The sequence below is a fragment of the Mustela nivalis genome (assembly GCF_964662115.1).
Source record: "Mustela nivalis genome assembly, chromosome: 4".
In the NCBI taxonomy this organism is placed as follows: Eukaryota; Metazoa; Chordata; class Mammalia; order Carnivora; family Mustelidae; genus Mustela; species Mustela nivalis.
The window spans coordinates 126654811-126798989 of record NC_139023.1 but is presented as its reverse complement, the minus strand read 5'-3'; the positions used below and the strand labels follow the sequence as shown (position 1 = coordinate 126798989).

Sequence of the window (144179 nt, the reverse complement as noted above, 5' to 3'; positions counted from 1 at the left end):
TGCCTGACCAGCTACAGGACGATTAGGTAGGAAAAAAGGTAACAAACACCATTCTGGAATGCACTAGTTCCTTTTTTTGAGGATAACTATTTGGTGATGTGATCCAACAGACTGGAAATCTCAGAGATGAGAAAAAACTGTGTGCAGATGCAAAGGCCCCCAAATAAGCTTCAGTTTGTTGAACCCAGAGTTCCTCTAGCTGCCTCCAGAACTCATGTCTGTATGTGCGTGTGTACTATCTACTAGTAACCAAGAGCTGGTGCTCCGTGCAGCACACTTTGGGAAGGCATTCTCTATAAAATGGTTAGTTGCTGTTCCTGCTATAAATCCTATTTCCAATCATTCTATTCATGGATTTTTCTGCTCCTTTCTTTTTTGCTTTCTGCCATTTCATGTAGCTGGGTCTATGTCAAGAGCATCTTGGGGGGGCGTGCCTGGGTGGCTCAGTGGGTTAAGCCTCTGCCTTAAGCTCAGGTCATGGTCTCAGGGTCCTGGGATCGAGCTCGCTGCTCAGCAGGGACCATGCTTTCCCCTCTCTCTCTTTCCCCTGCTTTCCTCTCTCTCTCTGCCTACTTGTGCTCTCTCTCTCTTCAAATAAATAAATAAAATCTAAAAAAAAAAAAAAAAAAAAAGAACGACCTAGGGCCTTTGCAAGAGGGATTGTGCTATAGGAATCAGAGTCATGGTTCATGCCAGTAACTTGTGCCTTCAGTAGCAGTTGGAGCCCCATCTAATGGGTGCAGTCTCCATTCGGTGATGGTTGGTGGCTGGGCCCACCCAGTTCTGTGGCGCAGTGGGTCAAATAGCACTTGGTTCATGCTGAGCATCTCAGGTAGCTTTGTTGTCTTAACAGAGGCTGGTTTTTGAAGTTTGAGGATTTCTAATGATAATTCATTTCACTTAAAAAACTAAATGAAAAAAGAGCAAGTGATGCTTTTTGAATGCACAGCGCCGAAGATGCCTGTGAAGTCAGTTTCTCTAGTATGTAAGCATTTTATAATTCTGCAGCATATTTAATTAAATGGAGAGTAGTTTGCCATATCTAGCTTTTCTATTAATATCCACCATACCTTCCTATTAGTCTGTGCACTTAGTTTATCTTCATACATGCGGAGGGGTTTCTTTTTCACAGTTGCTCAGCTGAGCAAGAAAGGAGACTATAATTATAGAGAAATGTAACTTTTTTAGAGTCAAAATGTTCTGTACATAATTTTTTTTTGTTCAGAAAATAGATAACAGCTGCAAAGTAAGTCACATTTACTTTCACCTCTGCCAAATTATTTATCAAGTTTCAAAGGCCATGCTGGCCTAAAGAAATGCAAAAATGAACTTAATTTCTATTAAAGTATTTTGGCTTATGTCTATGGTAAACATATACAATTTATTGAATTGGATAAATATTAGTATGAGTAAAATATGTTTTTTTTAAACTTAAGATTATAGTTTCATACTCACATATTTTTATATCTCATCATACTTCCAGGACTCCCAGAACAGATTGGGCAGTTGTTTTTACTGATTTTTCACTTTTTTACTGAGCACCAGTATCTCAAACAAAGGACTTCCTTGGCAGAGCCAGCAGTAACAGAGTTTCAAATGTACTTATGTGCAGATTATCCAGTTGTCTTTATTCTTCCAACTTTATTTATTTTGTTTCTTGCATGTGAAGATGTTAACCTAATAGGTCAAAATTCATGCTTACTTGTCAGAAGAATCATAAAAGATTTTGGATCACCTTATTACTAGAGAGCTTGGTTTTGTTTACGGCCAGTGTTGAACTGGGACACATTATGTTGTTTAGAATATATCTGAAAAGTTAATCTAAATATACCATGTGTGTTGTATTTTATGGGAATTGGAATCATATAAATTGAAAACCAACATAGCATAAAATGGTAATAACATTTTTAAATGTGAAACAATGTGAATTATTTATAGCATATAAAAAACAAAGAATATTTTCAAGGCTGGTCTGGCAAGTGGCAATAATTTATGTAGAAAACCCAAAAGATTCCAAGAAAAGGTTGCTAGAACTGATACATGAATCCAGCAAATTCAGGGGATATAAAAATCAGTGTAAAGAAATTGGTTGCGTTTCTATACACCAGTAATGAAGCGGCAAAAAGAGAACTCAAGGAATAGGTCCCATTTACCATTGTGCCCAAAACCGTAAAACACCTAGTAATAAAACTAACCAAAGAGGTAAAACATCTGTATACTAAAAACTATAGAACACTTATGAAAGAAATCGAAGAAGACACAAAGAAATGGAAAAACATTCTATGCTCATGGATTGGAAGAACAAATATCATTAAAATGTTTATATTGCCTAAAGCCATCCACACATTCAGTGTAATCCTAAGGTTGCTGTGGCAAACTGTGCTTACACTGCTGCCATATGGTGGTGCCACTTGAGCTGACAGGAGTGTCCATCACTTCTTCAAACTTCCTGGGAACCCAGCACTTATTGCTTAAGGGAATTGAGACTTTTTCTGGGGGAATGTGGTGACTGTTACACTGTTATCTTATCATTCACTATTATTGTGATTTAAAATATTTTTAGATCACATGAAAAGACATCCACATGTTATTTAAGGGATGGTACATCTTTTAGTGCTGAAAAACAAGCTTTAAAATCAGTAATTTTGCAATGGAAGTTAGAGGTGATGAAATGTGATGAAGAATTTCTCATCATTGTCATTGTGGGTTATACATATTTTTGGAGAACTCTGCAAAACATCAGAGATAATATTGCAAAAATTAAAGTGAGACATTAAAGCAAAAAAATGCATATTTATTTTAGGCAGGCATTTCCCATCACATACTCAACTTGGGAAAATGAGGCTTGAATTATCAAGGTTTTGAAATATGCTGTGTTCAGCTACTCAGTGCTTGTGCGAAGTGCTATTTCTCCAATACCAGAAGAACTTCCTATTTTTATTTAAGAGTCAGGAAGTTGTTTTAAAGGTGGAGATTGGAGGATAGGGATGAGGAGGTAAAGACAATGGTTTGAGCAAACCAATTCTGATATATCCTCCTACCTTCACAATGGGCCGGTTTATTTTTCCATTTCTCCTATTTACTGTGATTTAAAAAAATGACTTAGGAAATAGGTCCATGGACAAGAAGAGGAGAGAGCAACTGGAGATAGCAAATAAGAAATCTGCCAATCCTGAGTGGTGGTGCAATGGAGAGATAAATACAGAATAAAAAAGAAACAAGTAGATTTCTCTGCATTTTCTGTCATCTTTTTAACTCTTCATGCTAAGTCTTATCTATTCCACTAACACACCTCCACTACCAGCTGGATCCCCATAAAGCACGATTTTAAATATCAAGTCCTCTAAATATGTTACTTTTGCCGTATTTCTTCATGGATATTTTAGTTATCAAAGATGGTAAGACTTTTCTCTCCATAATATATTTTAGATCATGTTCATTAGGGGCTGATACACAGTTCCTGTCTGGTTACTATAGCACTTGCAAAATCCATGCATAAGAGCCATTCATAAATTTCAGGAGATGAGTAATAAACATAACAATATTATTTCCTGGATTAGTAATATACCCTATAAATGATGAAGAATTGTTGAAATAAATTATGGCTTACTTGTTGGATACTCTTGGAGAGTTGATTTAATCGAACTGTGTGTAGCACCAGGGTTTCTTGGAAACATTTCCTATAAACTTCTCTCATTTTGTATTAGTACATTGCTTAGTTTGGATTTCCCCCAAGAGACAAATCTTTGGGAGAATCCAAGCTAATTAAGTGGGAAAGAGGAAAAGGGAAGGAAGAAAAGCCAAAAAAAAAAAAAAAAGGAGATGTATTTGTGAGCAGGCTATTGCTGTGTGCAATGAGGGTTGCACAATCGTGTGGGGAGCACTTTGAGAAACTATATGAACACTTGTCCCTCTGAAGGGCAGGAATGTTGGGAGATTTATTCACTAGTTCTCATCCTCTATTGTTTCAAGATGGCCTATGGTCTTAATTCTTCATCCCTCCAGTTCCCCCATAGTTCTATAGGGTTGAAAACAACCTTAAGCATAGAAGAGAAATAGACCCTTAACATGGGAAGTTAGCTTGTCATGTGCTTCTTACCTCAGTTTCAGGGGCAGTCAGATGGGCAGAGGGAAAACGGAGAGGCATCAACATTGTTTGCTGCGGGCATAATGCCAGTGTTGAGCGAATAAAAAATATTGCAACCTCCACAGTAAGTGGAGTTTGTTCACATACACACTACCAGAAGTAGTCTCATCCATTTTGCTTCCATATATTTTCTTTTAGACTTGATTGCTCTCCTTGTCAGCTTTGCCTCAAGTGTATATGGTGATTTCCCAAGGCATTTTTCCATATTTTTCAAGTGCTTTAGACTTAGAATTTCTCTTTAGGGAGTTTCCAAAATATATGCAGCATCAGGTCTTAAAAATATAAAAAAGGAAGAGTTATTACTACAATGACAATAGAATGAATTTGTAAAGAATCTTGAAAAGGTAGGTGACAAAGTCAATTTTATGAAGCCAGAAATTCCTTTAGACATGCATGTAATATACAAAATGAAATCTTTCAGTATGTATTTTATTTTTAACATTTGCATTAATAAAGTTTGACTTCATCTTTATTTAATGTATTGTGCACCAATTTGATGAATCAAAATGTGCATTGTTGAGGAAGGAGTAGAATATGGAAGTGAATGGAAAATTGGTATCTTTATTATCTTAATGCAATAACCATCTTGATACAGCAAAGGCTCTTCTGGAGTCTAATTTGTTGAACAGAAAGGTAACTTTTGTGGAATGGCTTGGCTACTAAATATTTGGAATTATTTATTATGGATAACACAAATCAAACTTCCACATTTTTGTTTTGTTTTTATGTTCCTTTCCATTGAAATGGAAAAAAGGTATACTCTTGATTATCTTTTCTGGTATAAGGAGTGGTTAGTGGAGATAGTCAAAAGATTTCCTCTCATGTTTGTTACGTCTCTAAAGTAGGATGCTAAAAGAACTTAAAACATACAGAGCCTAGACCTCTTTCTTCCCACAGTGCACATTTCTGAAGATGTTACTAGGTGGAATTCCCTGTTTCTTTTTCACTACTATTCACATATATTACATAAAGAGTAATATGTATATGAATAGTAATAGATGATGTATATAATTATGTGTCAATTTCCAGATTAATTTCTGTACACTAGTTTATGTCATGTTATCACCAAATTTAAGAAGATGAATAATACATCAACACTAAACTTAATCAAGCTCTATATGATCTATATGATTTTATCTTGCCCATCCAATATTAACCACCACCATTATGGAATGTATGTCCTATATAAAATTCTGGCCATTGTCTTTTCAAACTTTTCACATAAAAGGCTTATGCCTACCTTTTGCTTTCTATCACTGTGCTTCTAAAATCTAAAGGGAGGCACTGGGTGTTATACACAATTGATGAATCATTGAACACTACATGAAAAACTAAAGATGTACTATATGCTGGCTAACTGAACATAACAATAAAAAAATGAACTCTAAAGGGAGAATTTTATTATTTTCCCTTAAATGTCAACTTTTCATTGACTTCTGATAGTAGACCATGCAGATTTTTCTCCCTACATCTCCCTTCTTGTTTATTGTGAACTGTGTATATATTATAAGAAGTATCTTGTGCTTTTCCTATTTGCTAATAACTCAAATAAAAAAAAAAAAACCAGAACAATGATCTCGAATTATAATGTGCTTGACAATTACTTGAGAAACTTGCTGAAAATGCAGATTCTAGAGTCCCTTCAGATAATTCTGATGAAGGTAATCATGAACCACTCCCTGAGAAATATTGTTTTAGTTTCTTCTACATGTAAAACTTTAATTTATTCATTCTTTACAGGCTATGTAAAATAATACATTATCTTCCTATTCTCCTTGAGTTGATTAGTTGTTATAAAGTCCTATTTCGACCACTGCTGGGCCAATAGTTAAGCCTTGCTACTTAGGTGATTTTAAAATGTCACAGACATTGATAAAGAGTGAAAACTGCTAGTTGCCAGATAAATTAGATGTCACTTTGGATTATAGGCAGCTATGCCATTTTAGAGTTAACTGTATCCACTGCCAAATAGCTTTCAACAGACTTGTTGAAATGTTTCATATTTTCCTGTAATATGTTATCACCATCTCTAGATGACAGTAGTTTTCCAGTCCTAGATGGGAGTAAATGCTTCTGAGGCAAGATGGAGACCATCTTGTTGGCCCATGATTTTGCTTCATAAAAATAGTCCTCCAGTAAGATAGCAATAAGTAGTTTTGAAGGAAAACAAAATTTAAAAGTCAGTCTTTAAAATTCAAAGAGCAGGAAGATAGAATAAAACCTTTTTTTATAAAATCAGGCTTATTTTCTACTTAATAGAGTCCAAGTAAACCTTGGACTTTAAGCAAGCAAGCAAGTCTATCTACCAGCTTCTTCTTGTCTGTTCGTTTCTGATCTCTATTACAAAATCTTGGTTAAAATATACTACAGTATATTTCTTTAATATAGCTATTTCGGATGATCTGTTCTTCAGGTTTATCTATACACTTCATGTCAGGAAGTCATGAGAGCTATACAACTGTCCTATAGTCTTGTTTCTTACATTTGATTCAGATTTTATAACTTAAGGTTTTCATGCTGAAATTAAAAAAATTGATATAAGATTTTCCATTTTCCTCTGTTCTTTGCTAGTAAAAAGTCTCATTGCTTAATGACTCATTTACTTTTTTCCATTTTTTTTTCTAAAGTTATATGTCCTATAGATTACATTATTATTCCTAACAAAGGCATTTAAATTTTAAAGATATATCATTCTAAAGATATATCATTTCTACCCAATGAGAGAAAGAAATCAGTGATCTCACTTCAAGATGGAATTTATTTAAGGAAAGCCAAACATTACTGTTAAAATCATTTAAAATATGAGGAGTGGCACTTGGGTGGGTCAGTTATTAAGCCTCTGTCTTTAGCTCAGGTCATGATCGCAGGATTCTGGGATCCAGCCCCGCATCGTGCTCTCTACTTGGTAGGAAGTTTGCTTCTCCCTCTTCTACTCCCCCTGCTGTGTTCCCTCTCTACCTGTGTTTCTCTCTGTCAAATAACTAACTAAATAAATAAATGAAATCTTAAAAAAAATATGAGTAAACTTGCTACACATACAATTTTGGAGCGAGGAAAGGGAAATAACGATTTAGGATGTTTGTTTTAGGTATTGAAAGCATACAGGGGGACAAATAGGTTAGGTTCTAAGTTCGTGAATATTGGGGTATGCTGAATAGGACAGTCTGATAATAAACAGTAATTGAGTCATTTATTCATGATATACAAACAGTGTGGAGGTAGAAGAAAAGGAATGGATGAGAATGTAATTCTTAGTGTCAGAATACACGAAAGGAAAATTAACAATAAGATTTGTATAAAGAAAGGATAACTTTATACCAGCCCCTCCAGGGAACGAGAAGTCAAGATGAGAAATGGAACAAGATCAAAAAGGAATTAAAAACATAAGCTTATTTAGCAAGTATACCAAAGATCAAAGGAATATCAATTTAGAAATTTGTCAAGATTGTCTAAGCAAATGTCATTTAATCATATGAAATTGTATAAAATTCTAAATGGCATTATTGTTAACATGTATAGATAGTTGGAATGATTATAGTACCTTTAGCACATTATTATTGCATATTGTATGCTTTTGTTAAAAGTTAAAGATAATGCTTAATTTCTCCTATTATAGGTTTACATCAGTTCAGTTCTACAAAAGATGACAGAATTACTTTTGGGTTCCAGGTATTGCAATGGCATTTGAAATACAAAACACTGTTGAGAAAAGTTAAGGAAGACCTGAATAAATGGCAGGAGATACTATGTTCATGGGTTGGAGAGATTCAATATTTTTAAGATGTCACTCCACCGTTCTCACACAATGATCTACAGGTTCAAGGCAATTTCAATCAAAATCCCAGCAGACATTTTTGTAGAAATTGACAAGCTAATTCTGAAATTTGTATTGAAATGCAAAAGACTAGAATGGGTCAAACTATGTTGGAAAGAATAATAAAGTTGGAAGACATACATTATGGGACTTCAAAACTTGTTATAAATCTGTAGTAATCAAGACACTCTACTAATGGTGTAAAAATAGATGTATTATGGAACATAATAAAGAGCTCAGAAATAGACTCACATATATGTAGTTGAGTTTTGACAAAGGTGCCATGGCAATTTTGCTGTAAAAAATAATTTTTTAAATATATACTTTTGAAATAATTAAATATCCACATGCAAATGAGTGAAATTTTATCTGTATGTTGTACAAGATACAAAACTTAACTCTAAATGAGTTATAGACTTAAATATAAAGCCTATACCTATAAAATTTCTAGGAGAAAATTTTGTGATCTTGGATTTAGTGGATATGACATCAAAGATGGTAACCAAATATTTCTTAGATACAACAAAAGTACCATCCATAAAAAAACAAATTAATAAACTGGATGTAATCAAAAGTAGGTTTTTCTGCTCTCCAAAATACACCATTAATAGCAGGAAAATAAGCCACAGACTAGGAAAAATATTTGCAATACACATATCTAATGAAGTACTTCTACCCAGAATATTAAAATATGTTCAACACAATAATAAGAAAACAAGCACTCCAAAAGAAATAGTCAAAAAGTTTAATAGACTTCATTAAAGATTTATGGATGGCAAATTAGCTAATGAAAAGATGCTCACTATCATGTAAATGAAAACCTCATTGAGATAGCATTCTGTAATCACCAGGATTTCTATAATTAAAGACTCTTCTTATCATCTCTTGGCAAGGGTGGAACAATTAGGACTTTCATAAACTCCTGGTGGGGATGGAAAATGGTACAACCATACAGGAGAATAGGCAAGTTTTAAAAAAGTTACACATACCCTTCCCTTATAATCTGGCCATTCCACCTCTGGGTATTTATGTGAGAGTGATGAAAGCTTATGTTCATATAAATACTTGAACACAAACGGTCATAGCAGGTTTATTTGTAATAGCCAAAAACGGCAAACAGCTCAAATATTCATCAACTGGTGAATGGATAAACCAGTTGTTATATATCTGTACAATAGAAAATACTCAGCAATAATACTGGTTCACACAACAAATGGATGAATCTGGAGATTATTATTATTTTTTTAGGATTCTATTTATTTATTTGACAGAGAAAGACACAGCGAGAGAGGGAACACAAGCAGGGAGAGTGAGAGAGGGAGAAGCAGGCCTCCCGTTGAGCAGGGAGCCCAAAGTGGGGCTTGATCCTAGGACCCTGGGATCAAGACCTGAGCTGAAGGCAGATGCTTAATTACTGAGCCACCTAGGCTCCCCTCTGAGGTCATTATTATAAGGAAAGAATCCAGACAAAATAGACTTCATATTTCATGATTCTATTTATATAAAATTTTAGTAAATACAAACTAACTTGTGACAGAAAATGAATCACTAGTTGTCTGAAGATAGAGGAAAAGCCACTGGAGTGGAACAAGAGAGTAGGATTACCAAGGGGGCACTGGGAATATTGTGGGAGTGACATATTCTTTATAGTGGTGATGTTAAGACATATGAACTGTGCACTTTAAACACCTTAATAAAGCTGATTTAAAGCAAAGAAAGAATATTAGAATTATCTTTGATGTAAATACATATTTTGTTTCTCAGATTATAAATGGGTAAATTACAATCCTATATTTTACTTAATAAAAAACCTGTTAAAGGAAACTCCTCATCCCTTTTATATAATGTTGACATAGTCACCAAATTGAGTGTCTAAGAAAATATCTAGTTCTAGTTTTAAAACTCTTTACCCAGATATATGTTTTCACAAGGAAAAAAAAAATCTCCCATTGGGTTTTTTGGAGAAAAACAAATTCTGGAGGGGAAAGGAGCCTGGGTAGTGCTCTTATTCTGCGTGCTCACCAAAACTGGGCAAATCTGGCAGAAACAATTTAAAGATGTTTTTGGTTATGACGATCAGAACTCAGCCAATATGTCATTCTGACTCTTTCTGAGTCTTTGAGAAACTTAAAGAAATATAGACTGTTTTGTGGGAAGACTCTAAATTACTTTGTCTCATGAGAGTCTTATGTCATGGGAACATGGCCAAGTCCTAGTCCAATACTGACTCAGAGCGAGAGAGAGAGAGAGAGAGAGAGAGAGGAAGAGAGAGGCTTTCTCAAACATTTTAAAACCTTCAAAAATAAAATAAAATAAGTCTTCCTCCCCACATCACACACCCAAACACAGACATCTGGGGTAGGAGTGGGGTGGGGACTACTTCTTAAAAGAGAACAGCAAAGCTAAGTCATAGTACCACAATCAAGTTTGCTGCGGGCAGAAACCGTTATTATCCAATTTTTATTTTAATTTTTTCAATTTATTTATTTTCAGAAAAACAGTATTCATTATTTTTTCACCACACCCAGTGCTCCATGCAACTCGTGCCCTCTATAATACCCACCACCTGGTACACCAACCTCCCACCCCCCCGCCACTTCAAACCCCTCAGATTGTTTTTCAGAGTCCATAGTCTCTCGTGATTCACCTCCCCTTCCAATTTACCCCAACTCCTTCTCCTCTCTAACACCCCTTGTCCTCCATGATATTTGTTATGCTCCACAAATAAGTGAAGCCATATGATAATTGCTTCTCTCTGCTTGACTTATTTCACTCAGCATAATCTCTTCCAGTCCCATCCATGTTGCTACAAAAGTTGGGTATTCATCCTTTCTGATGGAGGCATAATACTCCATAGTGTATATGGACCACATCTTCCTTATCCATTCGTCCGTTGAAGGGCATCTTGGTTCTTTCCATAGTTTGGCGACTGTGGCCATTGCTGCTATAAACATTGGGGTACAGATGGCCCTTCTTTTCACGACATCTGTATCCTTGGGGTAAATACCCAGGAGTGCAATTGCAGGGTCATAGGGAAGCTCTATTTTTAATTTCTTGAGGAATCTCCACACTGTTCTCCAAAGAGACTGCACCAACTTGCATTCCCACCAACAGTGGAAGAGGGTTTCCCTTTCTCCACAACCTCTCCAACACATGTTGTTTCCTGTTTTGTTAATTTTGGCCATTCTAACTGGTGTGAGGTGATATCTCAATGTGGTTTTAATTTGAATCTCCCTGAGGGCTAATGATGATGAGCATTTTTTCATGTGCCTGATAGCCATTTGTATGTCTTGATTGGAGAAGTGTCTGTTCATATCTTCTGCCCATTTTTTGATATGTTTGCCTGTTTCGTGTGTGTTGAGTTTGAGGAGTTCATTATAGATCCTGGATATCAACCTTTTGTCTGTACTGTCATTTGCAAATATCTTCTCCCATTCCGTGGGTTGCCTCTTTGTTTTGTTGACTGTTTCCTTTGCTGTGCAGAAGCTTTTGAGTTTGATGAAGTCCCAAAAGTTTATTTTCGCTTTTGTTTCCTTTGCCTTATTATCCAATTTTAACATAATAGAGCAAGAGATTCTACAGACAAAAGACATGGGATACCAACAATGACACTATAAAATAATTAGTGTGAAAAAAATGAAGAAACAAAGGAAATTAAATGCAAAGATGTTTGGCATTCTAGCCAAGGGGAAAAGGAAAAAGGCTCCACAAGTCTTAAGCTTACTGATGGCTAACATCCCTAAGTGTTAGTAGGATCCTAAATGAATACAAATACAGCATCTCTCCATATTTCAACTAATCTGTTGTGGAACATCTAAGCTGGTTTATCTGTTACATTACACTCACCGTGAATTTTTTTCCTTACTTTTAATGTCTATGAAGTATGTTTGGATTGGCAGATTGCTGTTGTCATACATTAGGATGATTCAAACCATTCTTTAACCTTCTGACAAGTTATGATCTAGCGTGAGATACATGAGAGTATGTACAGAATAACAGAGAAGAGGCAAAGGATAATGACACAGAAGAGACAGAAACTAATAACGCAAAAGTAATGACTCTATAAAGTGTCAGAACAGCATTGGTCTGTGCGATAGTCTGACTAAGCAGGTGTTGAAAGCATTTTGTGAAAGGTCCTCAAAAAATAATCTGATAATTTAGAAAGAAGCTATGTGAATTTCCCCATGAATAATCTGGTAACCTAGAAAGAATCTGTATGAATTTCCCCATACGTGTATGTTTCATTTCATTTTTGAAATATTTTTTGCTTGATGTTATTTTTATTTTGAACTGCATGTGGTTAGATGTTGTCCTTCAAATGTTTGTATTCTCTGAAGTTTTTAAATTTTCTTGTTAGAAGCTTATCCTTGCAGGAGCTAATGGAATAGGAAAAGAGAAAAAAATTGATTGAACCTAAAGTAATAGAGTTGTTTTACAGAGACAATAGAAGAGTGTGGGCAAGAAAAATTTATATGGTTGATAGAACCTAAAGCAATAAAGTTGATGGTGGTAGAAGTCACTGGGGATTTTTGGCTCTGTAGTAGCTAATGACCTCAGTATTTCCAGCACCATGAAGATCTTGTGCTTGATTTAAATTTAATTAATTGAACACTTGATTTATATTTTTATCAAATGGTCTATTTTCTTTACAAAAAGAATATGTATAATAAGCACAAAGAGAATGGAGTGAAAAGTTATTATTCCACTATTTCTAGACTGTCCGTTCCCTGCTCCTCAAACACTAGAAGCTCTTTCTCTGTGTAGCCTGGAAAATTTTACCTTTTAGTGCTCAAATCTAAATATTTTGACTATTAGCAGATTTTTCCCTGATTGTTTTCACAAAGAGTGTAAATCAAATCATTGGTCATGGCGACCCTGCTTATGTGACATTTATGCACATTTTATTTTCTGTTTCATAGCAACAGGTGATGGAGGCAATAAAAATTAAGTTGGGTAAAATGTTTTATGTTGAATAACAATCCATTTTTATGTGGACTATATCCTGTCATGGATGTAAGCATTTTAGAATGACGTCTGCTTTTCTTTTTTTCCCTTGAAACAAATTGAGAAAAAGTATTTTACAACGCCTTTGTCTAGCTTGGAGAATTGCATTTTTGCAGTTGTCTTTTCATTAGTAGCATGCATGCGAAGTGAATACTATTTGTGTACACACATATTTTTAATAGAGCCATTTGTGCCATATGACTTTCCTGTAAGTCATGACATTTTTAAGAAGAATTAAAACCTGAAGAATGTGTAAATCCACTGAAGTTTTTATGCTCAATTAAACCAAACAATTACCAAGTTACCAATCCTCAGACTTCTTCCTTGGCTCCAAATACCATCCACACCCTGATGACTCTGACCTGTACCTTTGTTCTCAGACTTTCAGGAATCTCTTACATACAACTATCTACACAACATCTCTAGTTAGAAATGGAAGGAGCACTTAAAAACTTACATGCCCAAAAATGACTCTTAACTTTCCCCTTAAAGTTTCCCCCATTTCTATTTATGGCAACTTGTCTATCCAGATTCTTAAACCACAAACCTTAGAGTCAACCTGGACTCTTTTTTCTTTTTCCTTATATCAAGAAGTCAACCCAGACATGAAAGTGAGCTTTCAAGACATATCTTGAGTCTGCCCACTTTTCACCACTTGTAGGGCAGTGTTCTAACTGCTCCCCCTACCCCCCAACATTGCCCCATCTTCCATTTGGATTCTTCTTCTTCTTCTTTTTTTTTTTTTTTTTTTTGGTTTTAAAGATTTTATTTACTTATTTGACAGATAGAGAGATCACAAGCAGGCAGAGAAGCAGACAGAGACAGAGAGGGAAGCAGGCTCCGTACTGAGCAGAGAGCCCGATGTGGGCCTCGATCCCAGGACCCTGATATCACGACCTGAGCTGAAAGCAGAGGCTTAATGGCTGAGCCACCCAGGCGCCCGTTCCATTTGGATTCTTGCAATACCTTAATGGTCTTCCCCATATCCACCCTTGATCTCACAGTCTGCTCTTCATACAGCAACCCCAGTCACACTCAATGCTTACAACCCCAAGGCCTCCCATTCATCTCAGATGGCTTCCAAGATCCTGTAAGATCTGCCTTCCCAAAGCTTTGTGACCTCATATCTGTATCTCTTTGATATTTCACGCCAGCCTCCTTGCTATCTTTTGATTCTGCTATGGAACATTGTATTTGCTGTTTCCACTGCCTGCAAAGTTCGCCTGCACATAGCTACATGGATTGCTGCCTCCCTTCCTTGACATCTCTGCTCAAATGTCACTTTGTCACAGAGTCCTCCCCGAACACTATAAAATGTTAACTTTTCTTCACTGTCCTTCTCTATCTCACACACACACATTGCTTAATATTCAACAGAACACTACCACCTGACATGATTTTAAATCTCTTTATCGTCTGACTCTCCTTTCTAGGCTGTAAGATAACTGAGACCAAGCAAGGTCTTGTCTTTTTGTATGCAATGTGTTGAGCCTCACTCACTCACCCTGCTTGACCAGCAGCAGTGGCTTTGGGTTCAGCTACCCTGTTATGCTTGTGGGACCCAATAAGCTATCATGGCACAGACTCAGTCAGCTTTGCAAAATACACACAGGAGATGATGGGAGGCAGGCATCAAGAGTGTCTGTCATCAGTAGGAATTCCTACCACATCCCTGGACCTTCCTGTCTATTTTCTCAAGTGGCAGCTCGGGTTTGTGGAGACCACATTAATAGTTGCAAGTACCACCCTTGCTTAGAAGGTCATGTCCCATAATATTTGTTGTATTTGTTCCATGAGAGTATTTTCTAACAATCCATGAGAAAGAGTTCACCCATTACCAGAACAATAATGTCAGGGAAGCCCTAATGCCACATCCTCCCACTAGATAATTACAGTTCACTCCTGTCCTTTCAGGAATCATTTTTGCCATGAGTAATGCTGATTAATAACAGAGTTAGCATTTTCCATTTCCAGGAAATAGTGTTAGATTGTTAAGCCGTGGTGATTTTCCCATGGAAAGGGAGAAGCACTTATTTTTTATCATACTGTGATGCATAATAGGCACCCAACACATATTTGTTGAATAAATGAATGAATGAATGAATGAATCAATGAAATAATAAATTAGAGAGCATGAGACCAGAGGGGAAAACTTCAAGAAATGGTTAAGAAAATTAAAGGTCAAACTATGGCCTGGGAAAAATTTCTTGCAAAACATGTATCTGACAAATGATTCATATTCAAAATATATACATAGCTTCTACAACTCAATAATAAGAAGCCCAAAAAGTTCAACTTAAAAAGTGGTTGAGAGATTTGAACAGATACTTTATCAAAGCAGATACACAAATGGCAAATAATCACATGAAAAGATGTGAAATATCATTAGCCATGCAAATTTAAAACACAAGGGGAGAATTCCGCACACTCGCTAAAATTGTAAAATTTAAAAAGCTTGGAATTCTAAGTGTTAGCAAGTATGTAGAGAAACCTACTGTCATACATAGGAGTTCAAAATAGTTCAGTTATTTGGCAATACATTTTGGTAGTTCCTTATAAAGTTAATGACACATTTATCATATGACCCAAAAATCTCACTTCTGTGTATTGACTTAAGTGACATGAAAATATTTGTCTACACAAATTTATATGCAAATGTTCATAGCAATTTTATTCATAGTATTCATCATAATAGCTCCAAATTAGAAACTACCCAAATGTCTATTCATTGGTGACTGGGTTAACAAATGTGATAAATTTACATAATGGAATACTACTCAGGAATAAAAAGGAACCAACTATTGATACACTTAACAACCTGCATGAATCTCAAAAATACTATGCTAAGTGAAAGAAGTCAGTTGCAAAAGACTACATATTTTGTGATTTCACTGATCTGTTTTGGGAAAGGCACCATGTAGCGACAGAAAGCAGACCAGTAATTACAGAGTTTGGGGTAGTAGGAGGAGATTGACTATAAAAGAGGCTCAAGGGAATGCTTTGTGATGATGGAAATTCATGCTATGTTCACTTACCCCTGCAAAGCAGACATTGAGAAGGTATAGGGAGTAAGGCAATAAGAAAGCATACTCCCTTGGTGGATTATAATTTGTGTAGGAAATGATATTATGAAGTAAATAATAATAAGCTTTATATAAAAATTTAAACTCTCTGAAGTTTTTTGCTACAAAAAAAGAATTTTTTTGGAAGAATTTTGCTACAATTAATAATTTACAATTGCTTTCACTGCTTACTGTCCAACTGTTCATTATAGATATGAACTTTTGTATAGTATAAAGAAATAGGAGGATCTAGATTCTTTTCACTCCAAAGTGCATGATTTGTGATGATCAAATAATAGCCTAAATACTTCACATAATAGCCATTTGTGATAATCAAGCAATAGCCTAATTACTTCAAAGAATAAACATTTACTTTTCCCTATGAATTATGAACTGAGGAATATACTCTCACACAAAGTCCACTCAATATTTTTGAGTTGTTTATTTCATTTGTGGGTCCTAAATTTATACAGTATAAGTAATTTTAATTTAATGACCTATATATAAGAAAGGAATGCATTCGAATATGTATTCAACATATTAAGATTTTCCCCATCCATAAATTTTATTTTAACCTTATTTAATTTATTTAATTTATTCTGACTGACATTTAGTTTCTATTCACTACATTAATAACAAAAAGAGGAAAAAATTCCAATAATCTTTACACATGCAGAAAAACTATTTGATAAATTTCAATACCTATTTTTGACTTAAAAATACATCCCTGGGGGTGTCTGGGTGGCTCAGTCAGTTACATATCTTTTTCAGCTCAGGTCATGATCTCAGGGTCCAGGAATTGAGTCCCTCATTGGGCTCCCTGCTCATCGGAGAGTCTGCTTCTCACCCTCCCTCTGCCCCTGCCTCTCCACTTATACTCTTTTTCTCTCAAATACATATATACATACATAAATGAAAATAAATCTTAAAAAAAAATAAATCCCTTGAGAAACTAGGGTTTAATGGGGGACTCCCTTAACCTACAAAATCCTACAAGAAATAACACACTTTATGGTATAGTGATAAAAGCTTTACCCCTGCAACTGAGAAGGGGGAAACAATGCCTAATATACCACCGTTTATTTTCAACTCTTAATTGGTGGTGCTCCCCAATGCCAGCCCTCAGATATTGGGATATTTCAGGGCCTAGCAATATCTCTAGATCTCTGATGATACTACTTCTGCATCTTGCAGGAAGAGCAATTTTCTCTACTTCAAAAAAACCCTCAGATTTATCTTGAAAAGTAGAACATTTGCAGATAATACAACCCAGCAATTTCACTTCTAGGTATGCCAAGAGGAAAATTTTGTACATATGCCCCAGGAAAAATTAGAAGAAAGTTCATGCAGCGCAGATCATGATATATATTTTTTCTATTATGAAAATGATAGTTTTTAACAGAATTGATTAATAAATTGTGGAAGTTTAACACAGTAAAACATGAAGTCATGAAAATAAATAGAATTAAATAATCATCTAAGTGATTTGTGAATGTTTAAGGTTGAATGCTTGCATATATTTGTGATAAAAATTTTAAAAATTAAGGGAAACACAAAATTTAAGATACAAAGATAAGATAAATACAAAATTTAAGATACTGATTAGCGCTGATCCAGACAGGAAGCAGGGAAATGGGATGAGGAGAAATACATGAGTACAGGCAAATAACGTTTTATTTCTTGGTTCGGGGATGGGTTCATTGAAGTTCATTATATTATTGTTTTATAATGTATAGGCTTTATGCATATATATTCTTTCTAGGTACCAAGTCTGTATACCAAATGACTGCATCTTTTATTACAAATGATAATAAATTGGGGAAAAAGGTTTGCTGTGGTGATGACTCCCTTGCTAGTATGGCCACTCAGGTGCTGTGTCTTACTTAATTTTACAGATGAAGATCATCTAAAATGCCTCAAAACTACCAGCTGCCTCTTCTTACTTTTATGAATAATACAAAGGCACCCAAAAAGAAAAAAAAAATTATAAGACCCGATTGAGGTCTTGGCAGACTTCTGTCATCAGATTACCGTAGGTTACTGGCCACTGTATGGATGGGCTTCTTTTGGGTAAGACATCCAGTGAGCTGTGATTCCATCACAGGCCGTGAGCTGAAGAAGCTTGTGGACTGTCAGGCATTCTGTGGCTTCTCTAGAAAAGAGAGTACAATCGGCTAGCAGCTTGTTCTGTCTATCCAGAGCTCGGAATGATCTCATCTAGCAAATATTAAGGCACAAAGTTCTAAACAGCGTGCCCTTTTCACAAGAGGGCAATTTGAATTTCAATATAATGTTTCTTGAGGTTTAGAGCTTCCACTTACTTTCAAAACATTTCTTGTAAATATAAAAGTTTTCTGGCCTTAAAATTTTATAGTATCTGAAAGCTAGAGTTGACTGATGTAATATTTGTGTTTTTCCTCAGACCGTTCTGGATAGTTTAATTCACAGCTGCAACTGGTACCTTGCCTTAGTCAAGATTTTAAAATTTCGTCTTTAGGATAAAACTGCTCACATGTTACTAAACAAGCTTGAGTGTAAACATTCATTTACTTAAAATTTAAGGGTTAGAATTTACTTCTTTTTTTTAATAGAGAAAGCAATTTAGGAGAATCATTTGGTATTGCCTTTGCTTAGCAAATTATCTATTGTGTTATGCTTTTGCAACAGCTAGAGAAAAACCTTCAAAACAGATAAAGGATGAAAAAATTATTTTTCTTATATTTTTCTCATTTTCTTCCTTATTATATGTACTAAATATCCTAGAGTTTGAAGGTTAGTAAAAGCATTGCAGCCATTTGAGGAAAAGTAGGTGGCTCAAATAAAATCCTTATTTGTTTCTGAAAGCACATATATTCCAATTGTTATCATGTAACTAAGAATAAATAAAAAAATCACACAAGTGTTAAAAATGCCCTGGATAGAATTAAAAATTCGGAATTTTAAAATATCAACCTTCTAGTTAACTGGTGACCAGAATGGACTTATCTTACCACTTGGAAAAATATTTTAATCTCAACTGGCTTTACCCAATGATAAATATTTCACAACATTGCAAATCACTTAAAATCTATAGTACGGATCGTTGCTTAAAAGTTGTCATCATTTTTTAAAAAGTTGTAATCATTTAAAAACTTTATCGATGATATGATTTTCAGCTTTTACTTCTACAAGGGCTATAGTCTTTTTTAAGAAGAAACACATAGGGACGCCCTGGTGGCTCAGTGGGTTAAGCCCCTGCCTTCGGCTCAGGTCATGATCTCAGGGTCCTGGGATCGAGCCCCACATTGGGCTCTCTGCTGAGCAGGGAGCCTGTTTCCCCATCTTTCTCTGCCTGCCTCTCTGCCTACTTGTGATCTTTGTCTGTCGAATAAATAAGTAAAATCTTAAAAAAAAAAAAAGAAGAAGAAGAAACACATAGTTAAGTATAATACGAAGCTATGACCAGCTTGGCAAAAACTGTAAACATTTCCTGATCAAGCATACAGTCTAGCTTCAGTTTAGAAAGCAAATTATTAGTGATGTCATACAAACTCTGAGGTGTGCAACCTGACCCAGGATGCGGGTAACAGAACCACGAAGGATCTTCACTAGGATGTTTTATTTTAGGCTTATGTTTATCCTGCAGCGCTTGTATGCTAAAAGAGGAAACTGACTTCTGTATGTAACAGTGCCATGCTCAGGACCAACACAGGGTAATGGCCTCAGGATACATTAGGACAGAATAAAAACAATCTGCCATAAGGTCTCATCTGGCACATGCTGTCTTGATCCTGTGGTTTTTTGGTGTGTGTGTATTAAAGTCTTCTGAGTTCTTCTTCTTCTTCTCCTTTTTTTTTTTTTTTTTGGTACCAATTTGTGATTTTGTGCAATTAACCAGGACATAAAGATCTTTGACTTGTAGACTGGACCAGCATTGACAATAATACTTACTTTATTAAAATTTATACATATTTAGGTGAAAGGATTGGCCCAATTTTTTTTGGTTCAACAGCTCAGTGGATTTGTTAGTGACATTATGACCCATCCAGCCATATTCATCTCTGTTGTCCTTTAGGACAACAAGCAGATGTCAGGTCTGTCCCATGGGTCCCTTGGTGTCTCCCGGTAATGAAGCCTGGCTGTAAGCCCGAGTTATTGCTATGTATTGTGCAATCTGAACACATGCATGGGAAAGAACTCAGTCTTATTAGAACCAGACTGAAGCGATGTGCCAGGAATTGTTTACCAGGTTTTAAAAGTCCCAATAAAGTGCAGTAAATAATAGATCAAAGGCATTCAAAAATCTGGTGGCTGTTGATAAACTGCACCAAGTTCCTTAAGGAATTTCTTAACTAAAATGTTTAGATATTGTAAAATGGGTTATTTAGTGATGTCATCATCAAGGGAGAAGGAAAGCTACAAAAGCTGTAAAAGTTAATAAAGTCACCTTGAATGAAATCTCTGGCCCAGCAAACCCACTGAACTCTAATGAGGTAGGATGAAACAGCAGAATTAATGGCAGGTATCCTGAGACCATATTTAACAGTAAGAAAAGGAAAAAAGCAGTAAGAATTTTCTTCCTTTAGCTTACACTTGAATGGTTATATCAAAAGACCCAATGAGGAAGTCATGCCTGTGGTTCCTTTTTGGTACTCCTCAAGTCACACCCTGAAAAGCCATCTTCCTGTTCGGACGATGGTGCTGCTGGAGAAGTACGGAAAGGGCGAGAACAGGCTTGACTTCCTTGCCATTCATACCACTACTCTTGCCAGTTCCCCTGTTGCCCTTGAATGCAAGGAAGCTGGTGTCGTTTGAGAGCAGGGAGTCAGACAAAAGCGAATTGGTTAATATGGGGTTTAATTCATGAAGCAGACTCAAAACAATATACCCCCAATAAGTGATGGCAGCCTCACGAAAGCACGGTTGAATTTCTGTTGAATTGCAGTCCCTGTGTAGTTAGTCAAGGGGAGGGGAACCAGGGTATTATGGACACAACGTTCTATGTGAGTAATTTTAAGGAGTGAAAGAGGACAAAACGAATGTTTGCAGAGAGGGTGGCACCTTACAGTTTTTCCTCCATTCTGTGATGGAGCCCATGATATTCCTGTTTTTAGTAATGAGGAAATTCAGGCTTAGAGAGCCAAAGTACTTTGTCAAAGGTTATGTTTCTGATCAATGACAAAACTGAAATGACAAAGTCTGTCTGTCTCCTAATATTTATGTTATTCTGGACTAAGACCACCAACAGAATCACCTTTGGAGATTTGAAAATATATGCATGCCTGATAATATCCTTTATGGATTTGAAAGGAGACAGGAGAAATAATTGATAAAATGTAAACGTGGACTATAGATTAGATAACTAATTTATCAATATTAAATTTTCTGATTTTGGTAATTGTACTATGAAAATTATATTTGTGTTTTTGGGAAATACACACTTAAATATGTGCCTGTAGATAGATATTCTATATCTATATACAGAGATATTCTATATCTCTATGTAGAGATAGATGAACAAATCAATAGAGACAATGACAAAACAAATGAGGGATATATAATTCTGGGTACGAAACATTGTATTTTGTGAAAATACTGACAATAATACCTTTCGTCCCATAGTTCTTTTACTAGGATGAGGGTGTATTCTCTCCTCCTCACTTGAATTTGGGTGGGCTAGATGGCAAAAGGCAATAGAGCTCCTGCCTCCTTCTCCTGCCTGCCCACTTTTGGACCCCAGCTGCTGTGCTCTGAGGAAGCTCAAGCAACCCATCTGAAAGCCTGTGTGGAGAGGCCCCCATGGCTGGGGCCTCAGCACTGGCTGAGCACTGATCTCCTAGCAACGCTGATTTGCCAGTCAAAGAACCATTCTGCTCTAATGGCTCTAACCAGGACCTCTGCTGGTGCTGCACCAAGCAGAGCCAAGCCTTCCCTCTGACACCTGCCAAAGGTCAGGTCTGTGAGATTAAAATACAGCTTTTTTTTTTAAGTCACTGCTTTTTGCAATGTTTACTCTGTAGCAATAAATCGCAAGAACTCTGAGTAAAGAGTATATGGCAGTTTGTACTATTCTTGTAGCTTTCTCATAAGTTTACAACGATATAGAAACCAAAGTTCAAAGTCCACATACTCAGCCTCTGCCTTCAGAGGTTTAGTGCATGGAGGCACGTGTATTTTGAAATAACTAAACAAACCAAAACCCAACCAAAGGACTTCTCAGGAGATTCTGATAGATGTCTTTATTTATAAACCACCAGTCTAGTTGGAAAGGAGCAAATTCAGAACTACGATAAAAAATTATGTTAAGTTTCAAAATTAGGCAAATAAAGTTATGCTAGAATATAGTAAGAACTTCAATAAAATAATCATGTATATACATAGATGACTGGGATTTTTTTTAGTTATTACCTGAACCTTTTTTTTAAAATCTGATATTTCCTTCATTATTTGAAGCTTGAGGCCATTCTAATGAGTATTTTTAGGTTCTTTCAAGACTAAGTTTTTTCCTGTAAGACTGTCAGGCTATGATTTTTCTTTCTTCTATTCTTTGTGTGAACTTGACATACTGAACACCTCTATGGTGAAAATTTGGAGAACATCGGTATATTCTTGTTATAGACCTTTACCTTAAGAAAGGTGACCAGCAATCTAGATCATATTAAAGTGACGTTTCACATTTTGAAATTTATATAGATTCATGTCCATATCCAAGTGGTTGAACTTCTCGAGTCTACCACGAATGTCCTCCTAAGCAAGTCACACGGAGGAGCAGGGGTTGTGTCATTTGTATCAACAAAGGACTTGCATGCAGTGGCTGAGTTAGAGAAATGATGTTCTTTGCCAAAGAAATAGGTCAGGACCCTAGACAAGCAGACTGAAGCAGGCATTCAGGGTTGACCTGGAATTGAACAAAACCTGAACAGATATAGAAGCCCTTTCATATTGACCAGGAAAACACATATGAAAGTTGGGCAAGGTGGTCATACCTTAGTGGATACTCTCACACCAAGCGCTATACATTCATACTCCATATACCAGTTGAGAATGGCATCTTAATATACTGTCAGATTTATTTACCTTTGTGTAGGGGGCCTCTATTATTTCTTCTCTTTATGAATGGCACAACAATCTATCCAGTATTTCAAGCCAAAATCAGAGAGAAAACCCCCTGGATTTCTCTTCTGTTCTTCATTTCCAAATCAGATTTCCAAGTCATTTGTTCTCACCTAAAAATGCTTATTGTTTTCCTCCACTCATCTTCATTCCCACCTTTGATGCTTTAGCTTGGGTCCTTGTGATCCATCACAAGGACTATAGTAGCTCCTAACTGATCTCTTGACTCTTAGTATTGACACCTTCTGATTTACCCATTTCTCTTTCCTGCCTGTCTCATTGAATACAAATAAACCACTATATATTACTCTTTTTTCTTAATAGATTTATTTTTCTTTTAGAAAGAGAGAGAATGAACAAGCGCAGGAGGGGAAGAGGGAGAGGTAGAATCCTAAGCAGGCTCCATGCTCAGCTTGGAGTCCAACATGGGGCTTGATCCCATGACCCTGAGATCATGATCGAAGCTGATAGTAAGAGTCGGTGGCTTAACCAATTAAGCCACCCAGGTGTCCCATGTATTACTCTTGATCAAAGTTTTTCAGTGTTTTTCATCATGTGCAGATTCAATTTCAGGTCTTTTTAAGGAATCACATGGTCCTTCTCAATATGGCTCTTGTCTACCTTTTTTTTTTTTTTTTAAAGATTTTATTTATTAATTTGACAGAGAGAAATTACAAGTAGACGGAGAGGTAGCCAGAGAGAGAGAGAGAGGGAAGCAGGCTCCCTGCCGAGCAGAGAGCCGATGCGGGACTCGATCCCAGGACCCTGAGATCATGACCTGAGCTGAAGGCAGCGGCTTAACCCACTGAGCCACCCAGGCGCCCCTCTTGTCTACCTTTTTAATTTAATCTCTTGCCACTTTCTTTTGAATTTAATGCTTCATCCCTACAAACTTACTTATATTCCTGAATATACTATGTTCTCTTACACTCCTATGCCCTTGAGCAAACTCTTCTTTGCCAAGAATACCCTCTCTGTGTTTGCGTCCTGCCTACCTGGCAATTTCCTGTTAAAGCTTCAAGTCTCAATCCAAATGCCATCTTGTGGGTGCAGTTGTTAGTATTATCTCCCTTAGAGCAATGATCATATTCATTCCACATCCAACATGTGTTTATTGAGCCAATGCTGTATGCTTGGCCATTGTTAGGCATTTGGGATAGAGAATTAAATAAGAATATAAAAACATTTCTGCTCCGAGGAGGTGCGTTCTGCCACAACAGTTAATTCGCCTTCCATCTCCTCATGAGTCAATATATAACTTGAGAGCAGGGCATTCATTTTAAGGATCTTTGTATCCTCTGCACGAAGCACAGTATCCATCCCATAGCAGGAACCGAATAACATTTTATGATTATTTAATGATTAACCTGATACTAGTTTCCAAAGGATACTTTGAATCAAGGAGAAAAGCAGTAGATGTCAGAAGACAAACTCCTTTTCAAAATCCTTATTTCACATTTTCCTCTTAACATGAGGGTAATGAAATAGTCCAATGATGTTGTGCCCTACATAATCTCCCTATGATATTTTTTCTTTCTTTGCATTTATATTGTTTTATCTCCTTTCCTGAGTAGTCCAGGTATCCTGCTGCTATTTCTAGGATGAAGGGGTAACTTCTAAGTAGAGATCCCAGGAAAGTCATGAGGGAATGAAGATTCCATCCCTCCTGTCCTCAAACTCTCCTTTATTCCAGGCAGACCCTTTTTTAGAGACTCAGGATACCCTCTTCCCCCATTGTTAAACTTCCTTTCAGGGAAGGTGCAGACATGACGGTATCATGTGATTACTTACCTCTTAGTGAGACTCTGAATATGTGAGAGTAAATCAGCTCTTCCACTGAATTTGTCTTGATTCTAGTGGACAAATGGAAAGTTGCCCTTCTAAGAGAATTTCAACTAATAAGACATATTTTTGTTGAATAAAATTTCTCCCTCCCTCTCTGAAACCACAAAAGATAAATGTTTATATGCATATTATTATGCCCTCCCTGTTCCTTATTTTTGGTGGTCACCCTTGGCAAATTCAAATATGAGTTGGTGGTACTTCTAAAGCCCAGAACTGAAAAAGCGTGTTCCATGCCCATCCTGAAATACACAGACATATACACATAAAGTGGAGATCTGGACGCAGTCAGCACTCAGCTACTGGAAGGGGGAGGCTGGGCAGTGGTCCTGGAAATGGTTACTATAATGCTTTCTTTCTAGGAAAGCATACACAGGTTTGATTTCACTGAAACGATTCTAAATATCTTGAGAACAGAAAGATTTTCTCCTTGAACAGAACTACCGTGGGTTTATTGTTTCAGAGTTTCAGGTTGTAATGGTCCCATCCAGGGTAGAATTACTCGAAGGAAATGGCCGTAAAATCCTTTTAGTTCTTTTATTTACTAATGCAGTTTTATACCATTCAATCCACTGAGCTGCAGCTTAACAGAAACCATCACAGAGCTCCTACCATATAAAACAATAGCTATTGAAATCCTACCCGTGGAGCTCCTGATACCGTTCTGTGTTGAGAAACATTTTATTCTTTGGGTTCTCTGTGTTTCATTCGAAGCAAGTACACTGATTTCAAATATTAAAAACATACTTAAAAATATGTCTTTTTTGGGCTCAGTGGACATAATCATGCTGAGAAATTTGGGTTAATGTCTGGAACAGATTCACCTGGTACAACACAATCTTATAGTTCCTACATGGAGAGGGTTATTTTAGTATCCTGTGACCTTAAAAATAATTGGAAATAAACATTTAATAGTCAGCCACTCATTGGCCCGGCATATATTGAGTACCCACCACGTATGCAGTAAGGTCTTTGTTACTGTCTAGATATTCAATGGCAAACAGAGCAGTCCCTTCCCTACCCTCACAGAGTTTACAAAGAGAGGGCAGATTAAGACAGAAAAAGATGGCTCACAAACAGGTAGATAAGCACATGTTGTAATTATTGCTAGGAGAAAGACATGAACCAAATGATTATAGTTGATTCTAATTTACATTGGGGTCATATAAATACAATCACGATCTTTTATTTAAAACCTCCAAATGACTTTCTGTCACATTTAAAATCAAGTTCAGAGGGCTCACTGATACATAGAAGGCACTGTGTGGTTTTGTTGTAGCTCACCTGCCCAGTTTCCAGTTGTAACCCCCTTCCACCTCTCTCACATAATCTATTCACATAGGTCTTCATTCTATTGCTTCCTATTCCAAGCTTGATTTCTCTTCAGGGTCTATGGTCCTGTGCGATTTTTTTTTTTTTTTTTTTCTTTCTGGAATGCTTTTACCTTGAATTTTCTCATGGCTAACTTCTTCCTGATGCGCCTTAGATAATAGGCCCTCTACAGAAAGTTGTTCCCTAATTATCCATTCAAATAGCCCCTTACTTCCACCTATTTTTTTCACCATCACAATACCTTAGACTTAGATCACAGAGTTATTTGACATTCTTGGGGTGTGTGTGTGTGTGTGTGTTCCTTTGTTGACTTGTTTATTTTCTGTCTTACCCACTGGAAGGTAAGCTCTGTGAGGTAAGTGAGACCTCAACACTCATCCCAGAACTTAGAGTTAGTCACGGGGAAGTTTTTATTACTCTGTCTAGAAGCACCTCTGAGTCCATCCATGCTAAATATAGCTGAATCCATTCCAGTGATTTCCTGAGGTTTGCTGTCCAGCTTGAATCAACAGTTGGGGGGAGATTCAGCTTCTGATTTGTATCTATTGACCAATCACAGACATACATTCAAGTGGCCCACTTTCAAGTTATAGGGTGTTTTACCCAGAAGAGTTAAAGGAGTACCTTCAAAGTTTAATGTTAAGATACAGAAAACTATTTTATAGGAAAAAATGTGGTGCTCCATTCTTAATCGGGACTACTATTTCCTCCAAAAAAATTTCTTAATTTTTTCACATAATGGCTGATATTAACAACAACAACAGCAGCAAATGTTTCATTTTAATTGCAAAAGCATTTGTGTAAATGGTGGCTTCCTTAAGTATTATATAGCAGTAGCTAAACTACATTTGGGAACATTTTTCTGGAATGTCAGCACATCTGTAGTGCATCTTTAACTGATTGAAGTCAAAACAAAGAAGCTAATTTAAAACATTTTTAAAGTCTTTGTTGACACACAGTATTACATTAGTCTTGGGTTTACAGTGAAGTAATTCAACTTCTCCATGTATTATACTATGCTCACCACAAGTGTAGCTACCATCTAGCACCATACAACTCTATTACAATACATCGGCCAAATTCCCTATGCTGTGTTTTTTATTTTCATGACTTACTCATTTCATAACCAGAAGCCTATATCTCACTCTGCCCTTTACCCATTTTGCCCATCCCCCTCTCCCTCAGTTGGTTCTCTGTATTTATAGATCTGATTCTGTTTTTTGTCTGTTTGAGAAAACTAATTTTGGAAGATGAGTCTCCAGTTTCCTCATACACCCTTGTTGTTTTATTTGATCCTAGTATTTTCAGAAGACTAAAGAAGGGCTAGAGAACTAACTGCTACAAAGAATGAAAACAATGGCATTAAAACCAAGGGACACGTGGGCCCATGGGAATCCAAACTTATTGACTCTCTCAACTCTTTTTTAAAGGGGAAACCAGTAATGCCCACTTGATGTTATGTGGAGGGAGAGCTCCCACTGGTCTTCTTCCTTAGTTGTCAGTACCACAGAGAAGTCCATGTTCAGCAAGTATGACTGTATATCTCAGCTTTAGACAACTTAACAGTGCCGGGGGAGCGTATCAATGCAGCTGTAGGAAGAAGGCCAGCAGTCCCTGAAATTAACACCCTTAGTCTTTATGCACGGTGGCGGCCTGTTTTGTCTTGATCAGCTGCCATTTGGGGCCTGCGCTGACAAGGCTCTGTGAAGATAAAGCAATGTTGGATGGTGTCTTTTGTGTTAACAGGTGAGGACAGAGAAGGCTCAGGTGGAGTGCTGAAGGGCATTGAAAGGATTCTCCATGTGAGAAAGATATTTTCAATATATTAGGGAATTCCAGCAATGAGGCTTATTTTTATTAACTTTTTGTTTATCAAAGACTTTAGTCACATAAATAAAATAAAATAAAATAAATAGAAAAAATAAATAAAGCTTGCAGCCTTCCCGTTGAGGTCAGGAACAAGACAAGGATGCCCACTTTCACCACTCTTGTTCAACATAGCATTAGAAGTCCTAGCAACAGCAGTCAGACAACAAAGAGAAATAAAATGTATCCAAATTGGCAATGAAGAAGTCAAACTCTCTCTCTTCGCAGACGACATGATTCTTTATATGGAAAACCCAAAAGATTCCACCCCCAAACTACTAGAACTCATACAGCAGTTCAGCAACGTGGCAGGATACAAAGTCGATGTGCAGAAATCAGTGGCTTTCTTATACACTAACAATGAAAATACAGAAAGGGAAATTAGAGAATTGATTCTGTTTACTATAGCACCAAGAACCATAAGATACCTGGGAATAAACCTAACCAAAGAGGTAAAGGATCTGTACTCGAGGAACTACAGAACACTCATGAAGGAAATTGAAGAAGACACAAAAAGATGGAAGACCATTCCAAGCTCTTGGATTGGAAGAATAAACACTGTTAAAATGTCTATACCTGCCTAGAGCAATCTATACTTTTAATGCTACTCCAATCAAAATTCCACCAGTATTCTTCAAAGAGCTGGAGCAAATAATCCAGAAATTTGTATGGAATCAGAAGAGACCCCGAATCGCTAAGGAAATGTTGAAAACGAAAAAATAACTAAAGAAAAAAATAAAAAGAAATTAGTTTTTTTTTGTTGTTGTTGTTGCTTTACCATAAGATAGTATAACACCTGCACTTTAACTGTAAATGTGTTTAGCATAAATAGACTTTTTATTTCTCCCCCTCAAATAAGATTTTGACCAGTAACAACTATGGGTTTGTTAAGGGAAAATAAGGTAATAATGAGAATCCTTTTACTTCTATAGGTAGCATCCATTACCTACCCATAAACTGACAAATTAGTATCAATTAAAGAAAAATGTCTTATTGCTTGTTATTTATGTAAGTTTGCTTATTGCTTGTTAATTCTGCTTCACCAAGTTGCCAGAAGGAAACTGACATTGCCCTTTTATTTTCTTCTTAGGTACAAGGCATTGACAGAGTCCTTTTGATTGTTATGACATCCTGAGCAGATATGGGAAATCCTTCTCAAGTTTCAATACATAAAAATTCCAAATAAAATATAATAACAGCAAGAACAAAAAGAATCTTTAAATATATACTTGAGCTCCACAGAAAGGGGACTCCTCAGGTAAATGAATGGAGAGGGAATTGAAACTCCGTTCAGGGCGTTAGATGTGACATGTGGGCCTGACAAGAGAATGGGGACTCAAAGTGGGCTCTGTGTCTGCAGCAGGCTGGAGCTGAACTCCTCACATGACTCAGGACACCAAGAAAAAAAATGCACACAAAGTTGATCCTAGACTTGTGAGGCCCAAGGGCTCAAAATTCAACACTCAAAATTGCTCAGCAGGATTCTTCTCCAACCCAGGGAACATTGGAAAATTAACTCCTCCCCCATATCTAGCTAAAAATGATAAGCAACAAGTAGAAACAAGTGCCATGAAGAGTCAGAGAATGCAGTACGTGAGAGACTTTGCCTGCACAAATATTGTAGACATAAAACACCTGAGAGACCATGCATAGCATGCCAACAATAGCCCATCAATATATAAAACAATAGGTCACCTTGGAAACAAATTGAAAAAGAATATTTAGGAATAATAAAATTCACAGAAACTGAAGCTTTAAAAGTGCAACTAATTCAGTGAACAGTGTAATCATTGAATTGGAAAAGTTAATGGAAAGACTGATAAAAAATAGAGAAAAATTAAGCATACAGAGATAAAGAGATGAAAAATATGAAAGAGATGCTAAGATCTGTAGAGGATAAAATAAAAAGATACACCAACATATGCTGATAAAATTCCAGGAAAAAAAAAAAAGAGAGAGAATACGACAGAGCTTAGTATTAAAAGAGATAATGGCTCAGAAGAATTTCTTGGAACTGAAGACAGCTCTCAGATTGAAGAAGTACACCAAGATCCAACAGGAAAGAGAAAAATAAATTACACCCAGAAAAACCACAGCAAAATTGCAGAATATCAAGAAGAGAAAAACTTAATCAGAAAGAGAAAAGCCAGCTAACTTCTAAAGGAACAATGATTACATTGGCAACGGATTTCTCAGCAGCGGCAATCAGAGCTACAAAACAGTGAGATCATAGTTTCAATGTTCTGATGTAAAATCTTTGTCAACCTAGAACTCTATATAGGTCAACTATGACCCAAGAGTGAAGGCAAAATCAAGACATTTTGAGCCATATAAAGATGGAGAAGACATGCTTCCCAGGCACAGGCATCAGCCTGTTATTGGTACTCTTCTTAAGAAGTTCAGGTATTTCGAGATAGATGTGGAGTAACAAGAGTGGGCGACATGGATTTGGTGGACGGGTGTTGGCCGTCCCTTAATCTCTCTTTTTAGGGTTCCTTCCAGGATGAAGAGGCTAAAGTGGCATTCTTTTATTAAAGATCTTATTTACTTATTTGAGATAGACTGAGAGAATGATGGAGAGAGAGAGAGAGAGCAAGCCCGCAAACACACAATACGGGGAGGGGGCAGTGGTGGGCGGGGGCTGCGGCAGGGAGAGGCAGAGGGAGAAGCCGACTCCCTGCTGAGCAGGGAGCCCAATGTGGGGCTGGATCCCAGGACCCTGGGATCATGACCTGAGCCAAAGGCAGATGCTTAACCGACTGAACCCCCCAGGAACCCCTACAGTAGCATTCTTATACATCATCTATATTTCCCAGGCTTCTTGCAATTAGATTCCGGCAGTGATTTATGCTCAGTAAGATGTACTCAAACAGGACCTGTGTTTGCTGTTTGTTTTGCCTCTGTTGGCAAGCTGAGCTGTGAAACTTTCATCCCCGTACTGGCTGGAGTGCTAGCAGAGGCCCCAGGGACCACAAGCTACTTTTTTTCATCCATATAGACAGAGAGTGTAGAGAACACCCATTTTTGGGGATGTAGTTGGAGCAGTTGGACTTGGCTCTCAAGACACACAGTTAACAGAGTTGCAGGGATTTCTGTTTGTGGTGGCTGTGTGTGTGGTCTTTTCCTCATTGAAGGGAAAGATTGTAGCTGGGAAAGGACAGTTCTGGAGCAAGTGACTTTCTGTAAATGGAAGAGGTAGCAAGTCTTAGTAATCCAGATGTGAAGTGTGGTCATAGTGTGTGCTGCAGTGTTGTGCCCAGGTCCTTTCTACTCACTAACACTCCCACGTCTCGACTGTCCTGAGTGTTGGCTGTCAGGAGCTCATAGCTACTCTTCTCTAAAGAAATGCCCCAGAGGATGGGATCCAGGTTACCTGGAAATTTATGCATCATCCTCCAAGGGCGGTCCCCAGCCCATATCTGAAAAGCAATAGAGCACAAAAGCCTGGTCTTCTTACTGCAAGCAGGGGGAACACTATGGTGATTTATACTCTGGAGTTTCCCCGAGAGATCAAGCTGAAATCAGCCTCCAGCTGAAACTGTATTTTCTTTTTGCTTTTCCCCCCTGCCCTGGCCTGCCTTTTGTCCTCTACTGAGAATTCACTCAGTAAATCTTGAACAAGATTCCTTTTCTCAGGATCTGCTTCTAGGAAACCACATGTAAGACAGCTGGCCAGGAGTGGGCCTATGAAACAGGCTGTAAGGATAGGATTTGCTTAGTCTCAACTGGGTTGCAAAAAGGATCCTGCTATGGGTCGTAGGTGGAATGCTGATTGTCACTAGAATGTTGTATTGATAACATTTACAGAGACTTTCACTTGTGGTGGATTGGGATGGGATAGAAGCGTAAAAAGATGCACTAGATAGTGTAATTAAGGATTCGCAAGGGTTGGGGAGAATAGTACTTATAGGGACTGTGAAATTGGAGGTCTACTGCTAACTGCAAATCATTTATTGCTGGAGAGAAGTGGCAGGCTTAGATATATTAATTAACAACCTCAGGTTCAGTGTGATGTTCAAAAAACCTTTTTGACAATATGTCAAGAGACGTTCATCTTCTGTAACCAGAGGGCCATGTAAAACATGGACATGGGACTGAACTGTGCTATTGGAAAAGACTTTAGAGGAGGTTGAATTTTCAGCTTGAGTTAGTCTCCTATGTCAAATTCAGGGCTGTGCTCTGGGAGCAATGGGACCCCAGGACTTGAGATGGGTAGACTTAAATAGGTGCATTCGAGAATCTTGAATCCATAGATTCCCTCAAACCCTTTGCAAAAGAGACCCATTTTCCTTGTCTTTGAGGGCAAAGACCATAAACACAGTGCTTGTTTTCAGCATTCGTCCTTTTATCCACTCCTGACTACTAAAACAATAACCAGAGTCAAATCCCAGCACAGTGTGGAGAGGGAAGTGATGGGTCTTCATCAGAGTCAAAGATTAGAGACCAAATGAACAGCAGGACTTAGTTAGTTTGTATTGGTAGGAACCAGGAAACTATGAAGAATGTCTTGGGAGACCCTGATAGATACACAGGAGTTTATCTATATGGGAGATCCTTCCATGGCACAGATTTCAACACTCTACCATAAGCAGTTGGAATATCTTCTAGATTGGCACGCAAAACCTGGAAAACTTTGCGCTGCACTGAAAGAAGTAAGAGGACGGAACTGTTCTGGCAGATGGGGCAGGAAGGGATGGGTAGAGAGAAGTAGGAATGTGATTATTTATCCTCAGGAAGACCTGGAAGATACCATGCTCACCAAGTCAATAGGAAATCCACTGAAGAAGGGGAAGCCAGCTTCACTGAGAAGATCAGTGGTGCTTGTTTTCTCCAGGTTAGAACTTATTCCTCCAAATACATCTTTTTTTTCAATATTTAATATCTTAGCAGGGTTCATAGCTACTACCAAGAGTTTCATTATAATTTAGATTAGCCAATTAACTGAAAAGGAAAAAATTCCTTGATAAATCTGCTGCATTTGGCAATAGTTTCCATTTCCAGTAATATTTAAACCTCTTTCAAAAAAAATTAAAATTTTCCTCAAAAATTGGTATATTTTTATCATCTTAGGAAATTACAATGATAATTAATTGTTATTGTTTACTCTCATTCATTGCATTATAAAAATGTAACTGAATAGTCTTTAGCTCAAACTTTGTATCTCGAGAGAAATAAATTGCTTAATTCTTCTTCTTCTTCTTCTTTTTTTTAACTAAGATTTTATTCATTTATTTGGGAGATAGAGACAGCACAAAGGGAGAGTGAGAGGGAGAAGCAGACTCCCTGCTGTGCAGGGAGCCTGATGTAGGACTCAATTCCAAGACCCTGGGATCGCAACCTGAGCCAAAGGCAGTTGTGTGATGGACTGAGCCACCCAGGCATCCATAAATTGCTTAGTTCTTAACAGAATTTCACGGATGGGCTCAAACTTAAGACAACTGCCTCAGTTTGACTAAACTATTTTTTCAAATAGACTGTCCTGGTTTTAAAGCTACCAATAAAGTGTTTTTGGAAAGAGTATTTTCCCTAAAGTTTCAAGTAAATCCCTCATCCTTCCAAGACATCTTCCTAGTGGCCCAAAAGGAAATTATTTTTTATAAAACAAGATTAGGAAAATTCTGTTAGTGGACCAATTCCAAAGGAACCCGTATCTTCCCTCAGGAAATCTGAATTATATTTGGGGCACTTGCTACAGTAATGTACTACTATCATTTTTTTTTTTTTAAGATAATGACACAAGTAAGTGAAGCAAAGTGACCTGATCTGGTACATCAGCCCTGGGCAGCAATGGGACATTGCCTGGGCTCACAATGCCCCTTAGATCCTGGGAACATGCTGTGGCTGCTCCCCTGAGTACAGGGTGGGGATGTTCTATCACATGACATCCAATGTGGTGCCTCTTACCGGGTAATGAGTCAACACTAGTGCTTTCCATCTAATATAGAGAAATGTTCAGGAGTCATATCGGTCTCGAGGTCAGTGTAGGTGACCATTTATGTTTGGGACTTTATTTCATTTCACGCCAAGAGTGAAGTAACACTGGAAAATAAAGTGCTATTTGCCATGTCTGGTTTGATTTGTGTAAGTTAATAAATTTTTAAAGCCATTGCCTTTTTTCTCTGTGTGGATGAGGTTTTGATGTTTGCCCCTCACACAGGTTCCTCTAAAAGCTGAACATAATTTTAGACCTTAAGCATTTCAACATATGGAACTAAATTAGGTATCTTTAATGTAGTTGTGAAACCTTACTCAATTCACATCTAAATGGGTGCAGCATTTGGACATCTTTCTCCTCCTCGATTGAATTGAAACTGTTTTTTTTTTAAGCCTAAAAAAGCCTTGGGAGATTGGAAGTAACTTATCCAATGGCTCAATAGATTCTGATTATGATGTGTTTTATCATCTCATAGTTATCTTAAAATATAATAATAGAGAAATCAGAGTTTTATGACAGGCTATGGGAAATTTCAACAAAATGTTTGCATTTATCATTACTGCTACTTCACAGTAAGTACTACACTGAAGTCTGCAGAAGCCCTCATTCTCTGAAAACCATACCACCACCTTCACTGCCAACACAACAGAAAGCACCATTGACTCTTGCTGCTTTCACTGTATCAGTGAAAATGCAAAGCAAAATATCCTTTATACTACATATCTAATTTTTTTGTTCCCTGAAAATTACCAGGTTGCTTATTTTTGCAAGTTGTGTTCCATACATTTTCAGAATCTGTAGACAAGAACTAATTTTCTTGTAAAAAAAAAAAAACCCACAAAAACGAAAACTTTTCTGAAAGGATTATTTCATATATACCTTTCTTTAAATTCTAATCTAGATTGAAAACAGAACTCATATAATCCCCTTTTTAAAAAGGTCACAAACACCATTCCAAAAGGAAGACTTTAAACTGTTTCAACCTTATGAAACGAAAGCTATTTGAACTTTTAAAACTAAAATGTTTAATTTCCGTAGTATTTATCAAAGCTATAATATATAAACTTAGAGTGACTGCACTACGTCACTGGTTTGCTGTGAAAACTGGAAACCAACTTGGCCTTCCCTTACCAAACTGTTTATATTTGTTATGGGATTATAGATTTACTCAATATAAAAGTATTTGATATAGAATATATCTATTCACACACACACACTAATGAGTTGAAACTGATGAGATGCCCAAGCTCATTACATCACGTGTCCTCCTTAATGCTTAATGTCCATCACCCATTTACCCTATCCCCGCCCCCTGCCACACACACAACCTCCCTTCTAGCAACCCTCAGTTTATGTCCTGGAGTTCAGCAACCCTTATGGTTAACTACTTGGCAGGTCTCTGCAGTTGTCCATTAGTTGTCTCATGGATACAAAAGTCTTTTCCTCACCAAGGGAGTATGCTGTCATCATGGTTGGATCTGGAAGGGGGCTAAGGTACTAGAGGTAGTTCCATGCCAGGGTCTAATCCCAGAGTTCAAACCCCCAGCACAGAGGAGCTTCCTGTGCCCAGGTGTTGGGATAAAATGCCTTATGCAAATTTTATAGATTTGCAAATTAAGCAACACCAATGAGTTGAAGGTGATGAGATGCCCAGGCCAATATATCCCTGGAAAAGTCAGTGTTTTTATAAAGACTGTCACTTCTTTATCTGTATCTTTTTAAAAGATTTTATTTATTTATTTGTCAGAGAGAGTGCACAAGCAGGGGGAACCTCAGGCAGAGGGAGAAGCAGGCTCCCCGCTGAGCAAGGAGCCCAACAGGACCTGGGGATTGTGACCTGAGCTGAAGGCAGACACTTAACAGACTGATCCACCCAGGTGTCCCTCTTTACTTGTTGTCTTAAGAAAACTCGGACACTGACGTCCGCGAGTTTTAATGATCAGACTTTAATAACAGTTTTGTGAATGCTTGTCTTCTATTACAGTATTTGGCTCAAACGCCAGCTCTGCCACTAACAGTTCATTAGCAATTAGACACCAAATCTCTCTGAACTTCAATTTTCTATCTGCAAAATGAGAGGTTTAGAATAGATTTGATAATCTCTAAAGCTGCTTCTGGCTCTATTTCTCATTTTCTCACTTCCTAGCAGCAGCCCCTATGATACATGATTCTTCAGGAACAGCAATGAACACCTATCACCGTTCCTTCCTACTTCAAACTCTTTCCTCCCAGTGAACGCTGTGGTTCCAGGCTTCCCTGGTTTCCCTTGATGCCTCTTTTCCTTCTCTGCCTCCTTCACTTTTTTTCCTTAACCCTCCAAGTTTTGGCATTTTCTACAACTCATGGTATTATCCTTCTTTCTTACCCTATAACTACTCTCCTTGTGTGGTCTCATCAATTTTAGGCTATCCCTAGTTGTGTGCTGTCGATGCTTCAAGTGTTTATCTAACTACCTGCTGTGCATTATCTTACTTCACTTCAGCTCAAATCAGCGCGTCCTAAACAAATTCACCCCTCACCATTCTTTTTAAAGCAATAAGCTCTTTATTTAAATTCAATTTAGTTAACATTATTAGTTTCACAGATAGAATTCAGTGATTCATCTGTTGCATAAAACACCCAATGCTCATTCCAACAAGTGCCTTCCTTAATGCCCATCACCCAGTTACCCCATGTCTCTCCTCTCCCTTCCCCTCCAGTAACCCTCAGTTTGTTTCCTAGAGCTCAGCCTCTCTTATGGTTTGCCTTCCCCTCTAACTTGATCTTATTTTATTTTTCCTTCCCTTCGCCTATGATCATGTTTGGTTTCCTAAATTCCACATGAGTGAAATCATATGGTTATTTGTCTTTCTCTGACTGACTAATTTCACCTAGCATAATATCTTCTAGGTCCATTCACATCATTGCAAAGGGCCACCTGCCATTCTAAATTTCTTCCTGTTTGTTAATGTCACCATCACTTCCCTAAGTCATTCCTGTACTGAACTTTGAGTCCTCTCATTCCTTCACTATTTCCATCTATCAGTTAACTCTTGAGCATGAGAGCTACCCCACCCTCCTTCTGCTCTCCTTGTCTGGGGTCTGGCTACATCATGCAGTTCTGACCACCTCTCTCTTGGGGTTGAAGGCCTTCATTGAATTTTAATGAGCTGCAGTGTGGTACCCAGTTTGTGGCCCATAGACCCTTAGGAAGATTTAAAAATTGTGGTTAATGTTTGCAGAACTACGCTGGCTGCAACCTTTATTTTTTCAAATTTTTATTGAATTCTAGTTAGTTAACATACCATGTAATACTGGTTTCAGGAGTAGAATTTAGTGATTCATCGCTTATATATAATAGCCAGTGCTCAACGCAGCAAGTGCCCTTCTTAATAACCATTGCAATATTTGATTACAGACTGAACAAATAATATTTCTTACACATGTATCCATGACTATTTCTCAAAAGTTTATAGATACAGGTTATGATTAATAATATAAGTAATAAACTCCTAAATGTCAGTGAATTTGTAGTAACTTTCTGATTTTGTGTATTGTTAAATGCATATGAATAGTAAAAGTTTACTAATGATCATGTGGAAGCCCTAAATTCATCCATATTAAAAACGGGTGTTGATATTTGAGAAAGCTGGTAACCAACCTTTGACTAAGCACCAAGCTTTTCAAAAGCCAGAATCTATGGCTCTTCTGCTTATTTTCGTAGCTGCCCACCTGGTATTTTATAATCCAGGACACCTAAGTCTTTGTGGTCTTTATTACACAACATGCTATTTGTCTTTTATGTGTCTTTGGCACTATAAACCCTTTCCCTGTTGTTTGACTTTTTATGGCTAAATCTTATTTTTTTTTCATTAAGACTTAATTCAAAGATTCTAGAAAGTTTTTCTTTTATTTATTTATTTATTTTTACAGGAAGTTTTTCCTTATCTTAAGAACCTTCTCACTCCCAATTCTAGATGCATATCTCTGTCTTCATAACTAACAAGTTGTACTATACTTAAAAACTTAAGCATCCGTTTTCCCACTGGATCATAAATTACTCAATGTCTCTACCATTATGCCTATATTGGTACCCCCAGACCTCTAGCCTTTTGCCTGCCATCAATATGCATTCAGTGCCAAGCCCCTCTAGACTTTTTTGAAACATTATTACCTGTTTCCTAATACCATAATGTTTACAAGGTTATTGAAAAGATTTTAGCAGGAGACCTTCTATTACAAACTGCTGTAAGCCAACTGGGCCAAAATTATGATATTGTTTTGGTAGAGATTGGTAACCTCTAGAAGTTAAGGGTCACTGAGGGCTACAGTTGTCCACAGTCTTGCTTACAGGTGAGGTATGATGACTCCTGTTGTCTCAAACCAAATTCCGTTACATATAGAAGTATTTATTGTCAAAGAGGTAAAAAAGGGGCAAAGAGTCTGTAAGCATGAAGTTTCAGCTTACCATCATCGTAGGCATTCTGTCAGGCACCGTGAATGAAAGGTTCGTGAGGCAATTGCAACAGTATGGGGGCAGTTTTGTTCAGCCAAACTTCAAGTCAGATCGGGTGGCATGGTCTTTCAGAAAGGTTATACAAAAGACTCAGAAGAGTCCTTAGGCTGAGAGAATGGCTTTAAGGATATTGGCTGTTAGCCTTGCTAAATCCTTCTCTTCTGCAGGAGTTGAGATACTATTTCTAGTTGACCCACATCTTGACCATTTATTCTGCCAGTGGGGAAAAAGGTCTTATATTCCTTATGTTAAATAATAACCCCTTTAGCATTGGAGAAAAAGAGGGCTGAAACACTTCAGGGAGCTATCTGTGTAATGTGGGCTTCTGATTACTGTTTTTCAAATGCTAAGAAACTACTCTGAGTCCAAATTAAAACCTACGTGCTCACATATTTATAGCCTATTGTCTGTGCTTAGACATTTTTAAAGTTTCACACAATAAAAGTTCCTTACAATAGATTATTATGAATGGCGACTACCAAAATCAGAAATCACTTTACATTTTAGTAAGCGAGGCAGAAAGTAATTTAATGCAACATTATCTTTGCAGTTAATGTTATTTTAATAAAGGTTAGAAATGCACATGTTGGTTTGGTTTATAAAATAGACCAAAATGTCATTTTTTAAAAAGATTTTATTTATTTATTTGAAAGAAATAGAGAGAGAGCGAGTGGTAGGGAGGGACAGAGTGGGGGAGAGAGAGAGAAAAAGAGAGAGAGAGAGAAGCAGACTCTCTGCTGAACAGGAAACCTAATTTGGGGTTTGATCCCAGGACCCTAGGATAATGACCTGAGCCAAAAACAGGTACTTAACTAACTGAGCCACCCAGACATCCCCAAAATGTCATTTTTAAAACCTCTGATGTCAATAATTAGTTTTAATGCCAGATATAATTTCCAGGTTCATGTCTAATAAAATTTACTTTGTATTATGCAAATGATCAGCAGAGCTCAATCTTTATGATCTCAGGATTACATCTGATGGCTCTGAACTCGGAATGATGGGAAAAACCAAAACAAATGATTTCATGTAATTTGTAGAGATGGCTTGAACTGTACTTTTCCAGAGATGAAGGAGCTATAAATGGAAAAATCTCAGTTTTTTCCCCCCAGAATCACTTGGTTCTTCTTGACTATGATTTTCTCTGCTGTGTGTCTCCTTTACTAGTCACATGAAACATTTTGCTTCTGATCACCAAATGTGTGGAGGTTCCCTACTAGCGCCGCCCCCCGCCCAACAACCTAGTCTCTGCAAACTAGCTAGGTGTCCTACAATTCAACTCAGTTCTGGCACTATCTACCCAGAGACAGCATCAGATTATCAGATTCCACAGGTTAAAGGCTCAGTCCTACAAGACCACCCCACCCTCAGCGCTACACAATGACGACGCCAATTGCAAGCCCAAATTGTTGCCTGTGCTTTTAGCCAACCAGCTACAGATCAGAAGTTCCAAAATCCTCTTCCTGGGCTCAATTAATTTTTTAGAGCAAAACACTTACTTACATTTACCAGTTTATTAAAAGATATGACTAAATATACAGATGAACAACCAGATGAAGAGAAACATAGGGTGACATCTTGAAGGGTCCTGAGCACAGAAGTTTTTATTTCCATGGAGGTGAAGTATATTACCCTCCCAGTGTGGATGTGTTCTCCAACCTGGAAACTCCCTGAAATGTCTACTATTAAGTCCTCTCTCTGAAGAATGGGTAGAAGGGGGAGGGGAGCTGAAAATCCTAAGCTTCAGTGGCTTGGTGTTTCTGGTGACCAGCCTCCATCTCGGAGTCATCCAGGAGCCCACTCAGAGTGGCTTCATTATAACAAAAAGTGCTCTTACTATTCTTATCACTTAGGAAGTTGCAAGGGCTTTAGGAACTCTGTTCCAGGAACTGTGGGCAGAGACAAATCTATATATAGATTTTCTCTTATCTCACAGAATCTCCCTGAGTTCACAGGTTTTTGGCTTCCAGAGAATGGCAAGGCAGGAGAGAATAGTTGACTGGCTGCTGTTTATGACTTGGCCCTATGATCACTCTCTTTTCTCTGCATTTTTCAGACTTTTTAAAAGAAGATTTTCCTTTCATCTAGACCAACCTACCCATAGTAGCATAGATCCATCCTTAATGGGGCAGATCACATCCTTTTCTTCTAGAAACCTTAACAGAGCTCTTAAAAGAAGAAAAGAAAAAAAAAAGATTTTCTTCATAAAGAAGAAAGTTTCTTTCCATAGCTCCATATTTTGGTCTCCGTTACATTAGCACTACTTAAGTATACATCTTTCCCCCTTGCTTACTCTTCTTTTAAAATTTGACCTATGTCTTTTAAGACATAGGTCTTAAAATAAGACCTATGTGTTATCTGCATGATCTTTGACACAGAATCAGAGAACAGTCTTTGCCCACTAAAGGTGTTCCACAAAGGATTCATAGATTAAATTGATAGAAGAGGCACACTGATGTATATTAAAGAAAAGACTCATTCTTCCCCCATCCACAACTGTGTTTCACACTTTTGAGTCTTCATTCTTTATTGAATGCATAACTACTTGGTCATTACTTCCTGGACAATCTCATTTATTTTATTTTATTTTAAAAAAATTTTTAAATTTTTTTAAATAAACATAAAAAGTATTTTTAGCCCCAGGGTACAGGTCTGTGAATCGCCAGGTTTACACACTTCACAGCACTCACCACAGCAGCACCCCCCTCCCCCGCCCCCCACTCCCAAGACAATCTCATTTTGAATCTAGAGCCTAGAATACTATCTGGCTCTGTAAATAGCAAACTTGCAATATATTTGTTGAATATTTAAAACATTAAACTCTAGTCTTTATTATTAGTCATTTTTTAATCTTTACCAGACATTTAGAACTATTTAAAAATGACTTTCTTCCTATGAATTTCAAGTATAGCTATTGGAAATCTACAGAAATACTGAATCAAATAATTTTAAGAATAAGACATTGTTGACAAATGAAAATACTATATTGGGGGATGGCTTAATGGAGTCTGAAATAATGAGGTTTCCAGTAACTTTAAAATTTTGATACAGTGTTATGGTAGTGGAAAGGCTGGAAATTGCGTGCAGAGAAATCTATATACGCATTGCCCAAATTCCTTAATTGTAAGCCTTTGAGCACATTTCCCATTGTCATTCTTTCCCTTTTTCTCTTTGTATATGTATATGTACATGTACATGTAATATGTATCAAAATTTCACTCTTTGATGTGTCTTGCCTTGAATTAAGTGTTATTGTCATGGCTGCCAAATAGTAATTTTTAAATTTCATCTTTCCTTCAATATTTGTTGGTAAAGCTCTAAGGTAAAGTTTTTCTTCTAGTTTAGGTATTATTTATATCAATATGGATTCTTGTTTGTTAAGTTCTTTAATTCATTTACATCTTTATTTTATTCAGTTCTAAAATTTTATACATTTGGCCACTTAAAACCTCTTCAGATTGTCTCCTGGGTCTTTTTGGTAGGTTCTCATCATTCTCAAGAATTTCCTTATTCTCTGGCACAAGTTGGTCTAGGATCATCATGTACTTCCCCTGCTCAACCCCTGGATCAGCTATTTCTTTTTTTTTTTTTTTTTTTCACTGATCTCTTTTTATTTTATTTTTTTTTTTTTTGGACATTCTTAACTTTTTATTTTTTATAAACATATATTTTTATCCCCAGGGGTACAGGTCTGTGAATCACCAGGTTTACACACTTCACAGCACTCACCAAAGCACATACCCTCCCCAATGTCCATAATCCCACCCCCCTCTCCCAAACCCCCTCCCCCCAGCAACCCTCAGTTTGTTTTGTGAGATTAAGAGTCACTTATGGTTTGTCTCCCTCCCAATCCCATCTTCTTTCATTTATTCTTCTCGTACCCACTTAAGCCCCCATGTTGCATCACCACTTCCTCATATCAGGGAGATCATATGATAGTTGTCTTTCTCGGCTTGACTTATTTCGCTAAGCATGATACGCTCTAGTTCCATCCATGTTGTCGCAAATGGCAAGATTTCATTTCTTTTGATGGCTGCATAGTATTCCATTGTGTATATATACCACATCTTCTTGATCCATTCATCTGTGGATGGACATCTAGGTTCTTTCCATAGTTTGGCTATTGTGGACATTGCTGCTATAAACATTCGGGTGCATGTGCCCCTTTGGATCACTACATTTGTATCTTTAGGGTAAATACCCAATAGTGCAATTGCTGGGTCATAGGGCAGTTCTATTTTCAACATTCTGAGAAACCTCCATGCTGTTTTCCAGAGTGGCTTCACCAGCTTGCATTCCCACCAACAGTGTAGGAGGGTTCCCCTTTCTCCACATCCTCGCCAGCATCTGTCATTTCCTGACTTGTTGATTTTAGCCATTCTGACTGGTGTGAGGTGATATCTCATTGTGGTTTTGATTTGTATTTCCCTGATGCCGAGTGATATGGAGCACTTTTTCATGTGTCTGTTGGCCATCTGGATGTCTTCTTTGCAGAAATGTCTGTTCATGTCCTCTGCCCATTTCTTGATTGGATTATTTGTTCTTTGGGTGTTGAGTTTGCTAAGTTCTTTATAGATTCTGGACACTAGTCCTTTATCTGATATGTCGTTTGCAAATATCTTCTCCCATTCTGTCAGTTGTCTTTTGATTTTGTTAACTGTTTCCTTTGCTGTACAAAAGCTTTTGATCTTGATGAAATCCCAATAGTTCATTTTTTCCCTTGCTTCCCTTGCCTTTTGCGTTGTTCCTAGGAAGATGTTGCTGTGGCAGAGGTCGAAGAGGTTGCTGCCTGTGTTCTCCTCAAGGATTTTGATGGATTCCTTTCGCACATTGAGGTCCTTCATCCATTTTGAGTCTATTTTTGTGTGTGGTGTAAGGAAATGGTCCAATTTCATTTTTCTACATGTGGCTGTCCAATTTTCCCAGCACCATTTATTGAAGAGGCTGTCTTTTTTCCATTGGACATTCTTTCCTGCTTTGTTGAAGATGAGTTGACCATAGATTTGAGGGTCTATTTCTGGGCTCTCTATTCTGTTCCATTGATCTATATGTCTGTTTTTGTGCCAGTACCATGCTGTCTTGATGATGACAGCTTTGTAATAGAGCTTGAAGTCCGGAATTGTGATGCCACCAACGTTGGCTTTCTTTTTCAATATCCCTTTGGCTATTCGAGGTCTTTTCTGGTTCCATATAAATTTTAGCATTATTTGTTCCATTTCTTTGAAAAAGGTGGATGGTACTTTGATAGGAATTGCATTAAATGTGTAGATTGCTTTAGGTAGCATAGACATTTTCACAATATTTATTCTTCCAATCCAGGAGCATGGAACATTTTTCCATTTCTTTGTGTCTTCCTCAATTTCTTTCATGAGTACTTTATAGTATTCTGAGTATAGATTCTGTGTCTCTTTGGTTAGGTTTATTCCTAGGTATCTTATGGTTTTGGATGCAATTGTAAATGGGATTGACTCCTTAATATCTCTTTCTTCTGTCTTGCTGTTGGTGTAGAGAAATGCAACTGATTTCTGTGCATTGATTTTATATCCTGACAATTTACTGAATTCCTGTATAAGTTCTAGCAGTTTTGGAGTGGAGTCTTTTGGGTTTTCCACATATAGTATCATATCATCTGCGAAGAGTGATAATTTGACTTCTTCTTTGCCGATTTGGATGCCTTTAATTTCCTTTTGTTGTCTGATTGCTGAGGCTAGGACCTCTAGTACTATGTTGAATAGCAGTGGTGATAATGGACATCCCTGCCGTGTTCCTGTCCTTAGTGGAAAAGCTTTCAGTTTTTCTCCATTGAGAATGATATTTGCGGTGGGTTTTTCATAGATGGCTTTGATGATATTGAGGTATGTGCCCTCTATCCCTACACTTTGAAGAGTTTTGATCAGGAAGGGATGCTGCACTTTGTCAAATGCTTTTTCAGCATCTATTGAGAGTATCATATGGTTCTTGTTCTTTCTTTTATTGATGTGTTGTATCACATTGACTGACTTGTGGATGTTGAACCAACCTTGCAGCCCTGGAATAAATCCCACTTGGTCGTGGTGAATAATCCTTTTAATGTACTGTTGAATCCTATTGGCTAGTATTTTGTTGAGTATTTTCGCATCTGTGTTCATCAAGGATATCGGTCTATAGCTCTCTTTTTTGGTGGGATCCTTGTCTGGTTTTGGGATCAAGGTGATGCTGGCCTCATAAAATGAGTTTGGAAGTTTTCCTTCCATTTCTATTTTTTGGAACAGTTTCAGGAGAATAGGAATTAGTTCTTCTTTAAATGTTTGGTAGAATTCCCCCGGGAAGCCGTCTGGCCCTGGGCTTTTGTTTGTTTGGAGATTTTTAATGACTGTTTCAATCTCCTTACTGGCTATGGGTCTGTTCAGGCTTTCTATTTCTTCCTGGTTCAGTTGTGGTAGTTTATATGTTTCTAGGAATGCATCCATTTCTTCCAGATTGTCAAATTTATTGGCGTAGAGTTGCTCATAGTATGTTCTTATAATAGTTTGTATTTCTTTGGTGTTAGTTGTGATCTCTCCTCTTTCATTCATGATTTTATTTATTTGGGTCCTTTCTCTTTTCTTTTTGATAAGTCGGGCCAGGGGTTTATCAATTTTATTAATTCTTTCAAAGAACCAGCTCCTAGTTTTGTTGATTTGTTCTATTGTTTTTTTGGTTTCTATTTCATTGATTTCTGCTCTGATCTTTATGATTTCTCTTCTCCTGCTGGGCTTAGGGTTTCTTTCTTGTTCTTTCTCCAGCTCCTTTAGGTGTAGGGTTAGGTTGTGTACCTGAGACCTTTCTTGTTTCTTGAGAAAGGCTTGTACCGCTATATATTTTCCTCTCAGGACTGCCTTTGTTGTGTCCCACAGATTTTGAACCGTTGTATTTTCATTATCATTTGTTTCCATGATTTTTTTCAAATTCTTCTTTAATTTCCCGGTTGACCCATTCATTCTTTAGAAGGATACTGTTTAGTCTCCATGTATTTGGGTTCTTTCCAAACTTCCTTTTGTGGTTGAGTTCTAGCTTTAGAGCATTGTGGTCTGAAAATATGCAGGGAATGATCCCAATCTTTTGATACCGGTCGAGTCCTGATTTAGGACCAAGGATGTGATCTATTCTGGAGAATGTTCCATGTGCACTAGAGAAGAATGTGTATTCTGTTGCTTTGGGATGAAATGTTCTGAATATATCTGTGATGTCCATCTGGTCCAGTGTGTCGTTTAAGGCCTTTATTTCCTTGCTGATCTTTTGCTTGGATGATCTGTCCATTTCAGTGAGGGGAGTGTTAAAGTCCCCTACTATTATTGTATTGTTGTTGATGTGTTTCTTTGATTTTGTTATTAATTGGTTTATATAGTTGGCTGCTCCCACGTTGGGGGCATAGATATTTAAAATTGTTAAATCTTCTTGTTGGACAGACCCTTTGAGTATGATATAGTGTCCTTCCTCATCTCTTATTATAGTCTTTGGCTTAAAATCTAATTGATCTGATATAAGGATTGCCACTCCTGCTTTCTTCTGATGTCCATTAGCATGGTAAATTCTTTTCCACCCCCTCACTTTAAATCTGGAGGTGTCTTCGGGCCTACAATGAGTTTCTTGGAGGCAACATATAGATGGGTTTTGTTTTTTTATCCATTCTGATACCCTGTGTCTTTTGACAGGGGCATTTAGCCCATTCACATTCAGGGTAACTATTGAGAGATATGAATTTAGTGCCATTGTATTGCCTGTAAGGTGACTGTTATTGTATATGGTCTCTGTTCCTTTCTTATCTACCACTTGTAGGCTCTCTCTTTGCTTAGAGGACCCCTTTCAATATTTCCTGTAGAGCTGGTTTGGTATTTGCAAATTCTTTCAGTTTTTGTTTGTCCTGGAAGCTTTTAATCTCTCCTTCTATTTTCAATGATAGCCTAGCTGGATATAGTATTCTGGGCTGCATGTTTTTCTCGTTTAGTGCTCTAAAAATATCATGCCAGCTCTTTCTGGCCTGCCAGGTCTCTGTGGATAAGTCAGCTGCCAATCTAATATTTTTACCATTGTATGTTACAGACTTCTTTTCCCGGGCTGCTTTCAGAATTTTCTCTTTGTCACTGAGACTTGTAAATTTTACTATTAGGTGACGGGGTGTGGGCCTATTCTTATTGATTTTGAGGGGCGTTCTCTGAACCTCCTGAATTTTGATGCTCATTCCCTTTGCCATATTGGGGAAATTCTCCCCAATAATTCTCTCCAGTATACCTTCTGCTCCCCTCTCTCTTTCTTCTTCTTCTGGAATCCCAATTATTCTAATGTTGTTTCGTCTTATGGTGTCACTTAATTCTCGAATTCTCCCCTCGTGGTCCAGTAGCTGTTTGTCCCTCTTTTGCTCAGCTTCTTTATTCTCTGTCATTTGGTCTTCTATATCACTAATTCTTTCTTCTGCCTCATTTATCCTAGCAGTTAGAGCCTCCATTTTTGATTGCACCTCATTAATAGCTTTTTTGATTTCAACTTGGTTAGATTTTAGTTCTTTTATTTCTCCAGAAAGGGCTTTTATATCTCTCGAGAGGGTTTCTCTAATATCTTCCATGCCTTTTTCGAGCCCGGCTAGAACCTTGAGAATTGTCATTCTGAACTCTAGATCTGACATATTACCGATGTCTGTATTGATTAGGTCCTTAGCCTTCGGTACTGCCTCTTGTTCTTTTTTTTGCGTTGAATTTTTACGTCTTGTCATTTTGGCCAGATAAGAGTAAATGAAGGGGCAAGTAAAATACTAAAAGGTTGGCAACAACCCCAGGAAAATATGCTTTAACTAAATTAGAAGAGATCCAAAATCGTGAGTGGGGAGAAAGGGGATAAAAAGAGGTTCAAAAAGGAAGAAAGAAAAAAAAGAAAAGAAAAAAAATTTTTTTAAAAAAAGAAAACACCTGAGAAAAATGTAAAAAAGAAAAAATATATATATTAGATAAACTAGTAAAAAATCGTTAAAAAAGAAAAAGGTAACAGTTAAAAAAAAAATTTTACCCGAAGGCGAGAAGAAAAAGAAAAAAAAAATGAAAAAGAAAAAATTAAATTAACTGCAAGACTAAAAAAAAATCACAGGAAAAAAGCCATGAGTTCCGTGCTTGGCTTTCTCCTCCTCTGGAATTCTGCTGCTCTCCTTGGTATTGAAACCGCACTCCTTGGTAGGTGAACTTGGTCTCGGCTGGATTTCTTGTTGATCTTCTGGGGGAGGGGCCTGTTGTAGTGATTCTCAAGTGTCTTTGCCCCAGGCGGAATTACACCGCCCTTACCCGGGGTCGGGGTGAGTAATCCGCTCGGGTTTGCTTTCAGGAGCTTTTGTTCCCTGAGCGCTTTCCGTAGAGTTCTTTCAGAAAGTGGTTGTTTTTCTGTTTCCAGAATTGCTGTTCTTCTTCTCTTCGGTCTGCTGATGGATTTTCAGGTGTTTGCAATCTTTAGATAAGCTATCTAGCTGATCTCTGGCTAGCTGAAGCAGTCTCAGCTTGCTACTTCTCCGCCATCTTGACTCCTCCCTCCCTGGATCAGCTATTTCTTTAAGAATGCCTGGTTCTGGGGCACCTGGGTGGCTCAGTGGCTTAAAGCCTCCGCCTTCAGCTCAAGTCAAGATCCCAGGGTCCTGGGATTGAGCCCCGCATTAGGCTCTCTGCTCAGCAGGGAGCATGCTTTCCCTCCTCTCTCTTCTGCCTGCCTCTCTGCCTACTTGTGTCAAATAAATAAAATCTAAAAAAAATCTAAAAAAAAAAAAAAAAGAAAAGAAAAAAGAATACCTTGTTCTTTCCAGTGGATAAGGATATTTAGAAAGTGTCTTGTGGTTATTATTGGTTGGTTCAAAGGTGTTAATTTTATTTTAGGATTACTGTATATGATTAATCTCACATCTGTCCTCCTCACATGTTTTTGAAATGAGACAACCTCGAAGAAAACTTATATTTTTGTAATTATTAATATTCAAAATAACCCATAAAATAAGAATGCTTTATCTTTTAAAATCCCGTTTTAAGGGGGTGCCTGGTGGCTCAGTGGGTTAAGGCCTCTTCCTTCAGCTCGGGTCATGATCCCAGAGTCTTGGGATCAAGCCCCACATTGGGCTCTCTGCTCGGCGGGGAGCCTGCTTCCTCCTCTCTCTCTCTCTAACTGCCTTTCTGCCTACTTGTGATCTCTATCTGTCAAATAAATAAATAAAATCTTAAAAAAAATCCTGTTTTAAATTCCTAGTAGCTTGGTAATATATATTTCTTTGGGTGTCATGACTTATCAAGGGGGAGAAAATGGCACAGCACATTTTTTTCCATCACTTAGGAAGTTCAGGTCATTATACCTTTAGAAAGTAAAAGTTACAAGAACAGTTAAACTTTTTTTGCTTCGAAAGTAATTGCCAGTTCCAATTTATTCTACATTAATATGTGCAAAACTAACTACCAACTTAATAATAAACATTTGATAATTAAAATTGACAGGCAAGACTTGTCTGTTCCATTTTTATTTGTTGCTGTAACATCTATTTTCATAAGCGTGTTTCTATGGGAGACTAATACTTTGATGTGTTTGAAAAGTATAATTATGCTAAGGTGGTTCAAGGCATCTTTGACATCTGTTTAGACATACAAAAAATAGATTAGTTTTTCAAGTGAATATTTTTGGCAAAGGTAAACTCAGACTTTCCCAAAATGTATTTTCAAATTTTGCAAGCAAATGCTTGACTTTAATTACGGAAAGTGGAGTACATGTGAAAATTTTCTTGACTTTGTGCTCTTGTGACCTCCTTAACTCAGTGCAGGCCACTTGTCTCTCTCTGACTTTAATTCAGCCCAAGACTCTGGGATGATCAGGGGTTTTATGAGTCCTACAGGATGGTCTCAGTGGCTCATTGTATCTGCTTTTCTGCTGAGGCGGCTCTGACCAATATCCGCCTTAAGAATAGGAACCTGCCAGGTCTAACTGGATACTTCTCTTGCCTCCAGTGCTGAATCTTTTTTAGTTTTTCCATCACTATAATAATATAAATGTCAGTAAACTTAGACTAAACATATTTTTAAAATATTTGGGCAGATTTCAGTGTGAAAAATTTATCTCTGAATTCCAGGGTAAATATGAAAGTTTGTATATGTAGCGGAAAAAAAAAAAAAACTTTTCCTCTACCCTCCTAGGCTCAGTAGCTTCTTCTATGAAATTGACAATAGGTAGATTAATAGGAGAACATATATACACATTCATTAATTTTAATATTATGTGCTTGGGGTATCGCAGGAAAACAAAAGTGAATTGGAAAAAAACAGTGATATTTGGGCTCTTATCTTTGTCTTAATAGAGACAGGGGAAGGGAGGATATAGGCCACTGGGGAAGAGTAAATGCTTTTTAGGAAAGATGTAGGGCCCTTAGTGGAATAGATAAGAAGTATGATCATCTGGGCCAAAGTTCATCTATCTGGGTGTGGTGTCAACTTCTAGCATCCTCTCCTGTAATAAGAGGCATCTTCCCTGTTTGGTGAAACTCCTGGGGAAGAGATTATGACAACTGAGTTCCTCTTCAAGGTTCTGTCTTTAAACACCTACAACTACAAGGAGTTCGGAGAAATCTTTCTGCATTTGCTCTTTCTCAAGTGCCTTCAGCTCAAAGTAATCAATATATCAAAGTGGTATATTTTGGCCTGGCATCCTGAACATCTTCACATGTTGTGGGTATACATGAAGAGAATCTATCAATATATGGTATGTTTCGTCTAAAGAGATTTAAATATAGTATTATCCAATTTCCTTGCATTATAGATTTGTAGACAAAACGAAGATGTAGCTTTATTACACAACTCACAACTCGTAATTTCTTTTCAGTAAAGTATAAAGTAACCCTCAAGTCCTAAATCAACTAGCTTCAGAAACTGTTTTGCTATGTTTTGTAATGTTTTACCATGCAAGTAAGTACACATTTTCCTCTCTTCTATTGTTCTTCTTTGTTCAATTTTCTTCTCTTTTAATTAATTTTTAATGGCACTAGTTAATTTCAATGGCATTCTTATTAATTCTACTTACCAATAACTTCAGTCTTTTTCTGCACTTTGGAATTTTGCTTTGTTCTATTATTCCTTATTATATTTTTTTCTTTATGCTATTTCAATCCTTTAAACTTTTTGGAACTTAAGAAACATTTTGCATGTCAGCGGAGGGGGTGGGGGAGAGTTTAAGTTTTGTTTTCTTACATCCTGGATTGAGTGCAATTGAAACAATGTAGAAGCTAATATAAAAAATTTAAATTAAGGTAATTTTAACTTAACATGTAAAAGCTCTGAAGACAATATATCCACCTGAAAGAAAACTGAACTAATATCAACAGCATTCCTCACAGAACTAGAACAAATAATCCTAACACTTGTATGAACCACAAAAGACCTTGAATGGCCAAAGCAATCTTTTTTTTTTTTTCCCCCAAACAATCTTGAAAAACAAAACAAAACAAAACAAAAACCTGAAGCTGGAGATACCAGAATTCCAGATTTCGTGTTATACTACACAGCTGTAGTAATCAAAACAGTATGGAACTGACACAAAAATAGACACATGTATCCGTGAAACAGGATAGAAGGCCCAGAAACAAACCCATGGGTATATGGTCAATTGCACCTTGACAAAAGAAGGATGAATATGTATTGTGAAAAAGACTGTCTCTTCAACATAGGATATTGAGAAAACTGAACAGCTATGTGCAAAAGATGAAACTGAGCCACTTTCTTACACCATACACCAAAATAAACTCAAAATGAAGTAAGTACCTACATGTGAGACCTGAAACTATTAACATTCTAGAAGAGAGAACAGGCAGTAATTTCTTTGACATCAGCCATAGCAGCTTTTACCAGATATGTCTCCTGAGATGAGAGAAATTAAAGCACAAATAAACTACTGGAACTACATCAAAATAAAAGGCTTCTGCACAGCAAAGGAAATAATCAACACAACCAAAAGACAGCCATTAAATGGGAGAAGAGATTTGCAAATGACATAACTGATAAAGGGTTAGTATCCAAAAATTTATAAAGAACTTCTACACCCCAATACCCCAAAAGCAAATAATCCAACTTAAAAAATAGAGAGAAGACATAAATAGACATTTCTCCAGACACATTAAAATATGCTCAATGTCACTCATTGTCAGGGAAAGGCAAATCACAACTACAGTGAGATACCACCTCATACTCATCAGAATGGCTAAAATCAAAAATACAAGAAACAAGTGTTGGCAAGGATGTGGAGAAAAAGGAACCTTTGTGCTCTATTGATGGGAATGTAAACTCGTGCAGGTCCTGTGGAAAATACTTCAGGGGTTTTCAAAAAATTAAAAAAATTGAACTACCCTATGATCCAGTAATCACACTACTGGATATTTACCTAAAGAATATGAAAACACGAATTCAAAAGGATAAACGATATTTTCAATAACCAAATTTTGAAAGCAGTTCAAATGTCCATTAATAAAGAAGGTATGGTATATACATACACATAATGGAATATTAACTTGCCATTTGTAGCAACATGGATGGAGCTAGAGAGTAACAAGTTAAACAAAATAAGTCAGTCAGAGAAAGACAAATACCATATACTTTCACTTACATGTAGAATTTGAGAAACAAAATGAAGGAACAAAGGGAGGGAAAAAAAATAGGCTCCTACCTACAGAGAACAAACAGAAGGTGACCAGAGGGGAGGTCAGTGAAGGAATTGGTAACATAAGTGAAGGGGATTAAGAATACATTTACCATGAAGAGAACGATTAATATATAGAATTGTTGAATCACTATATTGTCCATCTGAAACTAACATAACACTATTTTAACTATACTGAAATTAAAATTAAAAAAGCTTAATAGAAATACCGAACTGAGCTAAACACAAAATTCTGGTTAGCTCTAACCTACTCATTTTGAAAGCCTGATGGAAATTAAATTACATACGTTTTGTTGTTTGAAATACCTTTTTTCACCTCAGTAACTCAGGCTATATTGAATAAATCAAAATTCATAGAAATAAAACAATTGATGAAAATATTTAAAATGAAAATATAGCAATGACACATACTGTTACTGAGAAAACACTTAAAGATGTCAGGTTATTACTGAAGCAATGCATAAAATTTTTAGTAAATTTGGTCTTAGAATAATAAAAAGGAATGACACACAATATTCTCATATTCAAAGCTTCAAAAGGATTTTAAAGGAAATTTTTGATGTCATTAAAGTTTAAAATGCAGACTTCCTTTTAGCCTTACGTCTCCCCTCAAATACTGAGCATGAATTTGTCTTTAGTTTCTTGCCAGAGGACAACTTCTTATCTTCCAACTTGCTTCAACTTCAACTTAATTATTGCCAGATATAATGGAGCACAACTTATTATCCACAGTAATGTCCATTTTTTCGCAGTGTTTCTATACTGTGAACTGATAGTTCTAATGGCTTGTCTAAATGTTGACATACAACCTGCTTTGTGTTCAAACTCCTGAGAACAATTTCAAAAAATATCAGAATTCATCCCACATAACAATGTTTTTTTCCAAAATTCTAGAAACAGAGCTACTTCTGTGAACGGTTTGGTATTTATCATCAGAGATGTTTTGCGGAAAGAAAATTACTTGGATTGGTTATAATCACACACAGTTAAAAGAAAAATGATCTTTCTTTCCACAATAAAAGACAATCATGTTTTGCTGAAATGAACACTATACATAATAATGAATTATAGATTGGTAAGCCATAGTTCTAGAAAAATACGGAAAAGTATAGAAAAATTATCATGCAGGGAATGTTGCGTGATAGCCTCTCCAAAGTCTAATTCACTCCTAACGAAAGCTGTATTAATTCTTTCATACCAATGCAATGCTGCAAATCAAGATTCAACAGTGTGTGGCTCTCAGCCCTACTCAAGAGATGCTCTTATCTGGCGTCAACCATCAGGACTCGGGGAGAGAAGGGAAAGAAAGATAACATGCAGGACTATAATCATGAAGAGTATGTGGTGAAGGTAAGAAAGAATATAGAACCTAGAGGAGTTGGTTAGAATGTTCTTGAAGTTGCTTGAGGTGTCACAGAGTGGCATGAATGGCATTGAATTCTTGTCCACAAATTAATTTGTACTTTTCTAACTTACAAAAATTAATGTGTTTCCAAATATGTTTAATAGTGTCTGAGAACATTCATAGATAAAAATACAAATGCTAAGAAAAAGCGCACTTACACTTTTCAAAAATCAACAAATGTTTATTAGGTATCTGTTATATTCTGGTGATTTAAAAACAAGCATACGAAAAATGCAGGTGTCTAGACGGCGGCTGCCATGTTTGAACTTAATTTGTACTGTGAGGGAAGTAACAGATTAGCGGAATGAATGAAGCATTGCTGGGAGAGCAGTTAATTCCTCTGTAGTGCCTAGGTAAAGTTTTCTTCAGAAAAAATACCTCTATTTGAAATGATTTGAAATGGTCTTTGAAGACTGAATCAAGTTATGCAAAATAGCGAAGGAGCTACAGCAGTTAAGAATAGTCTGTTGGTGTTGAAATACTGTTTTTCTTTTTACCCACAGAATCTGCAAGGTAATATCATCAGGGACACCTATTCAAATCCTTTAACTATTTAATTCAATGAATATCCTGTTTTATTGTCTTTTAAATGTTTCTTCATAATAGTCGAAATGTTTTCAGGCAGTTTCTTAAAGTTTGCTCATGATCAGGTCCTATAAAAAACAGAATCTACCATGACATCATCAGAAAATGTGTCCACTGTTGCTATCACCTTCTTATTACATCCACTTTGCACTGCTTGCAGGAAATGGATGCACTCTACATTTTGGTTGTCAATAGTGAAAATAAATCTCTAAAATATGCTGTTATATCAAGTAAGTCCCAGTCAAGTTTGTGATCTCTCCAGTCGAATGTTCTGCCCCGAAATCCTTGAATGTCTTGACATTGCAGCAGGCCAGTAAGGACTTTCTGTGCAAAACACTGGAATGGGGCTGTTGGTAGATAATGCCAGTATCTATAAAAAGTGGAGGAAAAAGTTAGAATGTAGTGACCTATGCAAAACATGCTTGGTCATTTTAATAATACCAGGAAGAAACTAATTATTTTTCTTGAAATTTCATGGCTATCTTGGGTGGTAAGGGCTCTCTTTTATAGCCCAAGTAGCTTTGGTTTCCAGTGCAAAAGCTTGTATATGTGAATCAAACCATATTTTTAGAACCATTTTAGTACTATTTTCTATATCATATGCTACCCTCAAATAGTGATGGTGCAAAGTTCAGTCACTGAAAATTACACATGTTCACGGAGCATGAATAAAGAGTATTACCACAATATACATTTCCATTTTATATATTCATATCTATCTCTATATTATCTACCTGTTTCTCCATCAAAGATATATGATGCGCTTTTAATTTCTGTATTTATTCATATTGTGCACTTCTAGATCAAAGTAGATTATTATTACTTAGAGCAATAATTGCATCAGTTCCCCTGGCACCAGTTCTTGCCCTTTCTCTAGCAATGTGAGGAGGACCCCATGGGCAGACCAGTGTGTGCAAAGGGATTTTTTGGTCATTACAGGAAGGGACCCTCAAAACTGGGAGCCTAGGCACTTATACAGGGGAAGTACAGTCTCTGAAGAGACAAAGAGAAACCCCATCTCCCTATGTAAATAAATTCCATTTGGGAAGAAAAGAAAAGGTCTCTGGGTTCTTGCCTATGGAAATCTAAATAATTGTCTCCAGAGGGAAGATAAACATTTTAGAGTTTTTACTCCAGGATTTTAAAAGTGTCTAAATGAAAATTTGGCTTTTTTTTTTTTTCCAGAGAATCATTAAGCTAGATATTTAGACATTTCCCTCACTTACAAGTAGCCTCAAAAGTCGCCCACCTAAGGAGAATAATGTCTAGTTTCCTTTCATAATGAGTATCTCTAGTGACAACGTGAGGAAAGACTTCACACTTCTGTAGGTGTAAATGGTTTCCCTGCTGGCGATTCCCATTTGTCTGGTTCCACTAAGGTCACCTATTTGCTACTAATCCCTAGCATGGATGCTTCAAATTGTGCAGGTTTGGACCTACTGAGTCTATCCTCTGCACCCTGGCTTAATGTAGTCTGTCCATGGCCTGGGGCATTGGCCCCTTAAATACCTCAGTGGGAGGCTGTAGCCTACCCAGTCTAGAGCCCTCCCAGCTCCTCTCAAAGCTCTCGCTTCTTCTTCTTCTTCTATTTTTTTTTTTTTAAGATTTTATTTATTTATCTGACAGATCACAAGTAGGCAGAGAGGCAGGCAGAGAGGGAGGGAGAAGCAGGCTCCCCGCTGAGCAGAGAGCCTGATGCGGGGCTTGATCCCAGGACCTTCAGATCATGACCTGAGCTGAAGGCAGAGGCTTTAACCCACTGAGACACCCAGGCGCCCCATTCGCTTCTTTTTTTGAGGCTTATTCCTCTGTTGATGGATTTGTGGTCTTCTGTTCACAAGAGTTTCTTGCCTGTCTACCAGCCATTGGGCTTCTCATTAGTTAATCAATACATCAAAGACTAAAAGAAGAAAATGTTCTCACTTAAAATACAGAAGCAGTTAAGAGGCATGTTTTATGTGCAGGAGCTTGTGGTCAAACAGCTGTACAAATGAGCAGAAAGAAATGTAATGGAGACCACTATTCATCACTGTTGCGAAGAATGTCTCCAGAGGAAAATGGTAAGTAGTTTCTACCTGTGATCTTGAAATATTAAAAATGTGTTTCTCTTTGTGCCTCATCCTTTCCATATCCCATTTTGTCTCTCTCTTTTTAACATAAGTAGTGAAGGAGAAGAAACAAACTGCTAAACAAATACTATGAATATAGCTGCTCTTGATTTCTTTCCTGCTCTTCCTCTAAAACAAAACTTTTTTGAAAATACTCTTCTCCAAGTTCCTAAACCTATCATCAGTGAAACTACAGGTATCCTCAACTTTTTGAAAGTTCATGTTTCCCTATGTCACTTTTATAAAAGACCTAGATGGCAAACCTGTTTTTGGCAACCAAAAGAAATCCAGGGAAATTTTAACTTTTACAAAAAAGAAAAAAAAAAAAAGGAAAAACAGCATTTTGTGTGGATTTTGCTCCACCTTGTAGAGGCAACATGTGCCTGGAGCAGCAAGGGGGGGGCCCCCCCTACCAAGCTCCTTGCTTAGGAACGACACGCAGCCTCTCAGCATCAAGCTGCCAGAGCTCTGAATCGTGTCTGTGAACATCCGTGCTTTATCTCAATTTTATTTTGTCCATTTGTTAGTAAGATATGTTCTAAGGTATCTGAAAAGCTTAAGAATGGTAGTTTTTTGGGTCTGGGAGTGCTCAAACACTTTTCCTATAAATTGATGGTGATTTCTTCTTCACTTTATGCCATTTTAATTTTTGGAAGTTTTCATTGGAACGTTCTACTTTCACATAGTAGGAAAGACCTGCATTTTATTTTATTTTTAAATTTAGTTATTTAAAAGTTTTTATTTATTTATTAGAAAAAGAGAGACAGCACTGCAGAGTAAGCACAAGTTGGGCAGAAGGGCAGAGGGAGAGGGAGAAGTAAGCTCCCCCCTGCTCACCATGGCGTGCCATCCCAGAATGCCAGGATCATGACCTGAGTCAAGGCAGGCGCTTAATCCACTGATTAAGCCACCCAGGCGCCCAGAGAGACCTGTGTTTTAATATGCTGTTAACACTGAGGAGGTTTGCCTGATAGGATGATTGAGTAGCAGCTGCAAAGCAGTTTGGGTAGTTTTAGTTTTAACTAATATCATTTGAGAGAATATAATGAGATGGCAGAAAACTGAGATGGCAGATAAAATTTGACTTTATTTCTTTGATGTAGAGTATGTTTATAAATAAAGATGAACTCATGATGAGGAAAAATTTTTTAAAAACCCTAGCATTTATCAAATACTTACTAAATACCAGGTGGTATGAGGTAGGTATTATACTTAATGCTCGACCATGAACTGAGGAATGCACAAAAAACAATAAAGGGAGAGAAAGAAGACCATCTCTTGAGAGTTTATCTACAAAATCAGAAAAAGTGCCCTAAAAAGAAAGAAGAGCACTAGGCCTAGAAGACTCCTTTATAAAAAAAAAAAAACTGAAGGTTAATATGCCTTTCTTTCTTTTTTTTTTTTTTAAAGTTTTTATTTTATTTGACAGAGAACACAAGTAGGCAGAGAAGCAGGCAGAGAGAGAGAGAAGGAGGCAGGCTCCCTGCTGAGCAGAGAGCCCCATGTGGGCCTCAGTCCCAGGACCCTGGGATCATGACCTGAGGGGAAGGCAGAGGCTTTAACCCACTGAGCCACCCAGGTGCCCCTCATATGCCTTTCTTCATGTACTGTATCAATCAAAAGGTAAACTGATTAGTAATGGAGACTTAGGGGCGTGTCTTTGGTTCAGGTGAGGATCCCAGGGTCCTGGGATCCAGATGCGTTGCATTCTCTGCTGAGTAGGGAGCCTACTTCTCCCTCTCTTGATTGTGCACACACACGCTCTCTGTCAAATAAATAAAAACTTTGAAAAGCAAAAAAAGTGATGGAGACTTGGGGAAAAAACAAAAAGTGGAGGCCAATTTTGAGAACGCCCATCTAGGAATGAATCAGGAGCCCTCTGGACTGGAATAGTATGACAACATGACAAATACAGCTATAGGGGAGAAAAGATGTTTCCTAGACCCTCTTGGGTTCTATGTCTAAGCCTCTCATTAAACTGACAAATGACAGACTAGTAGTAGAAAAGCATACCCATTTTATTTGATGTTAATATTTGTACATGTACACAGAGCTTTCATAGCTAAGAAATGAGGACTCAAAGAAGCAGATGGGCCTGAGAGCTTATATACCATTTTAACAAAGAGCAATATCTTGGGGAGATGTGGCAAGACAAAGAGAAAAGGTGTGTGCACTAGGGTGGTACTGTGGGAAAGTGCCTGGCAGGTATAGGGGAAGACTAAAGGAAGGTAAGCGTTACTTTATAGGCTTGTTTGTATAGATGTTAATTTTGGTGTTAACTCCTCCTCTCTGGTGATGAGAATTGATAAGAATATTCTCTTTTGGGAGAGGAAATACTTTCCACAGGAAATTTATGTCCCACTTTTTAGGTAGAAAGGAGATATCAGAGAACCTTTTTTGCATCTGCTTTTCTTCAATTGCCTTAGGCTCAAAATAATATACCCAAGTGGCATTTTGGGGGTGGTATGTCGATCACAGACATATGGTGGAGAAAGATATGCCAGCTATGTTGTATGCCTAAATCAAACAACCAACCCACTTTCCTCATTCTGATTCCTCATTCAGCAAGAAACTTTCTGTTCAGTTGACTTTCCATGTAGCGTACTTCCAGGGATGGAATGCACCAGAGGGTTCACGTGGCAGAGGCTCTCATTAAAACTAAAGTACAACAAGGTATACTTGTCTCTTCTGTGTAGGTAGGTTGACTCAGAATTGCTGAGGCCAGTCTGTCTAAGGTCCTGACGACTTTTAGTTTCTGTGCTTTCAGGACTGAAATCCAGACTCCATTGGTCCTGAGACCAATGCCATTTGTGGACACCTACAAGGTGGGGCAACTCGCTAGCATTGACCCAATGACACCCTCTTTCTACTATTTCATTCATTCTTTGAACTTCTGTAGGAACGATATTCTCCATTTTACAAATGAAGAAGAAACTGAAACTTAAAAGCTATAGTATGATACGATTTACCCAGGTGATAAGTGGTAGGACTGGGATTTAACCCAAGTGTATAAAGTGTCAGAGCCTATTCTTATCAGTCATTATATCATGTACCCTTATAAGCAGTCCTGAGGTATCTAGAAGCAATAAGCAACTAAATCACTACAAATTATTATTCCATGTTCAACTTTGTCATACATGATTGTTGACCTTTCATATAGTATAAGGAAAACTCAGTTGCTATGTATTATGAAACAAATAAAAGTAAATATCCATCAGAGACATAAAAATACTAAACAATATAAACACATGTGCATGATTTCATATCTACTTCTGTTTTACATATGCAGCAAAGATAATCAGAATAACTATTAATTTGACTACTACTTACATTTATATTTTCTAGGATAATGATGAAAGCAAAGCCTGTCTCTTAAGTATACTTGATTAGAACAGTATAGAACACAATAGTATAGAACAGTATAGAACATAAAAATGAGCACTTAATGTTACAGTACATTAGTTTACACGATAATTCTTCCCTTTGCTTTACTTCCCTAGTTCCTCCAAATAGCAATGTGCCAGACAGGGATAATTTTTATTAAAATGTTTATTTTATATTATGAAAACAATTCTAAGTTGTGAAATAAAAGGTTTATCTCTTGTTAGAGGCATTTCAGGCAATAGCATACTTGGTTTCATTAAGTATAATACATACTATGTTCCCCCGGTGATTTTATACCCACAGGCAATATAAGGGAGTGGATGGATTAAAATCAAGGATTTCGGAGCTAGACTAGCTGGGCTTGAACCCTGGCTCTGGCACGTATTAGCTCTATGTTCCTAGGCCTGCTGACCTCTTTGTGACTCAGCTGTTTAACCTGTAAAATGGAGGAAAAATTGATAGTAGCTATATTATAGGCTTATTGTGGGGATATGTGTTATTATATAAAAGCATTTGGCACACAGACTGGTACATGGGAAATATGCAAGGGTAACATGACCACTTGAATTGAAAAACCCAAGGCACATGCACCCTCATGTTTACAGCAGCATTATCAACAATGGAAATTGTGGAAAGAGCCCAAATGTCCATTGACTGATGGATGGATAAAGAAAAGGTGAGATTACACACACACACACACACACACACACACACACACACACTTATTTATTTATTTCTCAGCCATCAGAAAGAATGAAATCTTGCCATCTGCAACAACATGGGTGGAAACAGAAGTATAGTGCTAAGTGAAATAATGTAGTTGGAAAGCCAAATACCATACCACTTCACTCACAAGTGGAATTTAAAAAGCAAAACTGATGAACATAGGGGAAGGGAAGGAACAATAAAATAGGATAGAAACAGGAAGGGAGACAGACCATAACAGACTTAACTATAGAGAATAAACTGAGAGCTCCTGGAGGGGAGGGTGTTGGGAGCCTTGGGCTAAATGGGTGATGGGCATTAAGGAGAGCACTTGATGGGGTGAGCATTGGGTGTTGTGTGTGGGTGACGAATCACTGGATTCTACTCTTGAAACCCATGCTGCACTCTATATCAACCAACTTGAATTTAAATAATTAAAAAAGAAAACCCTGCAGAAATGTATTGAGCATATATACTGAGCTTGCCTCACACTATGCACTTTTCCCCTTGATCTTGCTTTTGTCCCTCGTGCTTATGGATTTAGTAGGTCAAGTATGAACCCTAGGCTGACCCATTCCCTGAGATGAGTAAGTTGTTTAGACCTGTGATGTCAAATATGATCATCATCAGCCCCATATGGCTATTAAAATTAAAATTTACATTAACTGAAATAAAATAAAATTGAAAAATTCTGTTTCTTAGTCACACTAACCACATTTCAAAGGCTCTATATTCACATGTGGCTAGTGGTTACCATACTGGATGATGCAGATACAGAACATTTCTAACTTTGCAGGAAGTTCTATTGCATAGCACTGAGGGAGAGTTTGGTAATGTGCTATCTTTCTCGTAGCTAATATAAATAGCTTCTAAATTACAAATGAGATATATTCTGAAAGTTCATTTGCAAGTTGGTGGGGACTTTGAATAAAACTCCCTGTGGACCAATTACACTAATATTACAGAAACAGAAATCATATGAAGAGACAAATGGCTAAAAATCACAAGACAATGTTCAAACGTATTTGAAATGGAAATGCAACAATGAGCTTAGTTTTGATTATCTGACTGGAAAGATTAAAATAAGGGTCAGGTACAATGCTGGTCAGTGTGCAGTAAGGCAAATGCACATAGGTACATTTTTGGTAGAACTTCTCTTTAAAACGATTTGGCAATACATATTAAAAGTCTTAAAATTGTTTATACTCTTTGGCCCTGTAATTTGCCTTCCAACATTTTAATATAAGAAAATAGAGATGCTTATATGATTCAGTACAAAGGTGCTCATAACAGTATTAACTGTAGTAATAAATGGAAACAACCAATTGGGAGAGGGTTAGCTCAGTTATGACTTTGACATGTTGGAACACTATATTAATTAAAATGTTTTTGTGGCATATTTGACAATATAGGAAATATTCTTGTAGAAATAAATGAGAAAATGATATTTAATACTGTATAGTATGATCTAATAATTAATATATCTTTGGGAAGCACTTGAAAATTAACTAACATATTAACAGTAGTTAATCTAAGTTTTATGGGATGGTGTGGGAATTTTTATACTCTCTATTTTCGAGTTGTCTACAGTGTATATGTGTTCCTTCTTTAGAAAAAAAAATGCAAGAGTACCTCAAAACTATTTAGGGTGAATTATTGGTAGTGAATCTAATAGTACTATAAATATAACAATCAAATTACAACAGTCAATAATAACTGGACACATCATCTGTACTTTGTCCTGTGTAAGATGCTTAGGTTAAAAATCAGAACTGAGCAATGAATAAAATTAATGGAGCATGAAAAATTAATCTGATAAGGGTTTTCAAATGAGATGTAGACACATCCTCCTAGGTTATGCTGTGGAAACAAATGCACCCCAAATCATAGTTACTTACAACAAAGATTTATTTCTGTTTATGCTACATGTCCCTTTTAGGCTGGCTGTAGCTGTGATCCATGTCCTCTTCCCTTGAGGACTAAGGCTGAAGAAGGAGTCCCCATATGGAACATTGCTGATCTTCCTGGCATAGGGAAAAAAAGAGAAGGTGGAAGCACTAACGGCCTTGAAGCTTCTGCTCTGACAAGAGCTTCACTTCAATTACATTTCATTGGCCAATGCAGGTCACATGGTTAAACTACCTGTCAGTGGAGTAGGAAGTATAATATTTCTACAGGAGGCACCAGAAGTGGAAGTTATTGGATACTTTGATATTATCACATTCAGCCAGACTCACTTAGATGTGAGGACTTAAATTCTATAGATAAGGCTCAGGAAGCTGTACTTTTAACAGTGATCTTTAAAATTTTGATGAGTCCAGTGAGGGGACCCCATGTGTGGGAATAAATAAATTAGAATATACAAAAAATTATTTATTACAATCAATGGAAATCATGGGATGAAAGTAGAGTTATTGTAAGTCCTGACTTGCTAAGGCTTATGAATTGGCCCAATATACTTATCAAAAATTCCCTCTCTATACTCCAACTTTATGTGATACAACAATATGGCCATCCAAAGAGTAGGCCATTCTTTCCTGAAATAAGGAAGACATATATATAGCCTCTCCATCTTCCTTTCACATTTGCCTAGCTCAGTATATTCAATGTTTCCCTAGACCAAGCATATAAACAATATCTCTTTGGGTCCAATGGGTGGTATTTCAGAGAAACTCTAGCTATGATATCCCTTACAATTTACTGACACATGATTCCTAGGAGTCTTCAGAAATAGCTTATATATCCTCAAAAAAACAGTTCTCTTTGTCCTTTTAATATTATGGTCAATTGTATTACTGAGAAAATAATTTGCTGGATTTCCCTACTGAACCACTTTCTACCCTGCTACTCTACCAGACACTCAGCTGTCTCTGCTGAGTGAATATACTTTTTACCCTGTTGATACCAGGTTTGGCCAGGACACTGGCATTGACCAGGGAAAAGTGAATGTGAGTCGAAGTAATGGTGACACTTCAGAAATTTTAGGCCCCATCATGTGGTTCTGCTTTCTCCCTTTTCTCTCTTCCAGGAGAATGGAAGGCTCCAGATGGAAGCTACTTCTTCAGCCTTGGTCCTGGAATGAAGACATTGTCTCCAGAGCTTAAAGCAAGACAGGGACCCTGCTGTGGGAGCCACTGTGGTTCTGGGATTGTTTGTGGAGATGCAGCATGACTTAATCTAATCTGCATGATACAGTTCTTGGAGCTTCCCACTTTCTTTTCTGTTCTGGCTCTCTCTCAGGGTCAGTTTCTGATGCCAGGAAGCCACATATGCTTCTGAAGAGCCATTGATATGTTGGATTAGCAGATGCTGCAACATTGGACATAGTGATCACAATACCAAAATGTTTGCCTCATATCTTCTGGGCCAGAGGTACTTCTGTTATAAAAGCTGAGCTGTAGTGGATACATGCTATTTTTGTTTGATATGCCTCTTCCCTCCAGGTCTTTTTCTCTCTTCATTCATGTTCTATTAGGGGTGCCACTCACAGATTCCTTCCTCCTTACTTGGGAATAAACAGTCCACCCACTCATGGTAGTCCATGCCCCCAGTCTAGTGATTGCTCCAAGGGTAAGCATGTGCCTGGTGTTCTCTTTTGGGACTCTCCATTTTCTAGCTGACATGGAAGGCGTTTTTCTTAAGAGATGTTAGAGCAGGAATGGCAGGTAGCTGGAGCTGCTTGTGGAGGTTCCCTACCATGTAGAGATAGCCTATGTAAGAATAAGGAAAGCAGAAGCAAGCAAGGATATGTGGGGCTGAATGAGAGTCCTAGAAAACGTAGGGGAGCAGAGGGACACAAGAACAAGATGGGACGAGGGACAGAGACTGAGAACCCTCCCATTCTCAAGTCATGCTTGAATACCATTACACTTACTCTCTCTTTATTTATCTAAATGGATAAATTTCTATTTATCTCAAGCTGGTTTATGTTGTTGTTTTTTTTCCTCTTGAAATAAAAAGACTTAACACATGAGCTGTGCTAGATGAAGCCAAGCAGAAGTTATCTTGTGGCTTCTGCTAAAATACTTTATTAGAAAGACCAAGAAGTAAGAGTGAGGGTAGCCACAGGAAAAGTTGGAAATGCCTCTGTTGGGGCCTCCTCTTTGCTGCAGAAGAGCAAGGAAAAGTGCAGAGGTGTCCTCTCTACTGGGTCAGATCTAGACTCAGCCCAGAGAAGCAGGCTGCTGAACAACGTTGGAGGAATAGAGATTAATAACCAGATGAAGAGCTATGAGCTACATGCTTTCTCTTTTGAGCCATGCCCAGCTGTTGCCGGGGGCATCTTCTTCCTCTGAACAGGAAGCAACAGAAGGTGAAAGGAGTTAACTCACTGGGACAGGAACACGGTAAACCTGAAAAATTCTGAAAGGAATTGCTGAAATTAAAGCTATAATTTTCTAGGTCCAGCCCCTTCCCCACAATATTCTTGAGCAAACTGCCTATCTAAATATAACAGCCTCATTAAAACCATGATATTTAGAAAGGTCTAACACGTGGCCTTTCCTTGGATAGTACAAAACATCAGAAAAGAAGTGTGGGAAGTAAATGACAAATGAAAAATACAGATAAGTAAAATGATTTCTCCAGTATGCAAGAGAATTAGACAATTCTTGGTTTCTAAATGTCATTTCCCAGTAAAAGGAACTAATCTTGTTGAAGAAAGGATTGATAATGGTTTGGGTGGGAAAAGTGCAGGGTGAATTAATGTACCAGAAAGCTAAGAAGTACACAAAGACTGATGGAGGGGGCACTGAGGAACCCTCCTTGCTGGCTGAACCGAACTATTAAAAACAATGACACTTGCAATAGATTTTGACCCATTGAACAACAACAACTAGTTTCCAAGCCCATAGAAAAAGAGAGAAAGGAGGGAGAAGAAAAAGTTTATTTTCACAGATGAATACTGGGTAGAAAATGTACAATTCATGATAAAATTACAAAATCACCTTTTTGCAGTCAATGATATAATTTATTCAGGCAGGGATCATCACTGGGTGCTATAGCCAATGTGTGAAAGGTAGGTGGGGAACAGGGTATTAACAAACTCTCAGAGTATTTTTTTTAACAATGTGTAAGTCTGATAGGAAACACTTTAATCAAATTATCAAACTCAGCACCTTTCTTGATATGATATAATGGGAAGTCTATCACATTAAGTATTGTAGTCTGACAAATAAATCTAAACTATAGCTATTCAAAAGGAAATGATCAGACAAATCAAGATTATAGACTATTTTATAAGACAACAGGCTGAGATTCTTTAATAAAAAAGTCAATATCATTAAAGATAAAAAGAGCTAGAACAGGGAATTGGTATAAATAAAAAGGCAGTAAAGGAACATGATAACTAAATTCAGTGTGTAAGTCTTGAATGGATCTGGATCAAAAAAGTGATAAGAAGCTATAAGGGACATTATTTTAACAATCAGCGTAATTTAAACATAGACTAAGTGTCAGATAGCTATTTCTGTGCAACAAGTTCAAATTCAGTGGCTTAAATAATTACTGTTTCTCAGGGTTCTGTGGATGGCTTGGGAGGTTCTTCTGTTGATATTGTTAGCACTCGCTCATACATCCGGAGGGAACTACTGGATGGCTGGGATCCTCTTTTCACAGGCTCTCTTACTTTTGAAGAGGGCCAGACCAGTGTCCTCAGTGGCACCAGCAGCCTTCCATGAGGACAGGCCCTGGTCAGCATATGCTTATCTAGTCTCTGTTTGCAATGGGCTCTTTTGTTAAAGTCTCAGAGGTTCACAGTGCCCATCAATGGAACAATCAACCACAGACGTCATATTAGATAATGGGTTTGGATCAATATTAAACTTTTTGGCTGTGTCAATAATATTGTGATCATGAAGCACAGTTTTCTAGTCTTCAGTAATAAAGGCTGAAGTTGTTAAAATAATGTGACATGATTTGTTACATGATTGGTGGAATCTACCTTTCGGAATTCTGGGGAGGGAGAGCAGGAGAGAGGGAAGAGAGAGCGACAGAGAGAGAGCGTACAAGTTAAGGGAGCAAAATGTTCACAATTATTAAAGTTGGATGAAGGGGATACAGGTATTTCTATTAGTATTCTTTCAAATCTTCAAACCTGAGTTTGTCGCACAAATTTTCAGTATGTTTGGTATTTTGCAAAATAAGACTGGGTTGAGTTCAAAAGAACCACAGTAAGCTTGTGAAGAGCACACGACTTGCGCCTCTCAGGTTCTTGATTCAGGAGCCCTGGGATCTGCCTGTGTGACAAGAACAGAGCTGACTCTGTTGGTTGCTGGTTCACACTTTTAGAGACAGTACACCACACCAAAAAGTGAAGAGGGACCCACACGCTTTGTAATTACAAGGACAGAGGGTCAGAAAATACAGATTAAACAGAAAAAGAAGGGGAAAGGGAAGTTACAAAAAATGAAAAAAATAACATAAAATAAGATGGAAGAAAGGAAACCAGACAGGATTTGTAGGGATAAAATGATACCTGACTCATATTGGGTCAAAAAGCAAAGCTCATTTATATTCTGTTCACAAGTGACTCATCTAAAGGTAGGTCAAAAAGTGCATTCAGAAGACACAGTGAAACTTTATAAAGATAAATTTTACCTTCTGTGACGAAGATCTAACTGGAATAAATTTTTCTGAACTAAATGGTATAACATCAGAATTCAAGAAGCAAACCTGTAAGAAACAGAAAAGGAAATGAATAGGAAAACAATCCTTTTAGGAAACATTAATGGACAGATTAGATTTTAAAAATAATTATTTGGTTTAAAGGATGCGAAAAGACAATAAATGGGGTTGATTTGATTTGTTTATGCAGAATTTAAATGCTTGAGAACAGCAATGAATTTTATTAACTAGAAAGAATATGGATTATATTAATTTTATGAAGAATAAAAATTACAAAAATAAAAATTTAAAAACTTTAGCCACTTGGAAATTCTAAGGATTTATTTATTTATTTGAGGGAAAGAGAGAGAGAGAGAGGGGATGATCAGGTGGTGGCGGGTGAGAGAATCTCAAGCAGACTCCCCACTGAGTGCAGAGCCGGGCACAGGGCTCCATCTCACCTAAGACCATGACCTGAACTGCAATCACGAGTTGGCGCTTAATGGACTGAGCCACCCAGGTGCCCCAACCATCTGGAAATTTTAAAATGCGATCTTAATTATTCTTGTGAAGAACATAATATTTTAACTGATTGTACAGGATGTCTAGAAAATGAAGATAAAAATTAGATATATCACAATTTAGGTGACTTGTCTAAAGCTATATTCAGAGAAAAATTAATAGGTGTAAATACTTATACTTTACTACAGCAGATAGAATAGCATATTGAATTAAAAACTTATCGCAGGGGCGCCTGGGTGGCTCAGTGGATTAAGCCTCTGCCTTTGGCTTGGGTCATGATCTCAGGATCCTGGGATGGAGCGCTCATCGGCTCTCTGCTCAGCGGGGAGCCTGCTTCCCTCTCTCTCTGCCTACTTGTGATTTCAGTCTGTCAAATAAATAAATAAAACCTTAAAAAAAAACCCAACTCAGATTAAAAATAGAGGATTAAAATGATTACAACAGAAATATAAAACACAAATCATAGAATGAATAAATAAAAGCAGTAACTGTTTTTCTTCCCCAAACTGGCATTTTAAACCAATAATAAAATATAAAACCATGCAGTAGCACAACCAAAACACTAAAAAATTTGAAAGCTGTAAATCACCCTGGAATTAAATTTACAGATTTAGATGGTATCCAATCAAAATACCAATAGATGGGGGCCCATGGGTGGCTCGGTTGGTTAAGTGACCAACTCTTGGGTTTGGCTCAGGTCATGATCTCAAGGTTGTGAGATTAAGCCTCATGCCAGGCTTCATGCTGGGCATGGAGCCTATTAAGATTCTCTTCCTCTCTGCTCCTTCCCTCCTCTAAAAAAAACTCCAAAACCACAAACAAACAAACAAAAGATGTATTTTTGCTGCTATTTGTTTGCTTATTAGACTTATTCTAAATTTAGCTTGAAATGTAAACATATAAGAATAACCAGAAATAACCTGAAAGGGAAGAGGAGTCACAGTGAATAAGTTAACCAGTTTTAAGATGTACTATTAAGACACAGTAAGTACAACTCTTTGTCCTAGCACAAAAAATGATTACATGATCTAGAGATTGACTCAAGTACCTATAGGAACTCAGCATACATTAAAAACATTTCATAACATTGAAGAAAAGCAGAATTATTCAACAATTGGTGCTGGGAAAGCTTAAGGGGTTTTTGGAAAAATTACCTAGGTAAATCTTCACCTCTTGCTCTAATATTAACTCCATATGAACTAACACTTTAAATATAAGACATGTAAATAAAAGTGTTAGGAAAAATTACAGTGATTGATAAAAATTATTTTGAGAGTGTGACCATAATCTGTTAAAAGGGAACACTTGATATGTTTTACCTTGTAAGAATTAAACATATGGGTGGTAATCATCAACAAAAGCAAAATGAAAAATAAGCTAAGAAAAGTATTTACCAAAAAGTACACTACAAGCAAAGAGTTTAATCCCCTTAATATACAAAAGGATCCTACGAATTATCATTTTACGTCCCCAAACTTCCTAGAAATAGTTGTCAAGAGATAGGAACAAGAAGAAATTTCCAGAGAAATGCAATACAAGGAGTTAGTAATACGTAGAAAGAAATGATCAATTCTGCTCACAAACCAATACATACCTAGACACACTTAGATGTTTAGATGCCATATTTAATCAAATCATATTGGTAAATAATTGAGAAACTGATAAAAATCACTTTGAGTACCCAGAGAAATCTGTTAGCAGGGTTAAAATACAATTACAACTTTTGCAGAGTATTACGGTGATAACTATCAAAATTTAAAATGTTTATCTATTTTATGATATCATAATTCTACTAGGAATATGACTTATAACATATACACAGAAATGCACAAAATATACATGCAAGTATATTAATAACAGCATTTTGTTTTTTAGTAACAGGTGTAAGAAATAATCTTTAAGACCGAGTGTGTGCCTGTATGTTTGTGTGTGTGTGAAAGATAGAAACTTGAGAGATTGGCAAAGAATGATAGAATGAATCAAGATGCTATTTAATTTTGTTTTATACTTTTGTCTTTTTCATTGTTTTAAAATAAACTCTTTTTATTGGTAAACCAATTTAAACAAAACCTATGTCTGTTTCAGTGATAATGTAGATGGGCATCATAAGTTATGATTTAAAAAAAAAAACCAAGTTCTTGTTCTTTAAGGAAATTTCTTTTAGTGTAGTTTAAACTCCAGCTAATGTGAATAACAATTTATATGTTGATGTGCTTTTCTCCCTCTTTCTCTTCCTTTCTCTTTCTCTCTCTTCCACAACTGAACTGCCTAAGGAAGGGCCATAAGAAAACCCTGTTGGATTCTGTGAGACTTTTCTGAAAAGTTCGCCTGACTGAATAGTTAAGTCAAACAGCTGGGGCTACAGAACCTAGTAAAACCACACAAAAGCTGAAGGAAATTACGTTGTCTTCCTTTGATTTATAATTTTGAAACATCTTTTCAGGAGGAGAAATCAGTTCCACAAAGCATTGAAGTTCAGAAATAATTAGGCATTCTGAATTTTTGCAACAGCCACAGAAAAGAGACCTGCATTTACATAAAATGGCGCATCACGTAGAGAAAGCCTGGTTTCTGCAGAGAATCCCTCCTACAAGAAAACATTTAATTCCAAGTTGCCTTCCGATTGGCTCCCCCAGACCCCACATAAAATGCACAAAAAATCTTTTGGAATATGTTATGAGATTTAGATTTTTACATATTTTCTTACCACTTATTTGAGAAATGTGTAACACTCCCATATTAAAATTGACAGCTCTATTACCAGGACAAAACATATATGTGATTTTGAATTTCAGACCTGAGGTCCTCAATAAGAAGCATCACAATTAAGATGATACCAGTGAAGAGACAGGATTTGAAATGACTTTTGTTGTGTAAATGAAGAGAAATGAAGAAGGATCTGGAAAATATCTCAGCTTATGATTTGAGTATTTTAGACACGTCCAACTTTCCTATCTCCATGGAATTTGCTTCTCGGTAATTTTCCACTAAGCATTTCAGAGCTGAAGCAAACAGGACTGTTTGGTACCCGACTTCACCTCAGACGTTTACCTTAGTAAGACATCATTTTGTACCCAGGAAATAGGAACTGAGGACACCCTTCCCCAAGCCACTCCACCCGGTGGTGGTAAGAAGCTGTAAGAATCCTTATTCAGAATCCATCCAATTACAGCAAATGATTACTTAATAGCCTATTGGGAAAACATTTCCGCCTCTGGGTTGCAAAAAGGTCTTCAAAAATAGCAGGGCAAATAGTCCCAGGTCTTTGTGACCTAAAATGTCTAATGAAGCTGAAGAAGAGTTATTAGAGCATCATAGAGAAACCTGAATCTATTCAGCCTAATGATGTAGTAATGATGTCTCTCTGTCATTAGGTCAGAGAATAATGTGACTGCTAGCTCAGTATTTATTCAACCACATTCACCACTGCGGGTAGCACTGGCTTTGAGAATTTTCCTATGCCCTGAAAGTTCTCAGGCAACACACTCTCCTGTTTACATAACTCTAAAAATGGATTTATTTTGTGATGTGTTCCACTGCTAGGAAATTTAAATGATAAAGACTAAGGTAAAAAAGTAATAAAAAACCAAGACGGAAAATCAGATGTCGTATTGACAATTCAACTGAATGTATGGTGTGAGATAGAAAGTAGGGTTTCTTAGTTCAGATTTTAAAAAATCCATAAATGACAAAATATAGGCATTTCAGAGGAGAGATGCAGGGGGGGAAAAAGAGAAAGGAAGTCCAAACTTTGTTTTAAAACATAAAGACTATCACAATTAAACCTACACTGTCCTCTGGTGGTCAAAATTGAAAATATATTTTTACAGAGAAATTGAATGATTATTTAATACACATTAATAACTAAAGGTGAGGCAACCAGATACTTCACTTTGAGTGAATATTTCACTAACCAACTCACTTGACTACAACATTTTTCCTAATTATTAAAGTTGTATGGCTTCTCTTTGGAGAGGTCATAATTATTCTAAACTTTCCCCTGTAATGCAGAGGCTATAAGTAGTAAGTTGTATTAGATTACACAGCCTATATACTTGGAATTTAGGTATTCATGTATATTACAATTTATGAAGAAATAATAGGAAAGAATGTTTTTCTAGATTTCTTAGACTACTTCATTTTAGGGAAGTAGGCTGTGACTTATTTAATGCCTTATTTTATCATGAACATTAAAATGAAAATTTTAGGAACACAGATACATACATGATTGTCAAAGAATATCAGGATATAGAATCTCACCCAGCAACCAAACCTAGTGCTTTTTGGCTACAGTATACAAACCTTGGACATATCTTAGAGTATGGTTCCTTAAGTAAAATAGATAAATAGATGAATTATTTGGAATATTAATTTTTCTATCTAGAGAAAATTAAAGCTTGCATTTTCTTGACTCTTTAGTTTTAACATCATCTTGTATAATTTCATACGAGAGCCAACAAAATTTTTTACTGCTGTATTCCTTGAGCCTCAAAACCCCCCTATCCCTAAAATGTATAAATAATTTTATTTGGTTCCTCTTTTTATTCTAATCATAAGACATGTTTTTAACTAAGGAAGATAGGACAGAATCTATGTTTTACTTTTGTTCTTTCAGATAATTAGAGGATTTAAAATTTACTGTTAACTTTGTATATTTTATCTACTGTATTAACTGGATGTGAGCTCTTATTAAAAAAGTCACACAGTGAAATTATAAATGGTCTTGAACTTTAGTATCTCAAATTTTCTCTTTCTCAAATAAACATCTTTCTTTTTTTTTCTTTTTTTGGGGGGGTTCTTTTTTATAAATTTAATTTAATTTTTTCCATTGTTCCAAGATTCATTGTTTGCACCACACCTAGTGCTCCATGCAATACGTGCCCTCCTTAGTACCCACCACCAGGCTCACCCAACATCTTTCAATATAAAGCCTAAATATGTGATAGAAGATAATTTTAGCACCAAACAAGGCCTTTGGGATTTGGCTTATTTTAATTCATTCAATAAATATTCATGGCGTACCTTTTTTTTTTTTTTTTTTTTTAAATATGGTGTTGGCTACCTAATTCAGTGAGGGAGAACTACAAATATAAATCAGAAACCTATCTTGAGATTAAGATGCCTGGAGCTTTGCGAAGAGACATGGAGGATGGAAGGAAAGTGAGACTGTAAAGAGAAGGTGAAGACATGCACTTGTATCACAGAAATGACAAGGAGTGTGCTTAAGCTGAAATAAAACTCCTTGAAGAGATGGGCAGATGGTAAACTAGAAGGAGGAGCATTTTTTTTTTTTTTCTTAATGTGGAAGGCATGCAAATCCAGAAGAAAACATTAGTATTTTAATAGATCAAAGGATTGTGGCACAAAATGTCAATTCATGGAAGAGAAAACTTTGACAGAAAAATGTTAAAACAAGTAATAAAAGAAAGGCAAATTAAGTAAATGACAGGCTATTTTTAGTCTACTTGATATTAACTTTAAAAAATGTTTTTAATTTTTTAATAGGGAAAATTTCAAACATACACAAATGTACAAAATGGTAACATAACACCACGCCAAGTACCCATCAACCGCTTTCTGTGACTTTCAGTGAACATCCAGCTTTGTTATTAAAAGACCAACCCACTTAACCCCACCCCTGTAGCCTTTTGTAACAAATCCCAGACCTCATTTGCTTTGGCTCAGAAGTAATTCTGTTTGAATTTCTAAGAAAGGACACTTTTAAAAAGTAACCAAAATACCATTATTCAAAATACCATACTTCAAGGTAATTTAGACAGTTTTAAAATTTTCAATTGCTTTATTCTTGAAATAAGGATTGAAATAAGGTCCACATACTGCTTTTGATTCACATGTCTATGAAGTTGTTTTAAATCTATAGATCCTTTTCTCTTTCTCTCTCTGAATGTCCACCTCCACACACATGCATACATATAAACAGCTGAATATATATTATATAGATGTAAAAAAATACGTATGTACACACACATGTGTATTTGCTGAAGGAATCAAGTCATCATCTGTCCCGTACAGTTTCCCACACTTGGTATTTTGCTGCTTTGATTCCTGTGGTGTCTTTAATATCTTCCTTCTTTCCCTATTTTGTGTATATTGGTAATTACAATTAGGGTTGAGACTCTGTTAGGTGGTTTGGGAGAGGGTTTAAGAAAGTGGAGTTTTGCTCTGGATTGGATGTTGTCAGGAAGTGGATAATTCCATGACTGGGTGTCTTTATAAATCTTGTCTAGGAGGGGGGAAGACTAGAGAGAGGCCAAAGCTGTCCGTTGGTAAAGCAGCCAGTCCCTCATTTCAACCAGAAGGGATATTTTTTGGCTCGAACAATATTTATGTTTTGTCTGTGTTGCGACATGATTGTGAGTTTTTCTCTTGATCCATTTGGTTACAGAGAGGCCTTGTCTGATGTTGTTCTGTGAATTTGTTTTCGTTCAACAGAAACCCAAGACCTGAGAGTACTGGACTCAGTTCCTGGCTATCAGGGTCGTTTTTCTCAGCGTTCACTCACCTCCACCCAGCAGCTTGTCTCCTCAGTATATGTCTAAAGGAAATGCCTGCATATATCCATAGAAAGTCTAGTGCAGGAATGTTCGTAGTCTAGGAACAGAAGAATCGGTAAGCAAATTGTGGCATATTCATAAAATGTGATGGATTACTACTCACTGACAAAGACAAACAACAAAATATCTAAGCCTCAGAAATATTATGCAGGGAGAAAATAACCAAACACTGAGAAACATTTTATGGTTTCACTATATATATTATATGGACAAGCAAGATTTATAGTGTGGAAGAACAGCTATTGCACAGAATGATGTGCGTGGGGAGGGGTAGAAGGCCTAGGCCTGGGGAATTGACCACAAAAGGAAATGAGGGAAATTTCTTGGGTGATAGAGCAAGACTTTATAACTTGATTTGTGTCGTGGCAGGTAACATGTTTAACTTTGTAAAAATTGATCAGGATGAGCATTTATTGTATATAAATTGTGCCTCAATAAAGTAAATGTCACATTCAATTACAATTTTTCTATTTATTGGACCATTATTGTCTCTTCAACTCTTGTTATCCATGTTCTATTAACAAGCAAACTTCATAAACTGCCTCACTGAAAATAATCCTCAAAGTTCCCCCAAAACCTCTTTGTCTTACTATATCATATTTTGAACCAAATATAGACATTGTTTTTGAAAATAGTCTTAACAGGTTTTTAACCTCAAAATTTATGGAATTTTATATATAATAAAACATTTTAGGTATTTTAAAAACTTATCATGAATGAATTGACCACCAAACTCATAATGTGTCCAGTCAAATAAATGACAACTTACTTTACTTTGTCTTTCAAGCGAAATATATCATGTTTCAATCGAGAAATACATTATGTATATGGAGAGGCTATATTGTTTCCTTCTTCAGGCTGTGTGTAATTTTTTAAAAAGTTCTCACTATATTTTTTATTAGGTTCCTTACTTTCCTGCTTCCAACACCTTTGCTTAATTTGACTTCAATATAAGCAAGTGAAATTCTAATTACTGTCAGATCAGGTATAACCCAGAGGAGAACTTCCCAAGAATTCTACGTTCTTCTGTGTGTTTATAATAAACATGTTTTTATAGTCTCAGATACATTATAAAACAATCTTCACAGAATAGTAATACCAAGCAGTGTACTTAAGGGTTTAAACTCAAATTCTTTTTATGGTTAAAGAGCTAATTACCACAAAATGCGTTACCATACTGGTGATAGTTAACTGTATGTGTCAACTTGACTGGGCCGCAGGGTGTCCAGGTGTTTAGTTAAACATGATTGTTGGTGTGTGTATGTGTGTGTTTCTGGAAGAGATTAACATTTGAATTGGTATACCAAGTAGAACAGATTGCCCTTCCCATGAGAGGCCTCATCCAATTCATTAAAGGCTGGATAAGAGTGAATTCACTGCCAGCCTGAATGTCTTTAAGCTGGAATGTGGATTTTCTCCTGCCTTTGGAGGACCTGGACTCAGAGCTGAATTTAAAGCATTGGCTACCCTGGTTCTTAGGCCTTAAATGGAGACAGCAGTTTCCACCATCAATGCTTCTCTTTCTCAGGTGTTTGACTTGGACTGTAACTATAGCTCTCCCAGGTCTCCAGAGTGCCAACTGCAGATCTTAAGAATTCTCAACCTCCATAATCATGTGAGTCAAGTATTAAAGATTACAGTAGCATCATGGTAAACAAGTGATAAATAGGTGACAACACACATATTAAAATCCTCTGGTCAATTTTATTTTTCACTTTCCTCAGGATGCTTAAAAAGATAGGAGTTTAACTGTTGTTTTCAACAAAAAGTGAGATACATTCCCTCAATGAAGACTTCAGTAGCTAAAAAACAACAGAGTTAGCTTTGGTGTCCTGTGTCTGCAAGAAGAATCTTCCTGTCAATATCAAGAAACTTAAAAAAAAATTCATATTCCTTTAGTCTAATTCTTTCAATATCAAGAAACTTAAAAAAAATTCATATTCCTTTAATCTAATTCTTGTCACAGCTTTTTCTATACAGAGATGTGTGCCTAAAACACTTTATGCAATATTCCAGGTGATTTGGTTCTTTTCTTTCTTAAAAATAAACAAATAAAAATAATCTGACATAATCTTTTATTTAATTAATTATTTTTTATTTTTTTATAAACATATAATGCATTTTTAGCCCCAGGGGTACAGGTCTGTGAATCGCCAGGTTTACACACTTCACAGCACTCACCATAGCACATACCCTCCCCAATGTCCATAACCCCACCCCCCTCTCTCGGGCTCCCTCCCCCCAGCAACCCTCAGTTTGTTTTGTGAGACTACGAGTCACTTATGGTTTGTCTCCCTCCCAATCCCATCTTGTTTCATTTATTCTTTTCCTACCCCCCAAACCTCCCACGTTGCATCTCCACTTCCTCCTATCAGGGAGATCATATGATAGTTGTCTTTCTCCGATTGACTTATTTTGCTAAACATAATACCCTCTAGTTCCATCCACGTTGTTGCATATGGCAAGATTTCATTTCTTTTGATGGCTACATAGTATTCCATTGTGTATATATACCACATCTTCTTTATCCATTCATCTGTTGATGGACATCTAGGTTCTTTCCATAGTTTGGCTATTGTGGACATTGCTGCTATAAACATTCGGATGCACGTGCCCCTTCGGATCACTATGTTTGTATCTTTAGGGTAAATACCCAGTAGTGCAATTGCTGGGTCATAGGGTAGCTCTATATTCAACTTTTTGAGGAACCTCCATGCTGTTTTCCAGAGTGGTTGCAACAGCTTGCATTCCCACCAACAGTGTAGGAGGGTTCCTCTTTCTCCGCATCCTGGCCAACATCTGTCATTTCCTGACTTGTTAATTTTAGCCATTCTGACTGGTGTGAGGTGATATCTCATTGTGGTTTTGATTTGTATTTCCCTGAGGCCGAGTGATGTGGAGCACTTTTTCATGTGTCTGTTGGCCATCTGGATGTCATCTTTGCAGAAATGTCTGTTCATGTCCTCTGCCCATTTCTTCTTCTTTTTTTTAAAAGATTTTATTTATTTATTTGACAGAGAGAGATCACAAGTAGGCAGAGAGGCAGGCAGAGAGAGAGAGGAGGAAGCAGGCTCCCTGCTGAGCAGAGAGCCCGATGCAGGACTCGATCCCAGGACCCTGAGATCATGACCTGAGCAGAAGGCAACGGCTTAACCCACTGAGCCACCCAGGCGCCCCTGCCCATTTCTTGATCAGGTTCTTTGTTCTTTGGGTGTTGAGTTTGCTAAGCTCTTTATAGATTTTGGATACTAGCCCTTTATCTGATATGTCATTTGCAAATATCTTCTTCCATTCTGTCAGTTGTCTTTTGGTCTTGTTAACTGTTTCCTTTGCTGTGCAAAAGCTTTTGATCTTGATGAAATCCCAATAGTTCATTTTTGTCCTTGGTTCCCTTGCCTTTGGCGATGTTCCCAGGAAGTTGCTGTGGCTGAGGTCAAAGAGGTTGCTGCCTGTGTTCTCCTCAAGGATTTTGATGGATTCCTTTCTCACATTGAGGTCCTTTATCTATTTTGAGTTTATTTTCATGTGTGGTGTAAGGAAATGGTCCATTTCATTTTTCTGCATGTGTCTGTCCAATTTCCCCAACTTATAACATTTAACATTTCTTTAACATTTGTTAAAGAAACTGTCTTTTTTTCATTGGACATTCTTTCCTGCTTTGTCGAAGATTAGTTGACCATAGAGTTGAGGGTCTATTTGTGGGCTCTATATTCTGTTCCATTGATCTATGTGTCTGTTTTTTCCCTTTTTTTTAATGTGTCTGTTTTTGTGCCAGTTCCATACTGTCTTGATGATGACAGCTTTGTAATAGAGCTTGAAGTCCGGAATTGTGATGCCACCAACTTTGGCTTTCTTTTTCAATATTCCTTTGGCTATTTGAGATCTTTTCTGGTTCCATATAAATTTTGGGATTATTTGTTCCATTTCTTTGAAAAAAATGGATGGTATTTTGATAGGAATTGCATTAAATGTGTAGATTGCTTTAGGTAGCATAGACATTTTCACAATATTTATTCTTCCAATCCAGGAGCATGGAACATTTTTCCATTTCCTTGTGTCTTCCTCAATTTCTTTCATGAGTACTTTATAGTTTTCTGAGTATAGATTCTTTGCCTCTTTGGTTAGGTTTATTCCTAGGTATCTTATAGTTTTGGGTGCAACTGTAAATGGGATTGTCTCCTTAATTTCTCTTTTTTCTGTCTTGTTGTTGGTGTAGAGAAATGCAACTGATTTCTGTGCATTGATTTAAAATCCTGACACTTTACTGAATTCCTGTACAAGTTCTAGCAGTTTTGGAGTGGAGCCTTTTGGGTTTTCCACATATAGTATCATATCATCTGCAAAGAGTGATAGTTTGACTTCTTCTTTGCCAATTTGGATGCCTTTAATTTCTTTTTGTTTTCTGATTGCTGAGGCTAGGACTTCTAGTACTATGTTGAATAGCAGTGATGATAATGGACATCCCTGCCATGTTCCTGACCTTAGTGAAAAGCTTTGTTTTTTTCCATTGATAATGATATTTGCATTGGGTTTTTCATAGATGGCTTTGATGATATTGAGGTATGTGCCCTCTATCCCTACACTTTGAAGAGTTTTGATCAGGAAGGGATGCTGTACTTTGTCAAATGCTTTTTCAGCATCTATTGGGAATATCATATGGTTCTTGTTCTTTCTTTTATTAATGTATTGTATCACCTTGATTGATTTGTGGATGTTGAACCAACCTGGCAGCTTTGGATTAAATCCCACTGGTCATGGTGAATAATTCTTTTAATGTACTGTTGGATCCTATTGGCTAGTATTTTGTTGAGAATTTTTGCATCTGTGTTCATCAAGGATATTGGTCTGTAATTCTCTTTTTTGATGGGATCCTTGTCTGGTTTTGGGATCAAGATGATGCTGGCCTCATAATTGAGTTTGGAAGTTTTACTTCCATTTCTATTTTTGGGAACAGTTTCAGGAGAATAGGTATTGATTCTTCTTTAAATGTTTGGTAGAATTCCCCTGGGAAGCTGTCTGGCCCTGGGCTTTTGTTTGGAGATTTTTGATGACTGTTTCAATCTCCTTACTGGGTAGAAGTCTGTTCAGGTTTTCTATTTCTTCCTGGTTCATTTGTGGTAGTTTATGTGTCTCCAGGAATGCATCCATTTCTTCCAGATTGTCAAATTTGTTGCCATAGAGTTGTTCATAATATGTTCTTACAATTATTTGTATTTCTTTGGTGTTGGTTGTGATCTCTCCTCTTTCATTCATGATTTTATTTATTTGGGTTCTTTCTCTTTTCTTTTTGATAAGTCTGGCCGGGGGGTTATCAATCTTATTAATTCTTTCAAAGAAACAGCTCCTAGTTTCATTGATTTGTTCTATTGTGGTTTTTTGGTTTCTATTTCATTGATTTCTGCTCTGATCTTTATGATTTCTCTTCTCCTGCTGGGTTTAGGCTTTCTTTGTTGTTCTTTCTCTAGCTGCTTTAGGTGTAGGGTTAGGTTGTGTATTTGAGACCTTTCTTGTTTCTTGAGAAAGACTTGTACTGCTATATATTTTCCTCTTAGGACTGCCTTTGCTGTGTCCCACAGATTTTGAACAGTTGTGTTTTCATTATCATTTGTTTCCATGAATTTTTCCAATTCTCCCTTAATTTCTTGGTTGACCCATTCATTCTTTAGAAGGAGGCTGTTTAGTATCCATGTATTTGGGTTCTTTCTAAATTTCCTCTTGTGATTGAGTTCTAGCTTCAGAGCATTGTGGTCTGAAAATATGCAGGGAATGATCCCAATCTTTTGATACCAGTTGAGACCTGATTTGTGACACAGGATGTGATCTATTCTGGAGAATGTTCCATGTTCACTAGAGAAGAACATGTATTCTGTTGCTTTGGGATGAAATGTTCTGAATATATCTGTGATGTCCATCTGGTCCAGTGTGTCACTTAAGGCCTTTATTTCCTTGTTGATCTTTTGCTTGGATGATCTGTCCATTTCAGTGAGGAGAGTGTTAAGTCCCCTACTATTATTGTATTATTGTCGATGTGTTTCTTTGATTTTGTTATTAATTGGTTTATATAGTTGGCTGCTCCCATGTTAGGGGCATAGATATTTAAAATTGTTAGATCTTCTTGTTGGACAGACTTTTTGAGTATGATATAGTGTCCTTCCTCATCCCTTGTTATAGTCTTTGGCTTAAAGTCTAATTGATCTGATATAAGGATTGCCACCCCAGTTTTCTTCTGATGTCCATTACATGATAAATTGTTTTCTACCCCCTCACTTTAAATCTGGAGGTGTCTTCAGGCCTACAATGAGTTTCTTGTAGGGAGCATATTGATGGGATTTGTTTTTTTATCCATTCTGATACCCTGTGTCTTTTGATTGGGGCATTTAACCCATTAACATTCAGGGTAACTATTGAGAGATATGAGTTTAGTGCCATTGTATTGCCTGTAAGGAAACTGTTATTGTATATTGTCTGTTACTTTCTGATCTACTACTTTTAGGCTCTCTCTTTGCTTAGAGGACCCCTTTAAATATTTCCTGTAGAGCTGTTTGGTGTTTGCAAATTCTTTCAGTTCTTGTTTGTCCTGGAAGCTTTTTATCTCTCCTCCTATTTTCAATGATAGCCTAGCTGGATATAGTATTCTTGGTCGTATGTTTTTCACAATTAGTGCTCTGAATATATCATGCCAGTTCTTTCTGACCTGTCAGGTCTCTGTGGATAAGTCTGATGCCAATCTAATATTTTTGCCATTATATGTTACAGACTTCTTTTCCTGGGCTGCTTTCAGGATTTTCTCTTTGTCACTAAGACTTGTAAATTTTACTATTAGGTGATGTGGTGTGGACCTATTCTTATTGATTTTGAGGGGGGTTCTCTGCACCTCCTGGATTTTGATGCTTGTTCCCTTTTCCCTTCTCTACAATAATTCTCTCCAATATACCTTCTGCTCCCCTCTCTCTTTCTTCTTCTTCTGGAATCCCAATTATTCTAATGTTGTTTTGTCTTATGGTGTCACTTATCTCTTGAATTCTCACCTCATGGCCCAGTATTTGTTTGTCTCTCTTTTGCTCAGCTTCTTTATTCTCTGTCATTTGGTCTTCTATATCACTAATTCTTTCTTCTGCCTCATTTATCCTAGCAGTAAGAGTCTCCATTTTTTATTGCACCTCATTAATAGCTTTTTTTTATTTCAACTTGGTTAGATTTTAGTTCTTTTATTTCTCCAGAAAGGGCTTTTATCTTTCCAGAGAGGGTTTCTCTAATATCTTCCATGCCTTTTTCGAGCCTGGCTAAAACTTTGAGAATTGTCATTCTGAACCCTAGATCTGACATATTACCAATGTCTGTATTGATTAGGTCCCTAGCCTTTGGTATTGTCTCTTGTTCTTTTTTTTTTTTTTTTTTTTTTTTGTGGTGAGTTTTTCTGCATCTGGCATATTCTATTGCATTTTATAGAGGAAGAGAGGTATGCCCCATCCTGTATTATCCAAAGATAAAATACTTAACTCTGTTAAGACAAAAAGCCACTTTTCACAACATGTAATTTTCCTACTTATTCTGTGTTTGCTTTGCAGCTTGGCCAACATCTTTATCTGGATAGTAGTATTGCCAGTATTAAAGGTTATGGGTTGCATTTGTGTGTCTTATTTTGTAAGATCATTGAATTAGTTTCCTAGGGATGAGACAATAAATTATCACAAACTTGAATGCTTAAAACAAAAGCAATTTATTTTCTCACAGTTAGTGGCTAAAAGTCTGGGGCAGTTGGTTCCTTCAGGAGATCTGAAGGAGAACCACTTTCCAAATCTGCCTCCTAGCTCACTGTCTTCCCACAATCATTGACCTTCCTTGGGTTGTAGTTACATCACTCCAATCTCTGCCTCCATCTTCATGTGGCTTTCTTCTCATGTTTCTGTATCAAATAATCTCTTTCTTTTCTCTTATAAGGATACTAGTCATTGCATTTTGAGTCCATCCTATATCCAAGATGATCACATCTTGAGATCCTTAATTTAATTACATCTGCAAAGACCCTACTTCCAAATAAGGTCATACTCACAGGTATTAGAAATTAGGACTTAGACATATTTTGGGGGGAGACATATTCAACCAACTAGAATGCCCAATCATTCTTTGATGTTGCTATTCATGAAAATGTGATGGAGGAGAAGTTGAAATTAAAATATAACAAAATGCTAATCAGAGAATTTCTAATTCTTGTAAAGATGGAGTAATAGGAACCATGTTAATCTTTATACACTGAAGAAACAGCAAAATGAACAAAACGTGTGAAACATTGGACCAAACGCTGGACATGACCATGATCCCTGTCAGAGGGGAATCGAATAAGCTGAGCACTGTAATTTTTCAATTTTACTGCCTACGTAGAGTTTACAGGCTGCAGTGCTATAAGGAGGAACACAGAGCCCAAAGGATTCCTGAGTTACGTAGATAGAAATAAGAATTTGGGAAGATCAAGGAAGGTAGAATATATGTATGTATAATTGGAGATACAGAAAAAGAGGAGGGGGGGGTGGAGAATAAGAGCAAGTTAAAAACTTACAAGAAACAGAATAAATAATAGAGAACACAAATCAATGAAATTGAAGAGAAAAACAGGATAGAGAAAACTCAAGTAAATCTACAGCTAATTTATTGAATAGATGAATAAAATTCATAAACTTCCAGCTAGAATGTTCGTAGAAAGAGAAGGAACAAATTATCAATATCAAGAATGAGAAAATGGACATTAGGGGCACCTGGGTGGCTCAGTGGGTTAAATCCTCTGCCTTCAGCTCAGGTCATGATCCCAGGGTCCTGGGATCAAGCCCCACATTGGACTCTCTGCTCAGCAGGGAGCCTGCTTCCTCCTCTCTCTCTGCCTGCCTTTCTGCCTACTTGTGATCTCTGTCTGTCAAGTAAATAAATAAAATCTTAAAAAAAGAAAGTGGATATTACTACAGAGCCTATAGATATGAAAAGGAGAATGAATAAATATTATAAACAATACTATACTAATAATCTTAATGTATATGAAATGAATAAATTCCTTGAAAGAAAAAATTAAGAAAATTCAATCAAGAAATAGATGATGTGAATCAACCTATATATGTTAAAGAAAATGAGCCTTAAATAGATTTACTTTTGAATTCTACAGACATTTAAGGAAGAAAAGTACTAATCCTTTGCAAACTTTTTAATGCCATTACCCTGATATTACAGAACAATATTCATCATGAACAGAAAAGCAAATTAAATCCAACAGTATATAGAAAGGCTAAAACACACATCATGACTAAGTAGTGTTTACCAGAGGAATCCAAAATTGGTTTAATATTTGAAAAGTAATAAATGTAATTCGCCATATTGATAGAGTAAAAAGAAAAAAAAATGATTATCTCAAAAGAGGCAAAACATTTTTTCATAAAATATAGTATCCTTTCTGGCAGTAGGATGTATTGTTTCTGATTATGTAGCCTCCAACATCAATTCCATGGTCCTGCTGGATATTCTGTGACCTACCTAAAACACTTGTTTCAGAAATTTGGCCTCATTAAAACACACACACACACACACACACACACACACACACACACACACACAGATAGCCTATTTTAATAAACTTTTAGTCAACTTTAATGAGGTATAATTTGCATCCAGTAAAATTCTCCCACTCAGGTGGAGAGTATTATGAGCAAATATACACACTCATGTAGTCACCACTAGAATCTAGGTACAGGACACTTCCAGCAACCCGTAAGTTTCCCTTATACTCTTTGTAGTTAACCCTCATGTCCCAGGCTACCATAATTTGTTTTCTGTCATTCTAGATTATTTTGTCTATTTGGAGGCTATATAATCATGAATGGCACATCTTACTGTAAGGGAGGCTAGGAAAGTGAGTTTCTAGATTCTATCCTTAGGAGGTGGGACTTTTAAGTTGGAAAATTTCCCAACTTTGCCTTGATCTCTTTTATTTGCCTGTGCATTTTCATGCTTGCTTTGAAATTAAAAAGTACTAAAAAAGATGAGGAAAATAACATACACCCATATTTTCCTTACCTAGTGTTAATTACTTCAACATTTAGACATGTGTTTGGAGTTCTTTTGCTATTGACTCTTTAACAGATATTAAAGAAAAAAATATGAATTCATTGCCATAAAAATTAGAGTACTACAGATAATGCTCAAGTTCACATTGACCCCAGTGTTGCCATTATATCATTTATTCTCATTAGAGGCAAACATTATTATGAGCTTTGTATATGTATTTTTCTGATTTTCTTGCATATATAAGTATTTATAGAAAAATATAAACTATTTTGATTCTTAAAATTTTACCTAAATGGTATCATATTTGCACATGGTTCTATAATTTGCCTTTTTAACTCAAATGTGTTTTTCAGCTCACAAATATTGATACATATAGATAGTGCAAATAAATGAGTACAAGAGGAATGGAGATTTATTTGTTAACTTTGGGGAAATGTTGTACTATTAATTCCATAAAACTCATTAGGAATTTTGAGAAGTTAGAAGTTTTTATTCTGATAATTAACAATTCCCATAATCTGGATGCCGGCCTCATTGGCCTGCCACTCCCCTACTTAAGGTACTGCCTGCCTTCTCTGTACACATAGACAGAAAGCAAAGCAAGAAAAAGTTAAAACACAAGAATCTGACCATACTAGACAAGGAAAAACAAAGCCTCAAAAGTTCTGGAGAGATAGGTGTTAATTTCATAAATTGAGCAAAAGAAAGTAGAAATTTGATAATCACTTGTTTAGACTAATCTCTACATAGCAAGTTTTCTACATGGTAACCATTTTGAAAAGCTTGTCCCCCCGCCACCCCACTACTCTTTTCTCTCAACACTCAACACTAAAAGCATTGTGTGGTAGCAGAAACTGCAAGGGGTAATAAGATTTTTTCCTCATTTTTCTTCTGCAATTGCTTTACTTCACATTTAAAATTTTGTGTATAAATTGGCATTCTTAACTACAGAATAATTAAATGCTTAATTAAATTAAATCAATATGAAATTTGAAAATATATTCAAGTAAGCAAAATAGCTTTTCTGTCATGTCAATTTATTTAAAGTTATCAACATAATTAGTGATACTTCCAGTCAAAATTCAAATGAGTTTTGGTAAGGTGTTACAATCAAAGAATTCAATAATGAAATAGAGATTCCAGAATCATTATTTAAATTGTACTCAAATAGAGGAATGAATAATAATTAGTTGTTTGGATTGTTGGTGGTGAGACCAGGAGCTCTTACAGAATATCTTCCAATCTATAGACACATCTTCTTTCTTAAACAATAGATAATAATTATAGCTAAGAATTATACAATGTTTGCCAAGTGCCAGATACTCATGAACATGTTATGGATTTTAATTAATTTGAGCCTTACGATAACTATTATCATTATCATTATGTCCATTTTATAGTTGAGGAATCTGATACAGGGGGCTCAGGAACTTCTTCAAAGTCATACAATGAAGATGAAACCCACCTGGGTTAGTACCAGAGTACAAACACATAAGCAGAATGCTATTCTGTCTCTTTTGATATATATATATAAAAATAACATGTCCATTAATTTTCTTTCCCTAATGGAAACCACCAGTTAAAACAGGAAGAAAACTTCCAGTTTAAAAAGGTATTTTAGAAAAGTATAGTTCAGAAAAATAATAATAAATTTTACATTCAAATTGTTTGACCCCTGCAAATTCTTACTCTAATAAGCTGGACCCTCACTATAGCAAGTCTAGAGTTCCCTCCAAGTCTAGAATCAGACAGACATATATGTGTGTGTATTTACGTGTGTCTACCTGCTAATGTCTGTATGTGTATTAGACACATATTCTCAATGGTTGGAACTTTTTGTTTTCTGAAGATGGATTTTATCTGGAGATAATCAAAAGCATTTTGAGCTAAGATGAGGGGATGATGTAGAGTTGAGCAATATTAATTTGAAGTAAAAATAAGTTTGGGCAAAAAATGAAATGGCCTTTTTCATATTCAATTACTAACTCTGACATTTACTTTTTCTGGCAAAGGATCTAGATAGCTTTGGAGTCTAATTCTATTTTAAGGAAGATATTCTTTCCATTTCTCTCCCCAACATTTTTCTGCCTCTTTTCATTAACGAGGGTAATACGTTGGAAACTTGGACATGTACAAAATTCTTTGTGTATATGAACTTCACCATTTTGCTGATTATGCAACATCGAGTGTGTATTGTGGTAAAAGGAGCACTCTTGGCTATAATGCTGCAAGAAGGCCGACATTTTAGTCCCCCAGTAAAGTCCTAACATCATAAATAGTTCATTAGAAAAATTTTCCACTTTTTTACTTGACTGAAACTTAGTTCTCCTTTATTCTCACGTTTGTGGAAAAAAAAAAAATCATTTACCCAATCCAAGACAGGTTGAGATCCCTTTGCTGGAAGAAAATAAACTCTGTTCTCAGCATAAATCACTCAAGTCCTGTAGCAGGGTTCTCTTACCCACTGCTGCCATCTGCTGGTCTTGTGATTGTTAGATTTTGGAGAAAGCTGTGCATAATGCTCCAGTCAAGATGATGAAAAATGCAAATATCATCAGTAGGTAGTTTTGTAGACCCTGAATAATTAAAAAAAAGTAAGTGTAATTAAGGAAACATGAATCAAACATGCAGAAAACACAGAATGTCAAGATTTCTAGGGACCTTACTAACCATCTGCTCTAGCCACCAGTATGCCTTTTGCTATCCCGCCAAGTAATCACCCAGAGTCCCTCAAAAACCCACTAGAACCTTCCTAATTCATCCACTCAGTAAATACATGTGGGCACCCACTTTGCAGTAACATATGCGGGGGTTAAAATTCTCAGGAAATGTGCCCTGATGGGAGATAGAAGTTAATCATCACAGAAAGAATGCTATGAAGCGAGAGGGGTGTTAATAAGTAAATGACCATGATTGTTTCTGAGGGGGGCTACAAAGGAGTCTTAGTGAGGCTGGTCTGGAGGGTGAGGAATTAAGCTTCTAACCATAAGTACCAATTAATCGGGTCGGGAAACAAGTAGGGGTTCCAGGTAGAAGGAATTTTATGTGCAAATCTCTGTTGTAAGATTAAGTGTGATACTTGCCAGGGATTGAAAGGAAGGCAGTGTGCCCACAGATTATGAGAGTCAAACGGAGCAAAACCAGGTTGGAGAGCTATGGTCAGAGCTTATGGGGATCTCATAGTCCATGTACACTTTGGGGTTTTATTTTTCCAAGTCATGGGCAGAATTTAAAGAAACAGGCAGCTGGATGTGGTGAAAAGATGGGGTTCACCTTTCATAAAGTCTACCCCTTTTTTTGCAGATGGTGAACAGACTAGAAGGGTCTAGAATGGGTGTAAAGAGATGGTGAAGGAGGCAACGACAGGCTTCCTGGGCACAGGTGCTGAGGTGCAGATGGAAAGACAGAGATGGATCTGAAGGGTGAGGAAGAAACAGAGACTAAGTTTGCTTTGCCCAGCTATGGGTACGTGCACTGGTCTTAAAGGCAGGAAACACTGACAACTACTTTCCAATGTAGTCAGTCCACCTTTGATTAACAAAGAAGTATCTAATTTTTTTTTATGATTTATTTATTTATTTTAGAGAGAGGGAAGGGGCAGAGGGAGAGAGAGAGTCTCAAAAAGATTTCCCACTGAGTTCAGTGTTCGACCACGAGGCTCCATCTCATTATCCTGAGACCATGACCTGAACTGAAATCAAGATTTGGATGCTTAACTGACATTCCACTCTAGTGTCCCTAATAAAGAAGTATCTTTCTGTGTTAAGTAGAGATATTTTATTTACTTTAAGTTCTCCTTTTCAAAAATTTATTTTTTTATTTGAGAGAGAGGGAGGGAGCATGAACGTTATAGAGGGGCTGAGGGAGAGGAGAATCAGACTCCCCACTGAGCAGGAAGCCTGATGTGGGGGTCATCCCAGGACCCTGAGATCATGACCTGAGCCAAAGGCAGAGGCTTAACCCACTGAGCCACCCAGGTGTTCCTATTTACTGTTAAGTTCTATCTATCTCCAGGGGTACAGAAAGATCGATTTTAATTTCTATCCCACAAGATAAACCCTCAAATATTAAAAAAAAATAACTGTCTTATGCTCTTAAAGCTTATATTTTCTGGATCATTATTTTAGCTTCTTTGACCATGTTTCATGTGAAATAGTTTCAGGCTCCCTGGCTGTTTCCATCTTAATGGTTGTCAAACTATGTTCCTCTTTAATTGTAAGTCCTGATGCTCTAAAGCAAGGTTTGAACATTACAGAGTAAAACAGGACCAGTACCTCCCTAACTTCAGATAAAATTCTAAAACAACGTTGAGATCTCTTGACAGTCAAATCATATAATATTATTTTAATCTCTTACTAACATTAATATCAATTAATACATAGCCAAAATTCCAAAAGCTCATATATTTTTTCTTCAACTTCATAAAGAATTGGGGGGGGGGGAATGGATGAAATGATCTGTATTTGATGATAGGGAGAGGTCTTTTACGTTGGGCTGGGGCCAACTCAAGTTTCTGATTCACTGAGTATGAGTACTACCAGAAGTCACTCCAATGCAAGTTCCACAAATGAAAGCACCACAAAGCCTTGCCAAGTACAGAGTAGCTTACTTACATGCTTGGGCACGTGTGCGCATGCACTCAAACATCTCTCTCTCTCTCCTTCTGAGCTTTAAGTTTCCCTGACATCTTGTCAGTTTTAAAGACTGCAACCTTTACCTAGATATCAGCACTGATGGAGAGTAGGCACTCAAATATATGCTTAAAGAAGGAATACAATCAGGTGATTCCAAAATCTCCTTTGTGAATTAGACAACTGATACAATGACTTAAATAAGAAAAACAGGGGTGCCTGCGTGGCTTAGTCATTACGCATCTATCTGCCTTTGGCTCAGGTCATGATCCCAGGGTCCTGGGATCAAGCTCTGCACTGGGCTCCCTGCTCAGCAAGAGGCCTGCTTCTCCCTCTCCCACTTCCCTTGCTTGTGTTCCCTCTCTTGCCGTCTCTCTCTCTGTCAAATAAATAAAACCTTTAAAAAATAAGAAAAACAATTATCAGCACTTTATACAACCTAATTATGTGAATACTTTGTTGGGCTCTCTCCTTTACTGTCTACGTAGTCAGATGAATGATGTTTTCAGAGATTAAAATATTTTTCCCCTTTAAGGTTAAGAATCTGTCTAAACTGCCCAGTCTCCTAAAGAAAAAGACCAATTATATTTGGGTGATAGCAATATTTTCCCTTTGTCAAAAGTGAATATTAACACTTAGAAGGATCATGCTAACATTCTACCCAAAGCAAAAAGTTTTAAACTTGGATCTCTGAAACAGCTACTAAGATAACAGATAATCCTATTCTTTATCTGGGAGTAGCTACTGACTCTATTAACTGTTGTGGTAGTAATTCCCTGCATTGTTACTTCTGTAGACATTGTGTCTGAAGTTTGTTTCTAAAGATAATAATGTACATATAACTTAAAATAGCTAAAAGTAAAATTCTAAAACAAACTTCCCAAAAATGAACATATACCAGATATAAAAGAGCATTGTGGAAAGTGGAAAATTCTCCAACTGGAAAAGCCTGGATGGCATTAAGACTAACTAAAATCATTAAAACTCTTTAGCACAAAAAGTGCTTGGATCTCAGATGAAGTTCTTACTGCTGTAGATTGTAGACTTTCAAATATGTGTCTTCAAGTACTGCTTCAAGACATAATAGGGCCTAAAAGGAAAGATACACGTTTTGCTTTTGTTTTCCTCTAGGGTCCTATCTTGTTTCTAAGAAAAATAATTCAAAAAATTCCGATAGGGGGCGCCTGGGTGGCTCAGTTGGTTAAATGTCTGCCTTCAGCTCACGTGATGATCCTAGGGTTCTGGGTTGGACTTCCTCATTGGGCTTTCAGTGGGGAGACTGCTTCTCCCTCTGCCTGCTTCTCCTCCTGATCCTGCCTTCTCTCTCTCTCTCAAATAAGTAAAATCTTAAAATAAAATTCCAATAGGATTTTGGTTTCAGTGCTTAGTTCCCAGCTCTTTCTTAAAGGAGTTGGCATGTAGAGTATTTAAAATTTGGCTTTAAACTACCTGTTAAGAGGCAATTAGGCACCTGCACTTTATTACAAGTCTCACTGGATATTTCTTAAATTTCGAATTTTGTTTGTAGACAGATCTGTAAGTAGGTTTGTTTTTTCCATTTTTTTGTTTTTTGTGTTTTTTTTTTTAAGTCCAAAAGTCAATAAAAGTCATTCTTTGCTTCCAGCTTGTTCTTCTTTCTCTTTACATTTACATACAAACTTGGCCAAAGTTTAGAACACACTTTCAAAATTCTAGATAGAACTCTGTTGGAATTTGGTTGGAATCACACTGAATGTAATTGGAAACAACTGCCTACTAACAACTGTGAGTTGCTCCGTCAGGAATGTGGTAAGCTTCTCCATTTTTTCTGATACTTTCTTGTGTTCTACAGGAAACTTCTGTGGTGAAGTGAATGATTTTCTAAATCTAGCAATTCCTTGTTGATTGTTTTCTTATATTTTTATATTTTTTGTAATATTTAATAGCATTTATTTTCATTTTCTGAAAAAAGATTTATTTACTTATTTGAGAGAGAGAGAGAAAAAGAACTAGCAGGGGAAAGTGCAGAGGGAGAGGGAGACAGAGAATCCTCAAGCAGACCCCCTGCCGCTAAGTGTGGAGCCCAACATGGAGCTTGATCCCAGGACCCCAAGATCATGACCTGAGCTGAAGTCAAGAGCCAGACGCTTAACCTACTTAACCATCCAGTTTCCTTTATTTTCCTTTTTAAAACTGGTTATTGGTGGCATATTAAAAAGCTCTTGATTTTATATTTATCCTATTTCAGAACTTACCAAATGATCTTATTAGATCTCGAGATTTTCAGATGATTCACTTAGATTTCTAAAGCAGATAATGTTACATGCAAATGACAGTTTTCTCATTTTTCTTTCCTACATCTATTTCTCTTCTTTCTTAATTTTATTTTACCATACTGGCTAGGATCTCCAGAAAATACTGAATAATATGGAGAAATCTTTGACTTTCAACTTACAGCAAACTTTTTTCCTCAGCTTTACTGAGGTATAATTGGGAGAGAACTTTTAGGTTTTATCTTAGCTATGTGTTTCTTATTGTTTTTGATTGACAGATTTCTCCTATTTGTAGCACTCTAAGAGGTTTTCTCTTAATTAAAAACTGGTTTTTAATTTCAGCATATGTCTTTTGTTTTGTTTTTATTTTTTTAAAAGATTTTATTTATTTATTTGACAGACAGAGATCACCAGTAGGCAGAGAGGCAGGCAGAGAGAGAGAGAAGAGGAAGCAGTCTCCCTGCAGAGCAGAGTCCGATGTGGGGCTAGATCCCAGGACCCTGGGATCATGACCTGAGCCGAAGGCAGAGGCTTTAACCCACTGAGCCACCCAAGCGCCCCAGCATAAGTCTTTTGAATATATATTATCACATGGTTTTTCTGTTTACCTAATATTATAATACTCTGATTAACTTGCATATTATAAACTTTCCTGGCACTCCTGAATTAAGCCCTACTTGGTCATGGCTTATCATTTTCAGAAAATTCTTTTCTATTCAATCTGAGCTGTCTTTTTATAGGTGCCTTTAATAAAAAGTTTTCTTTAAATGACTTTTGGTATCATTTTAGAGGACTCAGAAATTACCATTAGCTGAATGGCTAGAGGTTCTTTCTCTCTCAAGTTCTTATAACTACGGAAGTGGGTTTTTTAAGTTTGTATAATTAATACAGTAGTAGTGACTAGAAGAATTTTCCAAATCCTTTATATTAAATCTATTCTTCGTTTGTGCTTCTTTCTATCTGTAACTGCAAATAAGCTATGCTCACTTGTGGTTTTCTAAGGCTTCAGGATTTTATACTGGTTAATAAAAACCTAATTCTTAAATAGCAATAATTATCCTTTGGGAGGCAGAAGAAATATTTGCAAAGAGATTATGGCATGTTTTGGACATATAATTATTTTTGGGGGAAAACAACCCTAACTAAAACAAATGAGAAATGTGGATGGAAGCAATTTATGGGTCTATAAATGTTTGAAGTTGTCTTTTGTATTTTAAAAAGTACAAAAATTAAGATCTTGGTGCATATATCCTAAGCAAATTTATTATTTTTTAAGTCTGAGAATCCTGTGTTATCAAATTATGGCTTTCTAAATCAAAACATTTACTTAGGATAAATGAAATGATATTTGAAATCTAAAATTGAATAATCATTTTAAGAATTATCCAGGTACACAGGTTACTTTTTGGTTCCCAGAGATTAGAAACATCAGATCTTTTTAGAAGCAGAAATTATTTGTTATTACAGCTGCATATGAAGACAGAAAATATATCTATGCCACCTTGACAGACTGTCTTTGATTTATATATATTTATAATAAAAACTATTTCAAAATACTATTCACATATATTCCTCAAATAAAGGTTAATGGGAAAAATTCTAAAACAATTAAAAATATTTTGAAAAATATTTTGTTTTTAAGCAATCTCTACACCCAATCTACAACCTGAAGATCAAGAGTCCTATGCTCCACCAGCTGAGCCAGCCAAGTGTCCCTAACAACAATTTTTAGTGAAAATACGCACACACATCCTAGACTATTTAATAAATAAAATTTTAAATCATTATCATTTACACTTGAAAGACAAGGGGTAGTAGTTACCTGCTACCACACTATTTTCCTATAAAATTGCTGGTTTAATATGGAGGCCTTTGGGAGGCATGAGAACCAACAGAAGAATTTATTCCCAAATTCCATTTATGTCAAGGATATTTTAATCTTTAGGATAAAAACACTTTCATCTTGTTTATCTATCATATTTTACATTAAATAAAATTTCCCTTTATCATATTTTATTGGATTATGTAACCAAAATCTCTTATGGGAAATAAAAAGTCAACTAAATCATTTTCTCACTGGGTACTGGAGTGGAGAGAAACAGGTTTCATAATACTTATCATATCTTTAGTATTTTCTTTCCTTGATAACATTTTGAACATCTGAGGCAGAAGTGCTTCGGGGTCACATACAGTTTTCAGAAAATGACACAAACATAGTATGAAATACCTTTTTTTACCTGACTCTACACCTGTTTTCTTAATCTGCCCCCTTTCTTATACATACCTGTATTTCCTTAAACATGAAGACACCCCACAGTGCAGCTATAAATCCTGGACCCTTGAACAAAAAGAAAAACTGTAATTAAATTGGTTACTTTTTCTGTGACCTGTACTCTACATAAATATAGTATATTGGAGAGCTGGCCTAATACTTCCATTGAATAACTTTCTACTGTAAAAACAGTATAACAGTATTGTCAGGGAAAACTATTCATAATCTCAACACTAACTCAACATTAAACTAAGGTAGCAGCCAGTAAAAAAATAAAGATTTTTCTTGTTTCTTTATAGTTTTCATATTTATTACATTGATGATGTCATATTATGTGATTTACACAAATAAATGTGATCTATTTATAGTAAATTTTAATAAGCAAATGATTTTTTTTTTCTAGTGAGCTTAGGACACTAGAAATGGGACTAATAGGAGAAAGTGTAGGAATAATTTATCTTAAAGATTTTATTTATTTGAGAGAGAGAGAGATAGGGAGAGAGAGAGAACATGAGCAGGGGAGAGTTGGAGAGGGAGAAGCAGACTCCCTACCAAACAGGGAACCTGGAGTGGGACTCGATCCCAGGACCCTGGGATCATGACCTGAACTGAAGGCAGACATTTAACCGGCTGAGCCACCTAGGTGCCCCCAAAGTGTGGGAATAATTTATAACTTTATTTGCCATATAGCAATCTCATAACTGAAGAAACTGAATCTCATAACTGAAGTATGTTATTTTGGACCTGTCAAATAATGTACTCTTAAAAAAATTCTAAAACTGGTACTATTGCATGGTGGTGAAATATATCTGACAAACTCCAATGGATGCTAAAGACAGTATTATAGGATGATAGAAAAGCCATGTAAGGAAAAATAAACAAAAGGTTTATTCAGACAGGAATGAAATAATCTAGGAAAGGTAAATGAGAAGAAACGAGGTGGAAAGAAAGAATGATTCTGCAGTTTGAAACTTGAAGCTATTCAAGTTTATTAACTTTTCTTAGCTGAGAAGGAAAAAAAAATGGCATTTGGATTAATCATGGTCTTTGTGGAGAAAGTATATTGTATCAGCATTTTTATGATTCCTTTTCAAGCCCTGCACAAACTGGGAGGGTTTCTTATAAACAATTCCAACAGATTTTTTGCCCTCCACTACTCCAACTGTCTACATGACTGGGTCAACAAAGTTTGACTCCACTCCAGGGATGTGAGCAAAGCAATAAAAATACATTACTCTCTGTTTATCAGTGTCTGGAAAATTCAACATCAAAAGTGCCAGAGAAATAGGTCAAAGGAACTGTCTTTTATCAATGACGTAAGATGTTAAGCCTCAAAATCCAAACCAAACAAGAAGCATCTGTGTCCTTAGGCAATTCCATACTGACTTTGGACAGGATGGAAGGAAACAATAGAAAAGGAAATATAATACTAATGGTATTAGGCCACTCGCTCAAGAATTTTATCCTCTCTAATCTGGAAATTTATTTCTCTTCAGAGAACATGATAGAAGACAATGCCAAAAGGTATCACTGACCTTTGAGGCTTTTTGGCTGATCATTTCCTAAATATTACTTTAGACATGGTCTAAGGGTTATTGTGAGGAGTAATGTGGTTATAGAAAGTGACGCTTTGCTAAAAGTAAAACAAGCATAGGTCAAAGTGTGTACATACTCTTTGATTCAGGCAAAAGAGCCAAAGAGGAAGGACATCTTAGATAAGAGATAGCTGTTTTGGCAATTAGGATTGCATATTTTTCTTTCGTAAACTGAATATAAATTACATATTTGTAAATGAACCTTTGAAAACAAGGTGAGCTTGAGCTACCTTGAGAAGCTGAACTTCTGGATAAACTGAGTCACCTTTGAAATTTCTCAGTGAAGACTTGGAGCGGAGGTATCAAGCCCTTGTTGCTGCTACATCGTTTCTTCTGTTTTCTTTCTTTCTTTTCCCTCCCCACCTTTTCCCTCCTCCCCTCCCATTTCCCTCGCATTCCATTTCCTCCTCTCCTTCCTTCCTCCCTCCCTCTCCCGCCCTTCCTTCCTTCCTTCCTTCCTTCCTTCCTTTCTCTCTCCTTTTTAATTAAATGTTATTGGTAATAAACTCTAGATGCTACCTTCAAGAAATTCACAATCTAGCTACCAATGGGTATGTAACAGTGGAAATAGAGGTACCTGGGAAGACCAGCGCTGCTAGAATAACAAAAAATGTGCTCTTTTGATAAAATAAAATTGACCATATTTATCACTGTTGAAGCTAGATGATGGGTATGTTTAAAATTTTCCACTAAAAAAAGTTGATGTAAAAAAAAAAAAAATCCAGTTCTCACAAGAACTGGCTAGAGAACTGGGTGGCTGGAGAATAGTTAATCTGACAGGCAAGTCTCCAAGAGCCACGGTGATTACTCCCATCAACTCTCTGCCCATACTTCACCTACCTCAGCAATTTATTTCCACGGAATTAGGCATTAATGTTTTATCCTAAGTCTTTACCATAATTTAATATAAGAAACAGTGACAGAAAAACCAAATCTTGTCCATTACAAGTTTTTTTTTTTTTTAAGAAATAGTATTTATTGTTAGTCAGTGTCCCTTGTAAAAGGCCCCATATGGTACATCCTATTAAGAATTTAGTGCTAGAAAATAAATAATATCTTCTGAAGAAATAATGTTACCAGTTAAAAAGAATTAGGGAGAAGGGGGTGGGATTATGGACATTGGGGAGGGTATGTGCTTTGGTGAGTGCTGTGAAGTGTGTAAACCTGGTGATTCACAGACCTGTACCCCTGGGGATAAAAATATATGTTTATAAAAAATAAAAAATTAAAAAAAAAAAGAATTACTACCCCATTGTATTTACTCCCTGTTGTAAACACAAAGCAAAACTTAATGTTTAATCACATGACTCATCCAGAGACAATAGTTTGCTTTAGGACTTTCTGAAAGCCTTTAAAAATACCAAAGGATCATAGGAGGAGTCTGAAGTCCTTTCTGTCTCACAAGGTTGTCAGGAGATTCAGAATATACATAAAAGCATTTTTAATTTGTAAATATTACATAGAGATAAGCATTGTTATAGACAGAAAATTACAATGTATCCAAAATGACAGTAAGTAAAATGACCAGAGAAAAACTGCAAGGATATCAAGGATGAACAAACCTGCTAAAATGAGGTTAGTGATGTTTCCTGAGCAATTAGGGACGTGAGATGAGAGGGTGTTGGTGAATCTACATGAATCTGTCATACAAACTGTACTCCTAAAAAATCGAACTCCATGATAGTCCCCAGTGATTCACTAAGAATGCTTCAGAGAAATCAGATTTATATTTGAAAAACAATTTGGAAAAACATTCAGCTACTTACAGCAGTGATTATCGGAAAACTGACCACAGCACTGAGAGCATGGTTAGCTATGAACCAACAGCAGGTGGCTATTGCCCAAAGAACTCCTGACAGGAAGCCTGAAACACATGCAAACAGCGCACACTTATAAGCCATGTTCCTCTCCTGAAAAGTCCACACTCTAGATACAGTGGGAATATTAAAGTTCTCCTATCAACGCATTCTTTTTCTTTTTTTTAAAAGATTTATTTATTTGACAGAGAGAGAGAGAGAGATCACAAGTAGGCAGAGAGGCAGGCAGAGAGAGGGGGTAAGCAGGCTCCCCACTAAGCAGAGAGCCCGATGTGGGGCTCCATTGCAGGACCTTCAGATCATGACCTGAACTGAAGGCAGGGGCTTAACCCACTGAGCCACCCAGGCACCCCCTATCAAAGCATTCTTATCAACATATTTGGCCAACATGGTTTTAGGATCTATTTGGAAACCAAGTCATTTTTTTTTTCTTCTTGATGGCTGTGGGTATAATTATCAACCTTTTCAGTTTATTGACATTACATAAAATACCCAAAGTTGTAGTTGAGATAAAGATTTCGTAGTGGAGAGGGACCTAGGGAAGATAATGGATCTGGGCATGCTCTGAGGAACACCATTTAAGGGGGGGGGGAGGGGAAGCTCCTAGAATTTGAATGGAAATACCAGATAAAATTTTCAGGATACTAATCTAGGTGTTCAATAAATACTCTATCATTTTTTATAATGGTCCACGGGCATACTTTGACCTAAACAAATCAGGTATTCAAAATGAATCTCTGACATATGCTTTATTTTGTTCTTAAAATTTTTTCCTTGTGGACTTATATTCCATATTGCTTTATGGCAAACTTCTAAAAAATAAGAAACTATATATATATTTTTTACCACCAGTGCCAAATGTATTAAGTCCAAAGCATGTGCATTTATCATATACCCTTTTCAAACTCTAAAATGGATTTCTCCTTCCTTTTCAGAGAAAATGTTTGTTTACCTAAGTGACTACAAAGTTCTATTGACTCTGACTTTTAATAACCATCCTTAGATAATGAAGAAGAAATAATAGAGTCAGATTGTCAATACACAAGGTATTTTGGCATAGGAAATCACCTTAGATTCATTTTTCAAGTTTCAGGTTCTATAATAACTGGCATTTCATATCAAGTTTCATGGTTTTTAAATCTTTCCCATTTACTGGTGAGTTGGGCCAGAGCAACTAGGGAATTAACATATATACACAGACAAAGTCACATAGGGTGGCTTGGTTTCCAGGAGATGATTATTCAAGCTAAGTGAGTAGAGAATACTTTCACAGAGTAAGAAGATTTTTTTTTTTTTTTGTGGTAAATATTCTTACCTGGCAAGACTGCTTCAGGATATAGCTTCAGGTTATTTTTCATGGCTATACAGTAGGCCAGAAAGTAGACTGTGCTTGTAAAAAAGATGCCACTGAAGTGTGCAAAAACGTAGTCTAAATCTGAAAATACATACCATAAGACTCTCCAATATATTCTTTTATTCATTTCAAATATATTTAGGGTTCCAAAAATAAAACAAACTCACCAAAATTAACCTCAAAAGTAAAGGAACTATTAATTATATTTTATGATTTTAGGTTTCTATATGCTGTTTATAAAGAATATTAATTAACATATCTAAAACTTAGAAATATTAAGTAGTAAATTAGTTACTATAATCAGATCTAGAAGGCTGATTTTTATGGTTATCTTGAAAAGATAAATAAGAAACTATGGATATTATGTGAAAACCATCTTCTTTTTAAAAATAGATTGCAGACTTAATTTTACTAATGCCAATGTAGCAAATCTCCAAGCAGACAAAGTGGGGGTGGTGTGAAAAATACGAGAGAGTGCTAATTTTGTATGGTGACCAATCTGGAGACGAGCATCTCTGTTGTAGACGACAACTATGTGAGAGGATATTCAGGAAGTTCTCTCAAAGAGGGTTTTATTTAGTTGTTTACTATAGGCCTGATTACATGGGGGAGTTAATGACACATGATGGTGGTATCATATCTGAGAAACCCCAACTGCACCGACTGTTTGAGCAGACTGTCCTTTCGTTATACAGATGTGTCTATGATAGGTTCTTGGCTGGGAAGGTCATACTAGACTCAATGTTTCTCTCAAAGGAAATTCGGGCAAAGGTGAGGGGTCATGTTTAAGGAGAAAAGCTTGAAGGTCAACCAGTGTGTCTGTTCTTCTAAAATCTTAAACCCTACTTCTGGATCATATAAGAACAACATGTGTATGAACTACCACAAGGGACAGCATAACATCGTTAATAAAAGCACATACCACATAAGTGGGATCTGCAATCCACTACTTGCTAATTTTGAGAACTGGGCAAATTACCTAATCTCTCACAGTCTAAATTTCCTCAACTGTAAAACAAGAATAATAATGGTACCTAACTAATAAGGTTGTTTTGAGGGTCAACTGAGTTATTATTGTAATGTGCTTAGAAGAGTGCTAGCATAGTGCATATAATACTTATGTGTTTGTTAAATAAATGAAATAAAAAATTGCACCTCCCCAGAATTATGTTTTAATAAAGTAGAATAAAGTGTATTCCTATTAGATGGCATTAAAGTTGTCGTAAGAAAGGTCCCTAAGGATTGATTGTACTATTTATGTAAAGAGATTGTTGAAATTATTTATTATGGCCCAGGACCAAGAACAACTGTACTCCTGGATGATTAGTTCTTTTTATCTTGTGTTCACTGAATTGTGGGACAGATTTGATTTCCCTTGTGTCTATAAGAAATCTTAGAGCCAAATTTACGGCTCATTTCTAGCAAGTGTAAAAATATGTTACAGTTTTTAGACTCATTCCTGATTCTGTTTTACTTTTTTCATTCTTGTTTTTCCTTCTCTTTTAATTTATCTTATGTTATTCTATTTTTATTGGTTCTTATCCTTTACAGATGAAAATACTAAAAACCCAAAAAGTATTTGTAGAATACCTTAAAAAAAAAGACAAGTTCATAAAAGATTTGAATGTTATTTGGACTGAATATAAAAAAGAATGAAGAAACAATGGTGTCTACACAGTCTAGCCACTCAATTAAAGTCTTTTAAATCCCAGTTTTGTCATCAGTCTCTCCCTCATGACTTTTGCCTTCCAAATTTCTCCCTTATCTGAATGTAGATCACATTAATTTTCTGTTCCATCCAATTTAGAACTTTATTACCTATGATCTCATTCCTTTATGAGTTCATGGGTGGAAGCCACGTTTCAACAAAATGATAGGACCCCTGAAGTAGACCTTTCATCTCCTGATGAGTCTGTACAAGGGCTATTGCACGTGGTGTTGTTTATACCCGACAGACTCAATCTATCCCTAGAAACTGATATAATCTGGGGGCATTATGTTGGGCTTTAAAAACAATATCCTCTGACTAGGCTATACTTTGACCTTTAGGCAGGTTATACTTTGGCCTTTACTTGATTTTAAAGTGGTATGTACTGCACTTTAGCTTTTTTTAAAAGAGCAGAAGAATACATATTTTCTCAGAGATTACCTAACTGGAAAATAATCGCCAAATCTTACTGTAAATCTAGGAACTGTGTGTTAAGATCCAAGTAGCCTATATCAACCCTGACTAGAATAACGTTGATTATATTTGTATTTTGACGATCATATGAAAAGACTCAAACAGTCCTTTATTACTTTTAGTCTTCGGTGGTTTTCTAATCTACCACTTATAATGAAAAAGTAAGTCGAATCTATGTACCAGGATTTACTATGATCACATTCTTTTTATATGCTTAAATAGAAAAACAGGTATTGAGTTCATTTATAAAGGAAAATAATGTTTTACTCTTACCATACTGGCTTGCCCCTGCATATATACTGTCATTTCTTTTGCTGTGATCCTTGATATAAATGATGGGCACAAATGTAGACCCATAGAGTATTCCAGATATTACTGCAAGAGTGCAGCCCCTTAAAAAACAAGCACATCACTGTTAATCTTGGCCCACAGCAATATTTCTGACAAACACACAAATGGAATCATAACTAAAGCATGCTTCTAAGTGTAAATCACAGGCAGTTATGCAGAAATCAGACATCTATTTCAAGCTCTATGACCTCAAAAAGTCAATGCAGTATCCTCTAGGGTCAGAGCAGCATCAGGACTGAAAGTGCAGTTTCTGTCCCCCACTTCCTAGTTTTAGAAGTATACAATTTACAGAAATTATAATGGGTTATCATTATAAATGGTTCTTACATAGACGTAACTATTGCTATCATTATACTGTCTGCATAATGAACTTGGCTCTCTAAATATGAACTATTTGTGGACTGATTGTATGTTTTACACTTCTTTTTTGAACACTTAATATCTAGTACAGGGCTAGGATAGACAAAATACTAAATGCATGCTCATTCAAGAACTGTTGATATCCCTGGACTTGCCCATGCCTTCATTGACTAGGTTATGGTCAGGAGGCACTGATTTAATCAAATATTTTGTTTATTTTGGGTAAAACATTTCCTATTGTAAAAAGAAAATATTTCATCTTAAGCAATGGAACCATGTGGACTCCTGAGACTTGTGCTACATTTGCATGAGGCAAGTTTCCCAATAATTTTGGGGAGAGATGATTAATATTTTGGAACAGTCCCTTTAACTTAATACAAAGGGCAATGGCATGAAACAGGCAAGAGTTTTAGGCAAAAACAAACAAAAAAAACCATTCCTTTTCAAGCTTAAAAAAATTCTTTTTTTTTTTTAAAGATTTTATTTATTTATTTGACAGAGAGAGAGAGACAGTGAGAGAGGGAATACAAGCTTGAGGAGCGGGGGTGGGAGAAGCAGGCTTCCTGCAGAGCAGGGAGCCCCACAGGGGTCTTAATCCCAGGACCCAGAGATCAGGACCCAAGCTGAAGGCAGACGCTTAATGATTAAGCCATCCAGGCACTTTGTAAAAACAAATTCTTAAAGTCTATTTCAATAGGAACTCACTGGGCCAACCTGACAATCAGTTCCATCCACACTGGAACTCCCTGTGTCACGGGGAAGCCTAGACTCCATCGTCCTGAAAGGGGTGTCCCAGACACAGACCAGACTAACACACCAGGTCTGGCTAATCATGAGACAATCAAAAATGTTTTTCTTCGAATAGCCAAAGGGATATTGAAAAAGAAAGCCAACGTTGGTGGCATCACAATTCCGGACTTCAAGCTCTATTACAAAGCTGTCATCATCAAGACAGCATGGTACTGGCACAAAAACAGACCCATAGGTCAATGGAACAGAATAGAGAGCCCAGAAATAGACCCTCAAATCTATGGTCAACTCATCTTTGACAAAGCAGGAAAGAATGTCCAATGGAAAAAAGACAGCCTCTTCAATAAATGGTGCTGGGAAAATTGGACAGCCACATGCAGAAAAATGAAATTGAACCATTTCCTTACACCACACACAAAAATAGACTCAAAATGGATGAAGGACCTCAATGTGCGAAAGGAATCAATCAAAATCCTTGAGGAGAACACAGGCAGCAACCTCTTCGACCTCTGCCGCAGCAACATCTTCCTAGGAACAACGCAAAAGGAAAGGGAAGCAAGGGAAAAAATGAACTATTGGGATTTCATCAAGATCAAAAGCTTTTGCACAGCAAAGGAAACAGTTAACAAAATCAAAAGACAACTGATAGAATGGGAGAAGATATTTGCAAACGACATATCAGATAAAGGACTAGTGTCCAGAATCTATAAAGAACTTAGCAAACTCAACACCCAAAGAACAAATAATCCAATCAAGAAATGGGCAGAGGACATGAACAGACATTTCTGCAAAGAAGACATCCAGATGGCCAACAGACACATGAAAAAGTGCTCCAGATCACTCGGCATCAGGGAAATACAAATCAAAACCACAATGAGATATCACCTCACACCAGTCAGAATGGCTAAAATCAACAAGTCAGGAAATGACAGATGCTGGCGAGGATGCGGAGAAAGGGGAACCCTCCTACACTGTTGGTGGGAATGCAAGCTGGTGCAGCCACTCTGGAAAACAGCATGGAGGTTCCTCAAAATGTTGAAAATAGAACTGCCCTATGACCCAGCAATTGCACTACTGGGTATTTACCCTAAAGATACAAATGTAGTGATCCAAAGGGGCACATGCACCCGAATGTTTATAGCAGCAATGTCCACAATAGCAAAACTATGGAAAGAACCTAGATGTCCATCCACAGATGAATGGATCAAGAAGATGTGGTATATATACACAATGGAATACTATGCAGCCATCACAAGAAATGAAATCTTGCCATTTGCGACAACATGGATGGAACTAGAGCGTATCATGCTTAGCGAAATAAGTCAAGCAGAGAAAGACAACTATCATATGATCTCCCTGATATGAGGAAGTGGTGATGCAACATGGAGGCTTAAGTGGGTAGGAGAAGAATAAATGAAACAAGATGGGATTGGGAGGGAGACAAACCATAAGTGACTCTTAATCTCACAAAACAAACTGAGGGTTGCTGGGGGGAGGGGGTTTGGGAGAAGGGGGTGGGATTATGGACATTGGGGAGGGTATGTGCTTTGGTGAGTGCTGTGAAGTGTGTAAACCTGGTGATTCACAGACCTGTACCCCTGGGGATAAAAATATATGTATATAAAAAAAATGTTTTTCTTAACAAATATTCCCTTAAAAGGGAGACACTTTGTGAAAAAATGTTCTTGTTTTTGTTGTTGCCTTTTTTTGAGAGCTGTTTTACTCTAAGCAAAACCAGCAATGTATTTATCTTCTGAAGCTTGTTTGTGAGCTCATTCTTTCACTCCATTGATTCAAATATTGAGCATTTCTTAGGCACCAGGCACAGCCTCTTCCCCGCTGTGAGGTTAGTGTGGATACTAACAGAGGAAATGCTTTATATTCTTGAAGCGCTTCTGTGTGTCTCCAAATAAAGTTCAAAACAGTTACCGATTATAAAATGCAAGGTACCACTTACATATTTCCATATTTCTCTGCTAATCCAAAAACATACCACAAGAAACTCTAAAATACAGGGTCTCCTGGTGAGCCAAACTCAGTCTTCATGACAGTGAGGGGTATAACTTATGGACCCAAAATACTCTATTACTATATTTGAAAATGAGTATCTTGAGATTATAAAATCATCCAATATGAGTATAGGGATTTCCAGTAGAGCCCAAGCAATATTAGAGAAGTGTATTGCCTAATTTGACTATAATTGCTGAGAGCCTGTTGATTAATATATGCTGTGGCCTGTATTACCTCTTTTACTTTAGGCACAAAAGTGCTGCAAAAGGAGATTGGTTTTGTCAGCTACTTATTGGCTAGAGATACTGCAGTGGCTTAGGAATTTCTCAAAACACTGAGATCATGGACCTCCCTACCTAAAAATTCAGCAGGAAACAAGAAAGTCTGTCCACCATGGAACTATGAGGGTCAAAGCCTATGTTACCATTTGCTTCTTGAATTTAGAGGACTACCACTTCACTCCGGGAATCCTTACTTTACCCAAATAAGAAAGAGGGTAACAGAACCTCTTCTTACACTGTGCGCTGTTGTGCTGTAGAAAGTTTATCCACCCAGGAATAGTCAGGGCAGGAATCTTGAGTGCTGTTGATCACCTATGGAAAATAGTGGCACAAACCAAAACAAAAACAGCATTCAACTGATAATCACCCTGGTGTCAAGAAGATTTTCAATGTTTTTAATCTTTCTTTCTCAAACAGACTTTAAAATAGGAGCACATGACACTATGCATTCTGATCCTGGGCCCATCTTCAGACTGGAACATTTGTGATTCTGTTACTCTTTCATTCAGAAAAGGCTGGGCAGTTGGCAACTTCTCTGTTTACATTTTTTCAGTTTAACCTATGGCTATTTTGATACACCTATCAAAAGTAACATAAGTTAACAATGTTTGTATTTCATCTGCAAGTTTTAATAATCTAAAAAAAAAAAATTAGAACCAAGGAAAACTCATACTCCTCTATGGAATACTAAAAAATTGACAGGTACTTTTTAAATTCAGTTTTCTTTAACTGAATTAGTTAATAAAACATTTCCAGCCATGTTTCTTGATGAGGTTAAGATTCATTTTTAGGTTAATATTCTAAGTCAAGAAAAATTATAGGCCAATTTATAATAGTTCTAATGTCAAATGTAATTATTTTTGCATTTTAGCTGAAATTACTTTAATGTGATACTCCTGATGCCTTTGTAAGAGCTAAGATATTGGATTTGAATTACTTGTCATGTGTTCACGCAAGTTTGGCAACAATGCTTTCTTTCAAGGATGAGGAGCTCATAATGTATGGCTGCATATTACCCAATCATGCCGTTTATGTATCTTTACACTTGGTTTGCTTATACCTTTCCACCGTGCCTAGAAAAACTAAGGCAGTTAACCTATTATGTATCTTTTACAGAGTTGCATCTTTCTTTTTCTCTCCCTAGGTATGAGGAGTGGTTGGTCAGGAAGTATCTGAATCCCCAGGGGAGGTAAGGAATATTGGACACCTTCACTCTGTCTCAATTCCTCCATTCTCTCTCTGCAACATTTTCCAGATTAGAGATGTCTATAGGTTAATAAATCTCTTTCCTTTTATCCTAAAGCGAATTATTAGTTAACTTTAGTGTCAACTTAACTAACATTTCAGTCTCGTTATTCGATAAGGGTTTTGAGAGGGGAAGAAGGAAGGAAGAAGAAAATGTTAATTTTGAAGTAAGGAGTAGAGCCGGCACCTTCCGGGGAGATGGTGTGGCTGTGGGGGTGTAGGGCTCTGGTTTTATCGAGGGCAGTCAGATAGCACTGGACCCACAACAGACAGAAGAGAGACTTAAAACAGGAAGGACTGGAGTCTGGCTCATGGCCATGGGGGTTTGCTCTGCAATCACTTCTGTATATGTAGCCACTGGCCCTTGTGCTTTGTCAGATCTCTTATAGGTTGTTCCTGTTTAATATAGATTTGCTATCCCAGACTAATTCAGGTTCTTCAGGGTCAAACAACATCTTCTTACATATTTCTTGTCATTACCTTTGAGTGGAACAGGATGTGATGAAAAAGAAAAAGGAAGAAAATCAAGTACTACTCCTCCTTTTATACAACTTGATTTTTCCTTTCACTGGTTGCCTCTGAGCTATTCCTCACTGCTCTCCCCTGGCCTACTTTAAGACCTCTCTCCTCCCTCTTTCTTCAGTAACTTTCGTATTACTCTTTTGTACTCAGGATCCTCCCACTGCAGAAATCCTTAAGCCATTCCAAAATACGGGCTTGTATATACACCTTCTAGTTGAGATCTACGATTAACAGATATAAATAGACCTCTAAATTTTCTGAGAAGCTTTCCTGTGGCAATCTTGATTGGTTACCACATAGACCTAACTATAATAAATACACAAACATAGTGTCAATGGCCTTGAAAGAAAAAAAAAAAAACCCTTCTCATCTATTTCAAATCTTCCTTTTATCTAAATTTTATGTTTCAAATCATACTGTTTCTCACACTGTACTCACATGATCTGTCATTAATGGTGTGGTGTCCACAGAACACATGTTATTTGGTATTTCACTTTTGATGAACAAAAATATGAAAGCACTGTAAAGAAAATAAATTTTAGTGATGTTTATTATATCCCTGGTTCATAGCAAGCTGCCTGCATTTTATGAGAAAACACAGCTTAAATCCAGTTCTAATGCTCGGACGATTACTGCCACGCTGCTTCCCCAGGGGTCCTGCTGTTTCTCTAGGATGCCATTCTCTTTGAAGTCTCCTGTGTCCTTAACTACAACAAGTTAGAAACCTAACTCATTAAATTTGCCCTCAAATCAGATCTTTTTCTTGATTTTCTTGTTTCAGTCTATAGCTGCATCTTTTATTCTTGCTTAACTCTGGAATCACATGGTTAAAAAAAAAAATACAAGTGAAAACCACCTGTTATACTGACAAAACCCTAGACGTTTAACAACATCCTTGATGGACAAACTTCAGCAGACAGGTACTATGGGTGTGAGCAGAGAACTGCACAGCCCCCAAAGAAGAGATGCTGTGGCCACTACATCCACACTCAGATGAGGCAGTCTTCATGGTCACACAACAGAATGCTTCATAGATATAAAAAAAGGAATGAGGACACCCTCTGTGCTCTGATATGGAAAGATCTCCAGAGTATATTTTAAGAGATGAAAACACATGCATAAGCCTAATGACTTTCCCCCTTTGACATTCTTTTTTTTTTTTTAAAGATTTTATTTATTTATTTGATAGACAGAGATGACAAGTAGGCAGAGAGGCAGGCAGAGAGAGAGGGGGAAGCAGGCTCCCTGCTGAGCAGAGAACCCGATGCGGTGCTTGATCCCAGGACCCTGGGATCATGACCTGAGCCTAAGGCAGAAGCTTTAACCCACTGAGCCACCCAGGCTCCCCACTCTTTGACATTCTTGCATACTGCATTTTCTATTCATGTCCAGTATCTTTGTAACAAATGCTTTGCTTACCATTATTGACTTTTGAACCACGCAAATAGGCTAAAATGTGTTAAAATATTAAATTAACTTAAGGAAATTAACAACTCTGGTAAACTTTTGACATTCCTTTTTAAAAATATGCTTACATGGGGGCACCTGGGTGACTCAGTGGGTTAAAGCCTCTGCCTTCAGCTCAGGAGATGATCCCAGTGCCCCGCATCAGGCTCTCTGCTTAGCAGTGAGCCTGCTTCCTCCTCTTTCTCTGCTTACTTGTAAACCTTGTCTGTCAAATAAATAAATAAAATCTTAAAAATATATATGTTTGCATGGTTCAAAAGTTAAAGATGTAAGAGGAGTTTTCAAAGTACAGAGGAGGCTGAAATAGTGTAGGTATCAAAGTGCAGACAAGTGCTGATAATGTGTGATTTTTTTACTATGAATTTAAAATTTCTTAGTTAGTTTCCTTAGTTCAGCCTCTTACTTGCTTTCAAAAGTTGAATGGTTCCATATTCCATTCTCTAGCAAATGTAATTGTCCTTTTTGAGTTTTATTACTCTCTGCATTATGTTCCCCATAACCTACTCCACATAATTCTCCACAGCGACTTCCGTCTCTGACCTGTCCCTGTTCCAACCTCTCCACTCCCATCTTCCACAACCACCTGCTCTTGCTTGTTTCTCTTTCTTAGTTGAACACAGAACACACTCTCCTCTTCTTATCCACACTAAAGAAGAACTGAAGGCTGAATGTGACAAGAATCCTCCCTGTTCCCGGGTTGGTCCTCACTGACTCTTCCTCTTCTCTGAATTCCCACAGTACTAAGAATAGTCATCACATAATCCAGACCACTTACCACAAGTCCTTGTGAACTTTTTTCTCTACAGATTTTCTAATTCAATGGAAGATAAGATCTCCTTGAAGATCCTCAAAGCGCTTAACACTCAGTAAAAATGAATGCATGAAAACTAATTAAACGTGTGTATCTTAGTTAAATGTGTACTTACATAACTGCTAATTTGCAAAGCTATTATTAGTCATCTTAATTGCATTTTCTTCTCAAAATTATCATGAAAACCCTCAACTTTGTATAGACAAGTATGTTTTTTTAATGACAATATAAGATGGTATATTAGAAATACTTGAACGGTACCAAGGAGAAAGTCTTTGAGTGTTTCTTCAAACAACTGTATGACCTCCCCCAAATCACTTAGGCTCTCTAAGTCTCAACTTTTTCCATCTAAAGAAATGGGGATGGGCCAATTTTACTGAAATGTGATGAGAATTAAATAACAATGCATGCAAAATTCTTAGCGTACTTTTGGGAACATGGTAAAATCTTAAAATATGTTAGGAAGTAAAGAGAATATTGGATGGGAGGGGGGTTTTGAGCATGAGAAAAAAAAATCAGGACCAAGTGGTTTTGAGCTCATGTGACTAGTGTTTGTCACAAATAGGTAAGTCAGATCAGTTAGGTCAAGAGGGGGTGCAGGGCACTAAGTTAGGACAAGGTAATGAAATTTATCTTGTGTATACGAACATAAAACCAAATAGATCACAAGGCCTTTTGGGCTACAAGCTTACAGAACTTGGTACAGTATCTAAGATACAAAGATATATGATAAATTCTGTGAATATTGTCAAAAGCATGGAAAATTAAAAAAAAATCAAGGCTATACATAGGAGTGCTTCTCTACATTTTTGATCTTTCCCGTTTCCCTAGATTCGTACCTCTATACATCTTACTATTAATAGAACTTGTTTGTATGTGTTTACCCTGACAATTTAACAAGCCTATATTGAGCATCTTTTAATTTCAAGCACTGTGTGGCAAAGTCTAATGGTGATGGTGGGAGATATGGTATTTTAAGAAAATAACAGACTTCGTCCTTCAAAGGATCTCACAGTTCAAGGATAAAGGAATTGTAAGAATAATACAAAACAGACCCTTGTATAATAAGAGTTCAAGATGCAATGGAAGTTTAGGAGCAACTCACTCTAATTAGGAAGAAGGGAAATAAAGAAAATAACACAAGAAAACAACCCAAGAATTCTCAACTGATATTTATAGGAGGCCAAGGAAGCTGAGGAAAGTGTCTTTGGACTGGGGGAAGTGTCTGGGGTATGGTGTAATAAATAATCTGGGTCAATGAATTGATAATACAAGGAGAAGGCTAATCTAGGAAGGGTTGAATCTGTGATGGTGGAGGACATACCAGACTAAGGAGACAGATTTATTCTGAATCCAATGGGAGTCTTCCAAGGTTCTTAAAAGAGTGATGACTGATACAAGATACAAGAAAGTTACACTGGCAATAGAAAAAAATGAAACTTGGTAAAGTAGATGTGAATTTGTTTTTAATTATCTCATTTCTATTACCTTTTGAAAGTTTACAGTAGTTAAAGTGTCTTTGATTCTATGTATGTAGGTTAAAAAAATAATTTTCTTTCATAAAATAGAGGAACAATCAATTTTACCACCAAGTAAAAATTACAACTGGAATTCTTTTCTAAATTAGTCCAAAGTGGCATTTTAGGAACTTAGTTCTAGGCTGCTGCAGTGACACCATGACAAACCAAAGTGCAGGGTAGGGTCTGGTTTTGTTTCAGTCTTCTTCTCAATATCCAATGCTCAAGGATTAAGTTCTGGAACTGTTCGAGTTGTAAGGCAGAGATCTGCACCCCTGAGACCCAGGAATAAACCCCATTTGATTGTGGTGAAAAAATTTAATAATTATTAATTAATAAATAAAAATAATTAATAAATTAATAATTTAATGTACTGTTGAATTCAATTTGCTAGTATTTTATTAAAAGTGTTGCATCCACGTTCATTAGTATATTGGCTTCTTATTCTCCTTTTCAGTGGGGTCTTTGCCTGGTTTTGGAATTAAGGTAATGCTGGCTTTGTAGAATGAGTTTTTAAGTTTTCTTTCCATTTCTATTTTTTGGAATAGTTTGAGAAGAATAGGTATTAACTCTTCTTTAAATGTATGGTAGAATTCTCCAGGGAAGTCATATGGCCCAGAGCTTTTATTTGTTGGGAGATTTTTGATTACTGATTCAATTTCTTTGCAGGTTATGAGTCTGTCCAAATTTTCTGTTTCTACCTGGTTCAGTTTTGGCAGTTTGTAAGTTTATAGGAATTTGTCCATTTCTTCCAGGTTGCCCAGTTTGTTGCTGTATATATTTTCATAATATTCTCTTATATAATTGAACTGTTTGGATTCCACCACAGGTATGCTCCTTGGGTTGCATGCTGGAGGGTGAGGCACGTTTTGCCAGACCAATGTCGACTACCTAGTAGTCATCAAGGTCAAAAAATTCATCATCTCCTCCTTGGTATTCCATTCTCTGGAAATCTACTTGGTACTGCAAGATAACCTCCATTTCTACCAAATCCCTTCACAAACTGAGATCCTTCTTGTGACTTATCTGTGATGATCCAATACAGCACTGGATTTTTTATAGTTGTTAGCAAACCATTCCAGCAGGGGTGTGCTCTCAATCAGCTCATGTTCTTGTCTGGTCTCTTTGTCTGTGAAACGAGATTTATCCTTTTCTTGCTCTGGAGTTAGATAATTTTTTCCTCTTTGTGCTTTGGCAATGAAGACTGTATCTCATTATATCCAGACTTTCATAGACTATTAGAATATCTACAACTTCCATTTCTAAAGTCTTTAGTGTATCTTGAACTCCAAAACAGTACTTGCCTGTGTCCTGGCTGATTTCATCAAAATCTTCTCTTGAATGAATTTCACGTTGGAGAGGGCTTCAGTACATAATAGCTTGGTTGAATCTATTTTCACAAACATAGGAAATATCAACTAATTTTAAAACTTTTGATTGCAACCTCTGATCAAACATATCAGATTGATTTAGTTCAGTTTTAAAGTCAGCTGATTTAGCTAAAACCAGACCAGCCACATTCACTTTGTCCCCAGAAATAAGCAGCTGAACAGCAGTCTCAGCTACTTTCTGAACATAGCTACGTCACTTTTCCACTCTTAAAAGAGCAAAACACAAGGCTGATTGACTTCCTCTACCATGTTTCTTTGGGAGATCCACAGTGAATTTGTGCACGACTTCTCTGGTGTTTCCTTAGAGTGTGCCAAAAAGTGCACCACTACCATCTATTACAATGAAGCCAAACTTGCTGTCATCCAAAAGGAGCACTGTGAGAACCTCTGTATGGAATTTGTTGTCACACAAATACAATGATGTGTTAATTGGTTTGAAAGGTTCAAAGTCAATGTTGACTTTCTTTTCCTCTCCTCCTTCTGTGACAATTGTACCCCAGTAAACAGCCAGGCCATTTGGAGGTACTTTGTTTAAAGCTTGTGTATCTGTTGTACAGATGTAATGGCTCCCAGAACTAAAAGACATTTTACTTGGGACTTAATGTTAGATACAGTTCCAAACTCATCTGCTAACATTTTTGCAGCTGGTGGAATCTGGTCTTTGGGAGGAATAATCAATGATATCATGCTTGTGCCATTGCTGTGGGCTGCCTCCAAGCTCCTGATGAGCTTCTCGATCTTCCAGACCTCCATGTTCCTGTTGGCAGCACTGAGGTCATCTGCCATCTCTTTTCCCTAAAGGCCTACGCCTTTAGGGTTGCTACTTCCTGGCAGTGGCTCTGAGATTTTTTTTTTTTTTTAAGATTTTTATTTATTTATTTGAGAGAAAGAGAACAAGCAAGCAGGGTGAGAGGCAGAGAGGGAGGGAGAGAGAGAATCCTAAGCAGACTCCAAGCTGAGTGTAGAGCCTGACTAGGGGCCCCATCTCATGACCCTGAGATCATGACCCTGATATCATGATCTGAGCCAGAACCAAGAGTCAGATGCTTAACCAACTGAGCCCCTCAAGGGCTCCTAGATGTGATATTTTTACAATCATATACAGGTGAATTTATATTAAGGAACTGGGGGAAAGGAGGGAAAGAACCTGTGAAACATTAGGAAAAAAATGTTTACAGGATTAGATATAAGATGGGATATGAAAGGGAAAAAACTCACGATGACTAGGTTTTGAATTTGAATAAGTATGGCTATTACATTCTATGAGACAGGGAACACAGGAGGAGGAACCAGTTGACAGGGAAGGGGAGAATAAGAAAAGTAATTCTGACTGGGAAATAATGAAGGTAGAGAGAAAAGAACTAATGGCTAGTGTCCGTAGACTGCTGACCATGTCCTGACCCAGCAGGGTTCTCTCTTCCACTGGTTATCTCACCTCAGGCTGGGGAGGAGGTGCCTGGGGCGTCTTGGTAGAGATGTGGAGTTGGACCCTCGTTAGATATAAGTCCATGGCTCTGAAGAAAGGTAAGGGCTGGAAACAAAAACTGGTTTCCTTATACACAACTCTCCAGGAACAGCAAGTTGAGAAAGAAATAGGGAGCAGACTCAAGGATAATCCAAAGCACTTTTTTTTTTTTTTTAATTGGAAAAGAAATTGGCTTTTTGATGAACTCTGACTCCTGGATCTTCATTTAAGTGTGTTTTAGAGAACACTGTTCTTGGTGTCTGCTTCACACCCACTCTTACATATTCTCTCCTGAACCATGGAGGCTAGAAAGCTGAAAACCGTGACTTCCCAAACTCTATTTGCAGCTAAGTTTTGCCAACAGGAGGCATAAGAATAGGCTTAAAAGTTGGGAGAGACTGTTTTGTTTTGTTTTGATGGTGGCTCCGGTAGTTTCAGCAGTGGTGGTAACTCCGGGCAGAGGCAGCTGGGCTGGTTGGAGTATCGGCTCCAGGGCTTTGGGCAGAGCGCCCTTCCTCCTTTTGCACCACTGGGCCTTATCACAATTTTGGGAAAATTTTCCTGTGTGAAATGCGTTGCTGTTTAAAATACCTGGAGTTGGGGTGCCTGGGTGGTTCAGTCTGTTAAGTATCCGATTCTTGATTATGGCTCAGGTCATGATCTCAGGGTCATGAAACTGAGCCCCTCATGGGGCTCCCGAATAAAATAAAATAAAATAAAATAAAATAAAATAAAATAAAATAAAATAAAATAAAATAAAATAAAATAAAACACCTAGAGTGATTTTAGTTGTAGAAAATGAGTGATACCACATATAGGAAAAATGTAAGGCTAGAAACAATCTATCTCACCTATCCCTTTAAAAAGAAAAGCAATAGGAGGTGACTAAACAAATGTGACCATATTCTAAGTTTCCTTATACAGGACATGAAACTCCAAGCTTATTCAATGAATGCCTTTTGAACTAACTGATTTAATGGAGTTAAAATAATGAAACAAAAGCTTCCAGAGGTCCTTTTGGTAAAGAAACCCAGAAGGGAGTTGGAATGCCCTATAGGAAGAGATAATCACATTTCTGTGCCATAGACTAAGCTCCAAACCAAACTGTATGATCTCCAAGTGCACCGACAGCTTACTACAGAGCTGAGTAACACACCCCTCAGGGGAAACCAGTAATTGAACATGAACTAGCTATTGATACAAATAATGATTACTATAATACAAATTACCCAAATTTTAGAGCATTAGCCATCTACCTAGCAATATACAAAACACTTAGCATATTTCTTTTCATTTCATCTTCAAAATATTTTATAAGGCTGACACAATTATTTCCCTCACTTTAGCCCCAGATGAAGAAACCAAGACTTGGAGAAATTAAGTGATTTGCCCAAGGTCATACAGATAGAAGTGGGTAGAACATGAATAATTTGCGATTTTAGAGGATGGACACTTTCTAAAGAAAGAAGAAATATGGAGAAAAACAATGCCTGACAGACCGAGTAAATTGGCCTTAAATTACTATTAAGTCAAAACTAAAGCATGCTACATAACAATTTTGGGGTGTAAAGAAATTGTTTTTGGGAGAGCTATTCAAAGCTAGGATGCCATGTGAATTGTACAAAATACATAAAATTGCCTCTAACCAAAAATGTCAGGAATCTGCTTTTTTAGAATAATCTATGTTATTTCTTCTCCGATTGGCCTGGAACCACTCTCTTAGGCAACATTTCAATGACAAAGAGATTGTTCCTGAATGTGGCAGGGAAAAAGCCATCATTGCGGGAGGAAGAGAAATAGAGTGTTCTTTTCCCTGAAGAATAAAAAAGTACTAAAATCTTTCCAGGCACGGCTATCCATTATGTGAAGCACTGACAGGGAATATAAATGGAGACTAGAAAGGAAAGGGACTGAATTTAAGGTGACCTAATTCCTGCTGGAGTTTTATTGATTGAACACTGACCTATGGAGATTTAAAGTCATTTTCATCTTCATTCACATAGTGCATATGACTAGACACAGATACATCCCAAAACACATATTTAAATGAATACATGTTTTCATATGTGAGAGAGTAGTTATCAGACTGGGATGAGCAGAGATGAAGTGACAGCAGGAATGTGGAAACCAGAGGGTGGTGGTGGGGGGGGTGGGCGGTGGGCAAAGAGGAAGTGAGTAATGAGAGGAGATAAGAGGAGAGAATCAAGGACTATTCCAGGGGCACTGGGGAGACAGCATAACATTTATTTATAGAGTATAGTTGAGTTTGCAAAATAATGTGCCTTTTGATTCTAATTTAGGAGCTATGTACTAAGATTTTTCTAAAGATCACAGATAAATGAAAATGAGCTTCAAAGCAGCTCAATGATTTTCCGGGGGTCTCAGAGCTTTTGAGAACTAAAGCTGGGGCTTGGGACCCAGAGCTGACACTTTCGTCCTCGAAAGCCAAATCTGTAAATATAAATGAAGAATCAGAGGGCAAATCATGGCACTTTTATGAAATGCAGGTTTAAAAAAATGTAAACACATTGGGATCTCTAAAAGGCGTTCTAAAGTTTTAGAAGAAGAGTTAAGTCCGAAACGACTGTGTACCTCACTACTGATAATCCAGCTCCGACGTAATTTAGCACCGGTTTTGATACTTCTTCTGCATCCATTCCAAACCAGCCAAACCTGGAATTGAGAAAGCTGCATCAGCGTAGCGATTTTTGAAAATGTGTTCATCACAGTGTTCAAGAACATGGACTCAGGGTCAGATTCCTGGATTCAAATCCTACATCCCTCTCTTACTAACTGTGACTTGAACATCTCTTTGTGTGCCTCAATTCCTCATGTTTAAAATGGGATACCTATAAGGTAGGTATAATTGTCATATATATATCCCTTTCTTCTTATGCAGATATCTAAAATGAGTTAGTATACATAGTATTCTTGCTAGTGTCCTTTCTTATTAAGATTAAGGAAGAAGGAAAACAAAATACATTAGTGGCTAAGTGAATCCTAATTAATTGGCTGCAATTTTGTACAGTGTTTATTGAGACAGACGTTTAAGTAACTGCTTGGTTAAAGATCACAACGTTTTGGCATCACCTTTTTTTTTTTTTTTCTTAATGCCTTGACATCAACTGTAGCATTTGTTACTAACAATTTCTGTTGGCACTGTTGCCCATTCAGGGCAAGAATGAAAGAGGCAAGTAGAAGAAGCAAAAGAAAATAGCACCTGTAAGTAGCTGGTGGAGAACGGGGAAAGGCCAGGAAAGAACAGATTGGAAGTTAATTTGTTTTATTATTACTGAGGTTGTTATAATGCTTTGGGAGGGAAGAGGAGCCCCCAAATTAAGGTAAGAGTGACACCCTCCTTTCTATTCCTTTTCCCAAACTCCACTTGAGTGTTAATTTGAATACCAAACAAGGGCAGCACAATCAAATAGAAGTTTCTATGATAATGGGGGGGGTCTTCTATAGGTGCCCAGTGTAACAGGGTAGTTTCTGGCCATCTGTGGCTATTGAACACTTGATCTATGAGCAGTACAGTGTGGAAGTGAATATTTAATTTTATCAAATTTTAATTTAACTTGAAATATAAATGGACACCATGTGGCTTATGGTGACCCTGCTGGACCCCTCTAGAGCTGGGGCTGCCAGGGGCTAGAGAGTAGATATTTTAGGCTTTGTGGGCCAGATGATCTCTTGCAATTACCCGGCTCTGCCACTATAGTGTCAAAGCAGCCAGAGACAATATGAAATGGATGGGTTTGGTTGTGTTCCAAAAAACTTTATTTACAAAAGTAGCTGGGAAGGTGGGGCGTGGTTTTTTGACCATGGCCCAGGCTCCAGAAGGAATATGTGCTTTAGAACTAGAAGACCTGGGTTTGAAGCCTAGCTTATTCATTCCATGACATTCAGCAAGTTACTCAGTCTCTTTGTCTCTCAGCTCTCTTATAAGGTAGTGTTTACCTCATGTTTGTGAAAATGAGAGGAGAATTATGCATATAACATGTCCAAGAAATTGTCACACAACAAAAAAGGAAAATACACTTCAGTTTCCCTCCTCTCTTCCTTCTTCTGTTCTGAGGAGCTAATTTTTTACTGTATCTTAACCAAATATTTAGATGGGATATTAGAATTTCAGGCAAATAATAATTAAAAGTAGCATATTTCATGTGTATGCCTTACAGCTATAATCTCTGTGAGGGTAATAATCAGGTTATTCCCCTCAGCTAGCCTAATCCCTAGGACTTGCCTTACATCAGTGTAGAGAATCTTAGTTGAAATTGCTTTGTGTTACCTTGAGCTTGCCCAGCCAGTTAAGGTATTAAATGATCCCCAGATTAAGATTCCAAGGCCTAAACCAATGGTTTTGATAATTGGGACAACAGCAATGTTCCCTGGAGATAGAACATACAGAAAAAAAAAATGTTATTTCTAATACAAAAATAAATTTATAAATTGAATTAATTTTTTAAAAAAGATTTATTTATTTATTTGACAGAGGGACAGATCACAAGTAGGCAGAGAGGCAGGCAGCGGGAGAAGGGGAAGCAAGCTCCCTGCTGAGCAGAGAGGCTATATCCCAGAACCCGGAGAACATGACCTGAGCTGAAGCCACTGAGCCACCCAGGTGCCCCAAATTGAATTAATTTTTAACTTCAGATGAAGTTTATGGGATTTGGACAAATTTAGGAAAGCACAAGCACAATTCCTTGGTTTTTAAATAAAATAACTACATTGGGCATTAAACTCAGGTTGATGATTGCTAAAAGAACTAGGCATAAAACAAAATCCTATAAAGAAAAATGATAAATTCGCTCTTTGCCTAATTGCACCAACACTCTATCCTTAATGTAGGTCTCTATTCTATAACTTCTTGTAGAAAGTTATATGATAACTTTCAATGATAAATCAGTGGTGACTGTCCTCTTAGACTTGAACCAGAGCCAAAGACCAGAAGTCTTTGGCTCAATATGGCACCAGACTATGCTCTCCCATGCTCACTGATGTACCTTCTAGAACTCTGTATTCAGGAAGATCACTCAAGGCCAAATGCATGATTTTTTTTTTTTTTTTTTTTAATAGTTCTTAACCACTCAGCAGTCTGGCCTCAGTCCTGCAATCTTCTCTTGAAAGATTTCCTCTGGTGGCTTCCAAGATGCCTTCATTTCCTGATTCCTTCTTGTCTCTCTCTGTCACAGGCTACTCTTTCTTGTCATACTGTCTGGATCTAGGTGCCCCCTAAATATTTCCCCTTGAACACATTTTTTCTCTTGCTATATAGCCTTCTTTGGGCACTTGCCCTTTCAAGATTTCAGCTATCAATTAGAGACACATATTCCCAGTGCTATTGCTCTAGCCTGGACCTTCTCCACAGTTTTATTGTCTGTTCCCAACAAGAGATCTCCAACCAGATGTCCCCCAACGTGGGAACAACAGAAACTTCAGTCTCAAAAGGTCCCAAACTGAACTCATCATTTTTCTTTTTGGACACATACTTCTATTTTCATCATCTGTATCAGTGATACCACCACCCTCCTAATCACCTATGATAATATCCCTACATCATCATTGGCTGCTCCCTTTCCTCTACTCCCCATCTCCATTCCGTTACTATGACCTATAGCATCCACATCTGCAACATTTCCCAAATTACAACCCTCCCCACTGAATCCCAATAGAGCCTGCTGGGTAATTACAAATATTATAGTTGTTATAAAGAGCTGTAGGATACAGTGAGCTTTCTATTTCCCTCTCCCCATTAGATGTGATAAACATAATTGTACCAAGGTATAAATGAGGTATAATAATTTAAATTCCAGTGGAAATTTAAAAGTGAACTCTTTTGTCCTCCAACTCAGGAACTTCACTAAATCATTTAATTCTGCAGAGATTCAAATTTAGTGGGTATCCAATAAGTTTTTAATATTTTAAAATTTATTTGCTTTAAATCAAATTAACCTAAAAAAATCCTTGATACTTGGAAATCTTTTTGCTAAATAGAATAGAATTCTTCTGGGATATATTTATATTAATAGAAGAAAAACTGTCCTGATGGGCCAAAGGTATAAATTCCAGTTATATAATTTCAGATATTGATAAAGCAACAGAGGGAAGATTTTTGTTTGCCTCCCCCCTTTTTTTTTTGCCAATGCTTTTGAAATGAAAATGTGTCTGCCTACTTTTAAGAACAAGTCTTAAATACTATATTAGTAGAGACTACTATTTAAAAAAAAATATTTTCCAATTAGCATAGAGAAAAGAAAGCCTGGAGCACTTAAACTAATATATGAGTCATGCTTGAACAGAAAGAGAGCAACTGAAACATGTTTGCTATAATTTTTATCAGGAACTAAGAAAGAAATCATTAAGAGGAAAAAGTCAGCAAATGTACCCGAAATATTTATTGAGCATCTGAATGAAATGAATTTCTAGTATCTATGTCTACGGATTATTCAGAATTGCTGTTTGTGCTATCTCTTTTTATTATGAACCAGAGTTATTTTGGTCATAGTATTAAGTGATTACCAAATAAATTAAATCATGCATTACCTGTTGCCCAAATGCAGCCGCCAACCATTGCAAAAGGCCAAAATTTAGGGCAATGTAATATCAGATTGACCACCACGGCAATCAACCATATGGCAGCACACAGTACCCACTGGAGAAACATTCCTGGAAATAAAAGAAATCGGTTACAGTGGTTCAAACTGATTTGAGTAAATTAACCCTTAGGGGTATCAAAGCAATATTATTAGAGGAATGGTCACCACTTACTGAATGCCTATAAGGTATTTTCTACACATAATGTAATTTTTACAATTACTATGCATCATAGTTAACCCTAGTTTAAAGAAGGAGAAAATGAATGTGTCTCGACAGCTAACGGTTTGTAGAGCTGGAATTTACTCCAGAGCTTGCCAAGGACAGTGCATTCCTGCTTAACATTCTTTTGTTTGTTTCACCTGTTAGACAAATCAAGAATTTTCTACCGAAGAGTTTTGGTAAGCCCAAATCTATATATTTTTATTTGAATGCCACACCCAGTGCCTTCTTTCACCAAAACACAGCATTAAGAACTTCAGAATAGCACAATGGTAATTTAGACCATTCGGGATCATTTATACCACCTTTGGGATAATAACAGAGCCACTTATGGCCACAGGTAGACCCCTCACAGCTATTGTTGAATGCCTGTGATGAGCCTGACAATCCAAACCTGAGAATTAGCATTCTGGGTTGGAGCACTCTCCTTTCTGTGCTCTGGGTTGCCATCTGCCAGTTAGCAGAAGATGACATGGTGATAGGAAGTCTAGCTGTACCAGACTTCTGTTCCTTCAAGGGTTTAGGGATTCATAGGTTAAAGAAATAGTCAATATAGGAAGAAATACTAGGGCAGGGATAACTCAGTGTAGCACTTCTGACTCTACCTGTGGAAGATTTTTGCCTATTTCAATTCAATCTCATGGTGGAGGAGAGAGAGAAAAAAAAAAGTGGCTGTTAGCCCCTAGGGCAAAAAAGGAAGATCACAGAGATGAAAGCGAACTTCATCTTACAGGTTCTTCATTTTACAAGTTCTTCATTTTACAATTCAGAACTGAGAACAGAAGAGCTGGTGAGACTTGTCCAGGATCACAGTTGTTGGGAGATACCTGAAAACCAGTTCCTCTACCCCTTGCTATAGATTTTGTTCTTCTTTTAGTAGTTTCCATTTCCATCCTAATTCCAAAGAAAAAGAGGAGAAAAGCTCTGGGGGAAAAGATTTGTAATTCTATTAAGTAGTAACAAGACAAAAGGAACAGAGGTGATAAAGTAAGGTCTTCCCACCAGGTGTTCAGCATAACATCTGAACGTCTTCTTCTCCTGGCTATTTACAGGCAGGTGGATTAAAAAACAAAAAACAAACAATAAACCTCCTGCTTCACTTTCCTGAAGTTCACATTACAGTCAGGTCAACTTTAACATACCATGTGCATTCCTAAAAACACCGCACTATGCAAAATCACATAATAAAAACCACAGTTTTTATGTGGAAAAGGGAACAACACTCAAAAAACATTTCATCAACAATGTGTTTAAAGAAAAAGACAGGAACCTAGTTAAAAAAAAAAAAAAGACAGGAACCCAATTTAAAAAAAAAGTACAGTTTTACACTGGCTAAGTGTTTAAATTCACAAGTATTACAATAAATATGGCACCTCAACTTGAAAAAGACTTGAAGGTTGCTTATGGAAGTGGGCATCAGAAGTGAGGCAGTTTGGAGCTATTGTGAAGCTGGTGGATGGGGGGATCCTAATACCAGATGTGAACAGGTGTGGTACTGAGGGAGCCTTGGAATGTTGAGGGGTGTGTGAGCAAGCACATCTCATGCTTTCCTATGTACCTTTATTCTTCTGGGTGCCATTTTCTGTGCTCACCTAGTGTTGTATCAGAATCAAAATGGCACATAAGCACAAAATCCATGTTGTGCTCAAACTGTTCTCTATTATATGAAGTGTTTTTGCAATTTGCGTTTTCAAAACAAGTGTATATTGGTAGAATTGACTAACTTTCTTCTTCTGTAAACATACTAGATAAGGCTAAACGTCTTTCCTGATAGTCACTCTCCCAGCTTTACCGTGAAACACAACCTTAAGACTAATCTATACTGACTAAATCTCAGAAAAAATGAAATGAGCATTATCGAAGGATTTATTCATAAGTTCTATTCATGTGGTGCCAGGTGGAAGAAAATTTGTAGCCATCATTAAAAACAAACAAACAACAGCAAAAAAAAAAAAAACACACACACACACACACACACAAAAAACACCAAAAAAGAGAACTTCACATTTATACATAATTTATAGTTAACTATGAAGGAAGAATAATTACCATCACCAGTATCGTATTTTTTAAGTGGTACAAAGTTTGAGCCAAACAAAAGGACAGCTACAGAAGAGGACACAAAACCAACGGTCAGGTCTGTTCCGTTACTGCTCATGGTTCCAGTACCGCCTGGGAGTGAGCTGGTTCACTTTGCACTTGATGTCCTTTTCAAGAGCTTCTGAAATAAAATAAAAATAAAACCAGTAAGAAGTTGTGAGACGATGAATAAATTGTGATTACTATGTGATATTTATTGAACTTTTCAAAAAGTAATGCTAAAATTCCTTCTTCCAGATAAAAAGTTAGGACACTATGAAATTATGTATTATGTTCATACTCCATGTTCATTTATTTTTTTCTTTTATTTTACCAACAAATAGTTTTTGATTAATCTACAATTAAAAAAAAAAACAACTTTGTCTTCAGAGCTTGAAAATCTAACATCTTCCAAAATCTGGAGACAATTTTTTTTTTTTTTTTAAGATTCATTCACTGATTTGAGAAAAAGAGAGAGAGTGGGGATGAGGGGGAGAGGAGAGAGAGAGAGAGAGAGAATCCTTAAGCAGCCTCCCCACTGACTCAGAGCCCAACTCAGGGTTCCATCCCAGGACCCCAAGATCACAAACTGAGCTGAAACCAATAGCTGGATGCTTAACAAACTGAGCCAACCAGGCACTTCTGCAGATAATTCTTATTATATTATAAAAAAATTCTCTTGTGTACATGGACTGGCATAATGAAAAGATTTGTGGTGGACCAGGACTCAATTTACTTCAAACGGTTGTTGTGACAATTAAAAATGAAATGACAATTAATGACAATTAAAAATGTGAAGACTTTCAGAACTTATAGTCTGGGGAGCCTGGGCTGCTCAGGTGTTTAAGCATCTGACTTTTGATTTCAGCTGAGGTCATGATCTCAGGGTTATGAGATCAAGTCCCATTTGGGGCTCTGCCTTAGGCATGGATCCTGTTTGAAATTCTCCTTCTGCCCCTGCCCCTCTTTTTTATATAAATATATAAAAAAAGAACTATCAGTGCTTCAAAAGCAAAAGCTTTTAAAAAATTTCAGATAGGAGCTTAAGGGCTGTGGAAGGCCATGGTAAGCCTTGAGATGAGGACCAAACCAGGCCCTGACTTGTGCCTCCTTTAAAGGCTAAATAGCCGAACAAAAGGCTTAGGTCGATAAAACCGAGTAGCACTGAGAAAGGGTCTGTGCTCTGTGTTGTGCGCTCGCCTACGTGACTTACCACACGTTTGCTAGTCAGATAGCGAGGATTTGGCCAGGGTCAGAAATTCTTGGCTGGTCCTTGTGGCCTTGCACGTGCCATAGACTACACCACTGTAAGACTGTGCTGTGCTTACGCAAACTATGTCTTGAGTGGCCTTGAAGTCAGTACATCTGGCACTAGAGGGTCTGCTATTGATGCTTGGGAAAGAGATAATGGGAAAGCTTGAAGGGTTTTCTGTGCATGTTGCAAACACTTTAGTAATCAGCTAAAAATAGATACTTTCTTATGATTGTTTCTGTTAGCTATATAATGCCTCACAGCCTTGAATAAAATTGGCACTATTGGACATCCTCCTTGGTGCTCCTCCTGCCCCCATCTCTTTGTCTCTTGATTTCTTTTCACCATCCTCTTACCCTCACGTTCCTGGTCGATTTGTTGTGCCGGCTGCGACAAAGGGCACGTGTAGATTGTGTTGCTGCTATAGATTCAGGGATTACGTACAGACAAAGGCACTGTCCCCATCGGTAGTACCCTCATGGTGTGTATTAGTTGAAGTAGTTCATGAAACCTTATATCTTTATGACTTAAAAAGAAAAATAACTAAACAGATAAAAGAATCCTTTAAAGATCTCTTCAAGAATTTCTTAAATCTTTTCAAGGTTTAGGTCCTTGAGGTATCCCTTCAGGAACCTCCTAAACTCTTTTTTTTTTAAACATTTTTTCTTTAAAGATTTTGTCAGAGAGAGAGAGAGAGAGAGAGAGAGCACACAAGCAGGGGGAGTGGCAGGCAGAGGGAAAAACAGGCTCCCTGCTGAGCAAGGAGCCGGATGCCGAACTTGATCCCAGGCCACCCTGAGGGTTGATGGAGGGAGGTGGGTGGGGGGGTGGTGGTAAACGGGCGATGGTTAAGGAGGATACTTGTGATGAGCACTAGGTGTTATATGTAAGTGATGAATTACTAAATTCTACTCCTGAAGTCAATATTACAACATATGTCAATTAACTAGAATTTAAATAAAAATTTGGAAGGAAAAAAAAAAAAAAGGAATCTCCTAAAATACAAGAATGACAGAGGTATGGGGCACAATACTATCACCTGGTCAGCAGAACAATGTGAGGCAGCTAAACATCTGTGCAATCTGGTAGCCACTAGCCACATGTGGCTAACTAAATTTCCATTAAAATTAGGTAAAAAAAAAAAATCAGTTCCTTAGCCAAGGTAATTAATATGAAATGCTTGATAGTCACATATAGCCAGTAGTTATCTGAACAATGCAGATGATAGAATATTTCCGACATTGGAGGAAGTTCTATTGGAGAGCCCTGCTAAGCTTATCCAAAAGTTCTGGTTCCCTTTAAAGAAAAGGATCCAAACCACAAATAGCCAAGAATCAGACATTCTTCATAACATTAGAAAAGGTTATTGAATATAATTTACTCTTTTAGTTGTATAATCTACCTGAGGAAAAAATAACACAAATGAGTCATTTTATTATAAGAGGTAATCAGAATCTTCCCACAATATCATTTTGAAATCATATTTTGTGCACTGACTTTTTGGTTCACTTCATCTCCTTAAGCCCTCTGGAATGGAAGGTAATCAATCCAGTCTTTTTTTCCCCTCCAAATTTAAAGTTATGATGACTTCTTGGGGTATGTGTTGAATAAAGTATATCTGAAATCAGCTTTCCTTGCTGTTTTATTTTACAATGATATTTACGATAAAGGTATTTTAGGGCACCTGGGTGGCTCAGTCAGTTACACGTCTGACCTTGGTTTAAGTTCAGGTCATGATATCGGGATCCTGGGATTGAGCCATGCATGGGGCTCTATGGTCAGTGGGGAGTCTGCTTGGGATGCTCTGTCTTCCTCTGTCCCTCTCTGCACCCCCCTCCATGCTCCTGCTGGTGTACTCTCTCTCTCTCTCAAATAAACAAATAAATCTTAAAAAAATAAAGGTGTTTCATTTTTCCATGTATTGTTCCTTATGTGTTCTTGCAGAGAATATTAAATATAGAACTGCCTATGACATATATCCTTTGGCATTATTAAGGATAATTTAACTGAAAACAGGGATAACTTTAAAATTACTCAATAAATCTTAGTAAGAAAAACATCTATTTGAAATTATATGTGTTTTCTTAAAACAAACCAAAACAAATGCTGGTAAGGCAATATCTTCCTTGGGGACATAATTGAGGAAGAGGCCCTGAGACACACTGAAACACTGACATGATAACACTATTTCAATAAAAATAATACTGTTATTGTTAGGCACAAGTAAAGTTTAGCCCTGCAATGGCTTACATGGAATATTGCTCAAGGTTCAAGCAGGTGTACTGCTGCTAAAATATCAGGACCATAATAGCTCAGAGGAACTGGAGTTACCTGGGAAGGATATCACGGGACTAAGAAGACACATGATTTGGTGATAGCTAAGAAATTAGTTTTTTTCCATTTAAATTAAAATAAGCAAAGTGAAACAAAACCTCTATAAATACAAACTGATAAGAGAACGCCTAACTTTCAGAAGTGAAAAGATGGCTTTATTAAAGACCATTGACAGCCCTCTTAGATTTCATTGCTATTGCAGTAATAATTTGAAGAGCTAATCCGAGTGCATGAACTGCATTTTGACTGCTGAGTGAACACTGTCAATATTAAAGTTATATCCTTCAAATAAATGAAATTTATTGCATATAGCTCCAGTACATTTCAGAAAGCAAGTGACCTAATTTCAATGTGGGCTGGCAAGTTGGCAATATGCACCATCGTTGAGGAAGAATCTACCTTCCTAAATCAATAAAATTTATATGCAAAAGTGAAGCAATATCACTTTTAGCACATAACTCCCAATTCTTTTTAGTGCAGACTTGTTAACAAGTCTCAAACCACTTAAATAAAAGAGTCTTTAAGTGCTTGCCTTCAAGTGTCCTCTGATATTTTAGTCCTTTATTTTTATTTTTGTACTTCTATTTCATTTATTTGTAAATGTTTTTCCTTTCAATTTTCCCTGTCAATTTAAACTTCTATGTAGACCTTTTTTTTGGTTAGAACTTGGCACGTTCTAATCAATAATGCTTCTTCTACGGCAACTAAGATTTCAGTTTTAGTTTCATGTTGATTTCCTCAACTCTCCTGGCAAGATCTGCCGACATCCTCGGTAAAATTCTCAGTGCTTGAACATACTTGTTCTGAGCTTTGATCTTTCTTTGTTTCTTTTTTATTCTGAGCTTTGATTTTTTTTTTTTTTTTTTTTTTTAAATCATCAGCGCATTCTGAAAAATCAGGAGACCTCCACTGCAAAGCTACCGGGTTCCTTGGAGTTGGTTGCTCGTACTCACTGCGCTCCGGGCTGGCGCTGAAGCTCCCTCCAGCTCAGCACCCTCTCCGGTGTCTCCCCTGCGCAGCGGCGGAGCCTGCACCCGCCTATTCCCCAGCTGCTGGGACAGCCCCGCCGGCCTTTACTTCCTGCCGGGACAAATTATCTATGACTGGGCGGGAGAAGGGCGGGCTCTAGCACCTATGACCCGGAGGTCTGTTGTCTCCGTGCGACCCGGCTGCCCCGCCAGCCATTATTTCCTGCGGGGACAATTAGGGCGCAACGCCTGGAGAAGGAGGGAGCACTGCAATAAAGGAGACGTGGAGGCCGTCCAGGGCTGCAGGTTGAGAAACCCCCTCTCTAACTGCTGCTAGAAGAGCATGGTCTTGTGACTCACGTGACCCTGAGGCGGCTTCCCCTGACCCTGTGTGGATCAACCAGCAAACTAGAAAAGCTTTTGTATATTTTAAGAGATGAGGGAGGGAGCTCTGTGCGAGTCATCCTCTAAAGCTGACAGTTAGGTGGTATTTGTACTAATTATGAATGAAACAAAGGGCCAAGGGATTTCATACAATCATAAAAGGCTGCCTAAAGCTGAATTTGTTATCACCATCAAGAAATTCTTCTGAATCACTAATGTCAGTAACATCTCTGTGGCATCACAAGATTTCACTGGTAATCACTGATCATTTCTAAATGCACACAGACCAGTTTTTCTGTGTATTTATCTAATAGGTACTGAGTACCATGTGAGAACATATGTTCTAGGTCTCTGAAACTTGATTGTACATGATGATCACTGAAGAGGTTTTCTGCTTTAGTTTTTTTTTTTTTTTTCCTAAGGTTTTATTTATTTATTTGACAGACAGAGATCTCAAGTAGGCAGAGAGGCAGGCAGAGAGAGGAGGAAGCAGGCTTCCTGCTGAGCAGAGAGCCGGGATGTGGGCTCGATCCCAGGACCCTGGTATTATGACCTGAGCCAAAGGCAGAGGCTTTAACCCACTGAGCCACCCAGGAGCCCTTGCTTTATTTAGTTTTTTATAATACTAATACCTGGACCCCACAGCAGACCAGCTGAAATAGAATCTCTGGCAATGTGGCTTAGGAATCATTTTCTCCTCCAGATGATTCTAATGTGTAGCCAGTCTTGAGAATCACATTCTAGATCAACAGTCAAATTTTATTGGTGGGAAGAATTACCGGGAGGAGTTAAAATACTGATTCCTGACATTTCAATTTCGATTTTGAGAAACATTGCTCTAGTCCTCCATGGTCAGGGATGTAGCCATTAACTGCATATGGCTATTTGAATTCAAATTAGAGTAAACATTCAGTGGCTCATTTGTACTGGAAACTTTTTAAGTGCTCGATAGTCACATATGCAGATTACAGAATATTACTATCATTACAAGAAGTTCTGTTGGACAGCACTGTTCTGGACTTAAGAGCCCTGGGAGTACAGCAGTGACCTATAGGAGTCCTGCCTTGATATGGATTCCAGAAGAGCAAAAAACATAGATATGAACAATTAAGTTCAGAAAAGGGGAAGTGCTGGGTTTTGTCCTAGTCCAAGAGATCAAGGAAGGCCTCTCTGAGGAAGTGACAGTTAACAGAGACAATTCAGTAGTTGGTAATGACTGTAGAGTTATAAGAGGAAGGAAGCATAAGGACTGCTCAAAGATGAGGTATCCTGGAAGGAAGTCCTGCTTTAAACAGTACTCATGGGGCACCTGGGTGGCTCAGTGGGTTAAAGCTTCTGCCTTTGGCTCAGGTCATGGTCTCAAGGTCCTGGGATTGAGCCCCGCATCAGGCTCTCTGCTTAGCAGGTAGCCTGCTTCCCTTCCTCTCTCTCTGCTTGCCTTTCTGCCTACTTTTGATCTCTGTCAAATAAATAAATAAAAATGAAATCTTTAATAGTAGTCATATTCATAAACAATAATGAAAAAGCAGGGGTGCCTGGATAGCTCAGTTGGTTAAGCAGCAGACTTAGGATTTTGGCTCAAGTTATGACCTCAGGGTTGTGAAACTGAGCCTTGCCTCAGGTTCCATACTGAGTGTGTAGCCTGCTTGGGATTGTCTCTCTCTCTCTTTCTCTTCCTCTCCCCCTCCCTGCTCATGCTCTCTCTCTCTCTCAAAACACACACACACACACACACACACACACACACACAAACACAAACACACACCCAATAGTGTAAGCAGCAGATGGGAAGGAAAAGTATCACATTATATAAAGAATTAAGGAAGCTAAGGCTTTTCACCTAAGGTAAGAGATTAATTCAGAAATTCAGAGTTCAGAAAAATTTTGAGGAAACAAATTCTCCTTTCCTCACAAACCCTCTCTCACCCCAAAATATGAGTGAGTGCCTAAGTTCAACTTTGAATTGTTTCACTTCATGATTTCAGGAGACCTCAATGATCATGTGGTTCATTCTTGCTTCAGATTCACATTGAGAAACTGAGACTCACATTATTGTGAATTTCCTAAAATCTTAAAGTGAGTTGGGGGCTGAGTCAGGATTGAGGACATTTATTAAAGGATGTCTCAAGTCCAGTGCTTTTCACATCATGCCATAGACTTAATCCAAACCCAGATGGTCCTCTGTTTAAACTAAAATTCTTCTTTTGAGAAGAATATGCTCATAAGGTATTGGGGAGTGGAAGCACTCTATACTCTTATGAGTAGATCTCCATTTTTAGTGAGCCAGGATCCCTGAACTGTAACCCTCAGAGAAGTTTCCTGACCCTTTTTTTTCTTCCTGAGAGACAGGAAAACTAGAAGGGGCTCAGATCACCCAATTATTCTTCTTCCAAGTCTGATAAAGCTCTGATAAAGATGTTTATCTAGAAGACTAGGCTTTATTTCAGAGAACGGAGACATTAATATGCATTAATGTCTAAACATAAAAGCCTATATTGGAAAAGTTTGGGAAGGCAATAGAAGATCCAGGTTAGCTGTGTATACTAGCCATTTATCTCTAGAAAATTCATTTGCTCTCTCTAAACCTGTTTGCCTTTTTATGTTATTACTGACATAATAAGATCTGTGTACCTCATCCTTTTATGTGGTCGAAAGATAAAATGTATTAAAAAATATCATTAGAATTCTGGTTTCTGCTATGGCATTTGAAGACCTTGGGAGTTATCACTCCTGTCATGCAGATAAGAAGAAAGCTGAACACACTGAAAATCAGCAACTCTTCTTACATCTACCAGATAATTGAGGTCACAAGGTAAATCACCTCCCTGAAAACTGCAAAGGTAGGTAAATGCAGAGAATCATACCTTATGACCTCACTGGAGCCAGTAATGGGTAGAGGGCTCTTCAACAGTAATGGTGAGGACCCAGTGACCAGGGAGCACCCATACCTCCAGGAGTTGACCTTCAGGAGTCTTGCTAGGTTCTCACAGTAAAGATCAGAGAAAAATTTCCTCTTGCCTCAGGCAAAGGGAGGGGAAATGTAGCCATTATGAAACATGCCCAGAACCTCCGTTCTCTGAAATAAAGCCTAGTCTTCTAGATAAACATCTTTATCAGAGCTTTATCAGACTTGGAAGAAGAATAATTGGGTGATCTGAGCCCCTTCTAGTTTTCCTGTCTCTCAGGAAGAAAAAAAAGGGTTAGGAAACTTCTCTGAGGGTTACAGTTCAGGGATCCTGGCTCACTAAAAATGGAGATCTACTCATAAGAGTATAGAGTGCTTCCACTCCCCAATACTTTATGAGCATATTAAAAGTGTTCCAACAATAACAGTGGATTACAACTGAGAGGGCTGCAAGACACAGACACAGTTTAAGGACTTTCTAGGAAAGCTGAAAAACAAAACAGGAGACAGAAGGAAGGATATTAGGAGAAACTGAAACCTATGACATCTACAGCTATAGCAAATATTAAACACAACCTAACTCTGGCAAGGTAAAAAGAAAATCTCACACTAAAGGCCTGCTTACAACAGTGCCTATTATTTGATACATCATATCTGGCTTGTAAAAAAAAATTACAAGACATATTAAAAGGCAAGAAAAAACACATCTAAAGAGATAAAGCAAGCCTCATAACCAAATTCAGATATGGTAGAGATTTTGGAACTATCAGACTTCAGATTTAAAATACCTATTATTAATATGGTAAGAGCTCTGTTGGAGAAAGTTAACATACAAGACAAAATGTGTAATATGGGTGATGAAAACTTTAAGAATGAAAAGAAAGTGCTTTTCATTCATTTTAAGAATGAAACCAACACTGCAACTGAAATGAAGAATGCTTTTTTACAGCCAAGAAATAGTCAGTGAGCTTGAAGATTTGGCAATAGAAACTCTGCAAACATAAATGTAAAGAGAACATAGTATTGAAAGAACTCAATAGGATATCTGAAAACTGTGGAAAATTACACACAAAAAAGTGTAACACAAGGTAATGAGAATACGGAAAGAAAAAAGAGAAAGGAAGAGAAATATTTAAAGTAATAATGGCTGAAAATTTCCCAAAATTAATGACAGATGATACCAAATCAGAGGTCTAGGAAGTACAAACACTAAACAAGGTAAAACCAGAAAATATTTACATGTGGGCATATCATATTAAATTGCAGAAAATCAGATGAAGAAAAGTGTTGAAAGGAGGCAGTTTGGGGGAAAATACCTTATCTACGGATGAACAAGGGTAAGAATTTTATCAGCCTTTTCTTCAGAAACCACGCAAGCAAGAAGAGAATATAGTGAAATATTTCATATTGAAAGAAAAGTCCATCAATCTAGACATCTGAATTAAGTATAATTATCCTTTTAAAAGTAAAGAGGAAATATAGACTTTCTCAGACAAAAACTAAAGCATTTTTAAAATTAATTAGTTGATTAATTTATCACCAGTAGGCCTATCTTGGAAGAAATGTTAAAAGAAGTTTTTCATAGAGAGGAACAAATATAGTTCAGAAAATTGGATCAAGATGAAGAAAGGAAGAACGTTAGAAAAAAAGTAAATGGAGGCAAAACTAAGATCTTTTATTTGCATCCTTAATTGCCCTAATAGATAACTTCAAAACAAATAGCAAGAACATACTAGGTGGTTATAGCTTACATAGCTTATAGAATAAGTAAAATAACAGTAAAGTCAGAAGGGACATGAGAGAAGAATTGTGAATAATTTACTATAAAGTACTTGCACTATCGGTGAAGAGGTATGGTGTTATTTGAAAGTGGGTTTAAATTGGTTGTAAATGTATACTGCAAACTTTAAGCAATTGCTTAAAAAATGGTAAAAAAGAAGTTTAACTGATAGGCCGAGAGAGAGAAAGTGGAAAAATAAAATGCTTAACTGAAACCAGAGGAAGTAGAAAAAAAGGGGAAGACAAAGGAAACAAAGAACAGGATAACAAATAGGAAACTATAGTAGGTATTAATCCAATTCTATCAATAATCATTTTATTTATTTATTTATTTTTTAAAAGATTTTATTTATTTGACAGAGAGAGATCACAAGTAGGCAGAGAGGCAGGCAGAGAGAGAGGGAGAAGCAGGCTTCCTGCTGAGCAGAGAGCCCGATGCGGGGCTCCATCCCAGGACCCTGAGATCATGACCTGGGCCGAAGGCAGAGGCTTAACCCACTGAGCCACCCACGCGCCCTCAATAATCATTTTAAATGTGAGTGGTCTAAATACACTAATTAAACAATAGAGCAAATAATATACAGAACCCAGATGCATGCTATTAACAGGATACCCACTTTAATTATAAAGACACAGATTAAAAGGGATGGAGAAAGATATACCATGGTAACACTAATCATAATGAAACTGAGAATAGTTACTTTAATTTTAAAGAAGATTTCAGAACAAGGAGATTATCAGGGACAAAGAGAAGCATAACATAATGATAAAGAGGTTGACTTTCCAAGAAGACACGGCAATCTTATCTATGCACATTATAGCAGAGTGTCAGAGTACAGGAGGCAAAAACAGTTAAAACTGAAAGAAGAAATCAACACACATTTACTATTGTGGTTGGAATCTTCAACACCCCTCCAATAGTAATTGATAGATCTAGTGGGCAAAAAATGAGTAAAGATATAGTTGAATTGAATAGCATTATCATCATCTGGATCTAATTGACAGTTATATAATATTTCATCCAATCACAGTAGCCTAGACATTCTCCTTAAGCTCACATAGAGCACTGACCACCATAGACTACATCTTGACAAGTTTAAAAGAATAAATATCATAGAATGTGTGCTCTCAGGCCACAGTGAAGTTACACTAGAAATAAATAACAGAGAGATAGTTGGAAAATCCCAAAATATTGGAATATAAACAACATGCCTAAATAAGTCATGGATCAAAGAAAGTTCTCAAAATGAAATAAAGTTCAAACTAAATGAAAATGAAAATGCTCTTTATGAAATTTATGAAATGAAGTGAAATCAGTGCTTAGAGGGAAACTTATAGAATTCATACATCAGAAAAGAAAGTTTTGAGATAAATAATCTAACTGTATACAGTAGGAAACCAGAAACAAAAACAAATTATATCCTAAGTAAGGAAAAAAAAAAAGAGTAGAACTTAATAAAATTGAAAACCAGAAATCAATAAAGAAAATCAATGAAACAAAAAACTGATTATTTAAAGAGATCAATAAAATTAATAAACCTCTAGCCAGACTAGTTAAAAAAAGAAGACACAAATTACTATTATTAGAAATGAAAAAGACATATCACTACCGATCCCTTGGATGTTAAAAGGATAATGAATATTCTGAAAAATGCTATGCTCAAATATTTGATAATCTAGATAAAATAGACCAATTCCTTGAAAGACACCATCTGCCAAAACTCATTCAAGGAGAAATAGATAATCTGAATAAGCCTATATCTATCAAAGAAATTGTGTCAATTAATAGTAGCCTTCTAAACAGAAAGTATCAGGTCCAGATGAGTTCACTGGTGAATCATACATTTAAGGAATAACTTATTCTAATTACCTATGATCTTTTCCAGAAAACAGCAACAAAAACACTTCCTAAGTCATTCTGTGAAGCTAGCATTATCCTAATACTAAAATCAAATAAGGAAATTACAAGAAAGGAAAATTACAGACCAATAACTCTAATAGATGCATTTATGCAAAAATCTTCATCAAAATATTAGCTAATATAAGCTATGTAACAGTGTATAAAAACGAATTATATGCCATGACCAAATAGGATTTATCCCAGCTATGTAAAACTGATTCAACAATAAAAATAAGTTTCTGTAATCTATTATATCATCAGGTTAGAAAGGAAAAGTGCATGATCTTATCAATAGATGCAGCAAAAGCATTTGACGAAATCCAATACCCATTCATGAACAAACTAGGAAAAGAGAGGGAACTTCCTCAACTTGATAAAGAACATCTGCAAAAACCTACAGCAAGCATACATAATGGTAAGAAACTAGATCTTTCCCCCTAAGATCAGGAGCAAGATAAAGGTAATCCCTCTCACCACTGTTTTTAAACATTATCCTGAAAGTCCTACTTAATAAAATAAGAGAAGAAAGAGAAATAAAAGGTATACAGACTGGAAAGGAAGAAATAAAACTGTGTTTGTTCAGAAATGATATGATTGTATATATAGAAAATTCCTAAGAATTGCCAAGAGAACTCCTGGAACTAATAAACACAGAAAGGTTACAGGATACAAGGTTAATATAGAAAAGTCAATTGTTTTCTTGTATACCTGCAATGAACAATAAAATTTATAATTAAAAACAATTCTATTTATGTTAGCACTCATTAAAATAAAAAAAATACTATAAATCTAACAAAATACTTGCAAGATCTATATGAAGAAAACTACAAAATTCTGATGGATGAAATCAGTGAACTAAATAAATGGAGAGATATCCCATGTTCATGAATTGAAGAATTAGTAATATTATGATATCACTTCTTCCCAACTTGGTTTATCAATTCAATGCAATCCCAATAAAAATCTCAACAAGTTGTTTTGTGAAAATTGACAAATCGATTCTAAAGTTTATGTGGAAAGGCAAAATATCCAGAATAAGTAACACAGTACTGAAGAAGAAGAAAGTTGGAGAAATGACACTACCCAACCCTATAACCTGATCAAGGCTTATGATTAGGTATTGCAATGAAGACAATGTGGTATTAATGAAAAAATAGATACAGATCAGTGGAACAGAAAATAGAGCCAAGGACATAGATTTCCACGTATGTAATCATCTATTCTTTGACAAAGGAAAACAGGCTATTCAGTGGAGAAAGTATAGGCTTTTCAATAAATGGTGCTGGAACAATTGGACACCCATGTTCAAGACAAAGTTAGATATAGACCTTACACTTCTCATAAAAATTAACTTAATATGGTCCATACCCTAAATGTAAAGCACAAAACTTAAACGCTTGCAGAAGATAATATAGGACAAAATCTAGATGAACTTGGGTTTGGTGATGAGTTTTCATAAACAACACTAAAAACACAATCAATGAAGTAAACAACTGATGAATTGGACTTATTAGAATTAAAAAAGTACTACCCTGCAAGACATTATTAAAAAAATGAAAAGGCAACCCTCATACAGGAGAACATATTTGCAAAATACATACCTGATAAACAACTTTCATCTAAAATTATTTAAAAGACTCTTAAAACCCGACCATACGACTTGAAAAGTGGAATAAAGATTCAAACAGATGTCTTACTAAAGAAAATACAAAAATGGCAAACAATCATATGAAAAGATGCTCAGAATAATACATCATTAGGCAATTTCAAATTAAAACAGCAGTTGCAAATTAAATTGCATTTTAAAGCCATTTTATACATAATGAAATAGCTAAAATCCAAAAAACTGACAATGTGACCTAATGGTCAGTCTGTGGAGCAACCAAAACTCTCATTCCTTGTTGGTGGGGATGCAAAATGGTATGGTTCCTTTGGAAGACAGTTGAGGGGTTTCTTCAAAGTTAAACATTGTCTTACCATGTTATGCAGCAATCACATTTCTACGTATTTGCCCAAATGAATTAAAATTTATGCCTACACAAATGTTTATATCGGTTTTATTCATAATTTCTAAAAATGAGAATCATCTGAGATCTCTTAATTGGTGAGTGGATAGATAAACCATAGTACATCATACAATAGAATATTGTTTAAAAATAAAAAGAAATGAACCATCACATTACAAAAAGACATGGAAGAATTTTAAATGCATATTGCTAAGTGAAAAGAGCCAATCTGAAAAAAAAGACACACTATATGTTTCCAACTGTGTTCTGGGAAAGGCAAGACTATAGAGACAGAAAAAGGCCTGTGTTTGCAAAGATTTCAAGGAAAGGAGGGGATGAATGAGTATGTGAAGCACAGAGATTGTAAGGGCAGTAAAACTACTCTGTATGATACTGTAATGTGGATATATGGCATTACACATTTCTCAGAACCCATAGAACTGTACAACCTAAAAAATGAGCCCTAATATAAACTACGGGTTTTAGTTCATAATAATCTATCAATATTGGCTCATTGATTGTAATGATGCAACACATCATTAATGTGCAATAATATATACCAATGCAACATGTTAATAATATGGGATATGTGAGAGGGGAGAACGGTGGTATATAGAAACTCTGTCCTATCTTCTCATTTTTTCTGTAAATCTAAAACTGTTCTAAAAATTAAAATCTATGAAAATATCACTTTAAGTTTGTGATTATTTTATAGCAGTTATATTCTTTTCTCAGTCAGATGAACTGTACCAAGTATATAACATTTAAAATATGGTGATATACATACATATGTATATATATTATATAATTTATATATTATTTGTTGATCTTTTTCGACTATTCACTATGAGAAGTATTTACAAAGTGATCATCTACTGTCAAGTACTATTTTACTTTCTTATAGAATCAAAACCAATTGTTACCCATATGTAATCTCTAAACTTATGTTTATCATTTTATGATCCATTGGGGTAGGTATGGATATAACAACTTTAAAAAAATCTCAGTTATTTTCTCTCTTTGCCCTAGTTGCTAAGTGATCCTAGAGAATCCTGTAGGGTGTGTGCTCCCGCTCCCCATTTTGGGGGTCTCTATATATAATGAAAAATTATGAATTGTGGGATGACAAAAAAAAACCCCTGCTGATTTGTCAGATAGTGTAATCCTGTACTTTAGTGTTTAAAAGAACTCTTCCTAGGTTCTTTAGAAAAGAAGGAAACAATTTAACACAAATAATTTTCAAGAAGAGTTTTATTATATAATGAAAGCAAATAAAATTTTCCAAGAATAATTTGAAATTGGATAAAATTTACTACGGTACTCAAAATTGATGACTTAATGTTGAAATAAGTATTCTTGTCTTGACTCATAGCATATTTGTCAGTAAAATATTTTACAATAAAGTTTATATTGATGAATAATAAAACTATTACCTTATGTTGACTTTTTAAAAGGGTTCGCAAAAGTTCGTATTTCCATAAGTATAGTAAACCAATGATGGTTTTAATCTCCTGTTGTGAGTTAAAGAAAACAGTATTTACTTATTTGTTTTATTTATATTAATTTCATAATGTCTTTGAAGCAGTGTAGAATGGGAACACACAGTGAAATAATAAGAATGAAGGATAAAACACAGGGAACTTAAAGAAAAACAATCAAGATGAAACAAAAGGCACAGACCCTAAGGACTCACATAATTACTATAGTTTAATTTCAATTTTCATCTGAGTTTTACAAGGAAAAAGGCAAACAGTTGGTTTGGATAGTTTACCATTTAACTGCCCATTTTTGGTGAAATAATTATTTAGGAAAGAAAAGCCCTTTCCAGCAGTAAATTTTTGAAGGAGCTTTATAAAGTTGGAGTGGGTCACAAAAGGTCTATGTCTGAAGCATTTTTAAAGCTACTATGGAGTATCCCTACAGCCTTACTATTCATATACTCATTGGACAAATCTTTATGGAGTGTGTACTATAAAAAATCAGGCACTGCCCCAGGCATTGGAAGTAAACAAAATTCCCTGCATTGACTCAGCTTTTGCCTTACTAAGGGGAACCAGATAATAAGGAATATATATAGTATATTAAATAGTAATATATGCTGGGGGAAAAGAAACAGGAGAAAGGGATAGTGGAGAATGTGTGTGGGTGTGAGTGCATGTAGGGATGCTATGTTCTTGGAAGAGCAGCCAGGAAAAGGCTCACCCAGAGAGAGACACTTGAGTAAAGACCTGAAAGAGGCAGGGGAGAGGGAGAGGGAATGGCGAGCACAGGCCAGGGAGCATATCTGAGGAATGGTGAAGAGGTCACTCTAGCTGGGACTAAAGTGAGAGAGGAGATGAAGTTGGAGAGGTAACGATGAATAGGATGTAAGTCATCAAGAGCACTTTGGTTTTTTCTCTGAGAAAAATTGGGAGCCACGGAAGTATTTTGATCACAGGAGATGTACTAGTTATCTACTGCTGCACAACAGATTATCCCCAAATGGAGTGGCTTGAAGAACACAAAACATTTATTATCTCTCACAGTTTCTGCGAGTCAAGAATTCAGGAGCATCTTGGGTGGACTCTCACTGAATGTCTCCTAAAGCTGCCGCAGGTGTTGGCTGAGGTTCCAGACATCTGAAGATGTGGTTCTAGAGGCTCTACCTTCAAGTTTCCTTACTCACGTGACTGTCAAGTTGGGTCTAGCTGGTGGTGGAAGACCTCAGTTCCTCTTCACATGGGCTTCACACTGGGACTGCTTGAATGTTCTCATGACATGATGCAGCTTTTCCCAGTGTGAGAAATTAAAAAAGTGGAAGTATCATTGTCCTTTATGACGTAGCTTCTGAAGTCACACACTATTGCTTTCACAGTATTCTGTGGGTCACGTGGCTCTTCCCTGATTCAGTGAGAGAAGAGATTACATGATGGCATAGATACCAGGAGTGGAGATTGCTGGGGACTGACCTGGATGCTGACTACTAGGGAAAAAAAGAAGCGAAATACTGGAATAATACCCTTGAATGGGTATGAGCAGGTGGGATCTAGCAAGAGAGCAGAAGGGATAGCCTTTGTTAGGTGCACAGAGAGGTCACCCATAGTAATAGTATCCAGGTGCAATTGCAAGAGGGTGGGAAAAAGTGGTGGGAGTTGGAGCATATTCTCTTCTGTTTGTTGTTATTGTTGTTTTCTGCTTCTCAGTTAGCTAGAAAATAATGTGATAGATCAAGAATGAGGACTGGGAAGAAGGTTTTTGGAGGCTCATATTTCAAGTTTATCAGTGTCTCTCAAGTGATGCAATGGTCATATCCTATTACTTGCTTCATCATATTAATAAGGAGAAAACCCCCTCTTGTTGGCCATTGTTGTATTCTAAGAGGCACAGCCTGAGTTTTAGCAAAGTGAAAGGAAACCAACTCTGTTTTGTTTTATTTTGTTTTCATTTTAAAGACTGATTTTTTTTTTCTGTCTCTGGTCTTAAGAATTTTTTATGTTTATAACATGGAAACTTTCAGCTATAAACATACTTTGATTTGCAACCAGATCACTTTTTTACTTCTGCTTAAGGAATAGGATAAAATACAGATAATTTACTGTGCTTAAAGGAGACTCTAAAATCTAAGACATGGTCTTTTCCTAGCCCAATACACCTGAGAGCCTGTGGGAAAAACCTGTAGACTAAATAAATCCGGTTTACTGACTCATTGCGATGTGGGGGATTGCACGTCAAAGGAATCCATGGAGTGTTTCAGCAAAGGAAGGAAAAGAGTTAAGGACTTTGCAAAAGAGTGGAGTTTAGGTGTAATGTAAATGCATCAGAGTTTTGATGGGCTCAAAGCAAAGTAGTGCTATCTGTAAAGAGGCCAAAATCAGTCCAGAACTAAAATGGACCTTTCTTGGAAACATTTTAAAATAGTTGTCAGATATTATGTGCAGAGACCCACTATCTGAAACTCTACAGATGGCCTGGAAATCAAGGCTGCTTTGCTGCCTCACAACTTAACTCTTCCAGACAAGAGTGGGATGTTTTTTCCTACTGAAATCATTTCAAACAAAAGTGTTTCTGATAATCTGTGATTTTAGAGAAGATTTCTCGGTAAGAAATCAGGAGATACTCTAAGAATTGGGCTTATGGTTGCATCGTGTATTTGGGAGAAATATTATTTTCCGATAAAGTTGCATTTGACTTTATGGCAGAGAAGATTTTTGTGTTATTTTACTTTCTTAGCTGACATTATTAAAAGTTCCTAGAGCTTAAAATATTGATGCACAAGGCGTGGTCTCCTCCTGGGTAATCTTGTTCAAGACACTTAGTTTGTACCTAATAAGGAAGTTGGAAAAAATCCTCACCAGTCTTTGTATATAAAATTAAACCTCTTTTATTTTTAATACCCAGATTACAGTGTCTCCCACACTATGTTTACAAGACCTCAGCATCCAAGAGTCTTGCAGTTTTGTCTGCCAATCTCCAAAGGGAGCCTCCCAGGTGTTCACACTCCCAGTGTGACATCTTTCTTATTTCTCCTTTCTTGTTCTAGCTTCCCCAGGCTAGCCACCAAGTAGTCTAAAAAAGATCTCCTGTTGCTGTGACTGATGAGTATGTGGCACCATAGCCATGTTCTCATAGCTATAGCTCACCAAGGGAGCAGAGCATTGTTGGTTCTAAAAGGACCTCAGAGGATGTCTCTTCTCTATGATATGGGTGTTGGAGTATTCTGTTCATGCTATCTTCTAGGAAAGCTACTTCTGTCTTCTGTGACTCATCTCTTACAAGTAGTCCTCAAAAATTATAATAAACAATCCCCCCCAAAAAAACAAAACAAAGAAACAAGTCAACCAGTAATAATAATAATGATATTAAAACTAATAAAAAAATGAAATCCATATTCTCACAGATCTAGCTCTGATTCTACCTTACATACTGACTGATCGAACCACAACACTTGACTTTGGCCTATAGGTCATCACAATTTTGTTAAGAACAAAGGACATGCCTTAAATTTGTATCGTTGGAGGGCTCACCTGTTGATTATCTAAAAATAAGGGAACAGTTTATCTAGGTAATTTAAAGTCTATATCTTTAGATGATGAACAACTTATTACAGTGCCACATTCACATAAAAAGTTTTTACTTAGCTTTACTCATCAAAAATGTAGTATCTCTTGAGCCAGATCTTAGCCAGGATATCCTTTTGCATAAATCATCTTTAACATGTCCTCCAATGAACATGTATGGCCTCTCATACCTTGATGGTTGGCATGACCATGCGATTTTTCTCAATAATATCTCACAGGGTCTCACAGTCAACATAATACTTATGGTGGAATGCCAAATGAGAAGTGTCATTGGGGGTGTGGATGAAAGTCACAGAAAGGAAATGAAAAACTGCATGATCTCACTTTATATGGAATCTAAAAAAATCAAACTCAAGGAAGCAGTGTAGAATGGTGGTTGCCAGGACCTGGGGGAAATGTTGGTCAAAGAGTATAACCTTTCAGTTATAAGATGAGTAAATTCTGGTGATGTAATGTACAGTGTGGTGACTAGTTAATAATACTGACTTGTAAATTTGAAATTTGCTACCGAGACTTTAAGCATACTCACCACACACACTCACAAAAAGATAACTGTATGTATGGTGATGGATATGTTAACTAGCTAGATTGAGGTAATCATTTCACAATGTGTATGTATATCAAATCATCAAGTAACCAGAAATATATGCAATATTTATTTGTCAATGATACCTCAATAAACCTGGAAAAAATATAATAAAAAGAACCCATGAAGGTGAAAAACTTAACACAGGCAACAAATCCAATATGAGAATAAATGTAGTTCCTTTAGCTTTGTCCTTAATAGATTTGATTTTTTCTCTCCACTGCTGATAAGAAGGAAAACCTTAACTTTGATTTAAATCTTAGTCTGATTGTTCATTTAAACAGAAGCTTTATCTAATACTCAGTCCCTCTTAGCAAAATAAAAGCCATACCAATAGTGTTCAGTTGATTAAATAACCTCCCCAAACCTGATTTTCTCTCTCCCATGGTATCTCTGTGGATGGGGGACGTGTCACCTTATAGGACATCATGAATATGGATAAGTCCAAGTCCTAAGATGTTACATCCTATGCATCCTCTGGTTTCCAGAACTGTGTCCCATTTAATTTCAGTCTTTTCTCCTGGCATCCATGGCTAAAGTGTTACTTTCGTCTTTTGCTTCCATCACTTAATGGAAACTGTCAAAATCACCAATGGCAGCCCCATTGCTAAATCCAACAATTACTTCTCTGTCATTATTTATGTGACCCTTCAGCAGGATCTGTCACAGCTGATTTTCCCCTTCTATTTGATGTTTCTCATTGATGTGGCTCCCAGAACACCACATTCTCCCAGTTTTTCTCCATCCTCTAAAGACTCCTTCATCAATCTGGTTTCTCATTTCATCCCTGACCCTCAATACTGGAACACCCAGATTGCTCTTCTGAAATCCAATAACTTTTTGAATAGCTTACCTGACATATCCACTTAAATATCTGAGATAAAACTCAAACTTACCCCAACTCTGCTCTACTCACAATCTTTCCTTTCTTGGTCAATAGCAATCTCATTATTCCAGTTGTTCAGACCAAAAAGCTTGGGGTCCCAGGGCTTTGTTAGGTCATGACCTTGTGTCTTGGTCTCTTGCCCAAGAGAGCAGAGACATAGATAAGGATGTTTTGCTCCTAAGGTTTTTCCTTTCTGATTCCCAACCTTTTCTCTTCTCCTACCTCACAATGCCACTATAGCACATAACTATATTAAATTGTGCATGCTTGTCTTGAACACTGAAATTCTAGGTAATCTTGGGGTAAAATTATACATAAGTTATAGTTTAAATTTGCAATTTATAGTCCGAAGGGATCTGTTTCATCAGAATCAATGATATCCAGACATTGACCCTGATAGACCTGATTAGTAATTTTAACAGGCCATACTTCTTTGGTCGCTTTTTGGCCCTGCACAGGCCCCACATTCAATGTGTTTAAAACATCATCTTCCAGTAAGGGACACTGATAGCTATATTTGTCCTTCTTCTGGGAGTACTACTTCATTTTTCTTGGGATTGTTCCTCCTCCTTAAGCTTCCCTGAGTGTTGCTATTTTCTTACAGGAATTTGCCCCATTGGCCTCATTTGATTGGTTCAGGGATGTCAGCCTCGCCCATATTAAGTCAAACAGACTATTTCAAAACCCTAGTTACCACTGATTGATCTATTATTCTATGACCTGAAGTGAGTCAATTAGAATCCTTTCTTAGAATTTTTAAACTTGGAAGCACAGAGACTAAAAGGCAGAGAGTAAGACTGCCTTTTAGACTCTGTGCTTCCAAGTTCAAAAATAGGGATAAAACCTATTTAAAAATAGAGATAGAACTAAGTTCAAAAATAGATAGAACCTATGGAAAGTAAAACTAGGGGGCCATTGTGGTCACATTTCTAACGATGTAAATGAAAGTGGTCTGTAGTGAGAGAGAATGAAACCAATGTCCAGAGAAAGGCAGGTGAAAGGTGTAGGACTAATGATATTTCAGTCCCTGGATGTAGTTTTCCTGAGGCCTAGTTGTATTTCTAGGCTTTTGGAGGTCTTAATGGAGAATCTTACACTTTATATCACAGAGACCCATTGCTAACTAGCTTAGGGGAGAAAAAAGAATTTTTTATCTTATATGTCCACTTACATGTCCATATAAAGTGATATTTATCTTATATTCCCACTTATATGGTTGGGAGAGAGATTAAAGTAGCTAACATGATCATTTAAATAACTGCATTAACCAGGCCTCTGTTTATGCCTGGAAGTGACACTTCAGAACTGCTGGACCTCTCTCTTTCTCTCTTTTTTATATTATTGTTTTATTTGAAAGAGAGAGAGAGAATGAGAGCGAGCACAAGTAGGCAGAAAAGCAGAGGGAGAGGGAGAAGCAGACTCCCTGCCGAGCAGAGAGCCCAACGCGGGGCTTGCCTGGATCTCTTTTTAATCCATCTCTCATCTCTGCTTGTTTCAGCGTTTCAGTTAGTCTCAATTGAACTTCATGCAATTAGGCAATTTCTAGGTTGCTGAGAATGAGAGTTGCAAGCTGCCCCAGTCTTTCATCCTTCCTACACAGTGACCCCAAAGACAAAAGCTCTCTGCTAATTTTAATAAAAAGTCTCATGAGGGCCCTTGATTGGCTCAGCTCATGTCTTATGAGCTACCACTTCTGAGCTAATCACTCTGGCCAAAAGCATGGGGTACTCTAATTGGCCAGACCCAGTTCACATGGTACATCTGTGTGCATGGGTAGGTCAGATAGGGCTGTGCTCAAAAACCTGAGAACCTTATTAGAAGGGATATTAAAATATGTCCTAAGAAGACAACACTGTAGCTATCATAGTTCACTACACTATTGTCGTACACTACTATTAATCCTTTCTTAGATTTCATGCAGCAAAAAAAACCACTTTTTCCCCTAAGCCAATTGAGTTATTTTCTCTCATTTGCAATCAAGATTCCTAATGAATATATACTTCTTCATCTCTTTTTCTTCTTAGGTGCCCATCCCCCTGAATGCAAGTGTTTGCTGAATCACCTTTTTTGGACATGTGGCAATCTTCTTCAATTTCTGCCTATTTCTCCCTCTCCATATTCAATCAAATACCCTACATGACTTCTAACTCTAAAATATTTCTAAAACCAACCTCACTATCCCACCTTATTGTCACAGCCATTGCTCACGCCTTTATCGGCATCTGCTTCATTTGCTCCCTTACTTTTCTGCCTTTCAGTTTTGTTTCTTTGCATTCTATCCTCCACTCTATTTTGCAAGTAGAATGGTGGTGTCATTTCCCTGTATAAAATTTTCTCTTGGCACTCACTGCCATGAAGCTGAAAACTTCTTGGTGATGTGTACGGGAGTTTTTATGTAGTTTTGCTAAGTGTCCCTTATGTGTCTCTTAGTGTTCAAGTCTCAGTATCAGTTCTTGTGTATCACATTTACTTGGCTGCCATATTATCTTTGCTCCATTCTTTTCAGGTATTGCTATCCTGGTCCTAAACTCTAATCTCATAATTAGGTGTCTTTTATTTTGTCTTGGAAAGTCTTGATAACCTGAGTCCTCTTGCCTTTATTGTTTACCAGGTTAAAGCTAGTAATATATATATATATATATATATATATATATATATATATATATATAAATTATATATATTATTAAATATATATATATATTAAAAGATCTTTATGATGCAATGTGTCTGGGTTGGGTAAGGACCTTCCTAAAAGTTCCA

General features: G+C 36.9%; 1 protein-coding gene and 1 pseudogene across 12 annotated transcripts; both read right to left on the bottom strand.

Moving 5' to 3' along the window:
• Positions 1–53831: 53831 nt before the first annotated feature.
• On the bottom strand, positions 53832–136340 carry TMEM144 (transmembrane protein 144). 11 transcript variants are annotated; one of them, XR_014310951.1, is made up of 17 exons: positions 125902–126245; positions 122576–122754; positions 121333–121504; positions 119011–119133; positions 116756–116855; positions 115060–115140; positions 106255–106336; positions 104285–104361; positions 100571–100689; positions 98077–98196; positions 96711–96808; positions 93362–93415; positions 86563–86770; positions 74096–74184; positions 67045–67119; positions 60044–60178; positions 53839–54620 (listed from the first exon to the last, which is right to left on the bottom strand). XR_014310951.1 is itself a non-coding variant. In XM_082727842.1 (14 exons), exons 3-13 carry the CDS (start codon positions 121439–121441, stop codon positions 86687–86689), a joined length of 1047 nt encoding a protein of 348 aa, XP_082583968.1. In that variant the 5' UTR covers positions 121442–121504; positions 122576–122754; positions 125902–126214; the 3' UTR covers positions 65315–67119; positions 86656–86686. The 11 variants fall into 11 exon arrangements, 6 of the variants coding, with proteins under 6 accessions (XP_082583968.1, XP_082583969.1, XP_082583966.1 ...); XR_014310955.1 differs by having other exon boundaries at positions 86656–86770; positions 125902–126214; XR_014310954.1 differs by lacking the exon at positions 74096–74184 and having other exon boundaries at positions 53832–54620; positions 86656–86770; positions 125902–126214.
• On the bottom strand, positions 109993–112027 carry LOC309863264 (eukaryotic peptide chain release factor subunit 1 pseudogene; annotated as a pseudogene). The gene has a single exon. The product of its transcript is annotated as a eukaryotic peptide chain release factor subunit 1 pseudogene (transcript).
• Positions 136341–144179: the final 7839 nt, after the last annotated feature.

Bases quoted from the DNA above. Each gene is read 5' to 3' on its own strand.
- TMEM144 (XM_082727843.1), bottom strand. From the start codon at position 121,441: ATGAGCAGTAACGGAACAGACCTGACCGTTGGTTTTGTGTCCTCTTCT. The intron at 115,141-116,755 runs GTAACACAAAGC...TCTCAATTCCAG, and splicing joins ACTGGCTGGGCAAGCTCAAG to GTTTGGCTGGTTTGGAATGG. The intron at 86,771-93,361 runs GTATGTATAAGA...TTAATTATTCAG, and splicing joins TCATGTTTAAGGAAATACAG to GGTCTACAAAACTACCTACT.